We start from the raw sequence: 144,179 nt of genomic DNA, 5'->3' as shown, positions 1-144,179 counted from the left end.
CATGCACTGCAAAACCACTGTTATCAAAACATAAATTCCCAGGAGCTGATTCCTTAGTCTAGGAGAAGGAGGCTTAGGACAGTGGTAAAGTTGACTTTGAGAGAAGAACACACACACACACACACACACACACACACACACACACACACACACACACACACACACACACACACACGCCTCCCAAACACACACACGCACAGATATAACCCACACATACCATCCCCCATACACACACACGCACACACACACACACACACACACACACACACACACACACACACACACACACACACACACACACACACACACACTCTCTCCATGCATACCTCCCACACACAAACACACTCACAAATATAACCCATACATACCATCCCCCCTTACACACACACACACACACACACACACACACACACACACACACACACACTCCATGCATACCTCCCACACCCTAACACAAACACACTCACAAATATAACACACACACACATTTGTATATATGCATATCATACTTTTTGTAGGAAGTCTCTATTTGGCAGTACCTTATAATTTATTTTGAAACAGGGTTGAGCAGAAGCTTGGCAAGCAAGCTTGCAATTCTTAAAAAAAGGTGGAGTTTCTGCTTAGATAATTTGCTGTTTGGCCTGACACTTCATAAATATGTTACAATAAACCTAGCCAAAAGTATGTCTTATATGTTTAGATGTATGCATGGGTGCTTTTTCCCCTCGCAGACAAACGTATAGTAACTCCTATTGGTAATTTTTGTAATTAATGACTAACATTATGAGAAAGGCTACCTGTTACTTCCTGCTTCCATAAACATGGTGTACAGATGTATAAACTAATCACATGCTACATTTAGTATACCACCATGAATTACAGTGATTTGCAGAGTTGCAGCATGGTAGTCCACAAAGACATACAAAAGGCATGCATACTATAAAATATTTCACAATAGCACATAGTACACAGCTCAGGATTGAAAGGGAAGTGTTATGTAGTGCTGAACTGCTGTGTAGCACAACTACACTACACAGCACAACAAGGACAGACAGCTTAGTAAGGTATACTGTACCGTACTAAGTAGCTATGTATAGACTAAGCCTACCTCAGTAGTATTTTAGCGTTGTGCTGAGAGCCAAAGTCATGGAGTGATTCCTAGAAATGTTTCACTCCTTTGGCAAGACCAGTGATTTAGGGTCAGGGCGGCCACGGTGGTGCAGCGTTCAGCATTGCCCCCTCACAGCAAGAGGTTCTCCGGTTCGATCCTTGGCTGGGGTGCCTTCTGTGCAGAATCTGCATGTCCTCCCTGTGGTTGCGTGGGTTTCCTTCGGGTGCTCCGGTTTCCTCCCACATCCCAAAGACATGCTGTAGGTGGATTGGACACACTAAACTGGCCCCAGGCATGAATGCATGCATGTGTGTGCCTTCTGTGGAAGGTTGGGCGCCGGACTGGCAAGTCGACACCATAAAACTCCACTGCCAATAATGAGCGGACGGTGATCTGTGGCGACCCCTAACCGGGAAAAGCCGAAAGAAGAAGCCATATTTTTAACAGTTGGAATGTTGCTCAGCTATCTCTATTGAACAACATTTATTTACTTATTTTGGCTGTTCTAAATGAGCAATATAAGACTCCTTTTTACTGGAGGCCCAGGGAAAAAAGCTCCCCAAAATTACACATTCTAACAATAAAAGAAAAAATGTAGACAATACAGAAACATATAATACAATATAATATGACAAAACTAATGACTAAGGGCACTGATTGTTTTCAGGAGAAGGAATGACTAAGGGCACTGATTGTAACTATTCTTTATTCCTTCTCCTGAAAACAAAGCAGTGCAAATCAGGAGGGAAAGGGGAAGGGTGAAAGGGGAATGCTCTGCTGCCAAACACAGCACTTTCTGTATGCATGTGGTTGGGTTCCAATTATTTATTAAGGCGTTCGTTAACCAGGTAAGCAAACTGGTCTAAGGATCCTTTTCAGTCATGACTCAAGTTATGGCAATCACAAAAAAATGTTAGTATGACATTTTGTGGCTTATTGCCCTGCTCATTTGTGCATGACATTTATGAAGAGCACCCACAGTCTTTAAGACTTGTCATTTAAAAACTTTAAAATCCGTCTGGCTTACTGTAGGTTCCCCCTGGTCGACTGCGTGGTGTGCTGCCTCATCAAAGCCTAGTGCTCCTCATCGGGTTGTCCCCTCCCTGCTGGCTCATCTCTTGGTTTCCCAGAAGCTACAAGGCAGGCCATTTGTGTTGGCACCCAGGAAGCACCCCTATCTCCTGTTGAGTGATGTTTTTTTGATTTCTAAACACACCTGAATTGGCTCATCAAAGCTTAGTGCTCCTCATCGGGTTGTCCCCTCCCTGCTGGCTCATCTCTTGGTTTCCCAGAAGCTACAAGGCAGGCCATTTGTGTTGGCACCCAGGAAGCACCCCTATCTTCTCTTGAGTGATGTTTTTTTGATTTCTAAACACACCTGAATTGGCTCATCAAAGCCTAGTGCTCCTCATCGGGTTGTCCCCTCCCTGCTGGCTCATCTCTTGGTTTCCCAGAAGCTACAAGGCAGGCCATTTGTGTTGGCACCCAGGAAGCACCCCTATCTTCTCTTGAGTGATGTTTTTTTGATTTCTAAACACACCTGAATTGGCTCATCAAAGCCTACTGCTCCTCATCGGGTTGTCCCCTCCCTGCTGGCTCATCTCTTGGTTTCCCAGAAGCTACAAGGCAGGCCATTTGTGTTGGCACCCAGGAAGCACCCCTATCTTCTCTTGAGTGATGTTTTTTTGATTTCTAAACACACCTGAATTGGCTCATCAAAGCCTAGTGCTCCTCATCGGGTTGTCCCCTCCCTGCTGGCTCATCTCTTGGTTTCCCAGAAGCTACAAGGCAGGCCATTTGTGTTGGCACCCAGGAAGCACCCCTATCTCCTCTTGAGTGATGGTTTTTTGATTTCTAAACACACCTGAATTGGCTGTACGCCCATTTTGTTTAATTACTTGGTGTTTCTGTCCTCTTGTGGGCAGCACACACGTGGCACCAGCTAAGGTTGCTTCTGTCCCTTGATTGCCTGCAATCTAATACTTACCTATTCCCCTTTCTTTTATTTTTGATACTCCCTCCCGCCCCTGGTTGACCTGAAGTCCCCCTTGTCTGCTAGCCTTACTATAGCTGTGACGTCCTACTTGCCTTGCCTTTTCTGTCTCTTCACTGTCTCTCCATTACTTTCTGGCTGTTGCACTCCTTTCTCTGTCCTTCCTACCTTATGCTACACTAAATGACTGCATCTTGATTATTTGTACTTGCTTATTTCAAATGCACCTCTCAGTGTCCGTCTGTAAACTGTATGTTTTCTTACTTATACCTGCTATGTTCTTGTATACTTCCTGTACCTTTTCATGTTTCTTTACCTGCACATCCAGTTAACATCTCTATACTCTCTTACACTTACTTTCTAAACTACGTAGTGTATGAAACTCGTAGTGTTTCAGCTTCCCTGCTGAGCTGATTGACTACGCTCTCTTCTCTAACTGCTTCCCAGTGTTCTTGCCTCCCGCCCCTATCCTAAACCCTCCATGCTTATTGGTTTTCTCTCCTGACTCCCCCTACCCCCTTAGACTCTACATGTAGTGGCTTCCTCTCCGAGGCGCCATCTTTAAAATCCGTCTGGCTTACTGTAGGTTTCCCCTGGTCGACCGCGTGGTGTGCTGCCTGTAAGTGCTTATTTTAACTCAGCAATTGATTTATTTTCTCTTTTTTTTTTGGCAAGACCTGTAAATAGTTTGTTACCATTCAGTCGCTGAGGTCCTGACAACTGAGTACTGTAAGCGCTGTTCTATGGTAGTTTGCCTTTGATTTAGCTACTGCATTTAGTCGCTAGAGATTTCTAAAGCAGGAATTCTGTAAGTGCTGTTCTGTTGTAATTTGCCTTTGATTTTAGCTACTGTATTCAGTCGCTAAGAGGTCTTACACCATGAGTACTGTAAGCAATGGTTCTATGGTAGCTTGCCTTTGATTTAGCTACTGCATTTAGTCGCTAGAGATTTCTAAAGCAAGAATTCTGTAAGTGCTGTTTTGTTGTAACTTGCCTTTGATTTTAGCTACTGCATTCAGTCGCTAAGAGGTCTTACACCTTGAGTACTGTAAGCAATGTTCAGTTGTACTTTGCCTTTGATTTAACTACTGCATTCAGTCGCTAAGAGGTTTTTAAGCACGAGTTAAGGAAGCGTTATTCTATTGTAGTTTGCTTTTGATTTAGCTACTGTACACAGTCGCTAAGAAGTTTTTTTTCTTAAAAGCACGAATACTATTAACGCTGCTCTGTTGCAGTTTGTGTCCTGTACAGTGTGGACAGCGTTAACTCCCAAGATATTTCTCTACTGTTTAACAATGCACTGCATTGATTCTAGACCTTGTATCTAACATATATCTACTATAATGCTTGTAAAGTGAATGAACATTCCACTAGCATCTGTTTTGAATCTACTATTTTTGAATGTACCTCCTTTAATACCACTAGTTGTTTGTACTAATACATTACAACTGTTGCTGCTAGTAATGAATATTGCCTTGGAATACCTGTTACTGTGAATTGCAAATGTTTTTTTTCTCTTTTACCTGTATTCTTTATACTTCGGTACCTCTCTACCCACTCATTTTGCTAACCACCTCTGTTCTTTCTGTTACCTTTTGTTTTCCTAACCCTCCTTTTCCTTTTTTTGTATTCTAGCATCAAAGCCTAGTGCTCCTCATCGGGTTGTCCCCTCCCTGCTGGCTCATCTCTTGGTTTCCCAGAAGCTACAAGGCAGGCCATTTGTGTTGGCACCCAGGAAGCACCCCTATCTCCTCTTGAGTGATGTTTTTTTGATTTCTAAACACACCTGAATCAGCTGTACGTCCATTTTGTTTAATTACTTGATGTTTCTGTCCTCTTGTGGGCAGCACACACGTGGCACCAGCTAAGGTCACTTCTGTCCCTTGATTACCTGCATTGTAATAGTTACCTATTCCCCTTTCATTTATTTTTGATACTCCCTCCAGCCCCTGGTTGACCTGAAGTCCCCCTCGTCTGCTAGCCTTACTATAGCTGCGACGTCCTGCTTGCCTTGCCTTTTCTGTCTCTTCACTGTCTCTCCATTACTCTCTGGCTGTTGCACTCCTTTCTCTGTCCTTCCTACCTTATGATACACTACACGACTGTATCTTGATTATTTGTACTTGCTTATTTCAAATGCACCTCTCAGTGTCCGTCTGTAAACTGTATATTTTCTTACTTATACCTTGTACCTGTTATGTTCTTGTATACTTCCTGTACCTTTTCATGTTTCTTTACCTGCACATCCAGTTAACATCTCTATACTCTCTTACACTTACTTTCTAAACTACGTAGTGTATGAAACTCGTAGTGTTTCAGCTTCCCTGCTGAGCTGATTGATTACGCTCTCTTCTCTAACTGTTTCTGCCCTGCTTCGCTCCCCTCCCTACCCCCTTATCCCACCCACCCCACGTGCCCTTAGCCTTATACCTCACATACCACACCCCCTTTATAATTGCACCTATCCCAGGCACCTACCTTGATTGCAACTTCTCTCCCACCTATACCTTACTCAATTACCTCTCCAATCTCCCCTCCCCCCTTAAAGCTTTATACATACTTTGACTCCTCCATCTAGCTTCTCTTACTTATACTATAGTCTTAGCCTAAGTCCTTTTGTCTATTCCTTCTTTCTCACCTCAACATGTCCACTAAAACTAACAAAACTCCATCCATGACCTCTGCAACAAAAACTATTCTGAAAAAACTAACACTCCTGCTTATTCCTTCTCTTGCTCTCACACTACCCTATTTCTTGACCTCTTATGAATCAAATTCTAATTACCACTTTAACTACTCTCCCAAACATACAGCTTCAGATTTCAAAAGCCTAAAGTTCACTCATTTAAACATTACATCCACCTCTAGTTACCTCTTAGCCAGATATCATAGGCTGTCTCACATTAAAATTCAAAATCTCTTGCTTAGGAAACTAAAATACTTACTGAACTTCCCTAACAAATCTTACTTGGAATACAACCGCTCTACCTTGGCAGATGGGGACATTCACCCCAACCCAGGGCCCTTAAATACTTCATCTGAAGCCATACCTGCTACGCCAAACTCATCCCTTCTATTACCAACCTCCAATGCAAATACTTTACTCATAGGGCACCTTAATATCCGAAGTGTCAATAACAAAATCACCCATCTCTACTCTCTTCTTGAACACTCTCCTTTGATATTCTCTGTTTAACTGAAACATGGTTAAAACCCTTTACTAAAGATAATGAAATCATTCCTCCACGTTACAATATCTTGAGACTCGACCGCAAAACTAAAAAAGGCGGAGGAGTGGCACTACTATTCAAGACTGAACTAAATACAACATTAGTACCCTATGATACCCTGGACATTACCAAGACTGAACTCCTTATCTCAAAGCTGCAACTAAACCCTAAAAAGTCAATCTGTATTATCTGTATATATATCTACCTCCTGGAAATAACTCTGCTACCATAGAAAATATCCTCAGTTGGGCCACTTCCACCTACCCACAAGAAACCATAATACTTGGAGACCTCAACCTTGACTGGTCCTCAATAAACACTAACAACCCAGCTTCTCATATTAATCTCCATGGCTTTACTCAGACAATAAACACCTCTACTAGGATCAACAAACCTAACAACAAAGAAAGTATTCTAGATTGGATTCTCGTTAACAAACCTCTACTAAAATATCCATCCGGAACGCTACCTGATGACATTAGTGACCACAATCTAACCTATATTACAAGACAAAAGAATGCCTCTACCAATTCTCCTATCTATAGGACCCTACGTGATCTCAAATGTTTCAACCCTATCCAATTTAAAACTGAACTAAATGCCTGTAACTGGAACCCACTAAAAACACTTCCTCTTGAAGAAGCTGTTAATTACTTTAACACCACATTCCTAACAATCCTAGATAATCATGCACCAAAACGTTCCATCCGAGTTAAATCTAAACCAGCCCCCTGGTTATCTAAAGATACAAGACAAAAAATGTTACTCAGAAACAAATCTTGGATAAAATGGCGAACCAGCAAATCTCCCATAGACCAACAGACCTTCAGGCACCTAAGAAACAGTACCAAAAAAGCTATCCTCTCTGACAAAAGAAGCTATTATAGTAATCTCCAGCAAGTGAATCACAATAACCCTCAAAAATTCTGGTCAACCCTAAACAGACTTCTTCACCCTGGACAGACTACCACTCCTTCCCCTTCCGGGTCTGAAAAGAATTCCTCCCTTGATACTGCCAATACTTTCAACTCATTCTTTATTGATACTATTAATTCCTTGGCCTCCCATCTCTCCAGTGACAACACTAGCATCCCTGACCTTGCATCCTCCAAACTACCAACCTTTAGGTTACAACCCATCTCCACTACCTTTATACAGAAATGTATCCACAAACTTAAACCATGCACCCCCTCAGCTGACCAGCTTCCATCTGAATTCCTTCAAAAAGCAGCCTCTGAAATAGCCTATCCCGTATCCATTCTTATTAATAGAATTATAAATGAAGAAACCATACCTGATATCTGGAAAATCTCTCACATCATACCCTTACATAAAGGAGGTAACGCCTATGAATATTCTAATTACAGGCCCATAGCTCTCCTGTCCCAACTCGCAAAAATCATGGAAAAATGTGTTCACCATCAGTTAATGAACCACTTAATAAAAAACAACATTCTTACTAACTGTCAACATGGCTTTAGGCCTTTTCATATACACCACTGCTCTCCTCTCCTTTACAGACTTTATTAACAAGAATCGCAATAACAACATCCTGTCTTCAGCTCTCTTTATTGACCTGTCCAAAGCTTTTGACATGGTTAACCACCCTCTCCTCTTAAAAATTCTCGAATCTCTCTCCTTAGAATCTAAGGCTATCCACTGGTTTAGTTCCTATCTCACTAACAGGAAACAGGCTGTCCTCTGGGATAGCAAACTCTCAACTCTTCTCCCAATTTCACTTGGGGTCCCCCAAGGCTCTATTCTTGGACCTCTTCTTTTCTCCCTCTTTATAAATGACTTACAAGTAGCTATTCCCCAGGCTACATGCATACAATATGCTGATGACTCCACACTAATTTGTTCTGCTAAATCCATGTCTGAACTTCATACTAATACTCAAGCTGTATTTTCCAAAGTTGAAACTTGGTTCCTAAAACGTTGCCTACTCCTTAACGCAAGAAAAACTAAACTCCTACTCTTTAAATCTACTACCAGATCCCCCACATTAGACTTCACTATCTTATCTAATAATGAAACCCTTATATCACCTGACTCTACTACTAAACTGCTAGGTGTCACAATTGACAACAATCTTTCCTTTGACTGTCATATCAACAATACCATTAAATCTGTAAACAGGAAACTTGGCTCTCTCTATAGAATTAAAACCTTCTTAACCTCCCCAGCCAAAGTTACTCTTGCTCACTCTCATCTTATTTCCACTCTTCTCTATGCCTCACCAATCTATACTAACCTTAAGAAAAACAATCTCTAAACTGTCTACCACTTACAATAATATAGCTAGATTTGTTACTGGTAAGCAATTCAGAACTCACCACTGTCTAAACCTGCAGGAACTTAACTGGCTTGAACTGACAAACATGTTGCTTCTTTCCCAACTTACGTTTGTCCAAAGAGCTTTCTACCATCCTCATAACACACCTGTACTTTCTAACCTCTTAACCCCTTACTCTAATCTGAACTCACTTCGCTCTTCAAGCAAACTGCTAGTTACCTTAATCAAATCTTATAACCTAGCTGGTGACTCCCTTTTCTCGAATACCATTGGTAAACACTGGAATCAACTTCCTACCGAACTTACTTCCATTGCATCTACTGTTCTGTTTAAACAAAAACTCAGAATCTACCTTAAAAGCCACTGGATGTGTCCCTGCTCTAATCCTGATTTATTTATTTATTTATTTATTTATTTTACATTTGTTAACCGGGCTAGTCTGGCTGGATACATGTCCATTTTCAGCAGAGGCCCGAGGAGAAAAGCTCCACTATCAAAAAACTAAAATACACTACAGTTTATAAGGTCACTAGTAATACTAACTATACAAAATAAAACTAAACTAATAAAGTATTATACGGCTACATACAAGTACAAATACGTTTTTGATGTAAAAACCTGAGTAGATTACAATTTAAAAATCAGTTGGACACTGAGGAGAAACATTTTCAGTATCAACATAAATATTTAAAGTAGAAAAATGTCCATAGTAGTTAGTCATGAACAACAAGTAGGTATTAGTTGTAAGTAAAAAGTGGTTAAAAATACCGTGTGAATGTACAGGTTAGAGGTGAAAAGGATTATAAGAGGCTGAAGAAGGTAAAGGCAAGAACGACGTAAAGAGAAAGGAAAAAATAATGAAGGCTACTAATTGGGTACAGGAGATCTGGACTTAGTGAGGTCAGGAACTAGCAGAAGGAAAGGGAGAGGGGGAAATAAAAGTTAGAGAGGAGTTGTAAGAGGTAAGACAGGATTATAGGAAGTCAGCTAAAAAGAAGCAGGAGACAGACAATAAAAGAGGTGAGGGGAGTCAAGCAGAACTAAGAACAGGAGAACAGAAATAAATAGAGGGACCGTGGAAGTCAGTTTAAGTTAGAACAGAAGAGCAAAAGTGCACATGAGCAGACTGAGGAGAAATAGCAAGTTTGCTGGGGTCAGTCAGGATTGGAGCAAGGGCGTAGCCAGTGGGTTTTTAGGTGCGTTTTCATCTGTTTTTTGAAAAGCTGATATGAGTCTAGGGAGGTCAGTTCTGGTGGGAGTTTATTCCAGTAAGAGCCAACAATGTTTGTAAATAAGGAATCTCCTGATTTATTGTGAGATTTCACAGTAGTAACTAGTACCTTGTTGGCTGATCTAAGAGAAGTGAGATTTTTGTAAGGAGTGATAAGTTTATTTAGTATGGGTGTGTTGGAAGGGTGATGTAGAATTTTAAAAGTGATGATTAGCTGTTGTAGTAGTATTAGGTTGGGAAGTTCAAGCCAGTTTAGTTTTTTTAAGTTAAGACAGTGATGAGTTTGGAATAGAGAGCCAGTGGCAAATCTGGCTATACTGTGGTAGGCGGTATTCAGTTTTTGAAGATTAGCTTTAGAAATATTGATAAAGGAAGGAGAGGCATACAATAATGTAGAAATGAGGTGAGTTTGGGCTAGAGTTTCTCTGGTAGTAGTAGTAAGGAAGGGCTTAAGTCTGTAAAGAGCACCCATCTTTTATTGACTGACTTGATAGTTAAGTCAATGTGATAGTCAAAATTTAGCTGATTGTCTATGGTTATGCCTAGCAGCTTAGTGGACTAATCAGGTTGATGACAGTGCCATTGCATGATACAATGGAGAAAGTGATAGGGGTGGATTTAGAGGTGGGGGTGAAAAGTAGTAGTTTGGTTTTTTTGGGGTTTAGGAGGAGACAGATATGTTGGAACCATTTTTCTGCTGCAGTGAAACCACCTGGGTAGCGGAGTGGAGTTGTGCAGGTGATGAAGCAGAGCAGATGAGAGTGGAATCATCTGCATACTGAATACAAGTGGATGAAGGGAGGAAGTGGACAGGTTATTTATGAAAATAGAGAAAAGTAGGGGACCTAGGATGGATCCTTGTGGAACGCCAATAGTAATTGGGAGTTGAGAAGATAGATGGCTGTCCCAGAGGACTGCTTGTTTTCTATTAGTCAGGTAAGAGTTGAACCACTGTAGGGCTTGTGAGTCTAGTGAGAGGGATTGTAGGGTATCGAGGAGAAGTTTATGGTTGACCATATCAATGCTTTAGAGAGGTCTAAGAATATTGCAGAGGTGAACAGGTTGTTGTTGCGGTTTCTATTGATAGAATCAGTGAAGGAGAGAAGGGCAGTTGAAGTACTGTGGTAGGGTCTAAAACCATGTTGTGAGTCTACAAGCAAATTGTTATTTAAGAGGTGGTGTAGAAGTTGATGGTGAATGCAGCGTTCCATTATTTTGGAAAGTGGAGATAGGAGGGCAATAGGCGAAAATTGGAGAGTTCGTTGGAGTTACCTCCTTTATGGAGGGGATAATATGGGAGATTTTCCAACAGGATGGTATTTTGGATTCAGTTATGGTTCGTTTATTAAGATGGAGACTGGGTAGGCAATCTCGGCTGCAGCTAGTTGCAGATATTCAGCTGGAAGCTTATCTGCAGAAGGGTGCAAGGTTTGAGTTTGGATAGTAGCTTGTGGATGTAGGTTGTTGAGACAGTATTGAGCTTTAGTATGTGTGTGCTGTTTAGAGTGGGGTAGATTGGAGGGTTGAGGGAGGAGTCATGGTACTTGCAAGTGAGGTGACTGTCAGAGAGAAGAAATTGTTGAAATTGTCGGCTATTATGTTTGGTTGGATTGTGCTAGGCTATCTGGGGTAGGTGTTTTGGTGTTGCCTGGGTGGAGTAGTTTGTTTATTCCTGACCAAAATTGTTTAGGGTTTTGGTGTTGGTTCTGTTGGTATTGAAGGTGGTAGTTTTTCTTGTCCTGAATGGTAAGCCTCTTGGTTTTATTTCTCAGTTGTTTGAAGTTTAGATGGTCAGTTGGATTTTTTGTGGACCTCCATTTAGACCATAGTTTATTTCTAGCTCTCATAGTTTGTCTAGTTGTTTTAGAGAGCCAAGGGGCTGCTTTGGATTTGACTCTGACAAGCGGGATGGAGCATGTTGGTTAAGAATTTTTAGGAAGGTGTTGTTGAAATGGGTTACAGCCTCATCTATTGGGAGGTGTTTTAGAGAAGACCAGTTGTATTCCCTGAGTTCATTCTGAAAGGATGCTAGGTTGAAGTTTGTTTTGCTGTGTTTGGTACGATAAGTAGTTGGTTTGGGATTGTTGAATTTTTGTTTCGTGATGAAGGTAAGGAGGTGGTCACTAATATTGTCAGGGAGTATTCCTGTTTTGTAGGAGAGGGGTTGTTGTTGGTCAGTATCCAGTCTAGAATGGTTTGTTTGTGGGTGGATTTATTTATTCGGGTAGGTGAGTTAATGGTTTGATGAAAGTTAAAGAGATTGAGGTGGTTGGAGGGTGTGGGGGATATGCAGGAGTTCCAGTCAATGTTAAAATCACCTAGGAGTATGGTTTCTTGGGGAAAGCTACAGGAGGCCCAGCTAAGGATATTTTCTAGGGTAGTGATGTTTTTACCTGGGGGGATGTAGGAACATATAATGTTAATAGATTTGGATTTATTTACTTGGAGTTTGGTGCAAAGTATTTCAGCATTTGCTGGGGAGGGGGGCAAGGAGTTGATTAAGGCTACCTGAAGTTGAGATTTATATAGGATGGAGACTCCTCCACCCTTTTTATTAGGACGATCTATCCTTAAGGTGCTATCACCTGGGGGAGTAAATTCATTATCTTTGGTGCTGGGTTTAAGCCAGGTTTCTGTGAGACAGAGGATATCAAAGGAATAGAAATCAATTAAGGCGTGGAGTTGTGTTATTTTATTATTAATGCTACGAATATTTAAGTGAGCAATGGAGAGGGAGTCAGTGGAGAAGGGCGTGCTAGCAGCGTTAGCTATATGGCTTGTAGGAGTGGGATTGGGGATGGTATTGGGACCTGGGTTGGGGTGGATGTCCCCATGTATCAATAAAAGTGTTTGTGTGGTTTGAAAGATATTTGTGTACTTGATGGCTATAAGATAAAATCGTTTGGAGGTTGTGAGTCTGTAATGGTGTAATTTATGGAAACGAGGGGGAAGGTAGGGACTGGTTGAAAGTATATTAATGTGGGTTTCCAGGACCAGGAAGTGTAGTTGTACTATGTTTGGATCCTGCAGGAGTTTGGCTAAGCCTGAGATGTTCATAGGAGGTTAGAGTGTAGTAGTAAAGCAGGATGTTAAGTAGGAGAAGAGGAATTATTGAGTTAAGGGTTAAAGGCATAATTATTATAGAGTGAAAGTTTGTAAGTATAGGACTTCACAGTGTAAAGTAATAGGATGTGTTAGTATGGATGTGCTAGATGAGAGGGGGTGTGGTGATGTGAGTAAGGGGTTAAGTGGTGGGTGTGCAGGAAGTAGAGATAGGTTTAATGAATAATTAGGGGTGTGTCAAAGTATGTATAAATGTAGGACCCTGGGGTGGGTGGGAATTGGGGGTAGGGTGGGGGCGGAGTGAGCGTGTTTAACGGAGCGGGATGAACAGAACAAAAGTTGCAGAAAACAATCAGGCAAGAAGAGAGAAACAGGTGTAATGGTAAGGGTGAGTTCAGCAGTTAGGAGTTTGAGGAGATTGAAAGGTAAGTGGAGGTAAAGAAAAGTGCTGGGTAAAGCTGGTAAAGGTAGAATAAAGGAACAAGAAAGCACAGTTGGTGAAGGTAGACTAAGGAACAAGAAAGGACAGTAGGTTTTGCAGTGGGATAGTCAGAAAATGTAGTAGGATAAGTTATGGTATGAAGGGCCACCTAGTGGCCAGGTTAGGAAAAACTCAGATAGAGCAAGCAAGGCCAAGTTAGGAAAAAATATAAGGGCCAAGATAGAAAAAATATCAGATAGAGCAAGCAGGGGATTATCCAAGATAAGAGAACTAGAAACGGGTAGAGAGAGAGGATTGTACGGACTAAAGGCAATAAGGAGAGAAGGAGAGGACCAACAAAAGGCCAATCTAGAAGGGGGGGGAGGCTGCTGGTTAACCTGGCAGGGAAGTAGAAAATGTCCTAGTGAGTAAAGCTAAGCAGTACAATGATAGGACATACTTTCCACAAGATAAATCTGGGAGGACAGTCTGTTTGGAGGATATTTAATCCTATTCAGGATATCAGGAGTTTAGAAGATGTCCACTGGGCCTCTTAGGATAGGGAAGGGCAGGAATCCAGGTGTAAAATCTGTTAATGGTTAAGGGTAGAGAGAGAAAGAAAAAACAAGTAAGGAAAAATACTATATTAATCAGTAATAAGAGTACAATAATACAATCACTGATGCTTTAAATCCTGGCCTGATTAAAAATTTAACTTCCTTAGTTATCTCTCTTATCTCTCTCCCTCTCCTTTTGTGCCTCCTGCTTTCTCCCATAGCTTACTTTCTCCACCTAACATGGACTTCTCCCATATATCCTTCCTCCATATGGCTATGTCTTTTACCAGACAGTATATATCTTTAATAAATCTGCTCTCTCTTTCTATTATTGTTTCTCTTTTCCTTGGTTTTATGCTTTCTCTTCTTGGTTTTTAAAATATTAAATAATGTTTAATATGTTGTTCATTACCTCGTCTAGGAAGTTAAAGTCCTATTTTTTTTTAACAATGTTCATTGTCTACGTCCTACCAGATTTTAATCTGTTATTTTTGCTTATGTTGTATCTCTTTTGTCTATATGTGGAGCTTTTCTCCCCGGGCCTCTGCTGAAAATGGATATATATCCAGTTAGACTAGCCCGGTTAACAAATGTAAAATAAAATAAAATAAAAATAAATTTAGTTACCCAAGGTGTCATATGCTCTGCAGTCATAATCCGGGCATATTGGGGGAACTGGGTTGTATGCTACTTGAGCTAGAAAAGTTTTAATAAAGGATGATGACTGCAGACAGTTCAGAGTTTTGCTATACCAACTACAGGAAATAAAACATAATACATAAATGCTGCTTTTGCTAGGCAAGTCTCTTTCCCATGTGAGAAAGTACAAGAACATAAACTCACACACAGACAGGTACATGCTAGCACATACGCTCCCTGAGTAGATCTTTGAAACTCTAACTTTTCAGGTCATGGGTAATTGTGGTATGGCCAACTTTAGGTCCATTTTGTCTTTAAGCAAATCCCATTTTTACTCCTTTAAGTGCAGATGATTCAGCTCTTTTGCTAGATACTCTAAATTTATCAATTATGTATTTATAGAGAAATCCAGTGCTAATTGTACAAGTCAGAACATATCTACACATATGGATAAATCATCACATTCATTTTCATTGTCAAACAGAAATAAAAGTACAAAAAGTGTTGGACCAATTGCAAATATCATGTAAACCTGTGTCTCCTAACATGTGAAGTCCTCATTGTGTTAATTCCTAAATTTGCATATGCCTTACAAGTAACTGCAGTAAATTCAGATTGCAGTATCCCACTTATGCAATTCACACCAAGTAAATACTCTGATTTATTTTATTTTTGTTTTACTTCCATTACGAGTATTCGAAAGTGAATGCATCAAGGACTGGAATCCCCAACCTTACTGTATTCATAGAACAAAAAAAAAAAAAAACTGCTGGAAAACGCCCCCTAACTCCTCCGAACTCGTATACACCAACTCCACAATTGCACCAGTTTGAAAAGAGGAAAATCCACCTAAATGGGAATCATTTCCAACACAGCTCACTGACAGCGATTTCCTATGGAGGAACTATGATTTTTAGTGACAGATCAATCAGTTGAAGCTCTAGCATTCAGTCTTTGTCCACCAGTAGTGTAATGTTTATTTTTCTAGCACCAGATAACAGACATCATTGAACATTAATTGCAAAAGTTAATTGGATGCCAATAACTGCAAAATCAGTTTAAGGTGGTAAGAAGTAGAACTAAGGAAGAGTTAGTAAGGGGTGACAAGGCAGAAACTACCAGATGTGCCAGGTTATGCATGACTGATAGTGGAAAGGGAGAAGATTTAAACCAGGTGACAAAGTGAGATGGTTAACTAAAGATCACAGGAAAGGGCTGATTATTAGCATTAGTGAAAAATGTAAAACAGAGACAGAAGGAAGGATGTATAGAATGGTGAGTGGTATTTTAATTCATGTTTTTATTTTTTTGTTTACTGGAGCAGTGGACTGATAAAAAGGTTACCATTTATATCACAGTGTGGAGCAGAGATAACATACAAACATTTAGGCTACAGTGAAAAATAGATTGTGTTACACTGAACACAGTAAGGTATAGACATGCAACCATAAATGCAGAGCAATGTAAATATAAAATATACCAGTTTAAACATGTAGATTAACTGCAACGTAGAAATCAAGGCAAGGATAAATTATGAAAGACAGTATTATTAAACATATGTGCAGACACAACATTTGAAATAAATGACTTACTATAACTTCTCAAATTATCCAAATCCAAAAAATATTTGTCATTACTGAACTAAAATAGTTGAACTTTTTTGCCAAGAATAAGGTAACTAATTTCTACTCATGTTCAATTCTAGTTTGTCAAGTGCATAAATAGTTTTAACTGTTGAGTTATTGTAATTGGTTGGGTACTTTAATTGAATGCATGTAGTTGTCTTTATTTAGCTAATTAATTTCCTTTTTTATTATGCTATCATATGGTTTTATGCATTCTAATATTAACATAATTTTATGCAAGAAGAGGCATGTATAACAGTGCAATGTAGTAACAATTTATAAAAGACATACCTTCCAATTACAGGTACTACATACTGGAATAAATCTTGCAGTGGTGCGGAGGTTAGCATTCTCACCTCACAGCAAGAGATTCTCCAGTGTGATTCTCGGCTGGGGGTGCCTTCTGTGTGGAGTCTGCATGATGTTATGTGATGCTATCTCGCCTACATTCTGTACTGATGGGTTGGATATCCTCGGCTCCGACTGCACCTTATACTATAGACAAGTCTCTTATTGGCTGAGCTATTCTATATCCCAGGATGCACCACCACTAATTCCCCAGATCTCGTTTGCCGCTTTACAAGCAAAGACGTGGTCTCCGACTTGGCTGAGCTAAGTGTTTTTCTTCTAAAATTTTTCTGTCAGGAAATTTCTTAAATTTGATCCAAAAGCTGTTTTAACAGCTAGCGTTGTGGTTTGATTGAGTTTTATCGATTGTTTTTGTGGTAAATTGTCTTAAGGGAAAGGTTTCTGTTTAAGTTAGAGGGGCCTTCCCCTCGTGCGTGAGTGAGTCTTGTGTGAGTTTTGTGGGCCTTTTTGGTCCTTTTAGTTGGTCAAGTATCCATTTTTAGTTAGAGGGTTCTTGAACCTGCTGCTTGAGTTCTTTTTTTGGTAGTGTAGTAATAGAGTTGGGCATTGCCTTATTCCTTCCTTCTACATAGTGTGTAGTGACTTGTACAATTATGTCTAAAGAACACAGACCATCGAGGTTTAAGAAATGTTCCCGTTGCAGTTACAAGATGTCCATTATCTATTGTTTAGGCCCCAAACACCTTTTGGAGTCTTGTAGCGTTTGTCACGCTTTTTCTTCTCTGGTCCTCCAAGAGAGGAAGAATAAATTGATCTTAAAAGGGTTTATCAAACCTACTTTTGAGGAGGCTTTATCTTCTTCCTCTTCTCCCTCTAAGAAAATGTCTGCTCCGACCAGCCCGTCGGAACCGACCTCTAAGAAATCCTAGCAGGCTTCTCCACTGGCTTCACGGACTCGGCCGAGGGTCTGCCTCGATGCCTCCAGCCTCGACTCCTCTGCGGCTGGGGCTTCGAGAGGTGGGTCACCTTCATTGGCTCCACTGATTTCAGAGCCGATGAAAGTTGCCCACTCAGACTCTTCCCCTTCAGCGCCGAAGCCCTCTTCAGTACCGAGGGAAATTACAATGGAGTCTCCTTCGGCACCGATATTGATCGAGACAATTCGGAGCCGGTCCCCCAGTCCTTCGGAGCCAGTGGAGAAGTCTACTCGGACCCGTTCGATCTCCTCCCGGTCTTCCAAGATGTCGGATTCAGACATTGACAGGGTGCTCCAAAGGCTGTTTCAGTCTCCAGTCTAAAGTTAGTTAATGAACATGTTTAGTATTTCTAATAGTAAGTCTGCATATCAATATAATTAAAAAATATTGCCATAGTTAGCCAGTGATTGGGTATCTATATTAATATAACATACATTGAGGCTATTACTTAATACTAGATTTACTGTAAAATATCGGTTTCAGTTGAGGAAGCATTGATCATCCCAATAGATCCCTTGCTATAAAACTACTCTAAAATGTTTGGGAATAATGAGTATTAGAAATTAAATTGATTAATTGGAATCTTCCATAATACAATAAGCAGTGACATTTAGTAAGGGAAACACAAAAATGAATGTACCATGTTCCATGTACTTACGTGATCTATATGAATATATTGATTACAGAATGCTGTGCTGAATTTTATAGAATTTCAGAATTTAAATTCAGTGAAATTAGAGAAAGTACTATTCAAAGCATCAGTTAAAATTCCAACAGCTTTCACTGCCCCTTTTATTTGGGTCAGTTCTCCAAGTAAAACCATTGACAATTAGATAGCACTCCAGTCCATATATCCATTATGATGGCTATGTCAATAAATTATTTGTTAAAATAACATCTTAGTAATTTTTTTGCATAAAGGCAAAGTGTAGATCTTTAGAAGGCAGATGATGATTAATTGTACAATGCAATATAATACAATATCATTGTAAAGGATGGGCAATATGGTCGTTGTAATCTGTCAAGTTCTGAATGTTCTTATCTCAAAATAAGTATATGTTGTAGAAAAGTTCTTATTTGTTTTAATTTGGGATGGCAAGGAATTCCAGATCTTTACCACCTTTTCAGTGAACTAGTGAATCATGTTGCACTTTCTCAATATTCATAATAGTTTAACATGATTTTCTATGCTTTGCTTCCTTAAGCTCGGACATTCCCATAATAATCCATCCCCAGTTGCCTTGTAAACTGGAATAAGATCACTTGTAACATATATATAACATACAGAGAGAAGGTAAATATGCTTCCATTCATTTTCATAAGAGTTATTTTCCAAGTTTTAAAATATTTTAAGGAACTTACTTTGAACAATTTGTAATCTGATAATCTGAGATGACTGGAAGGGAACCAGCGCTATTACCAATATTTTATTTTGGCTCTAAGAAAGCTCAGATAAATGTTTTCCAATACTTCCAGTCTCCTTTATTTAATATATATTTGTCAGAACAAATTGACCTATTTCAGTATTTTATAGTTTGAGCTATACAGTGTTCAAAAGTCAGATTTATGTCTACCTGTACTTCCAAGTCCTTAAAGATTTTCTTTTCCTCAATCACCTGATTCCTGATTAAATATACATACTTCAATTTACTATGTCCAAAACTCATACATTTATTTTTCCAACATTAATCTTCATATTATTATTAATATTATTATTATTATTGTTTTTGTTGTTGGAACATATGACTATGTTTACTGAACATGACAGGAGTACATCCTGGTCTGTGTTGCTCAATACATGTTTACTTATTGAAAATCATCAACAACCCTCGTTGGTCAGGTCTGACCATAAGCTAATCACCCTTGATGTCCACATCCCACCCCCACCCCCTGTAGGGAAACCTACATAAAAAAAACTTCTCCAAAGCTAACTTCGTGCTACTCAAGTCAGAAGTGGCAAACTTCATGACACCCATGCAAACGGGAACTGAAAGTTCGACTGCTGAATCCTACACTAAGGCACTGTTCATAGGTTCATACTAGGCTATCTGCCCTAGGGCATTTATAAGCCTAGCCAGAGTGTGTTTGGCTTTTGCCACCCATTTTAAATGAATTTTGCTATGCCCTTTTTCGAGGTTAGTATACTGTGCCTCTGTCTAACAGTGACACAGAAGTGATACCAGGGGTAAACCTACGATCTCCCATCCATTCATCAAGATTCCTCTTGAAGAGAGTCAATGAGGGACTCTGCCTAACCTGGACTGGGATTTTATTCCAGAGTGAAGGGAGCCTCTGGGTTATGAATCTGTCCCTCCAGCATGATCTATTTATTTCAGTGCTGAGGCTCAAGTCTCTGGAGTGCGTAGCTCAATGGGATTTGGATTTTCTGAGGTGCAGCATGTCCATTAATTCTGGGTTGGACATGGCTTTATACGTCAGGCACAGATCACCTCTGAGCAGGCTGTATGCCACTGAGTAGAGCTGGAGTTTCTTTAACCGGGCAGCATATGGCATCTGTTTGAGCCCTTTGATCCTCTTGGTGAGGTACTTTTGGGGTCTTTCCAGTTGCTGCAGGTGTCTGGTAAGGTACATCCCAAAAGGGGCATTGTACTCAATTATGGGCCTGATAAGGGATGAGTAAAGAGGCACGATGACCACCCCTGATCTAGATGTGAATCCCTTCATGATTAGGTGGGCTATATAAAATGTTTTTCTAACCACTTTGGCCATGTGGTTGTCAAATGAGAGATTGCTATCAACTTGGGTCCCCACATCCCTAATTACTACTTCTGTACTTAATGGATTACCACCTATGTGGTAATTTGTGGGCACTTTGTTTTTGCCAAAGGGGATGACTATACACTTTTTGGCGTTTAGCATGAGGCCATGGCTCTGGCACCAGTTGTCTGTTTCTATGAGGCCCTTTTGGAGGATGCTTATGATGGCAGGAGAGTCGATTATGGCACCTAGTTTGCAGTCATCTGCGAACTTGGTCAGCCACAGTCCTTCCGTGTTGGCCTGTACCTCCAAGAAATATATACCGAACAAGAGAGGTCCCAGGACTGAGCCTTGTGGGATGCCACTTGTAACTGGTTTGGAGTCTGACATGGCTCCAGCAATTCTAACCATGTGGGTTCTGTCCTTGAGCCAGTTTGCAACCCATCTAGTGACATAAGGGTTTATATTTAAGCTGGTGAGCTTATCTATAATGCCCGAGTGGGGTATTGTATCGATGGCTTTTGCAAGGTCCAGGTAGGCTGTGTGGACCACCTTCCCCTCATCAATGGCCTTGGTGACTGTTTCAAAGACATCGACCAGGTTTAAGAGGCAGGATCTGCCCTTAACAAAGCCGAACTGGGTAGGATCCAGTGTCTGTAGGTCCCCAATATCTTTATTTATGAGGTCCATGATGATCCTTTCCATAGCTTTGCAGATCAAGTTAGTCAGGCTTATGGGGCGATAGTTTCCAGGATCTGTTGAGGCACCACTTTTGTGGAGAGGGACCACTGCTGCTGTACGCCACTCTTTGGGTACATATCCTGTAGTAAGGCTGAGATTGAACAGTAGTTTTATGTTTGGGTTTAGCTCTTTTAGGAGTTCATGTAGGACGCAGCCCGGGACACCGTCTGGTCCCATTGATGCTGTGTTTTTTGCTTTGGAGAGGGCGGCTCTTACCTGAGCATCTGAGATGTCAGGGGGGCAGCACTCTGCTGGGATAGATATTTGCCCTTTTGGTGGGGGGGGGGGGGAGAAGTTTGCGCTGAACCTGTCAGCTAGGATGTTGGCAATGTCTGTGGGTTCGTGTATTTTTTGTCATTTTGGACTAATTCTGAGCATATCTGGGAATTCCCACCCAGGTTCCTAACATAACTAAAGAAAGCCTTGTGATTATCCTTGGTGTCCTGTGCAATTTCTCTCTCGAAGCTGGCCTTAGACGATTTTATGAGTGCCCGTAGTTTTTTGCTAATACTGATCAGAGATGCCTTCCCTTTTTGGGATTTTGCTCTCTCATGTAGTAGCTTCCTCCTTCTATTGTATAGTTTGTTTATGGCTGGGGTCCACCAGACAGGACGTCTGCCTTTGGAGGATTGGGTCTTGGTTTTATTTGGGATTGCATGATCCATGCATTCCTGAAGGTGTTCATAGAATGCGTTTATAAAGGATTCTGCGGTCTGGGCCGTATTTTCCACAGGCCCGGGGGCTTTGAAGGATTCCACCTCGGTTTTGAAATTTGCTTTAGAGAAGTTTTTCACTGTGGTTTTCTGGGCAGGGGGTGGGGTCGGGATGTGACTATCCAGTGAGATTAGTTTATGGTCTGATCTTACCAGTGAGGGATACACTTCTGGTCTGGAGCATAGAGTCCCCATGTTGGTGATGATTAGGTCCAGTATGTTTTCCCCTCTTGTGGGAGTGGTACCAAGTTGTTCCATAGCATTTGAGTTTATAAATTCTAGGAACCTTTGGGCTAGGGTGTTGGAGCTAGAGTAATGCTCCCAGTCTATGTTTGGGTAGTTGAAGTCGCCCAGTATAATGGTGTTTGGAGAGACCTTCATATTTTCCAGTGTTCTCAGGAAGGCCGAGTGGGGATCCTGGGTTTGGGAGGGTGGTCTGTAGCAGGCTATAAACTGGAAGGCAGTTTTACCCACTGTTAGTTGCACATAGATAGTCTCTGATGCTTCGTGCTGTGCCACCAACCTGGAGGTGTGGGTATCTTTGACGAATATTGATACTCCCCCTCCTTTTGTGGTTCGGTCCACGTTTTGGGGCCGAAAAGCATGGTATGAGGTATAACCTGGTAGTGCTGAGGTGCTCTTGGGAGCCTTGAATCAGGTTTCTGTTACTGCACAGATATCAATGTTCTCCATGCTAAGGAGAGTTTTGAGTGCATGCATCTTGAGGTACGAGCACATCCACTCATGCATGAAGTGTGCCATTCCAAATAGAACCAAGATGCTCTCCTCCAAAAAAAAAAAGAAGCCAATCTGGTGGTCCCCTGCCATAAACAAACTATACAACAGAAGGAAGAAACTGTTGCAGAAAAGAGGAAAATCCCAGGATGCAAACTACTCCCTTACCAGCCTCAGTAAGAAGCTGAGATCCCTCATAAAATCCTGCAAAGCTAGTTACGAAAATAAAATTGACAAAGATTCCAAGGACAACCACAAGGCATTCTATAGTTATGTCAAGAATCTAAATGGCAATGCTCAGATCTGTTCTGAGCTACAACAGTCTGGCATTAAATATATTCGTCCCAAGGATATTGCCAATATCCCGGCAGATTGATTCAGTGCCAACTTCTCCCCCCTCTCGCCCCCTAAAGGGCCCAGCTCAATACCAAAAGATTGCCAAATTCTGGTAATCATGACCACACAGGTAAAAAAACGCACTCTCCACAGCTAGGAATACAGCATCCATATGACCAGATGACATCCCAGGCTGTGTACTACATGAACTACAAAATGAACTGGCACCTCACTTAAGTGTCATGTTTAATCATAGCCTCACCTCAGGCTTTGCGCCCAATGAGTGGCGCACAGCTACAGTTATCCCACTCCACAAGGGGGGATCCACCTTGGATCCCAGGAACTATCGTCACATCAGTCTGACGAGCCTGATCTGCAAAGTCATGGAACGCATTATCATGGAACATAAACAAAGACATTGGCAACCTTCAAACACTGGACCCCACCCAGTTTGGTTTTGTAAAGGGCCGATCTTGTCTCCTCAACCTGATTGACTTCTTTGAATCAGTATCCAGAGCTGTGGATGAGGGCATGGCGGTCTACACATCCTATCTGGACCTCACCAAGGCCTTTGACACCATCCCTCACTCTGGAATCATAGATAAACTTACTAAGCTGGGCATTAATCCCCACTACACTCTATGCGTTGCCAACTGGCTTACTGACAGAACCCACACTGTAAAAGTAGCCGACTCAAAATCCAGCTCCAGACAAGTGACAAGTGGAGTACCTCAGGGTTCAGTCCTGGGACCGCTCTTGTTTGGCATCTACTCCTCTGAAGTACAGGCCAGCACTAAGGGACTCTGGCTAACAAAGTTCACAGATGACTGCAAACTGGGAGCCATTATTGAATCCCCAAATGATGTGGATATTCTACAAAAGGGCCTTAGAGAAACAGATGCTTGGTGCCAGAGCCATGGGCTCAAGGTCAGTGCCAAGAAATGTATAGTTATCCTCTTTGGGAAAAAACACGTACCCATGAATTACCACATAAGTGGCAGTACACTAAACACCGAAAGTGTGATAAGGGACTTAGGGACACAAGTGGACAGTGGTCTCACCTTCGATAACCACATTGCCACAACAGTCAGGAAATCCATCTATGTGGTACACCTCATCATTAAGGGCTTTTCATCCAGAAAAGTGGAGGTCATTGTCCCACTGTACTCATCCCTCATTAGACCCATTATAGAATACAACGCCCCATTTGGTATGTACCTCTCAAGACATCTGCAACAACTGGAAAGGCCCAGAAATACCTCACTAAAAGAATCACAAGCCTAAAGCAGATGCCCTATGTTGACCATCTAAAAAACCTCCAGCTATACTTTGTCGCATATTGCCTGCTCAGTGGCAATCTCTGTTTAACATACAAGGCCATGTCAAACCCAGAGCTGTTGGATATGCTTCACTTAAAGAAATCCCAATCTCTCAGAGCCACATGCTCTAGGTATCTAAACCTAGTCATCACAATGAACAAAACATGCCGGAGGGATAGGTTCCTGACTCAGACTCCCCATACTCTGGAATAGACTGCCCATACATGTCAAGCTGAGCGCCTCTTTGGCCCTCTTCAAAAAAAACCTTGACGATTGGATGGGAAATATGAAATTCACCCCAGGGATCATGCCAATCGCCCTGTTAGACAGGGGACCAGGAAAGTAATAGCCAGGGAATTGTTATGGCTAGGCTTGTATAGGCCCTAGGGCCAATAGCCTAGTACCAACCTATGAACCTATATACACAAAAAAGACAGACATACATCTGGAACGTTTCTCCCCAGGCCTCAACTAAAAATTGGCTCATTCCAAGTCGGATTTTCCCGGTAAACAAAGTTAAATGAATAAATAATAAATAAAAAGGCACCCATTTCAATGAGGATATTAGAGATATAAATATTAAGGTGGCAGAGTCCTAATACTTAAGTTATTGTTACTGTCTGATTCATAATTGATATGCCAAACTTTCTTTCTCTCAACCTTGCAGTAATCCAACTAACTAGTCTGTTGAAAAGGCCTGTTCTTAATAACGTGCTTGTCAATATCCTATGGTCTACTTTTTCAAATGCAGACAAAAATTATAAGAAGCATCAAACGTGTATGTTATTTCCTGTAACAGTGATGATGTTATAAAAGTACTAATTTCAGGTGACAGCTGACCTGTCCTTGGTATAAGCATATTGCTACATATCATACTCTCCAGAACGCTTAGTTTATTTTGTAAATAATTAAGTACCAGTGATTCCATCACCTTGCACATAGTTGACAGTAGACTAACTGATCTGTAACTTAAGTTTTTCACATGGCCCTCTACCTTTATAAATTAATAATGGCTGATTTCCTGTCGAATGATAACTGGAACTGATTAATCTAGGCATCAGAAATCAATTTTAGTGGTACTGCAACTTCATCCATCAGTGTTCCTAGCCCTCTGTTGGTTGTATCATTAGTGCTAGTTGCGTTTGTAAAATCCAGTTTCTGTAAGAGCCAAGACTTGTATGCCAAGCAAAGTTAATATCCTTACCTTTTAGGGCATTGCTGTCTACTTTATGTTTAGATTTGACCATGGCCATAGATATCCATGGAGAAATTAGTAAAACAGATGAGATTAAATTTCTTTCCTTCTATGTCATATTTAAGAGAAGTTAGTTGTGAAATAGGCCTCTCCTTCCTAAGATATCTGAAAAAAGGAGTTTTTGTTACTGTTTGCATTTGTAATATTTTTTCCTTCAGAATGCATCTAGTCATTTTTGGCAGTAGCTTTCTTTATCTAATTAACTGTATCCTCCGTGATCCCATTTCATCCAATCCTTATTTATTTATAATTTAATTAATCTTCAGCCATATGATCCTCTAGAACTGATAGACTTGATGTATTTTCTACCAATCACAGTGACCGTCTTTTCTTTTTGAATTTGTAAAATGAATCAAAGTCCACATTTGAGTTACATTCTCACTGTAGCATACTTAGATATGTTCTGGCATTAATGTAGTCAGTTTCTGATTTAGTCAGCATTACTTGTTTTTATTTCTCAGCTTTTGTATACCCTGTATATGTATTTTAACAGTGACAGTAGAATGATTACTGCCTGTCAGTAGTGGGAAACTCTGATATTCTTCTGGTGAGGAATGTTCTGGAATACAGATGATATCAACATGTTTCTGCTAGTTGCCTTATTGCTTACCTGTCTAAAATTACCATAAAATAATCTTATAAATGTGTTACATCTATTGACAGCAGATCTGATATTAAAAATGTGCTATAACCTTTCTAATCTTTGTTGGATATATTTTTTCTTCTACTAGACATAACTGTACATTGCCTTTCCAATAATATTATTTATTGGTGCACCATATCTGTTTGACACATTTGAGCTCACGTCATCATAAGAGAGATATACACTATCTCCATATCAGCTCAACTATACATTCCTGTAATGCATTTACTAAAGCTCATCATATTTTGAGGGCACGAAACACATAAAATATTTTATCTCCATGTGGGGGACTTCACCCCATGTACCCCAATATTTATTATTCTCAATCTAAGATCATGGAACCTTGACGACTAAAGAGCAGTGTGACACTCAACTTGCTCTTTACCTAGGATGCAACATTTTTGAACCACACAAAATACCTGCCATGTGAGCAACTACATCTTACTTTAATGTGAAATGCGCAACAATACATGAACAACTGCCACCTCAAGCTATTATGTTTGACCAACTGTGACTAAAGTTTGGTTGATCCAAGCAAGTGGCTGAATTCATTCATAGTATGGTGTTTCATTAGTTAATTGTTGCTGATTTTGTAATGCATTATTGTCCAAGGACCTTATTTGACTTTTCCCACTAAGTAAAGGCAAGTAAAATGCCTTAAATGTTTCAGTCAACTGGAAGTATATATTTCAGAGACGTCCAGTTTTGGTAGGTGATCTGGTAGCATATACCATAAACTGTGTGCAGTTCTTCTGATGTACTGCAAAAGGTGAAACCTCCACCACCAAACAGGATTACATGGTGCCCACTGAACTTCAGCTCTTACACATTGCACGTGAGTCAGCCACAGTATGTTGTCCAAGTGACATTCAGAGTTGTGGTGCCATGAGAATCTTAATGTTGGTTTAGTACACTGTCTCTCCTGCATGATAGCCTGTGACACTCGAAGCCCCCATCTGTGCTATGGAATAAAATCAGGACGTCTGAGGCAGCCCCTACCACTTCTGTCAGTAACGAACCCCACTACCTCCATCACCCCAGTAGTATTTATCACTTGCTGCCAGTTTCCACACCCCATAAGTGATCAGAGCCCAGTCTATGTATTTCTTTATATCTGTCTTATAAACAGTTGTGTCTCTTGCATCTCCCTTTCAATATCAATTGGTGGTTTCCCACCAGTCTCCTCCCCACCTGTTTGTCATTACAGTCTTGTTTTCATCTTGATTGTCCATCCTCCTAAATACGTCAGAAACTTCAGTCCTGCGCTAGTCCTCCCTTCTTCCCAGCCTTTCAGCCATCAGTTCTTGTGGTATTCCAGTTTAATACACCATAAGCAAATTTACAGCCCTTGACCTTCTGGCCAGTTACACTCTCAGTGGCATGAATAGCCCTCTCACAGGTATTCCTTATGGAAATTGTTCGATAAGACACCTAGCTTCTACTTCTACTAATTGTAATGAGAGTACATTGGCCATCTCCAAACATCTCAGCCCTGCATGCATGTAAAAATTTCAGACTATCCCTATTACTGACCCACTTTTTTTATTTTTAATCCCATTAAGGATGTATTGTACTGACCACATGACTTGCAAGTGAATCGTTGTACTGATGAGATGTATGAGAACTGTTTAAGAATCCCTCCTCCTCCTCCTCACTGGCATAGGGTAGGATTATTTTGTTTTCTGTTTTGTAACAAGACACCCTCCACTTTGCCACAACAAACCTCACTACATCTTCCTAGTACAGGCGCCACCCTGACCATTCACTAGGCTTGCAGCATGGTAGAGGCAGGTTTGTCCATGCTGTAACTGCCCCCTCACAAAACCCAGCCAAACCCAACACATAAACACGCAAAGACATACTCGGAGGCTCTAAATAAAAATCTGCCTAAACAGCAAAGACGACCTAAGCAGATATCCAAGCAACAGCCACCCCTCAACAATACCTATGAATCACATATCTCACAAAATCAGTGTGCCTCACAGTCACAGCCCTTAAGGCCAAACAACACACCAAATACACTTGTTACAGGGGACTCTATTGTCCCGCACACTGACGTCCCACTCACCAGACTGAACAAGGAGAAGGTCACTGTAAGCTACCTGTCGGGTGCCAGGATCTGCCACATAACACAAGCACTCAGGTCATTCCAAAGCAAGTACAAGTATGACTCCGTCATTGCCCATGCTGGTGTGAATGACCTGAGACGTACCTCCCTGGACTACATGAAAAGAGACATAGAGGAGCTCTCTGACCATGTAGCCCAGGCTGGTATGACCCTGACCTTGAGTAGCATCTTGCCCTCACCAAGAATGATGCCACAGTATAAAGACAAAATTATTAGCTTCAACAATTGGATAAAGTATTGGTGTCATTCAAAGGGGATCCAGTGTCTGTCAGCCTGGGATGACATGCTTGACAAGCCACGTTGCTTCACTAGGGACGGCTTGCACCTGTCACCCTTAGGCTTCCGTATACTGGCCAAGGCTCTTGCCACCCCCATAGTGCCTTTTTTAGGCAAGGCTCAAAGGACAAACCCACCTCCATAGACAACCCAAGGATAAAAAACTAAAGGTAATGCTACTCAATGGCAGAAGTCTAAACCTCAAGATGCACGCACTCGAGGCTCTCCTCAGTATGGAGAAAATCGATGTCTGTGCAGTAACAGAAACCTGGTTCAAGGCTCCTGAGAGCAACCCACACTACCAGGTTATAGCTCATACCATGCGTTTTGGCCCCAAAACTCGGACCAAAACACAAAAGGAGGGGGAGTATCTATATTCATCAAAGATACCTACACCTCCAGGTTAGTGGCACTGCACGAAGCATCGGAAACCATCCATGTGCAACTAACAGCGGGCAAAACTGCCTTTCAGTTTGTAGCCTGCTACAGAACACCCTTCCTATTACAGGAACCCCACTTGGCATTCCTGAGAACAATGGAGAATATGAAGGTCTCTCCAAACACTATGTTATTGGGTGACTTCAACTACCCAAACATTGACTGGGAAAACTACTCAAGCCCAAACACCCTCACCTAACGGTTCCTTGAATTTATAAACTCTAATGCAATGGAACAACTGGTCACCACTCCCACAAGAGGGAACAACATATTGGACCTGGTCATCACCAACATGGGGACTCTATGTTCCACACCTGAGGTAAACCCCTCATTGGTAAGATCAGACCATAAACAAATTTCCCTGGACATCCATATCCCGTCCTCACCCCACCCCCAGCCAAGGAAATCACTGTAAAGAATTTCTCAAAAGCCAACTTTGCACTTCTCAAGACTGAGGTGGAATACTTCAAAGCCCCTGGGCCAGAGGATAATACACCCCAATCTGCAGAATCCTTTAGAAATGCATTCTATGAGCACCTGCAGGAATGCATGGACCGTGCTATCCCAAATAAAACCAAGACTCACTCCTCCAAAAACAGGAGACCGGTCTGGTGGACCCCGGCCATAAATAAGCTATACAACAGAAGGAGGAAGCTACTACATGACAGAGCAAAATATAAAAAGGGAAGGCATCTCTGATCAGTATTAGCAAGAAACTTTGATCCCTCATAAAATCATCAAAGGCCAGTTTTGAAAGAAAAATTGCCCTAGACACTAAAGATAATCACAAGGCCTTCTTTAGTTATGTCAGTAACATGGGCGGAAACTCCCAGATATGCTCTGAATTGTTGCATAATGGTACAAAATATACCAAACCTACAGACATAGCCAACATCCTGGCAGACAGATTCAGCGCAAACTTCTCCCCCCCTTCCCCGCCAAAGCAGCAAATGCCTATCCCAACTGAATGTAACCTCCCTGACATCACAGATGCACAGGTGAAAGCTGCCCTCTCCAAAGCAAAAAACACAGCATCTATGGGACCGGACGGTGTCCCAGGCTGTGTCTTACACGAGCTCCAAGAAGAAGTGAACCCTCACATTAAGTCACTGTTCAAACTTAGCCTTACTACAGGATATGTACCCAAAGAATGGTGTACAGCTACAGTGGTCCCACTCCACAAAGGTGGTGCCACAACGGACCCCGGAAACTATTGCCCTATAAGCCTGACTAGTCTGGTCTGTAAAGCTATGGAGCGTATTATCATGGAACTCATAAACAAAGACATTGGGAGCCTCCAGACACTGGACCCTACCCAATTCGGCTTTAAGGGCAGATCTTGCCTCTTAAACCTAGTTAATTTCTTTGAAACAGTTACCAAAGCCATAGATGAGGGCAAGGTAGTCCACACAGCCTACCTGGACCTCGCAAAAGCCTTCGACACAATACCCCACTCGGGCATCATAAATAAGCTTACCAGCTTAAATATCAACCCCTATATCACAAGATGGGTTGCAAACTGGCTCAGAGATAGAACCCACATTGTCAGAATTGCAGGTGCCGTGTCTGAATCCAAACCAGTTACAAGTGGCATCCCACAGGGCTCAGTTCGGGGACCTCTCTTGTTCGGTATATACTTCTCTGAGGTTCAAGCTAACACGGGGGGATTATGGCTGACAAAGTTCGCAGATGACTGCAAACTGGGGGCCATAATCGAATCTCCAGCTGACACAAGCATCCTCTAAAAGGGTCTCACAGAGACGGATGCTTGGTGCCAGAGCCATGGCCTCAAGCTAAATGCTAAAAAGTGCATAGTCATCCCCCTTTGGGAAAAACAAGGTACCCACAAATTACTACATAGGTGGTAATCCATTAAGTATGGAAGACGTAATTAGAAATTTGGGGACCAACGTAGATAGTAATCTCTCCTTTGATAATCACGTTGCCAAAGTGATTAGAAAGACCTTCTATATAGCCCACCTTATCACGAAAGGGTTCGCATCTAGATCAAGAGAGGTCATTGTGCCCCTCTACTCATCACTCATCAGGCCCATAATTGAATACAATGCCCCTTTTGGGATGTAACTTACCCGACACCTGCAGCAACTGGAGAGACCCCAAAAGTACCTCACCAAGAGGATCATGGGCAACAAACTGATGTCCTATGCAGCTCGTCTAAAGAAACTTCAGCTCTACTCAGTTGCTTACCGCCTACTCAGAGGCGATCTATGCCTGACGTACAAAGCCATGTCAAACCCAGAATTAATGGACATGCTCCACCTCAAAAAATCCAAGTCCCTTAGAGCTACACGCTCCAGGGACCTAAACCTCAGCAAAAAAATAAATGGGACATGCTGACCCTCTTCAAGCGAAATCTGGACGCGTGGATGGGAAATCGCAAATTCACCCCGGGATCTCTTCTATGTCCCTGCTAGACAGAGGCACAGTAAACTAATCTTAAAAGGGTACCTTCTGTTACCTACTTTACAGAGGCACAGTAGGCTAATCTAATAGGGAGGCGGAAGCCAAATACACTCTGGCTAGGCTTATAAATGCCCTAGGGCAGATAGCCTAGTATCTCCCTATGAACCTAAGTATCTCACTCTGTGGTGTAGAGGGATAAAAAACTTACTGTACTGCAGGTGACCAGAGTTCAAGTAGCAGATTAAGTTCCTGTAGGAGCTGGTCTGGGAATATGAGAGTGAGTAGCTGAGTGCCACCATCACAGGGAGAAGGAATCAGCTCTGGCTGGCCACAATGGTGGCACCTAGTGGCAGCACTAAGTGTCCTCCTGTGGAGTATGAGCCTGTCACGTCCAGCCTTTCATGGTGCTTAACACCAGTAAAGCAGAGGGGAATAAAGTGTGCAGAGACTTGCTTTCCCCAAGGGGACAAAAATAGCAGGCTAAGAGGAGTTACCGAGGGGATGTTCATAAATGGATGAAGATAGGCCACCTCCCAGGACAAGCAAGCTGGCCTGCTCCCTATCACCTGACTCTTGCAGGGGGATTGAAGTGCTGATTGAGATTTCTGGATGGGGCTGTTGTCCATCTGTGTCCCTGGAACAAATAGACTGACTGGGTGTTGGTAGTGGAGCCATGTTCAAGGTTTTGGGAGGGCGCAAAAAAAAATCCAAACTAAAAAATATAAAATTATCTGCTGCTGGATTGCCCATGAAAATGGACACTTGTTTCAGGCTGGTTTACCTGGTTAATAAATAAATGAGGAGCTTTTGTAAATGAATGTTTGAAAATTGTGGGTTAGATGTTTTTTAAAAACTACCAAGAAACTAAGTTTTACAAGAAAATTATCTTAGAAAATTTTGCAAGTGTGTTTTGAAAAGCTAAAATAACAAGGGAATAGGAAATTATTATCAAATCCTGATAAAAGATGGAATTAGTATGGGATGTTGCATGATAGTTGTTAAAAAAGGTCACTTTAATAATTACTGCAATTAAAAGAATGTTTGTTTTTTTAAAGAAAATAGAAATTGGAATTCTCAGACAGTCCCTAATTACATACATTCATTAATAAACCAATAATATCTCAGTACCTGTAGGATAAAACTTTTAAAATATCCGTGAGAGGGTAAGTCTCTTTGGATTTCATATGCATTGTAAAATATAAAAGTGAAAAACAGTATGAATGACAAACAAATGGGTAAATGACACAGAATAATAATGCATGTTTCTTTTAATATACTTTTATTAACATTTTTGCCATTCTTAGATAATAGGAGAGAGATTGTACTTAAAATATTAATTATGCTGCCACACATTTTGGTAAATGAGAAAAAACTGAAATAGGAGCAATCACTTACATGCTGTTTACCACAGGAGGTAAGTGGATGATTTAGAACACCAGACTTTTGCTTTATTTTAAAAAATATACTGTAATGGAAGATATTATATAAAGAGTTGTTGAAACATTGCAAAAATAAAAAAAAAAAAACATATCGGTATAATGTTAATTATAGGCAAAAAGGCATTTTATAATAACATTTCTTCTCTCCCATATGTGAAGGCATTTTAAAGGGAGGCTTTTGTTTATACTACATCAGTAGACAGTATGGTCCTGCACTCTGACAAAGTAAACCGACCTTAAACCATAGAAATGCTCTTGAGCCTCCATTACATATCAGAAAAGTACTTTAGGTCTCCTAGTACACCAACCATATACTGTGCAAAAGCAGGTTGGTTTACAGAGCTGGAATCAGGGCTTGGCAGAAGCTTGTGGTCTAGAACTTCTAAAAGGCAGCCTGGTTACCAGAAGAATTGTGCAGGACTGTAAATAGCTGCTGGAAAACAAACATTCTGAAGAAGTCTGCGTGCATGGATTGAGACAAAGCACTAAATATTTTAATAAATCTTTGGATGTTATACCTCAGGTCAATGAGCTTTTGTTTTGTTACAAGTTGATTTTGTCTCGTTGAAAGTGCCGAACTTGTTTGGGCATTCGTTAGTTACTGTGCAAAAGCAGACTGAAGACCCCCAACAAACACACACATGCGCGCACACACATGAAAGAACATAAATATGGTGCAGCTCATTATTCTTTAACTACTCATTTCCAGTCACATGCCCATATTTATCCTTTTACATTTAGCCTGATCATCATTTTCTTTCAGCTGTTCCCGTTAGGGGTCGCCACAGCAGATCACCTGTTTCCATTTCTTCCTGTCCTCTGCATCTTGCTGTGTCACACCAACCACCTGCATATCCTCTCTTACCACATCCGTAAATTTTATCTTAGGTCTACCTCTTTCCCGTTACCTGGTAGCTTCATCCTTAGCATCTTTTTCCCAATATACTCAGCATCCCTCCTCAGCACATGTCCAAACCAACGTAATCTTGCCTCTCTGGCTTTGTCTCCAAACCTTCCAACCTGGGCTGACCCTCTAATATACTTATTCCTAATCCTGTCCACCCTCGTCACACCTAGTGCAAATCTTAACATCTTTAACTCTGCCACATCCAGCTCAAACTCCTGCCTTTTTGTCAATGCCACTGTCTCCAACCCATATAACATAGCTGGTCTCACTACCCTCTTGTAGACCTTCCCTTTCACTCTTACAGGTACTTGTCTGTCACAAATCACTCCTGACGCTCTTCTCCACCCACTCCATCCTGCCTGTACTCTCTTCTTCACCTCTCTTCCACACTCACCGTTACTCTGAACTATTGACCCCAAGTATTTAAACTCATCCACCTTCACCACCTCTACTCCTTGCATCCTCACCATTCCTCTATCCTCCCTCTCATTCACACACATATATTCTGTCTTAGTCCTGCTGACCTTCATTCCTCTTCTCTCTAGAGCATATCTCCATCTCTCCAGGGTCTCCTCCACCTGTTCCCTACTCTCACTACAGATCACAATGTCATCTGCAAACACCATAGTCCACGGGGACTCCTGTCTGATCTTGTCTGTCAACCTGTCCATCACCATTGCAAATAAGAAAGGGCTCAGAGCTGATCCTTGATGTAACCCCACCTCCGCCATAAACGCATCCGTCACTCCCACTGCAGACCTCACCGCTGTCACACTACCCTTGTACATATCCTGTACCACTCTTACAGACTTCTCTGACACTCCTGACTTCCTCATACAATACCACAACTCCTCTCTAGGCACCCTGTCATATGCTTTCTCTAAGTCTACAAAAACACAATGCAACTCCTCCTGACATTCTCTGTGCTTCTCCATCAACACTCTCAGAGCAAACATCGCATCTGTAGTGCTCTTTCCTGGCATGAAACCATACTGCTGATCACTAATCATCACGTCCCTTCTTAACCTAGTTTCCACTACTCTTTCCCATAACTTCATGCTGTGACTGATCAGTTTAATCCCTCTGTAGTTACTACAGCTCTGCACATCACACTTATTCTTAAAAATCGGTACCAAAACACTTTTTCACCATTCCTCATGCATCCTCTCACTTTCCAAGATTTCATTAAACAATCTGGTTAAAAACTCCACTGCCATTTCACCTAAACACCTCCATGCTTCCACAGGTATGTCATGTGGGCCAACAGCCTTTCCATTCTTCATTCTCTTCATAGCTATCCTTACTTCCTCCTTGCTAATCCATTGTACTTCATGATTCACTATCCCTACATCATCTAACCTTCTCTTCCTTTCATTCTCTTCATTCATCAACCCCTCAAAGTACTCTTTCCATCTTCTCAACACATTCTCCTCACTTGTGAGTATGTTTCCTTCATTATCCTTTATCACCTTTACCTGCTGCACATCTTTCCAGCTCGGTCCTTCTGTCTAGCCAATCGGTACAGGTCCTTTTCTCCCTCCTTAGTGTACAACCTTTCATACAACTCTTCATATGCCTTATCCTTAGCCTTTGCCATCTCTCTCTTTGCCATGCACCTCATCTCCTTATACCCCTGTCTACTTTCTTCATCTCTCTGACAATCCCACTTCTTCTTTGCCAACCTCTTTGTCTGTATACTCTCCTGTACTTCCTCATTCCACCACCATGTCTCCTTGTCATCCTTCCTCTGTCTAGATGTTATACCAAGCACCTTTCTAGCCGTCTCCCTTACTAGCAATGCTGTAGTCACCCAGCTATTTGGTAACTCTTCGCTGCCACCCAGTGCCTGTCTTAACTCACTTAAAAATAAAAAGGAATGAACTGGATCTGGTGACATATGGAAATAAATATCTGACTTGGAGAAACCTACCTGTGATGCTTACTGTAAAGTCTAGGGGTTGTCATGCTGGCTTACCTGTCTTGGAGAAGTGAGGGACAACCCAACACTGAAGTCCATTCCACATAAGGAGTACAAAACTCAACATGCATGGGGTGGTAGGGACTTAAGCAAACAACTTCAGATGACTTCCGTGGTGATGGTTCCTAGGATCAACCTTCATTCATGGGAGTTGGTGGCAGGGAATCTAAGGGTCAACAGGCAGTGGACCGAAAGAAAAAAGAGGGCCTATTTTAAGATTTAGATACACAACAATTTTAGACCTGCTTGTATACCCCAGTGATAGACTTGGGCCTTGCCGGCATGTCTGGTGCTGAACTCTCCATGTAAGAAGGACTGCAGTACACAAATTTCTCCCAGGAGTTCCTGGGCTGAAGATTTTACAGACCCTGTGATCAGAAAAAGGAAAAATCATATATTTTTCATCTTATCTAGATGTTCCAGACAGTATTAATATCACTACAACAGTATAAATAGTTATCACAGATTTTTAATTTGTTCTAACCTAAAAATGACTTGATATGTTAGGCACACCAAATTGATTTTTTTGGCCAAGCTTTTTCTTTTCTGCATGCGCATTATGTGCCCCTAGAAGATGAAATTTTAATGCCCTAGTAACTTTAGGATTATATTTTGATTCACATAAAATAGCAATGTTTAGAATTACTGCTTACGTTCAGCTCATTTGACCATAGGGTTACAAAATTATTTTCAGTAACTCTGACAAATTGTATTGCAGCCTTTCTTTAGAGACACAGTTGCATAAATTATTAAATTACCCTCTTAAGAACTGTTTATACTCTTCCTATGGTAATTCCAGCTGTTAGGTAAGTTCCATTCTGGACTGCAGCTCAACTATATTCAGTACAGAAACTTATGGCTGAGATAAGTATTACTCTGCAGCCAGATGTTAATAGAGAATTATCTACCAAGAGAGGCCTACAGTCGTTTGCTTAGATCACTCAGCTTAGTTCCCACTTGCTCAGACATAGTACTTTGACTTGATATTTGTTTCTACTTTCCTTAATGACCTATTTGAAGAACACACTTGTAAATATTTGTATGTTATTGAGTTGTACATGATCAAAGGTCAGTGCACCTCTGGGAAACAGTGAGACAGATTTCACATTAGCTGTCACCAAATGCTTTTTCTCTAAGATGCTATGACCTTGATGCTAGAATAATAAAGTAAGGTGGATTGGGTGGTTAACCTTCCCACATAGGTGGTGCAGCCATGTTTGCCCCCCTGTATACTTATTTATAAAGTGCAGAGCTCAGGTAATTAAAATCTGAGGATAAAGTAATGAGAAGGTTTTCTGAAACAGTTCATACTCATATCTCTTATACCTACTTTATTGAGTAGATAAAAGTTTAATTCATATATTAAATGAATACATTAAAGGGAAAATTGTTAGATGGAGAAGTACTAGAATATAAGTTTCAGAACAGCTGTTAAAATGGATTTCTGTATTACAGAATTATTCCTGGGTAAGCTTGATCAGAAAAGATGTTCGTATTTTGTAATACATGGGAACAACAGCTGTATGTTGCAAGTTTAGATGGAACTCATAATGCTGCCATTTTATGAACACAGAAATATTGTGGAACATTGCTTGCCTAGGAGAAGCAGTTAGAAACATGGACAATATGGCACTGTATTTTTTTGTTGTTCTTATGGATGACATCTTGAGAAACAGCTCAAAGTATGAGAACTTTATGAAATTTAAGTCTTAGCAGTTTCTGAATCATGATTGTATTATTCTTCTGTCAGCTTAAGAATATGAATTATAATTGGAAATAATTTTCAGGAAGGTACAACATGAACTGGCCAGTGCCTTATTTCATGTACTTAAGTTAGTGTCTGTTGTCTACCATGTTATAAATGATTTAGAGTTAGATTTGCATTTTGTGTAATCTCAGTCGCTGTCAAATTCTGCTCTGGAAAATAAATGTTGTGGCACAAAATGCTTTTATGTCTCAGTGGATTTACTAATGAAAGTTTTAGCATGGGCAGTGCAGATATGTTTGCATTCCTGCATACTTTTATGTCTCAGTGGACTGTTGATGATGGGCAATAATAAAGAGCTCTTAACACTGGAGAGGTCATCCTGGTTTTATAAAATAACCTAACAAGCTATCTCATCTGTTTGTAAAATTTATGATGCGGTGGCAAGCTGGAAAAGCAGTGTCCAAAATATCTGACTAGCTAAAGAATAGATCCTGAAGCATCTTTAAGGAGTTTAATGGAGATGAAGAAGATAGAAGCCACAGACATTGGTTGATTAAAGTATGTGTCATGTATAACAAAAATGCAGTCCGATACCATCTTCCGTATTTTGTTTTCAGGTGCATGGACAGTGAGTTCATTTTAAGTTCTTACAGGGAGTTTCCCTGGAGATTAGAAGCTAATACATGGATGATTTTCAGACTTAGAAAGTTTTAATGGCATTTGTATAGCCTTGTACAGTAAACAGTGAAATTAGATGTACTACTGTGTATAGCAGGAACAACAAAGAGAGACCTGCATAAGGCAATTTTAACTACCATACAGGCAGGAGTTAATAAGGCAAATTGACTGGGCTTAACTTTTTTGCTATGAACCTGTTAAAAGATTTAAAGTAGTAGCATGTGTGAGTTTGCCACATGGTCTTTATTATTCTGAACTGCCCAAGAAAGACAGATGAAAAAGACTGAACTTTGTGCAAGATTCTGCTATTTGCCATGGAACATGTGTTGGGCAGTTTCAAAAAAAATCCACATTCCATTTCTTTGGCAAGAAAGCTGTTTTGATAAGCTCGGAATATACTCTACTTATTCCTAGTTTAGACATTTGAACTACCTGCTCAACACAGAAGAGTCCACACTCTGTTTTCAGCTTGGGTGCTTTGTGAACCAAACCCCTGATCTTCAGGCTGTGCCTTCAGCAAGGTAGAAGAAGAAGTTTTGCAGAAGGACAGACTTTTTGGTTTTCATAATCTTTTCTGTTCTAATTCCAAATATATTATTAAATTGTAACCTGATAGTTTAATAGTTTCAACAAAGCCTGTTCTGTTTTAATGTAATGACTTACAGATGTCGTCAGTATGCCAGACATATGGCATAATTTGCAGTTTTATATTCCAGGGTGCCAGGTTTAATTTCTCTCACCTTTCTGTGATTATACTGTGGGATTTTAAACTTTCAAAGTTGTCATGTCATTTCCCTTTGATGTAAAAAAGGAAAACGAGGGAGAAATGGTTAGTACTGATGTGTAATCCAGTGCTGCTGTCATAGTGTTTTGATGACAGGATATTTTAGCATAATGTTTTGTATTCTCAAACACAGAAAAAATGCATATCACATTTTCTATATGCTTTCACAGGGTGGAGATGCAAGACAAGACTGGCATGTTTCCAGAGCCATAAAAAAGGTAATTATGTGATAACCATAGAAAATAATTTACTGATCTCTGTGTCACATTAAAAACAGTCATGGTTTTGATATATTATGTGGACAAAAGATTAGGAAAGTCATCACTGTTTATATTCTAGATACAGTTAAAGAAATCAGTAATAACTGAAAAAAATGGGATTTAATATGAAGAAATTATATTGTTTCTGTTATTTATTAGCTAAAATTTAAATATAGGCAGGTAAACAAGGATAAGCTGTTATATGGCTGCAATAATTAAAGTTATGGTGTTTTTTGTGCTTACAGTGAAAACCAAGTGAAAGATTCAAGTTATATAAATCAGAAAATTCAGGGTTCTATTCCTGGCTAACCAGCAACTGCTAGTCTGACACAAAACCAGTTTGGTGTTCTAGAATGTATAAGTTGAAGTAAAGGTGCTTATGTTTGTCAGGAAACTATAACTAATATACTTTTATGCCACAGTTTGTGAAAAGAAACTAACACAAGCTTTGCAAAAGGATTTCAACATTGGTAAAAGTATGGGTTGCCATATGGAAACCTTCCTTCATATAGTGAGTGGTAATCAGCAAGATCTGACAATTTCTTCAAAACATTGGCAACTGCTATATTGTAACTTTATCCATATCACCTTAAATCTATGCATATGTGTGAATTTTCACCCCTAAACTTGTTTTTTTCCCTGAAATTACAAGGAACTAAATAGGATAAGATTCTAAAGGCAGATTTTATATTCAGATTTTTCCTGAATAAGTTTAGTGATGAGTTTTTAGTAAGTCCCAAATTCTTTTAAGGAAAATATAAGTAAAATAGGACAAATTAATTAGCTGATTGGTTAATTAGGGACAAGGGGGCAGGTAACTTAGTTGCAAAAGATAAGGAAATATAATAGAAAATGCTTTGAAAATTACGAGAAAAAAGGTAGCAGGACTCAGAGCATCCAAGTGCTCCAGATTATTCGGAACACTCCACATTTAACGACGAGCAAAGCCTCTGTTCCGCATTGAACAGCTGTGGCTCCACTAGATGCCTTCTGATTGGTCTGTGTATCGCGATTACTGCCAATCAGTATTGCAGTATACAAACCAATGCATAGCTCTCTGCTGCCCTTCCACATTAGACATGGTTGGCTGTGCTGTACAGTTTTTGATTGGCTGGTACACTGCATTTAAAGCTAATCACGAACGCGGTATACGAGCCAATCAAGTAACGAGTCTCAAGAGGATGGGAGCCAATGATGCCAGCCACAGATCTTCTTGAGAAAAGTAACTCTAGGTGTCTTCATGTGTTATAGTGTCAGCTATTAACACCAGGAGTTGGCAGAATCATAGGTCACAACCTCTTTCTACTTTGTTTCGTATGCTAAAAAAGATAACTGAACACCTGTTAAAAGCGTTTTTGTAGTGACAGACATGCCGGTTTGTCCTGACCAAGGAAGACATGTCTACAGGCAGAGATTAGGTAGTGGAAGTCTGATCTTGGGAGCAGTATATCTTGGTTGCAGATTTAATATTTTCCTTCCATGAGTGACATAGCCAGCCCAACCCTAAGGAATCATTATAATGGTAGGCGATAATTACATTTTGCACTTGGGTCATATGTGCAAGTGTCCCAACTTTTCCCTTTTGTTAGCGATGATTTCCTTTGTTACCCAAGTGCTTTAGTTATTTGGAGAGCTCTGTAAGTGTCTGTAAACTTGCACCTTTCTATTTTTAAGTGCTGTCTTAATTTGGCAGACTCTTTCTAGCTGCAAAGTATAATTGCTTCAGTTGTGTTCTGCCTTTTGTGAGTGCAGGTAATCATAACGTAATTTTTTTTTTTACCACTTCTCTCTCTGCTGTAATGGAGCTCCCAGTGTTAAAACAACCCATCCACCGAAACTTTAAGAATTTATTCTTTTACATCATACACAACTATATAATTCATAAAACAGTTTAAGAAGTAACAATGGTGTGCCAGCTGTATAATCCTCTACAAGTATATACAGTATATACAGAATCATGTTTGGGAAAACTGGAAAAAGTAATGCACAAATGTAATTATTTGAATAATGTTACATTACTCTCTCTTGTCAAACAAACTTTTACCATCATAATCTTATTCTCGACAAACCACCAGTACGTAACGGCTGCAGTCTGTTACTGACATTTGTCTGAGGGTACCTGTTCAGCTTGTAAAATATGTTGCTGTAATCTGCTTGCCATGTGGAGATTTTCACTTTCTTACTAACATGAGCTTCTCCTTTTTTGCTTTTTCAGCTGTGTAACATCACTCGCAGACTTAAAACTTTAAAACAAACTTGAATGTAAAGGGTTAACAAATAACATTTATTACTTTTGGCTGCTGTAAATACAAACTATCACTGTAACTCTGCTCTTCAAATATGGAAAGAGGTCTAGAATTAAGAATTTCATTAAAAATGTGTTTTTTTGCATTGCTTTGTAAATGTAGAACCTAGTGCAAGTTGTCTTGCTGGTGCAGCTAGATTTCCATGGCCAGTCAAGTTAAAAAAAAAAATTCCTATTTCAACAGATGCTCATCCTTTTGATCACTGCTACAGTAGCCTTAGCTGTATGAGTTATAGCCTGCCAAGGATGTAACACAGCTTCTAAAGCTTCAGGGCACCTTCCACATGCAGGCAGAGCAATTGAGGAGCTGTGGGCAGCAGCACAGACTCAATATGATGTCCTATAAGGGGAAGAATTGTATAGATAATCTGCTTTGGCATCTACTGTGGTGTGCAGTAGGACAACCCGGATCACAGACAGAGTGCAGTGCTAACCACTTGATGGTGTAAAATATGGCTCTAAGTGATTTGATCATATTGACTCACCAAACGGGCATGGGTATGTGCCAGTGATAAGTGGAGTGAGGACCCGGCCTACTCTGACTTACACCAGGGACTCATTCTGACAGTGGGTGGGCTGTATGTGACCCTATTGGCTAGTGTATGCTGTCCATAAGCCCCAATGGTGTGTTTCAGTTGCCCAGCAAGATAGGAACTGGGAATTTGAGCTAGGCTTTTCAGTGGTATATTGGCAGGTTAGAATAGCAGATTATAAAATAAAGGTTTTGGATCTGAGAAGTGTCTTGTTGAATTTTACAGATGTTCTACCATGCTTCATGGCAATGCCACATTTCCCGCAGTGAGAAAATAGGGTGTTTCACATTTTGACCATTTGTCACCCATTGTTAGGCTCTGTGTTCCACATTTGGCCTCTTAAGAGGTTGAGACCTATAGCAGGACTACTTGCAGAATAAATGTGATGCATCAGACAGCATAAATGACATTTTTGTGTCTGTGTACTGGGGAATGATTACTCAGGAAGTGTAAGACACTTTAGTGGTTATAGTATTATTTTATAGAAATTATTAATAAATGGACTAATTCATTAATTAAAACAGATTTAATTTCTTTCTTTCCTTGAAGATAAGGATATCAGGAATTAATCTGGCAGTTGATAAAGAGGGTTTAGGTTATTAGATACAGATCTCTGGTGCAAGGTATGATTCCCTCATTTCTCATTTGCATACTGTGTGACTTTGAACAAGTCACTTAACCAAACATTGCTCTCAGGTTGTCTCTGAAAAGTTCTGTTTGTCCAGTGAAATTACTTGGACAATAGATGGGTGTTATTAGAGTACTACATAATTTTATTAGAATTAAATTAACAGGGAATACATTTATTTTATGTCTACATGTACCAGACCGTTTTTACAATATGCCTAGTATATGTATATGGTTTTTACAGTATGCACACAATGTGTACATCTTTTTCGCATTATGCACATGTGTATATGATTTTCATGATGTGCACAGCAGGTGCATATGGCCAAACAGGTTTTTCAGTATAGCACCACAGCCGACAGTATTCAGGCATCAGTTTAATGGGAAAAGTATACCACGGTGACATGTGGGTCAAAATATGTTATTACTATTTGATGAAACAAGCAGTAAAGGTAGTTTAATAAAATTCAGGATATTATAGACCGAACTTCAGTGTGCAAAATATTTCTGAATAGATGAAATAAAATTATTCTAACAAGATGCAAAAACATGATTTTGATACATATCAGGACAAAAAGATGAAAATGTAAGTTGTAGACTGGCTTGTGGAAGTGTAATGAGGCAGGTAAATGCTAAATAACTGTCATATGCAGCAGAATTCAAGGAGTTAAAATCTTGAACTCTGGGAAATTAAGTCAAATAGAATTTCTGAAATTAGAATAGGAAATTGAAACATGTACTTATCAGTGAGAAAAGTGAGAATTTGTGAGATAGAAATACTGCACCATCATTCCAGGTAGTACAATTACATTTTTGGCTGCATCTTAATATGTGGTTGAGTTTTCATTTGTCATATACCAAAGGAGCTGATTGATAGCTTAGCATGACATGACTTATCAAACTATTTCCAAATTGGGGCAAAGGATTTTTTTATAATTCTGATTTACAAATACTTTATGTATAGGACATTAATGATAGTAGTACAAAATAGGTACTAAAGAACTAATGATAATTACAGCTTATGTATGCATATAAATGCATGGCGTGAGTGTTACCATTCAAACACTCAAGCTAGTAGGTTTATTTCTAACTTAATATTTGTTTTTCCTGCTCCTCGTGTCTACTGAGTTATTTCTCAGTGCATATCTGAGGATAACATAATCAGAAGGTTATCTGATCTCTTATAACCACTTTCTTGAGCAGATTGAAGCTTAATTAATGTATTAAATGAATGAATTAAACGGAAAACTGTTAGAAGAAGTACTAAAATATAAGTGAGAGAATGACTGTCAAAATGGATTTCTGTATTTCAAAATTATTCCTAGGTAGGCTAGATCAGAAAACATGTTTGTATTCTATGAGAGATGGGTTCAGCAGCTGTGCAGTACAAGTTTTAATGCAAAACTGACTGTTGAAAACTGCAAAAACACAAGAACACCAAACTTCAAAGACCACAACCTTGTGGGAAAAGCTAAAGGATAAATTCAGGCCAAAAACAGACCATAGTTAAATCACCAAATCTTTATTCAAAAATGCTTCCAAGACAATTCAAAACAGTTAAGCACTTTTGTTTCTGATGAGGAGAAACTTCATCAGAACTAGTTAAAAAATGCCCTGCTAGTGCTTAACTAATCAAAATTCAAAACCCGTGTGATAGCTTGTCTAATAACTCAATTAAAACCAATTCCAAGTTAAAGAAACACCATAAAAATGTCAATATCTTTAAAATAGCAGCATAGAGTGTTTTAAAACAACACATAACACCTCCAACACATCGTAAAAATAGCTTAGAAATGACTGCATATAAATAAGTATGAGAATATTTTGGAAAACCATGCAACTTCTTATTCTTTCTTGTTATAAACAAATAAATATTGTATAACATAGCTTGCCTAGGAGAAGCAGTTAGAAACATGGATAATATGGCATTGTACTTTGTCCTTGCTCTTATGGAAGACATAATGAGAAACAGTTCAAGGCATTAGAATGTCAAGAAATGTAAAAAGCCTTAGCAGTTTCTCAATGATGATTGTGCTATTCTTCTGTCAGTTTAAGAATATGAATTCTGATTTGAAAGAAGATTCCAGAAGTGCTTGCACCTTGTCTGTCTGCCATGTTAGAAACTATTTAGACTTAAATTTGCATTATGTGTAATCTCAGTAGCTTTCAGATTTTATTCTGAAAAATAAATCTATTGGTACAACATGCTTTTATGTCTTAGCATTTTTACTGATGACAGACATTAATAAGAAACTCTTAGCATGAGTGGTGCAGACATGTTTGCACCCTCTGTGTACCTGGTCATAAAGTAGAGGTCAGGTACATGCATTACAAGAATTAGTGCATTAAACAGGAATTTCTAACCTTTTCTGTTTGATGCAGTGTCATATAAAATTTGGTGCTTTAAGCAGAGTTATTGTATCCCCTGAGAACTCATTTATGAATCTTTTCAGAAATGTTTACAAAGCTGCACTGCACCATAACATGGTCCTTATTCAGTATAGTTGAGATTTCAATGTAGTTGAGATTTACACAGCATCAAGGCAGCCACTCTATAATTAGAGACAGATGTCTTCCTATCTGTCAATGACTTTTTTTTTTTAGCTGTTAGAGTCATGCATTTTTGCACTGTCATTTAAGTCCAGCAGTATAGCTGATGAAGATAACTTTGCTGACTTTTAAAAGTTACTGAAGACTTTGGATAAATTTTGAGAAGTCATTGTCTATCTTAAATCTAAAATACTATGTCGCTATGTTATTTATATCTGTCTGTCCAAATTAGTGGTTTGTATTGTAAGTATAACATTTAAGATTGAAAGCGTAAACATTAGAATAACATTTAAGAATGAAAGTGTAAACATTAAAAATACTTTTAACACTTATTGAAATGCTGTTAAAGATAAGAATGTCCATATTCTTGAAGTGCAAGGAATATGTGTAGGATGTTTGGAAAGTGGTGGTTAAATTATCAAAGTAGTCTATATGTGCTCAGGTACGTAGGTGTAAACTGAAAATACTGTAGTATAAAGATATCAAGCATACCACCAGTAAAGCTAACTGGGTGGAGTATATAAGGCCACTGGTTAAAAATAATGAGGTTCTCTGTATTTAGTGAACATGCAATGGCAATTATTTTGTAATGCAACATTTCATGCTCAGTCGTACGTGTGTAGGCATTTCAGGTTTAGAGCAGTACCAGAGCTGTTATTTTCAGAAGTCGTAATCTAGGATCTGTTTAATGGATTTGAAAATTCAGATATTCTAGATTTGGAATGTACCATCGTTGATGTCCATCCTAAGCAGCAATCTGCATTAAAACTAATTTGGTCATACTATAGAGTAGTTCTGGAGTGAATCTTAATTAAAATTCATCTGACATTTTTTCTTAAATAGGCAAGTTTCATTTTGAACAAATAATTGTTTCAATTGTGATGTAGAAGTCAAAGTTAAGAATTGCCCATTTTCTTTCAAGTAGTAGTAAATAATGTAGAAATAAGGTGTCTGGGTTTTGCAGTTATACTGAATTTATTATAATATAATACACTGACTTCATGGCTTTCATATAATTTAGAGAGGCTTTGCATATAGTGGGCAATACGCAGATTTGTTTATCATTTTATTACTCAAATTGCAAGCTGTCTTTCTTATGAGCAGTAATTATACAGAATTCCTGATTAATATCTCACTTTCTGTATAATCTAGTCCTTAATATCAGATAAAGAATCTTGTAAAACTAGTCAAACACAAAATATCACACTGAAGTTGATACATCTAATTTACAGCTGTGTGCAAATACAGAAATCATATTTGCTGAATATTTAGTGAGCATAATTAGATCACACATGCATTTATGTATATGCTGAAAATCAAATAACACCCAAAGGAAAATCATAGGTTCAGTTAGCCCGAAATCTGGCCATTATGCAGTGCATTTATTAAAAAACCTAGAAATGTGAGTGCATCTACATGCACACAAACACATGCAAATGTGCATAATTGTGCAGACACACAAACGTGCACACTTCAAGTAATAGAAATACCAGATGGTGATGTGACTAGAGAGATGGATACCACATAGTTTGTTGTAAAATATGCTGATTTTATATTTTAAAGCAATTAACAGAAGCAGAACAAATACAATGAAAATAATCCAGCACATATGCATGAAGAAATGTAACTATTTGATATTCAAAACAATTAGAACTACAATGAATATTACAAAGATGCAAGAATTCAGTTTAAAAAGAAAAAAAACTATGAGAGAAAGAACCTGATCAGTTGATGTTTAACATGTGATTATTTAGTGATGTGTTGGCTTATTGCTTAGTTAACACAGGCACTTTTTTTTACATTAAAAGCTTCATGCATTTCAATAAAAATGTTTACTTGCAATGTATACGTTGTGGCAGGACTGTTTGCTTCCATTAAAGTTTCCAACCCCATAGAGGTCCATGGATATTGATATTTTCTAGCTGTAGCTTTCAACGTACACATATAAAACACACACACTACATTCGCGCACAATAACATACACACACAAACACATATAGATACTTGTCAAGTTAACACATGTTTCAAGTGCCAATCTAATAAAAAAAATGAATGGTACAACTTTCGATGAACCTCAGAGGTAACTTTTTTGTAGTGGGCAAGCCCCCCTTGCACCCCTATACCCCAAACTTAAATATACCTAATCCAAGGTTGCACAGCAGTGAAGACAAAAGAAAACTCCGTCAGAGAAAGTCATTTCATCCATTTCTTTTCTGATCGCTTGTCATGTGACAAAAGTGCAACTGATTGCATGACAGGCACCACAGATACACATGCCACATATACACACACACACCGTCACCGGGAAATTACGCATTACAAGTTTATTGTGTTGCAATATATGCTAAAACAACTTCATAATATGACATCAATAAATTTGATCCTTATTAAAATTAAACTAGCACAAAATAAGGTCATCCTACTACTTTATGTTAATATACTCCATAGTATCTCTAGTAAAGAAATGTGCTCACCTACTGTATCATCCAATGTCTCCTGTTCTACTAGGTCTGTAATATACATAATAGGAGAAAGTGGTCTAATATTACGTCAGCTCACTATGTTCTGTAGTATGAAGACCTGTAGTGCTGTCCCACTGCAATCTACAGCTCCTGTGGTAACATGCTCTGTACTGTCTGTATTAGGAGAGTACTGCCTTATGTCAGCCCACTACCTCCGGTGGTAATATGCTATGTACTACCTGTAGTAGGGGAGTGCTGTCTTATTATGTCAGCCCACTACCTCATGTGTTAACACGCTCTGTACTACCTGTAGTAGGGGACAGTCCTGTCTTATTATGTCAGCCCACTAAGTCCTGTGTTAACATGTTTTGTACTGTCTATGGGAGGAAAAGATGCTGCCATATTATGTCAGCCCACTACCTTCTGTGTTAACATGCTATGTACTACCTGTAGTAGGGCAGTGCTGCCTTATTTTGCCAGCTCACTACCTCCTGCGTTACATGCTCCATACTACCTGTTGTAGGGGATAGTGCTGTCTTATTATGTCTGTCCACTAACTCCTGTGGTAACATGCTTTGTACTGTCTATAGTAGGGGACAATACTACCATATTATGTCAGCCACCTGCATTAACATGCTCTGTACTACCTATAGTAGGTGACATTGCTCTCTTATGTCAGCCCACTACCTTCTGTGTTAACATGCTGTGTACTACCTGTAGTAGGAGATAGCGCTGTCTTATTATGTCAGCCCATAACCTCTTGTTCTACCATCCTAAGTGCATGTTAGGCATTGCAAAAAAAAAACTGCTATTTAAACTGTCATAGGCCATGGGATAGTGAAACCACAGGCCTAGAAAATTAAGGAATTTCAAAACTGTCCCATGCCAACCACCAATAAACATGTCAGTGCTAGCTACTATTGTAAGTGTATTCCTAATTTTACTACCATAGTTTGCCACTGAGTAACTCCCTTGAAGGTTATGTAGACAGCTGAAGCATACTAACGTTTAGGTAATTGAATGAAATGCTGTATTCAGAAGTAATATTACTAGTTCCAGACCTTTCCAAGTGATTCATAGTGCATACTGATGTTTCTAGGTAGAAGTACATGCAGTCTTGTTTCAAACTGTAGACTATGTTCTGCATTGTAGATCAGAGTGTGTGGTATACCTTTAAGAAGCATTCCAATCACTGGGCATGTGCATATAAGTACTGAGCAAGTGCAAGCAAGAGTGGCATTCTGAGTGAGCAACCAGAGTGAGAGTATGCATGTATGTAGTCATTCAGTTAGTTAGATAGTTCCTTTAAGTTCAATGTTCCTGCCATCCATCCTGATGTGTTTGTATACAGTAAACTACTTAAATGAACACTCAAGCCTCATTGTCTTCTTAATGCACATAAGACAAGCAATATGGTGTCAGAAGTGGGATCCAGAGTCACAGCCATGAGGCAACCGGTTAAAGTTGGAGGAATATATAGGAGTGGATCATCCCTACTGCTCAAACAACTCGCAAAACAGGTCAGAAACAAATTCCAGGTACTAAAACTGGCTTAAATGATTTATTTCACTACAGATATAAAATGAAGCACTCAGAATGCTCAAAACAAGTTTCTTATTAAAAGAAATGTTTGAAACTGTGACATATTGATGAAAATATTCAAAATAATTATGAAAATTTTGAAACCGTATCCGAATTGCATAAAATGTACAAAAATGGGAAAATGACCATATTATTTCACTATGTACTACTTTTTCACATTAACTGAAGCTATTTGCAGTATCCAAAGTGTGGACAGTGTTTGCAGGTATGTGCAGTATTACAGTGCAGTTATTTTGCAAAGTAGAGTTATTTTAAAGCATATTTCTCAGAGTACAGTCCTTTGAAGAGCTTATTTTGCCATTGAATATTATTACAAGTACCTGGTGTGTGTGCATATTCATAGATAATTACAAGTGCCAAGACTGCATTATGTTAATCTGTGGGCATGGCAGAAGTATTTCACAGACCCGCACCACTTGTGTTTGATAACAGTATTGCAGAAAATTGGAGGGATATTTTGATGCAGGCTGTTTTTTTTGACAAAGATGCACATACAAAAGCATTTATTGTGCTTAATTTAGCTGTTTCAGAGGCCATTGAAAGAGGGCATTAATTTGCATATGCACCTGCTGTGTTTGCAGGGGAGGGGGAAGACTGCCATTTTATGGTACTGGCTGAAACGTGGGAAGACCCTGAGTCCTTTAAAGGCAAATTTAGAAAATGTGTAACTCCCAAATGAATATTGCAATGGAAAGGCCCTTGTTTTACACAAGAGATCAAAAGCGTGGTTAAACTTTTGCAGCATATATAACTGACTTGAGAAATAAGGGTAAAATGTGCAGATTTGGTAATGTGAGAAATGAGTTGATAAAGGACAGGTTTGTTGTGGTATTAATAATGACACAGTGAGAAAGATTTTGCTTCGAGACAGTGATTTGACGTTAAATAAGACCATTGAGATTTGCCAGATATATGAGCTTACAGAAAGGCCCACAAGTATGCTTACAAATGAGAAAGCAAACCTTCCAGCACTTTCCACAGTTCATGTTGACTGCAGCATGATGTTAACAGATACAAGTTTAAGGGCATGGCCCCACCCTAAGCCTTTCTAACAAGTTGCAGGGCCACTCCAGTAAAACCCAGAGCTACTTCAGTAAGGTCCAAGATGCATGCAGCAAAGCACAGGGGTGACTCAGCAAAACCCATAGCAAACCTCATAGTCAGCTGTTGTAATCATGGTGGTAATCATGAACCTAGATGAGAAAAGTGCTTATCATTCAGTCAGCAGTATCATTCTTGCAATAAGTGGAATCATTTCAAAAGGTTTTGTAAATCAAATAAGGCACATTTTTTATTAAAAGAGGGCATTCCAAGGGACAAGTTGATCAATAAGAAAGCCGTGACCCTACTTTTTATGTTGATGCTGTATCTGTGTTTGGTGAAGTAGTCAGTACTGTAGATTTGTGGTCAAAGAACAAAATCTTCTGTACTGTTTGGATTAATGGGAGTCCCATAGAGCTCAAAGTAGATACTGACCCAAGGTGCAGAGTTATGTCAGCAACAACTGAAGTGTGATAGCCTTTTCTGATCGTTTGTAGTCGTTTAAAGCTATTTTAAGTATATTTTTTTACTGTTTTTGCCTTATCTTTTAAAAAAAAAACAAACAAAAAAAATATTCCTTGCTTTCCACCTTTCTAAGCTAGTATAGTCCAGTTTTCAGGCTAGTGCTGAATTCAGGGCTGTGATACTAGTTTCTGAGTTGCCCATACCTTACTTGGATAGAAGGAAGTTTCTCTGTTCACCTGTGAGGGAGGAGAGCTTTGAGCAACCTATCTGTCCCTGGAGGAGTGGTTCCAGCCCAGAAGTTAGTAGTTTATTGGCCATTTTGGGCTAATTTCTATCTGTTTCATTTCCCTACTATAAAAACTGAGTTTGCACGGTTTTGCACACCGGGCAGTACTGGTTAGCTACGGTTAAATTATTCCCGGCTCCACTAAGTCTCCTCTTCAGTTTTTCCCTTGAAACTAGTCTAACTCTCAACATAAGCACTCAAAAAGCATCTTACAGCCCAGCACTTACTCAGACCTAATAGCAAGCACTAATATACCCTGACACTGATTGCCTAGCAGGGCAAGGCTCTTTATTCACCCCTCACCAACCAAGCGACTAAGCAGCTCACCCTATTATTCAGGCATGACCAAAGGGCAACTTCAGGTGCACTCTCCAGTCCAGCTAGTGAATCTGGGTATCCTGAGGCAATGTTACAACTGCCTCATGTACACAGACAACCCTCTCCTCCTACCATAAAACACTAACATGTGCGACAGATGCAATTATACAGCCAAACTGGAAGCTAAGCTGTCTCCACCCAAGACTGGAACAGACAGTCGAGATGAGAAGGTTAACATGTACACCACAACTCCAGCTGCACACAGACCTACTAAAACAGCACTGGCAAAAAATACACATAAATACACAAAATCATACTCGGAAGCTCTAAATAAAAACCTGCAAAAGCATCAAAGACCTCCAAAGCAGACACCCAAACAACCTGCACTTCCCGTCACAAACCAGACAACACATAAAACACAAAATCAGTGTGCCGCACAATCGCAGCCCTTAAGGCGAAATAACATACCTAGCACACTAGTAATAGGTGACTCTATAATCAGGCACACTGATATCTCACTCACTAGGCTGGACAAGCAGAAGGTTACTATTAGCTGCCTGTCGGGAGCCAGAATCCACCACATAACACAAGCACTCAGGTCACTCCAGAACAAGTACAAATATGATTCTGTCATTATTCATGTTGGTGTGAATGACCTGCGATGTACCTCCCTGGACTATATGAAAAGAGACATGGAAGAGCTCTCTGATCATGTAGTCCAGGCTGGTATGACCCTGACCCTGAGTAGCATCCTGCCCTCACCAAGAACGATACCTCAGTATAAAGAAACAAATGATCAATTTCAACAATTGGCTATGCTTCTGGTGTCATTCAAAGGGGATCCAGTGTCTGTCAGCCTTGGACGACATGCTCGACAAACCTCGTTGCTTCACAAGAGACGGCTTGCACCTGTCACCCCTAGGCTTTCGAATACTGGCCAAGGCTCTTGCTGCCCCCATAGTGCCTTTTTTAGGCAAGGCTCAAAAGTCAAACCCACCTCCGTAAGCAGCACAATTAACAAAAAACTGAGGGTTATGCTACTCAACGCCAGGAGTTTAAATCTCAAAGCACTCCTCAGTATGGAGAACGTCGACCTCTGTGCAGTAACTGACACCTGGTTCAAGGCTCCAGAGAGCACCCCAGCACTACCAGGCTACAACTCATACCATACGTTTCGGCCACAGAACGTGGACTGAAACAGAAAAGGAGGGGGTGTATCCATATTCATCAAGGATACCTACACCTCCAGGTTAGTGGCACAGCATAATACCTCTGAGATCATCCATATGCAACTAACATTGGGCAAATCTGCAATGCAAATTGTGGCCTGCTACAGATCACCTGCCATGACCCAGGACCACCACTCCACCTTTCTGGAGACACTGGAAAACATGAAGGTCCTACCAAACACCCTGATATTGGGTGATTTCAATTACCCTACCATTCACTGGGAAAACTACTCAAGTACAAATTCCCAGGCCCAGCGCTTCCTGGAATTAATCAACTCAAACTCCCTCTGGATCAGCTGGTAAACTCCCCTACCAGAGGTGAAAACATATTGGACCTGGTGATCACCAACATGGGCGACAGGTGTTCCACACCGGAGGTCAACCCGTCACTGGTTAGATCAAACCATAAACTAATCACTCAGGATGTCCACACCCCACTACCACCCCCAGCTTAGGAAACCACAGTAAAAAACTTTTCTAAAGCAAACTTCACCTTAGTTAAGACAGCGGTGGTAAGTTTCACAGCCCCCACGCTAAAGGATAACGCTGTCCAAGATGCAGAAACCTTTACAAATGCACTCTGAGCACCTACAAGGATGCATGGATCATGCCATCCCTAACAAACCAAGACTCACTCCTCTAAGAGGAGGAAACCAGTTTGGTGGACCCCTGCAATAAACAGGCTATACAATAGAAGGAGGAAACTAGTTCAGAAAAAAAGCAAATTCCAAGAAGGAAAGACATCCCTGATCAGTATCAGTAAGAAACTGAGGTCCCTCATGAAATCATCCAAGGCTAACTTTGAAAGAAAAATAGCCAAGGATTCAAAAGATAACCACAAAGCCTTCTTTAGCTATGTTAAGAATCTAAGTGGCAACTCGCAGATATGCACTGAACTAGTGCAAAATAGCACAAAATATACTGAACCTAGTGATATTGCCAACATCCTGGCAGATAGATTCAGTGCAAACTTCATCCCCTTCTCACCTCCAAAAGGGCCCACAACAATACCAGAGAAGTGTAATGTCCCAAAAATCACAGACGCACAGGTGAAAACAGCCCTTTCAAAAGCCAAAAACACAACATCAATGGGACCAGATGGTGTCCCAGGCTGCGTCTTGCATAAACTACAGAACGAACTAACCCCCCCACCTAAGCACGCTGTTCAGCCTCAACCTATCCACAGGCTACGTGCCCATAGAATGGCGCACAGCAACGGTTATTCCTCTCCACAAAGGAGGGGCCACAACTGACCCTGGTAACTATCGCCCCATAAGCCTGACTAGCCTGGTCACGCGCATCATGAAACTCATTAACAAAGACATTGGGAACCTCCAAACACTTGACCCGACCCAGTTTGGCTTTATTAAGGGCAGATCATGCCTACTAAACCTGGTTGACTTCTTCGAGACAGTCACCAAGGCCATAGACGAGGGAAAGGTGGTTCACAGAGCCTACCTTGACCTCGCCAAGGCTTTCAACACCATTCCCCACTCGGGTATTACAGAAAAACTCACCAGCCTGAACATCAACCCCTACGTCATGAGATTGGTTGCCAACTGGTTTTCAGACAGAACTCACACAGTAAGAATAGTGGGCTCCAGGTCTGACTCTAAACCAGTTACAAGTGGTGTCCCACAAGGCTCAGTCCTGGGACCCCTACTGTTCGGCATATACTTCTCAGAAGTGCAGGCAAACACAGGAGGACTATGGCTAACCAAGTTTGCCGATGACTGCAAACTTGGAGCCATAATTGACTCTCCAGCTGACACAGACATCCTCTGAAAGGGCCTTACTGAGATGGACTCCTGGTGTCAAAGTCATGGCCTCAAGTTAAATGCCAAAAAATGCGGCCCATCTAATTACTAAAGGGTTCACATCTAGAAATAAAAAGGTTATAGTGCCCCTCTACTCGTCACTCATTAGACCCTTCATAGAGTATAATGCCCCATTTGGGATGTACCTCAAAAGACACTTCCAACAGCTGGAAAGACCACAAAAATACCTCAATAAGAGGATTACTGGTCTCAAACGTATGTCCTTTGCAGCCCGACTGAAAAAACTCTGGCTGTACTCTGGCATATCGCTTACTCAGAGGTGATCTCTGCCTGACTTACAAAGCCATGTCCAACTCAGAATTGATGGACATGCTCCACCTAAAGAAATCCAAGTCACTGCGCTCTAGTGAGCTAAACCTCACCACAACAATAAATAGAACATGCTGGAGGGATAGATTCCTGTCACAGAGACTCCCAATATTTTGGAACAAAATTCCAAATTACATCAGGCAGAGCCCCTCACTAACACTCTTCACGGGAAACCTTGACGAGTGGATGGGTAACAGAAAATACACCCCTGGGATCACTTCATTGGCTCTGCTTGACAAAGGATCAGTTAATTAATCAATGTGGTGGAAAAAGCCGACACACACTGGTTAGGCTTATAAATGCCCTTGGGCAGATAGCCTAGTACCTACCTATGAACCTATAAATGTTTGCTAGCGTAAAAGCTACAGAACAACTTGATTTGACAGGCTGCGAAGCTTGCTGTTTATGTTGGTGAAGATATTCAGACTGAAGGCTCAGTAATGCTTTCATGTTACTCTGCTGGGAATAGTTATGACTTCCAGTTTTACGTAGTCAAGAGGCACGTGCCGTCATTATTAGATCTCAGAGAAAGTTTGAAACTGGGACAGCTTTCATTTAATAAAGAAATTCACCATCTGAGCCTGAATGACAACAGCTCAAATTTTGCCCAAACTATTTTTTCTGAGTATACTAATATTTTAGCAGACATACTAGGCAAACTACCAGTTGTGTACTCTATGAAGTTAGGCCCAGCAGTCAGCTCAGTTATCAGACCAGCACGGAAAGTTCCAGTAGCTATGCAGAAGAGTCAAAGCTGAGCTAGACAAAATGGTGCAGCTAGGAGTAATTTGTCCAGTAGAAGAACCTACTGAATGGATATCCTCCATGGTAGTAGCTCATAAGAAAAGCTCAGATGATATCAAAATATTTATTGATCCAAGAAATCTGAACAAAGCATTAAAAAGGCCTCATCATCCAGTGCACACAGTCAGATTGCTGCCCTCATGCCAAATGCCACAGCTTTTTTCTATCTTAGATGAAAGAGTTCATTTTGGCAAATTTTACTTGACAGAAAATCCTCATTGTTAACCACATTTGGTACACCATTTGGAAGATACGGATTTATGAGAATGCCATTTCAAATAAATTCTGCCAATGAAGTCTTTCAGCGTGTGATGGAGCAAATTTCTTTTGGCTATCCATGTGCTATTATCGAAGGTGATATTCTAGTAGGAGGCAATGGTGAAGATGAACATGGCAGAAACCTCAAGAAAGTTCTGGAAAGAGCACATGAAGTGAATCTTAAGCTGAATCCTCAGAAGTGCAAATTCAGGCTACGAGAAGTTAGTTATGTTGGTCACTTGTTTACCAATTCAGGCTTATGTCCAGATCCTGCCAAGCAAACAGCAATTTTCAAGATGCCAGCTACAGATAATGTTCAAGCCTTTCAATATTTTCTTGACATGGTCAGTTATCCATTCATTCCAGATTTAAGCCAACTTTCAGCACTGCTGAGACAGCTGACACACAAAGATGTAATTTGGTTACGGTCAGAACAGCACCAAAGAGTTTGATGTCCTGAAGCAGAAAATTGCTAACCCACCAACTCTCAGCTACTATGATGTCCACAAACCAGTTACTCTTTCCTGTAATGCTTCTAAGTTTGGTCTAGATGCAGTCATTCTTCAAGAGGGTAGAATTGTAGCCTATGTTTCGAGAACTCTTGCCCAGACTGAGAAAGAGCTTTTGGCAGTTGTGTTTGCATGTTCAAAGTTTCATGATTATATTTATGGTCGACCTATCCAGACAGAAACTGATCACCAACCTTTAGTTACTATGTTGAGAAAGCCTATGCATACAGCCCCAGCCAGACCGCAACACATGATGCTCAAATTGCAGAAGTACAATTTCAATCTTGTTTACACAAAAGGCAGACTTTATCTTGCTGATACCTTATCCAGATCGCCCAGAAAAAACACAACATAACAATGAGCAACTTGATTTTGAGATCATGGAAGTGAGAAATTTTTCTTCCACATGTCTTGATGAGCTCAGAACTCGCACAGCTTTGGAGCCAATTCTCCAGAAGCTTAACCACTTTATCAGTCGAGGATGGCCTTCCGAGAATCTTGTTTACCAGTAGAAGTGCAACAGCATTTTCCATACAGAGATGAGATTTTGTCAGACAATGGTGTCATCATGAAAGATCATAAAGTGATTATTTCAAAGTCCTTGCAACAATAATACATTCATATTTTGCATCATGGCCACTCAGGAACTGACTCTACCAGAAGGGCGACAGGTCTAGTATTTTGGCCTTCTATGTCAAGAGATATTGAGAAAGTACTTTCATCTTGTTTAGCATGTAATAGTACAAACCACATCAACAACAAGAACCACTTCAGTTAAGCCTGATTCCTGAACTACCTTGGCCAATACAGATATCTTCAAGTGGAATGGTCAAAATTACTTTGTGTTAGTAAACTCTTATTCAAATTGGTTCGAGATTGACCTACTTCCGAACCTAACTTCCAGTATCTATTACTAAGATGAATAGACATTTTTCTGTCCATGGTAGTCCACACATAGTTATTTCTTAAAATGGTGTACAGTTTACTAGTCAGCAGTTCAACAGATTTGCAGAAGCGTGAGACTTTATTCATATTACCAGGTGTTAGAGAAATCCAGACATGACAATACTGATGTTTTTCTAAACTTGTTTAATCTCAGAAAAAAACATCTTGGTTCACCTGCCCAGAGATATTACCCATCAGCAGTAATTTATTGGTTCCATGTGCTAAGAACGACAAAGCAGTAAAAGTCCAACTGTTGAAGTGTTTTTCCCAGACGTCTTACTATGATAAAATTGGCAAACTGCTCATCAGTTCATTGAAAAAAGGGGAGATGGTGAGGATGCAGATGTCAAAAGGTTTTAATCGCATCAGATTTGTGAAACTTGTGTCAAGAGCTGAGATCATACATTGTAGAATGACAATGAATGGATTTGAGACTAAATTGGAAGCATTTGTTACCAGTGTCCGAACTAGTGTTACAGCATCTTGCCTGTGACAGAGACTCTAGTTCTTAGAGTGACTTGTCCAATGTTCCTGTTCCAGAGGACATTCTTTCAGCAATCCCTGTTCCTGAGAAAATCCCTGAGAGTCCTCAAGCAGAACATTCCCTGGTGACTGTCCCTGTTGCTAAACCCAGTTTTAACTATTATGTTACGAGATCAGGTCACATCTCGAAACCTATTTCCAGATACATGGCAACCTGGACATGACTGTTTTCTTTATTAGTGCCTGTATAATTGCATGCCTATTGAAATGCCATTCTTTATATGAGACAGCTCAGTAAAGAGGGAGGATGTAGATCAGGGTGTGTGATATACCTTTAAGAAGCATTCCAATCAGTGAGCACATGCATATAAGTACTGAGCACGTGCAAACAAGAGTGCCATTTTGAGTGAGCAGCCAGAGTGAGAACATGCAAGTATGTAGTCAGTTAGTTCATTTAAGTGCAGTGTTCCTGCCATCCATCCTGATGTGTTTGTATACAATAGACTGCTTAAAATGAACACCCAAGCCTCATCATCTTCTTAATGCACATAAAATGAGCGTCATTCATCTCATCTGTTATATAAGTAGAAAGCTTAGCAATACTGAGAGGCATCATTCAGCTACTGAGAGAAAATACCTTGCCAAAAAAGTGGCCGATCACTGCCCTTAAGTGCTAAATACCGAGGAAAGATTTCTAACCTCTCCCTCTGCAGTGATTCTACTGTCAGGAGTACAACCCAAAATTATCCATATGGGCTTGACCCCTGCCCCATGCCTTTAAAATATTGAATTCTAACATCATTCAGGTCACAGTTATTTGAATGTAGGTAGTCTGTCTCAGGCCAACTTCCCATCCAACTGAACCAGAGATTCTACACTGAGGGGATATGGTGCGGAGTCATGCATGTTGTGCCTAGTGTTTGTGCATTGGTTGGGGTTTGCATTTACCATTCTATGTGTTGTGGAATGGAAATGTGAAATTACTGTATCTGAGACAGACAGCAAACTAGACAAAGGATCTTCATGTACCTCTTGAAAGAATTACATTTTTGACCTCTGGGTCTAGACATGGTTCTAAAACTGAGTCTGTAGGGAGCTATTTATATAGATAGATACTCACTATTATGCAAGAAGCCCAGAATTTTCAGACAGAAGATGTAGAAAAAGATTAAGAGAGAAATTAGAGGAAATAAAAACACTTGAACAAGAGAAACTGTCAAAAGCTTCAAATGCAGATTTGTGTTCATTAATACAACAGATTTATGAAAAAAATTATATAGACCAAGAAACCATGGGCTGTTTGGAAAAAGAAGTGACCGAGGAAGTACAGAAATATAAAGAACAAAATCTAGATATTTTTGAAAGGTATAAAAAAGAAATATGGGCATGGGGAAGAAAGAGAGATGATCTGATGTAGTGCAATATTTATGCAAAGGAGAAAGCCAAATTAATCAATACAAAAAAGCAGCTCCAGAGGTATTCAAAGGTATCCAGATATAGGAAACTTCACAATACAAAAAATATGATAAACAGGGAATGTAGAACAGAAGATCAGTAAAGTAGAAGTTAAAAAAATAGAAGCTGAACTTATGGAATACCCGCAAAGTGAAAGATTTAGTGTGGAAAGTCTAACACAGGTTATATCACAGCATGATGGAACAACAAGTTCCCCGAGTAAGGAGAAACGGGAGCAGCAGGAGACATCTGAGGAAATATGGACATGGGAAAGCAGCTCCAGAGGTATTCAAAGAGAAATGCATTCAAAGGTATCCAGATATAGGAAACTTCACAATACAAAAAATATGATAAACAGGGAATGTAGAACAGAAGATCAGTAAAGTAGAAGTTAAAAAAATAGAAGCTGAACTTATGGAATACCCGCAAAGTGAAAGATTTAGTGTGGAAAGTCTAACACAGGTTATATCACAGCATGATGGAACAACAAGTTCCCCGAGTAAGGAGAAACGGGAGCAGCAGGAGACATCTGAAGAAATATGGACATGGGAAAGAAAAAGTGATTTAATATGGTGCAATATTTATGCAAAGGAGAAAGCAAAACTAATCAATACAAAAAGCAGCACCAAAGATATCTGAAGAGAAATATAGGTAAAGGCATCCGGATGTGGAGAATTTTACAATACAGAAAACAAAGAGGAGAAGTAAAAGAGGATTAGTAATGGAGAAATTAAAGAACTAGAAACTGAGGTTATGGATCACCTGCGAAGTGAAGGATTTAGTGTAGAAAATCTAACTCTGATATCACAGCAGGATAGAGTAATGGATCCCCAAACTAATGAGAAACCAGTGGAGTGGAAAACATCTGATCAGTTGCCATATGAAGATACTTTGCAACCATTCATAGGAAGCCAGTACAAAAGTTCAGTTGGAGTTGCACAGCAAGAGAAAGGACAGGAAATTGTGGCAACTCTGATGCAGTCAGTGTTGTGGAGTGATAGGCCAGTGAGTTTCCATGTGAAAGAGCAACAGATGACACAGGATGAAACTGAAGAGAATGTGGCACAGGAAGACACTCTGGAACTTTCTGTAGAATGCCCACAGGAAATGGAGAACAAAGAATATGCCCTCAGTTTAGAAAAAATTGATCTAAGAGAAAAGTTTGTTGATTTAATACAAATGGACAGACATATTAAGATCAATGAAAGTAAAATAGACTACAGAAAGTCAATAAAACCCAAAAGGTTAGAAGCTTAGTAAAACAAATGAACACAGTAATTAGGACTGTTCACAGAAATTCATGCAATATAACAGAAGTAAATTACTATGCAGCTAAATTAATAACAGATAGTCTTACCACAAAAACACAGGGCAGTAATTTAAAGGTGGGGGAGAAATCAAATGCCATCATGGAAATATCAAATAGGGAAAACTATAAAGCAATTAAGACAAGGTGTCCCTTAAGAGTGTAAAAGAGGAAACAGATAAATAAAAATACTCAGAACGATAGACATGATAAAATCAATGTGCAGTATCAGAACAGATCAGTATCTATCATGCACTTTCTCCAATAATAAACTAAAAATATCAGCACAGAGATATGCAGATAAATATAAAGGAAAAGTACAAAATAAGCAATTTATTGATGACCCAAAAAAGTTTTATAGAGAATTGGGGAAACAAGGCAAAATGAATAGAAACACCGCCAAAAAAGAAGAAATAGACACGTTTAGGAGAAATATCTATGCAGATCTTGTGCGTCATGACAAAGATGCTGAATGGCTAGAAGGAAAAAGACTAAGAAGTTGAAATGTATAGGTTATGAAATGGGATGAAGTAACGGCCAGAGAAATTGAAACTAAGTTAAGAAAAGCTCCTAATCGGAAAACCCCAGGCCCAGATACAGTACCTAACTTCTGGATAAAAAGTATTAATACCTTTACATGAATATTTAGCCATGAGTAAGAACTATTTATATGTACACCCTGAACATTTGCCAACATGGTTAACAATGGGAAAAAACAATGCTTGAAACCTTTACTCCTACCTACGAGAGAACCTGCAATCTATTCTAAAAACTCTAGACCAATAACTTGCCTTCCAACAACATATAAACTATACACTGGAACTGATGCCAAGAGAGTTTATAGTCATTTAGAAGAAAACTCACTCATGGCAAGAGAACAAAAGGGTAATAAAAGAAAGTCACATGGAATAAAGGATTATTTGTTGTTAAATAAAATCATAATGGAGAACTGTAAAAAGGGGAAGAATCTAAGTATGGAATCGAAGTATGGCATGGATAGACTACAAAAAAGCATTTGACAGTATCCCACATTCATGGATAAAAGAATGCTTAAAATGTTTAAGATCGATTGCCGTACAGTGACCATGAAACAGTGGCAAACCATTTTGCAGTTAAGCCATGATAAAGGACAAATTATTATTCCAGGGATAAAAATTCAAAGGGGATATTCCAGGGTGACTGTCACCGCTGCTCTTTTGTCTTGCCCTTAACCCATTAAGCTGTCTACTTAACAGATTAGGTCATGGCTACAGTTTGGGCTTTCAGAAAACAGCAAAGTGTAATGATGATTTAAAACTGTATAGTTCATCAAATGAGGACCTGAAAGCATAACTGCAAGTGGTCATAATTTTTTCAGATGATATAAGAATGTAATTTGGTCTTGATAAATGTGCAAAAGCAACCTTTAAAGCAGGAAAGCTACAGCACCAAGAAAACATAAGCCTGGGACAGGAATGTGATATAAAATAACTTGAACAAGATGGAGTGTATAATATTTTAGAAGACTAAAATTAATACTGAAAACAGCACTAACATCTGGGGACAAAATCCAAGCTATAAACCAATATGATCTTTCTTACAGTTTTGGAGTGATTAACTGGCCCCGAAATATGTTGGATCAGCTGGACAGGAAAACAAGAAGGATGCTTCATGCTTATCAAATTACTTTTAAAAATCAGTGTATTCTAAGACTATATATTCTCTGTTCTGAAGGAGGTATGGCCTCCTTGAAATTTTTTTTCATTTATAGATCTTCAATCATAGGACTGCATACATATCTGCTGACCTCACAAGATGCAAATGTAGTGAGTTTTAAAACATGAGGAGAATAAGTCTAAGATGACTTCCCTGCTTAGTTTAGCAGAAGCATATTGGTGTCAAGCAGGAATAGAAATCAAACCAGAAGTAGATACAAATCAGATAGCAACTGAATGTGCTGAAGAACAAAAGAAAGACTATCAGGTGAAGGATCAGATGACAAGGCAAGAAATTTGGAAAATACATAAATATAGTTGCAAGTATAGGAAACTCTTGGAACAACCTCATGTTGATCAGGATCGAACACAGGAATGGTTAGAAGGAGGTGAATTTAAACCAAAAGAAGAAAAGTTAATATTGGCAGCCCAAGACAGTGGATTACATGCATGTTATTTTACAAAGTCCATTGAACATGGGGGAGAAACAGAAAAGTGTAGGTTTTGCAAAACAGAATTGGAAACAGTTGCAGATCTTGTTGCTGGTTGTGATATACTAATGGCAGAAGGACTAATAATGTGGCAAGACTGTTGCATTGGGGATTACGCAAACATTATAATATTGAAGTAGCTGAAAAACATTGGAAACATGAGCCACAAAGCATTATAGAAAATCATGAAGTTTATATCATACGGGATCACCTATTACCAACAGTTTAAAAATAGATGCAAGAAAACCAGATATAATAGTCCATGAAAAAAAGACAGTAGTAGCATTGACCACTGAAATTACTACACCCAGTCACTACAGTGTCTTATGTACAGAGACACAAAGTCATAAAATACCAGGATTTGCAGGCAGAAACGAGGGCATTGTGGAAGAAGGATACCCAGACAGTTCCAATAGTAGTAGGAGAAATGGGTATTATAAAACAAATTTACAAACATACTAAGATATGCTATGGATACATGTAACTCCATATGAATTGCAGGAGTCAGAACTGAGCACATTGTGGGTGCTGCGAAGAGCACTTCTGGATAATATCAAAGAATGAAACAATACAAATTTCATGAACTTTAATCATACTTTGACATAGGAATGAGGTCCATTCCTGTCATGGTATTAAAAACCCAAAAGACGTGGAGCAATTAAAGAAAATAAATACATGGTCAGGTGGGTCTCTCTGTCTCTTTCTATCTGCACATATATGTTTGTATAGGTTGATAGATGTATAGATATTTAGATAGTTATATAGGCTTACAGATATAGAGATATGGATATGTTATTAATTTTAGTAATCAAAAGAAAAAGTACTGTTAACAAATGTTTAACATTTGAAACTTTATTACTAGATCTGCATTTTTCTTTCAAAATGTAGTTTCATCAAAACATTTATTAAAATATAATGGCATTATTTTTCCATAGCTGTGGAAAAGGAATAAAAGCACGTACTTTGAAAACCTGTCTCAGTGCAATAAACATACAGTATGATTGCAAATCATGTAAAGCAGAACAGCAGTGGGAATTTGGGAAAAAAATACTAATAAAATTAATTGCACAGCACTACAGTTCTGCTGTAAGTTAAATCCAAGGCCCATTTCACACAGATGTCTTAGAAAAAAATTATGGAAACTATCATTTTATTTAACACAGAGAAGAAAAAATAGTTTATAGCACCATGACAAGTTCTGTATTTCTCTGTGTAATACGTATCTCTTTCTCTCAAGTACATGTATATTATGTATGTATGTATGTGTACATGTACAAACAATGCAATGAATCATCACCCTGTTCATGTCATTGAGCATTTATCACCAGTCTGCCTTTTTTGTCAGTTAAGGAAACTGTACTCCAAAAAAAAAAAAAAAAGAAAAGAAAATTAAATTTCACAGTCTCAATTAAAACAAAAGGTGACCACCATAGGTGAACAAAAAACTAGAAATAAAAATAATTTAAATTAGGATGTGAAAAGCGAAATAAAAAAGTGAAAAATAAAATGAAACAGGAACTGCAACTATTCATTTGGAAAACAATATTATCAGCATACACATCAGAGTCTGTAAACCTATATTAGCTAAGCTTAAACTGACTATAGCTACACTAAAGAAGAATTATTTCTTTGTATAACACTCACCACACTAATAATACAGCATCTGATATTGTAATACAGTTAAAAGTTACCTCAGGACTAGAGAAGAAAATGAGCAATGTGACAACAGTGCATTCGTAGAATTATATGAATCCACATTTATCAGTTATTTAACAACTTCTTCAATTGTCATATCCTAGTTAAATGAAAGAGAAGCTGCTAGTCACACTAAAATTGGATACATGGAGTACACAATGGTTTGGTTTGTGTAATAACATAAAATATCTTGCACTCTAGTATTTAAAAAAATAATTTTTATGACTTTTAACTTTGGAGATCAAGAAACTAATATATTTATTTTACATTTGTTGACCCGGCTAGTCTAACTGCATATATGTCCATTTTCAGGAGAGGCCCGGGGAGAAAAGCTCCAAGCATAGGCAGTGACATATCATATATTACATGCAAATAACAAACAGAATATAAAGTTAAAAAAATACTTTTTTTTCTGCCTTGTTTACAGATGTACAGACATTATAATTTATATCTCGTACAGTGGAGGACAGCATATTTAGAGTAAGAATACTCTTATAAAGTACTAACAAGGAAATCTTGTTAAATACTAGTTAGAGGTTAGGATACTGGTTAACCCAAGTAAATGTAATAGAACAACAGAGCAGAGAAGTCTAGGGAGAGTAAGATGGGGGTTTAGATATTAGTCGGGGTTACAGCAGGGACATAGCCAGTGTGTATTAAGGTATTCTTTAAGGTATTTTTTGAAAAGCAGTGTGGAAGAAAGAGATGTGAGTTCCCTTGGAAGCAGGTTCCAGGTTTTTCCCACTGTGTTAGTGAATAGTGAGTCCCCTGCCTGGTTGTTTGATTTAATAGTGGAAACTAGCTGATTAGCTGAGCATAGTGTTAGCAGAATTTTATATGGGGTAATCAGATTAGTGAGGATTGGGGTATTCTTGGGGTGGTAAAGGATCTTTTGGGTGATGGTGTATTGTTGATAAAGTAGGTGGTTCTGCAGTTCTAACCATCCTAGTTGTTTGAGGTTGTGACAGTGGTGAGTTCTGAAAGGGGTACCAGTGGCAAATCTGGCAATGTTGTTATAGCTGGTTGCAAGTTTGCTAAGGTTCCTTTTAGATAGATTGGTATAAATGGCAGAAGCATAGAACAGGGTAGAGATAAGGTAGGTCTGGGAAATAGTAATTCTAGCTTCTGGTGTAAGGAAGGGTTTGATTCTATAAAGGGAGCCTAGTTTTCTGTTGACAGATTTTATAGTAGTATTAATATGATCATCATAGCTAAGGTTGTGGTCTATTGTAATTCCTAGGAGTCGGGTTGTAGTGTCTGGAGCTATGCTAGTTCCATTGTTGGAGGTTACTTTGAAGTGAAATTGTGGTGCCTTTTGGGTAGGAGCAAATAGCAATAATTTTGTTTTTTTGGGGTTAAGAAGGAGGCAATGTTGCATGAACCAGTTTTCAGCAATATTAAATACTGTTTGGGTGAGGGAGTGGAGAGAGGTTAGGGACTTAACTGAACATATTAAAGTAGAATCATCTGCACATTGTATACAGGTGGCTTGTGGAATTTTGGCATTTAAATCATTAATAAAAACTGAGAAGAGAAGAGGGCCTAAAATAGAGCCTTGAGGTACTCCAGTGTTAACAGGGAGGTGCATAGATAGATTATTATCCTAGAGTACTGCTTGCTGTCTGTTTTCTAGATGGATTTAAACCAAAGTAATGTCTGTGGGTCAAGGGATAGGGCTTTTAATATATCCATAAGTAGGTGATGGTTAACCATGTCGAAAGCTTTTGAAAGGTCAATAAATAGAGCAAAAGAGAGTTTTTGTTACGATGTTTGTTTATACAGTCAGAAAAAGATAGCAGGGCAGTGGTGGTACTACAAAATGGCCTGAAATCATGCTGACAGTTGGCAAGTAAGTTATTATGGAGAAGGTGGTCAAGTAGTTATTGGTGGATGCATTGTTCCATTATTTTAGCTATTGGAGAGAGTAAGGCAATTGGGCGAAAGTTAGAAATCTCAGTACAAGTACCACCCTTATGTAAAGGGATGATATGGGAGACTTTCCAGATGGAAGGGATTGTGCTTTCTGTAATTGTTCTATTTATAAGTACCACCCTTATGTAGAGGGATGATATGGGAGACTTTCCAGATGGAAGGGATTGTGCTTTCTGTAATTGTTCTATTTATAAGTACCACCCTTATGTAGAGGGATGATATGGGAGACTTTCCAGATGGAAGGGATTGTGCTTTCTGTAATTGTTCTATTTATAAGTACCACCCTTATGTAGAGGGATGATATGGGAGACTTTCCAGATGGAAGGGATTGTGCTTTCTGTAATTGTTCTATTTATAAGTACCACCCTTATGTAGAGGGATGATATGGGAGACTTTCCAGATGGAAGGATTGTGCTTTCTGTAATTGTTCTATTTATAAGTACCACCCTTATGTAGAGGGATGATATGGGAGACTTTCCAGATGGAAGGGATTGTGCTTTCTGTAATTGTTCTATTTATAAGTACCACCCTTATGTAGAGGGATGATATGGGAGACTTTCCAGATGGAAGGGATTGTGCTTTCTGTAATTGTTCTATTTATAAGTACCACCCTTATGTAGAGGGATGATATGGGAGACTTTCCAGATGGAAGGGATTGTGCTTTCTGTAATTGTTCTATTTATAAGTACCACCCTTATGTAGAGGGATGATATGGGAGACTTTCCAGATGGAAGGGATTGTGCTTTCTGTAATTGTTCTATTTATAAGTACCACCCTTATGTAGAGGGATGATATGGGAGACTTTCCAGATGGAAGGATTGTGCTTTCTGTAATTGTTCTATTTATAAGTACCACCCTTATGTAGAGGGATGATATGGGAGACTTTCCAGATGGAAGGATTGTGCTTTCTGTAATTGTTCTATTTATAAGTACCACCCTTATGTAGAGGGATGATATGGGAGACTTTCCAGATGGAAGGGATTGTGCTTTCTGTAATTGTTCTATTTATAAGTACCACCCTTATGTAGAGGGATGATATGGGAGACTTTCCAGATGGAAGGGATTGTGCTTTCTGTAATTGTTCTATTTATAAGTACCACCCTTATGTAGAGGGATGATATGGGAGAATTCCAGAAGGAAGGGATTGTGCTTTCTGTAATCGTTCTATTTATAAGTACCACCCTTATGTAGAGGATGATATGGGAGACTTTCCAGATGGAAGGATTGTGCTTTCTGTAATTGTTCTATTTATAAGTACCACCCTTATGTAGAGGGATGATATGGGAGACTTTCCAGATGGAAGGGATTGTGCTTTCTGTAATTGTTCTATTTATAAGTACCACCCTTATGTAGAGGGATGATATGGGAGACTTTCCAGATGGAAGGGATTGTGCTTTCTGTAATTGTTCTATTTATAAGTACCACCCTTATGTAGAGGGTTTCAAACATTTATTAAAATATAATGGCATTATTTTCCATAACTGTGGAAAAGAATAAAAGCACTCTTGAAACCTGTCTCATATAACATCAGTATGATTAAATCATGTAAACAAACAGCAGGGAATTTGGGAAAATACTAATAAAATTAATTACTAGTCTTTTAAATCAAGGCCCATTTCACACAGATGTCTTAGAAAAATTAAGGAAACTATCATTTTATTTAACACAGAGAAGAAATAATTTATAGCACCATGACAAGTTCTGTATTTCTGTAATGATCTTTTCTCTCAAGCATGTATATTTGTATGTATGTGACATGTACAAACAATGCTGAATCATCATGTTCATGTCATTGAGCATTTATCACCAGTCTGCCTTTTTGTCAGTTGAAACTGTACTAAAGAAGAATTAAATTTCACAGTCTCAATTAAAGGTGACCACCATAGGTGAACAAAACTAGAAATAAAATAATTTAAATTAGGATGAAAAGAAATAAAAGTGAAATAAAATGAAACAGGAACTGCAACTATTCATTTGAAAACATATTATCACATACACATCAGAGTCTAAACCTATATTAGCTAAGCAAACTGACTATAGCTACAAAGAAGAATTATTTCTTTGTATAACACTCACCACACTAGTAATACAGCATCTGATATTGTAATACAGTTAAAAGTTACCTCAGGGAGACTTACAGATGGAAGGGATTGCATTCGTAATTGTTTATTATAATCCACATTTATCAGTTATTTAACAACTTGTAATTGTCATACAGAATGAAAGAGAAGCTGCTAGTCATTAAAATTGGATACATGAGTACACAATGGTTTGGTTTGTGTAATAACGCAAAAATATCTTGCACTCTGGTATTTAAAAAAAAATCATTTTATGACTTTTTGCTTTGGAGATCAAGAAACTAATATATATTTATTTTACATTTGTTGACCGGCTAGTCTAACTGCATATATGTCCATTTTCAGGAGGCCGGGGAAAGAAAGCTCCAAGCATAGGCAGTGACATATCATATATTACATGCAGAATATAAAGTTAAAAAAAATACTTTTTTTTTTCTGCCTTGTTTACAGATGTACAGACATTATAATTTATATCTAGTATAGGATAGCATATTTAGAGTAAGAATACTCTTATAAAGTACTAACAAGAAATCTTGTTAAATATGAGTTAGAGGTTAGGATACTGGATTGGCAAGTAAATGTAATAGAACAACAGAGCAGAGAAGTCTAGGGAGAGTGAGATGGGGATTGAGATAGTCAAGGTTGAAACGAGGGTTTATAGCCAGTGTGTATTAAGGTATTCTTTAAAATTATTTTTGAAAAGCAGTGTGGAAGAAGGATGTGAGTTCCCTTGGAGAAACGGGTTCAGGTTTTCCACTGTGGTAGTGAATAGTGGGTCCCCTGCCTGGTTGTTTGGTTTAATAGTGAAACTAGCTGATTAGCTGGCGTGGTGTTTGGCAGATTTTTATATGGGGTAATCAGATTAGTGAGGATTGGGGGCATTCTTAGGGTGGGTAAAGGATCTTTTGGGTGATGGTGGCATTGTTGATAAAAGTAGGTGGTTCTGGCAGTTCTAAACCCATCCTAGTTGTTTCTGGAGGATTGTGACAGTGGTGGAGTTCTGAAGAAAGGGGTACCAGTGGCAAATCTGGCAATGTTATAGCTGGTTCTACCAAGTTTGTAAGGTTCCTTTTAGATAGAATTGGTATAAAATGTGCGAAGCATAGTGAACAGGAGTAGAGATAAGGTAGGTCTGGGAAAGTCAGTAATTCTAGCTTCTGGCGGTGTAAGGAAGGGCCTTTGATTCTATAAAGTGGAGCCTAGTTTTCTGTGCCGCATGACAGATTTTATAGTAGTATTAATATGATCACTCATAGTTAAGGTTGCTTGGTCTATTGTAATTACTAGGAGTCTAATTATGAAGTGTCTGGAGCTATGCTAGGTTCCATTACCGTTGGAGGTTACTTTGAAGTGAAATTGTAAAGATTTTACCTTTTGGGTAGGAGCAAATAGCAATAATTTTGTTTTTGGGAGGTTAAGAAGGAGGCAATGTTGCATGAACCAGTTTTCAGCAATATTAAATACTGTTTGGGTGAGGGAGTGGAGAGAGGTTAGGGACTTAGCTGAACATATTAAAGTAGAATAATCTGCATGGCTGTATACATGGGCGGTGGCTTGTGGAATTTTTGGCATTTTAAATCATTAATAAAAATTGAGAAGAGAAGAGGGCTCTAAAATAGAGCCCTGAGGTGTTACTTTCCAATGTTAACAGGAGGTGCAGAGATAGGTTATTATCCCAGAGTACACTGCTTGCTGTCTGTTTCTAGATAGTTTAAACCAAAGTAATGTCTGTGGGCCTGCAAGGGATAGGACTTTTAATATATCCATAAGTAGGTGATGGTTAACCATGTCGAAAGCTTTTGAAAGGTCAATAAATAGAGAGCAGCTTGGAAAGAGAGTTTTGTTACGATGTTTGTTTATACAATCAGAAAAGATAGCAGGGCAGTGGTGGTACTATGAAATGGCCTGAAACCATGCTGACAGTTGGCAAGTAAGTTATTATGGAGAAGGTGGTCAAGTAGTTGTTGATGGATGCATTTTTCCATTATTTTAGCTATTGGAGAGAGTAAGGCAATTGGGCGAAAGTTAGAAATCTCAGAATTTTACAAGTACCACCCTTATGTAGAGGAGGGATGATATGGGAGACTTTCCAGATGGAAGGGATTGTGCTTTCTGTAATTGTTCTATTTATAAGTACCACCCTTATGTAGAGGGATGATATGGGAGACTTTCCAGATGGTAGGGATTGTGCTTTCTGTAATCGTCCTGTTTATAAGTACCACCCTTATGTAGAGGGATGATATGGGAGACTTTCCAGATGGAAGGGATTGTGCTTTCTGTAATTGTTCTATTTATAAGTACCACCCTTATGTAAAGGGATGATATGGGAGTCTTTCCAGATGGAAGGGATTGTGCTTTCTGTAATTGTTCTATTTATAAGTACCACCCTTATGTAGAGGATGATATGGGGAGACTTTCCAGATGGAAGGATTGTGCTTTTCTGTAATTGTTCTATTTATAAGTACCCAACCCTTATGTAGAGGGATGATAGCCGGGAGACTTTCCAGATGGTAGGGATTGTGCTTTCTGTAATCGTCCTGTTTATAAGTACCACCCTTATGTATGAGGGATGATATGGGGAGACTTTCCAGATGGAAGCGGCATTGTGCTTTCGTAATTGTTCTATTATAAGTACCACCCTTATGTAAAGGGATGATATGGGAGTCTTTCCAGATGGAAGGGATTGTGCTTTCTGTAATTGTTCTATTTATAAGTACCACCCTTATGTAGAGGGATGATATGGGAGACTTTCCAGATGGAAGGATTGTGGGTTCTGTAATTGTTCTATCTATAAGTACCACCCTTATGTAGGGGGATGATATGGGAGACTTTCCAGATGGAAGGATTGTGCTTTCTGTAATTGTTCTATTTATAAGGATAAATGGGACAGGCAATGGCTTTCACTGCTATTTGCAGGTATTCGGCTGGTAGACAGTCAGCTGAAGGGGTGCATGGTTTGAGTTTTTGAAGGAGGAGGTGCAGACAAGGGATGTAGAAGTGCGGGTTGTATATGAAAGGAGGAACTGGGCTGTTTTGGTGATTAAACGGGTTAGTGCTAACAGGTGGTATTGTTTTAGCTTTCAGAGTTTGAATGGTTTCAGTGGAAGTAGTTGTTAAAGGCATCAGCAATTTGCTTAGGTTATTATGGGAGATACCTAATGGGGCAGGAAAGTTTGAGTGCCCTGGCTGAAGAGGAAATAGTTTGTTAATGCCTGACCCAGAACTTTGTGGTTTATGTTGAATTACTTGGGTTTGTTGGAGGTGAGAGATAATAGTTTTTTTTATCAAGCAGAATTTCTTTTTTGGTGGCATTTCTTAGCTTTTTAAAGTAAAGGTGGTCTGATAGGTTTTTGGAGGATCTCCATTTGGCCCAGATTTTATTACGTTGAAGGATATTTTGCCTGTTTTTTTAGTGAGCCAAGGTGCAATTTTGGTTCTTATACAATTAGAGCGAGTATGGTATTCTAGGATTTGTAGGAATTTTGTATTAAAGTAGATCACCGCTTCATCAAGTTGAAGATGGTGTAGTGGGGACCAGTCACATGCCTTAAGTTCATTCTGGAAGTTCTCCGGATAAAAGTATTTTTTAGACCGTGAGGTTTTGAAGTTATTTGAGTTGGGGCTATGGGTTTTTTGTTTAATTATGTGGGTTAGAGCGTGGTCACTAATGTCATCTGGAAGGGTACCTGGTTTATATTTGTCAGGATGGCTGTTGATAAGGATCCATTCTAGGATGGTTTCCTTACTGCCTGGTTTGTGAATTCTAGTAGGGGTGGTTATTATTTGGGAAAAGCCATATAGATTTATGTGGGCGATAGAATTAGGGGAGTTACAGGTGGCCCAGTCTATATTAAAGTCACCTAGCACTATGATTTCCTGAGGTAGGTGAGTAGAGCATATAATATAATAAAAGCGAATATAAATCTCAAGTACAAAATATTGTGTTTATCACAGATACCATTTCAACATATACCATTTTTTATTTATCCTAAAAATAGAGCAAGAAGCAAGGATGTAATGAAATGCATATTTGAGCTAGGTTACAAGATATTTTGCTTGTCAGTACTTTGAACAACAGCATCACATAACTTATAACCTCTTTAACAGTGTTGTCACTAATTTATCAGAACTCTGTTAGCATCATTAAACTATTACAGCTGATTTAAATATTTTGAATTTTTACTACAGCATCAAAATATATTTAGGAGTTGGGGTTGGTATAATGATTAAGGTCTTTACTTCAGATAAAAGGTACAGGATTTGATTCTAACCCCTGGTTATTGGCTAAGCTTGTAATCATCTGTAGACTGATAGCCTAGTGTTTACCTGTTTAGGTGGAGGATTGGGCATAATGATAAAGGTCTTTACTTCACGGATATAAGGTACAGGGTTTGATTCTAACATATGGTTTTTGGTTAGGCTTGTATTAGCTAGCAGGCCGATGGCCTACTATTTAACTGTAACATTATTTTTATTTACAGCAGCAAAAGTTACCACATTTAAAATCAGAAAACAAAAGACTAACGCAAATACATTTGTGCTATAAGCACAATATTTTTCAATATAGAAGTGCAAAATATATTTCTTGATATGATCAATGCTTTATCTCCAGACAATTTGATAAAACAGAAAAAAAAATAACATTTTTATGTGTGGCAAAGATGAATAATTTGATAACAGAGTGCTCTGAGTACGGAAGTTGCTCAACATACAAATGTCTATAAATTGAAATATTTCCTATATATTCAGCTTAATGCTGATCTGAAAAATGCTTTCACAATCAGTGGCTGAAAGCAAATGCATGGAGGACTGGAATGCCTGAACTGTATTCTCTGAAAAAAAAATAAAATAAACTGCCAAAAAACATTTTTTGATGTGTTTTTTTACAGTGGTGGGGCAAGCCATTCTGCACCCCCCAGTATGAGAGCTTGCCCTGCAAACATAAATATGTCAACTCCACTATTGCACCAATTCAAAGAAGGGGTAAATTCCCCCTAAAAAGGGCATCGCTGCCAACACTACTCGCTGACAGTGATTTCCTGTGGAGGAACTCTGATCACTGACAGGATGAACATTGGGTAGCTGAAGCTCAAGCATTCATTCTTCATCCACCAGTAGTTTACTGGAGAAAACTATTACATGTAAGTCATTATTCCATATTTCTTAGTAAACTTGTGTGAATAATTTACAATAATCCAATATTATAACAATCTGCTGGAGACACACACAAGTTTTCAGCATGCAAATATCCACCAAAATAATGATTTTTTTTTTTTTAGCAAAATACCCTGTATTTTTCTGAGAAACAGAAATAAAAAAAGCAAAAGAACATGTCAAATTTCCGAATTGTTCCTCAAAATGCATAGTTTTCATATGGTTTCCATAGTATAGTACTAGGCTACTATCTGCCCTGGGGCATTTGTAAAAACCTAGCCATAGTGATGTGGCTTTTGCCACCCCATGAAATGGTTTTAAAAATGTACAGAATAAATCTAGAATACTGTGCCTCTGTCTCTAGTAGTGACACAGATGTGACCCTATAAGGGGTAAACTTTGACACGGATCTCCCATCCACTCATCAAGATTTCTCTTGAAGAGAGTCAGTGAGGGAGCTCTGCCCTATCACGAACTGGGATCCTGTTCCAAAGCATGGAAAGAAGCCTCTGGGTTATGAATCTATCCACTCCAGCATGTCCTATTCATACTTGTGCCAAGGTTTAAGTCTTTAGCTCTCGTGGTCCTGATGGATTTGGAGTTTTGAGGTGGAGCATGTCCATCAGATCCTGATTGGACATGGCCCCTTCACGATCAGGCAGAGATCTCACCTCTGAGCAGGCGATATGCTACTGAATAGAGCTGAAGTTTCTTTAGTCTGGCAGAGGCAGGGCATATGTTGGAACCACGCCAGTCCTTTTTGGTGAGGTACTTTTGTGGTCTCTCCAGCTGTTGCAAGTGCCGGGTGAGAATTGTACATACCAAATGGGGCATTGTGTACTCAATCATGGGCCTGATGAGGGAGAATATATGGGGTACAATGACATCTTTGGATCTGGATGTAAACCAGCTTCTTGATGAGGTGTGCCCAAGGTAGTGGGAGAATGTTTTCTAACCACTTTTGGCAGCGTGGGTGTCAAATGAGAGATTAAGCTGTCTACTTGGGTCCCTAGGTCTCTGATTACTTTCGTGCTCAGTGGGTTTGCTGTCTATGTGAGTAATTTGTGGGTACTTTGTTTTCCAAAGGGATGACTATACATTTTTTTGGCATTTAGATTTAAAGGCCATTGACCTCACGTGACCAGTTGTCCGTTTCAGTAGAGGAACCTTTTTGTAGGATAATGTGTATCTCTCTGCTGGTGTATCGAGCTATGGCGCCCTAGTTTGCAGTCATCTGCAAACTTTTGTCAACTCCTAGCCCTCCCCATGTTGCTTTAACATCTGAGAAATAAATGCGAACAGAGGGGTCCCAGGACAGATCCCTGTGGGACACCACTTGTGACTGGCTTCAGGTCTGACATTGCTCCAGCGATTTTAACTTTATGGGTTCTGTCCTTTAGTAGTTTGCAACCCATCCTAGTGAGCATAAGGAGTTTTACTTTTTAAGCTGTTTAGCTTATCCTATGCAGTGCCTAGGTGAGGGTATTGTGTGAAGGCTTTAGCCAAGTCAGGTATGCTGTTATGGACTGCTTTGCCCTCATCAATGGCTCTAGTGACTGTTTGAAAAAAGTCAACCAGGTTTAAAAGGCAGGGGATCTGCCCTTTACAAAGCCCGAACTCCCAGGAGTGGGGTCCAAGCGTCTGTAGGTCCCTTATGTCTCCACGTTTATGAGTTCCATAATGATTCTTTCCATAGCTTTGCAGACCAGGCCTAGTCAAGCTTATGGGCGGTAGATTTCCAGGGTCTGTAGAGGCACCCCCCTTGTGGAGTGGGACCACTGTTGCTGTATGCGCCAGTGTTCAGGTACACATATTATCGAAGTAAGGCTAAGGTTAAATAGCCATTTTTTGTGTGTGGGTTTTAGCTCACTCTTGGGTTCCATTAACACGCACCCGGGATACCGTCAGGTCCCATTGATGCTGTGTTTTTGCTTTGTTTGAGGGCGATTCTCACTTGTGGACATCTGAGATGACAGGGAGATTACATTCAGCTGGGATAAAGTATTTCTTCTTTTTGTAGGGGTGAAAGGAGTAGAGAAATTTGCACTGAACCTGTCAGCCAGAATGTTAGCAATATCTGTGGGTTCAGTGCATTTTTTTGTTGTTGTGAACCAACTCTCAGCATATCTGAGGGTTTCCGCCCAGGTTTTCTAACATAGCTGAAAGAAAGGCTTTGTGTGGTTATCTTTGGTTGTCCTTAGCGATTTTTCTCTCTCAAAAGTTTGCCTTGGATGTTTTTATGAGAGAGCGTAGTTTTCTGCTAATGTTGATCAGAGATGTCTTCCCTTCATGGGATTTAAGCTCTGGCGATGCAGTAGCTTCCTTCTTTTGTTATACAATTTGTTTATGGCTGAGGTCCACCAGACAGGGGCAGCTTACATTTGGTGGAGAGGGACTTGGATTTGTTTGGGATTGCATGATCCAAAGCCATTCTTGGAGATGTCCATAGAAAGCATTTGTAAAGGATTCGGCATTGTGGGATGTGGTTTATCCACTGGCAACCGAGTGGAAGCTTAAAGGATACCATCTCAGTCTTAAGGAAGTTGAAGTCTAGCTTTTTGAGAAGTTTTTTCACTGTGGTCTTTTTGTGCTGCAGGGGGTGGATGTGGGATATAACATATCCAGGGTGTTGATTAGATTTGTGGTCAGGTCTCACTAGTGAGGGGGTATACTTCGATTAGTAGGAGCATTTTGTCCCCCATGTTTGTGATGATCAGGTCATAGTATATTATCTCCCCTAGTGGGAGGGTGACCTAGTTGTTCCAGTGCATTTGAATTTATGAATTCCAGGAACCTTTGGGCTAGGGTATTAGGGCTAGAATAATGTACTCAATCTATGTTTGGGTGGTTGAAGTCTCCCAGTATGATGGTGATACACTGTGATACATTCATATCCTCCAGTGTCTTCCAGGAGAGGCTGAGTGGGAGTTTGCTTGAGATTGGGAGGGTGGTCTGTAACATGCTACCAGTTGTATAGCAGTTTTGCCTATGGTTAGTTGCACCCTGTATGAGGTCTCCTGATGTAGCTTCATAATGACTGCTCACTAACACCTGGAGGTGTGGAGTGTCCTTTATGAATATAAGACCTCCCCTCCCAATTGTGGTTCGGCTTACAGGTTTTGGGGCCGAAAAAACGCCAATGACAGTACCATATACTGGTGGCGCTAGGAGGTGCTCTCTGGAGCAACGAACCAGAATTTCAATTACTGCACAGAAAGTCCGATGTTCTCCATGCGCATTTGAGGAGGTGCATCAGGTACGCTACATCTTGACATTAGACTTCTGGCGTTGAGCAGCGTATTACCCTTAATTTTTTCCATTTTTGTTTTCTAAGGAGGTGGGTTTGTCTTTTGAGCCTTACTTAAAAAGGCACTATAGAGGTAGCAGAGCGCCTTAGCCAGTATCTGGAAGCCCAGTGAGTGACAGGTGTAAGCCATCCCGCACTTGCGAAGCACCCAGCATTAGCTTGTCCAACATCATCCCAGCGGGCAGACATTGGATCCCCCCTTAGAATGACACCAGTGCCCGGAAGCCAATTGTTAAAGCTGATCATGCTTGTGTTTTGTGTGGTATCATTCTTGGTGAGGAATTAAAGATGCTGCTTGGGGTCAGGGTCATACCAGCCTGGGCTACATAATCGGAGGAAAGCACTCTATGCTCTTTTCATGCTTGTAGTCTGGGAAGTGCGTCTCCAGTCATTCACACCAGCATGTAGACAATGTGAGTCATATTTGTACTTGCTTTGGAGCAAGTGCGTGTGTTATGTGGCGGATCCTAGCTCCCGATGGAGCAACTCACAGTCACCTTCTCCTTGTTCCAGCCTGGTCAGTGGGACATCAGTGTGTCTGACTGTAGGTCACCTATTACTAGTGCTTATCAGGCAGCGATGATGTTTAGCCTTAAGAACTCATTGAGTAAAACACACTGATTTATTGAAGTATGTGTTGCTGTGTTTTGTTTTGAGGTGGTGGATTTTTGGATGTCTGCTTTGGGGCCTCTGTTGTTTTGGTAGGATTTTTATTAGAGCCTCAGTATGTCTTTGTGTTTTGTGTTTGGTTTGCAGTTGTGGTAGGTCTATGTGGGACTGGGATTGTTGTGTGTGTGGTTGCCATCTCCTCCTGTCTGAGGTCGCTTTGAAGCTGAGTTTGAAGGATTCCAGCCTCAGTTTGGCTATATAGTTGCATCTCACACATGTAGAGGGATGATATGGGAGACTTTCCAGATGGGAAGGGATTGTACTTTCTGTAATTGTTCTATTTATAAGTAAATTCACCCTTATGTAGAGGGATGATACTGGGAGACTTTCCAGATGGAAGGGATTGTACTTTCTGTAATTGTTCCTATTTATAAGTACTACCACATATCGTAGAGTGGGATGATATGGGAGACTTTCCAGATGGAAGGGATTGTGCTTTCTGTAATTGTTCTATTTATAAGTACCCACCCTTATGTAGAGGGCTGATATGGGAGACTTTCCAGATGGAAGGATTGTGCTCTGTAATTATGTTCATTTATAAGTACCCTGCAGGGATGATATGGGAGGACTCTCCATGGAAGGGATTACAACTTTCTGTAATTGTTCTATTTATAAGTACCACCCTTATGTAGAGTGGACAGATATGAGACTTCCGATGGAAGGGATTAGCTTGTGGTAATTGTTCATTTATAGCACTCACCCGGCGTAGAGGATGATATGTAGGAGACTTTCCAGATGGAAGGATTGTGCTTTCTGTAATTGTTCTATTTGAGCAAGTACCAATCTTCTTATGTAGAGGGATGATATGGGAGACTTTCCAGATGGAAGGGATTGTGCTTTCTATGGTGTTCTATTTATAAGGGTACCACTTATAGAGGGATGATATAGGGAGACTTTCAGATGGAAGGGATTGTGCTTTCTGTAATTGTTCTATTTATAAGTACCACCCACTTATGTAGAGGGATGATATGGGAGACTTTCACCAGATGGAAGGGATTGTACTTTTCTGTAATTGTTCTATTTATAAGTACCACCTTGTAGAGGGATGATATGGGGAGACTTTCCAGATCAGGAAGGGATTGTACTTTCTATGGTGTTCTATTTATAAGTACCACCCCATATGCTGAGGGATGATATAGGGAGACTTTCGGATGGAAGGGATTATTATACTAATTGTTCTATTTATAAGGATGGAAATGGGGATGCGGCAATGGCTTTAGCTTAAGCTATTTGCAGGTATTACGGCTCTAGTAGACCCGTCAGCCAAGGGTGCACATGGTTTGGAGTTTTTGAAGGAGGGTGCAGACAAGGGATGTAGGTACGGGTTGTATGTGAAAGGAGGGAACTGGGCTGCTTGTGGTGATTAATGGGTTAGTGCTAACAGGTGTATTGCTTTAGCTAGAGTTTGAATGGTTTCAGTGAAGTAGTTGTTAAAGGCATTAGCAATTTGCTTAGGGTTGTTATGGGAGATACCTGATGGGGCAGGAGTTTGAGTGCCCTGGCTGAAGTAGTTTGTTAATGCCTGACCAGAACTTTTGTGGTTTATGTTGGTGGGTTTGTTGGAGGTGAAGATAATAGTTTTTTTTATCGAGCAGAATTTCTTTTTTGGTGGCATTTCTTAGCTTTTCCCAAAGTAAAGGTGGTCTGATAGGTTTTTGGAGGATCTCCCATTTGGCCCCAGATTTTATTACGTTGCTGGATATTTTGGCCTGTTATTTTTAGTGAGCCAAGGTTTGGCAGTAATTTTGGTTCTTATGGCATCAGTGCAGTGAGTGTGGTATTCTAGGATTTGTAGAGATTTTGTATTAAAGTAGATCAATCACCCTTCATCAAGTTGAAGATGTGGTGTAGTGGGGACCAGTCACATACCTTAAGTTCATTCCTCTGGAAGTTCTCCGGATAAAGTATTTTTTTAGACCCGTTGAGGTTTTGAAGTTATTTGAGTTGGGGCTATGGGTTTTTTGTTTAATTATGTGGGTTAGAGCGTGGTCACTAATGTCATCTGGAAGGGTACCTGGTTTATATTTGTCAGGATGGCTGTTGATAAGATCCATTCTAGGATGGTTTTACTGCCTGGTTTGTAATTCTAGTAGGGTGGTTATTATTTGGAAAAAGCCCGTGATAGATTTATGTGGGTGATAGAATTAGGGAGTTTACAGGTGGCCCAGTTCCAGCCTATAGTTAAAGTCACCCTAGCACTTATATGATTTCCTGAGGTAGGTGAGTAGAGCATATAATATAATAAAAGAGAATATAAATCTCAAGTACAAAATATTGTGTTTATCACAGATACCATTTCAATATATACCATTTTTTATTTATCCTAAAAATAGAGCAAGAAGCAAGGATGTAATGAAATGCATATTTGAGCTAGGTTACAAGATATTTTGCTTGTCAGTACTTTGAACAACAGCATCACATAACTTATAACGGTACTTACGTATTATCGCAACCACATTTTCATGGCAATACCGGGTTGCGTACTGATCGTCGGATATGTTCAGTAACGTTTTTAAAATGTTATATAGTATGTTTTCTTTAAAAGCCCAGGTTGTTTTCGGGTGTACAGAAATAGAAATGGAAATCAGCCCACTGACTCCACTCTTCTGCTTCTTCTGTCTTTAATCTGACTACTACAGTTGTTAGCGCCAACACTGAAGACAGAATGCTAGTGGTTGTACAGGATTTGATTCTAACCCCTGGTTATTGGCTAAGCTTGTAATCATCTGTAGACTGATAGCCTAGTGTTTACCTGTTTAGGTGGAGGATTGGGCATAATGATAAAGGTCTTTACTTCACAGATATAAGGTACAGGGTTTGATTCTAACATATGGTTGTTGGTTAGGCTTGTATTAGCTAGTAGGCTGATGGCCTAGTATTTAACTGTAACATTATTTTTATTTACAGCAGCAAAAGTTACCACATTTAAAATCAGAAAACAAAAGACTAACGCAAATACATTTGTGCTATAAGCACAATATTTTTCAATATAGAAGTGCAAAATATATTTCTTGATATGATCAATGCTTTATCTCCAGACAATTTGATAAAACAGAAAAAAAATAACATTTTTATGTGTAGCAAAGATGAATAACTTGATAACAGAGTGCTCTGAGTACGGAAGTTGCTCAACATACAAATGTCTATAAATTGAAATATTTCCTATATATTCAGCTTAATGCTGATCTGAAAAATGCTTTCAGAATCAGTGGCTGAAAGCAAATGCATGGAGGACTGGAATACCTGAACTGTATTCTCTGAAAAAAATAAAATAAACTGCCAAAAAACACTTTTTGATGTGTTTTTTTACAGGGGTGGGGCAAGCCATTCTGCACCCCCCAGTATGAGAGCTTGCCCTGCAAACATAAATATGTCAACTCCACTATTGCACCAATTCAAAGAAGGGGGAAATTCCCCCTAAAAAGGGCATCGCTGCCAGCACTACTCGCTGACAGTGATTTCCTGTGGAGGAACTGTGATCACTGACAGGATGAACATTGGGTAGCTGAAGCTCAAGCATTCATTCTTCATCCACCAGTAGTTTACTGGAGAAAACTATTACACAAGTCATTATTCCATATTTCTTAGTAAACTTGTGTGAATAATTTTAATCCAATATTATAACAATCTGCTGGAGACACACACAAGTTTTTCAGCATGCAAATATCCACCAAAATAATGATTTTTTTTTTTTAGCAAAATACCCTGTATTTTTCTGAGAAACAGAAATAAAAAAAGCAAAAGAAAATGTCAAATTTCCAATTGTTCTCAAAGCCTGCATAGATGACTCTGAAGGATATCACCTTGACTGCAATCCAGTCGAGTGCGGTCAACTAACAACAATATTCAAATACAAAAACTGGCTCAAGAAAAATAAGTAAAACAAATCATTTTAATATAAAATAATGAAAAAATGCTTCCATTATGAGTGGACAAAAGAAAATGCACAAAGGATTGGAATCTCCAAACTGCATTCACTAAAAAAAGTGCCATCAAACACTTTTTAAAGTATTTTTCTGTAGGGGCAAGCCCACTGTACCCTCTGATGTGGGGGGAGCATGCTCCCTGTGCCCCATGATGTGGAGGCAAGCCTCCCACCCCCCTGAACTTATATATAAGAAATCCAGAGGCACACCAACTTGAAGGAGGAGGAAAATCCCCCCAAAAGGCTATCACTGCTGGCACAACTTGCTGACAGTTACTTCCTATGGAATTGCTCCACTGGCCAATGGGGTGAACCTTGGGCAACTGAAGGTTTGAAGGCTGAACGTTCAGTCTTTGTCCACCAGTAGGTACAAGCATTCACACTTAGTGCTTCCATCAAGTAATACAAGCAGAGGCATTTAAACTAATGCATTGTATAATCTTGTTGAGGGAAAAGGGGATTGTCATCATTTTAAGTTGTTTTACAGATAGTAAATGAAAATAGAATAGTTAGTGACCTGCTTAGCAGACCGGAGTTCCACTGTGGCGACCCCTAACTGGGAAAAGCCGAAAGACACAAACAAGTGACCTGCTAAGACAGAAAGTATAGAGTAAAAATTGATTAAGGTATTTAGAGCAGATCAATCGCTAAGCTTAAATGGCTGTTTTAGCATTAAACCTATACTAAGCTTAAATGGCTGTTTTAGCATTAAACCTATACTAAAAATGTGTCCTTTAAGATAATTATGTGCTTTTTGGGTACTTACATATTATCGCAACCAGATTTTCGCAGTTGCGAAAATCAATGCTATAGAACTACTGCAGAAAACACCCTAAACTTTTTTTTTTTTTACATGTTTACTAATGAATTGAAGAAGAAGAAGAACTAATGAATAATAACTTTTGATTCAAGTCTGGAAGGCAAACAATTGCACCAGTCTTCCCTCTGTTTTGCCATGTATTACACACGCATGCTTCAATTGTCAGGGCTGCTAACAGATGAAACAACTACCACTAACACATAATGTATTGATGCCTGAAGTATGGCAAAAAAGTTCAAGGGGAATTGAAAGGGTTAGGCTGACATTTGATAGTAACTGAGTGGTGTAAACCTGCTGTAATTACTTGAGAATGTTTCTATATTTCTTGAGGTTCATGAATACATCTTTACGTTTACAGTTAATGCAGAAATTAATTAGCAGCATACATGCTGACAGTAAAATGCATGTCAGGTTAAAAAAACCCTGTCAATGACAGAAAGTGCATTCATGTCTGAATTCCAGACAAAGAGTTGAAGGGGAATTGAAAGGGTATAGCTGACTTTGTACTAAAGGATCACATATATGTTAATGCAGGGAAGAGATAGCACCACCCGTGCTGACAGTAAAGTGCATACTTCAACGGCAACACTGACAATTTTTAGTTGGTTTGTTAACCCTTGCTAAAACATCCTTCATTGTAAAAGCAAACCGATTTCCTGACATTTGTACGATTAACGGACAAATGTCAGTGGGAAACAGTAACACTTGACTACTGGCCATGAACATTTATACGACATACTCCTGATTAAGTTGCCTTTGTTGCGCTTGTGATCAGGAAGGCAGGATCTGTCATGTGCTGTTGCAGTGTGGAGTTCACCGGCCAAGTGAGACACGCCAGGCAGGAGTTGAAAAATTGGCAGTTGTTCCTCTCCCTGCCTCATACCATGTGTGCCACAGTATTCCTTACTTGCTTCCACTCCTGTTTCCAGCTTAACCTGTCTTTTCATAAACAGGATAAATTTTCCAACCACGAAAATCTGGTTGCGATAATACGCAAGTACCACTTTTTGTAATTACCCAATGAGATAATTTTATTATTTTCATGCATAGCTATCAGCTTCTTAATGCAAGCAATCTAGACACAGTCTCAAATAATGGAGACAAAGTCCTAAAAATAGAGAGATTTTAAATATTGCTCTTATAAACTTAGAAAGTTGCTTGAATAATAGAATTTGTGTTAGCATACATTTTCTGAAGCATATAAATTCTGAAACGCAAATGTATATCATTATTTATTCAATTCAATCCATGGTGATTTGCCAGAAAACCAGAAATTGTATGTGGAGTAGAACAAAAATATGAATCAAAATCTGGACATTCTGTGATAATCTGGAAGCTGAGCAGTATGCTGTCAGGTGTTTTTCTTTTGTTATTTAAACAGTCTGTTAAAATGTCTGTATTCTATCTGATGAAACATTACAAGTGAAAGCTTGTTTCACTGTTTTTTTATTATTTTATATTAAAGAGTTTTGTTTTTCATGTTCTCTTTGAGATGATTACCTGCTTGAACTACCAGAAGGATTTGCTTTGTTTATTTATCAAGTCTAGAACTGGAGGAGTGAGACTGTGAGGAGACTGAGTGAAGAGGCATGGCCTGCTCACCTCTCCATGGGGGTGGCACACACTTGGGGCACACTGGATGCTGTGAATTCTTTAGTTTATACTGAGGAATTAAGTGCTTTGGGAGAGTCGGAAAGCTGCATGGAAGAAGCACCTCTTGAAAAAATGGGGGAATGGTTTCTGCTATCCTCTCATGCAAGTACCCTGCTCAGTGCTTTGTTTGGTACATTCAGGAGCAGGGCTTCAAGCAGTGAAAATCTAAAAGTACTCTAGATGAATATCTGCATGATGACCTTTCCTAGTCTATCATTGTACCAGTGATGAGGAATAAATAGGCTGCCTAACTGGGAGGGTCAGACAGAAGGGACAAAGAGAGTAAAAAATAAAACTCTCCTTTGTTTGAAATCAGACATTTGGTTACTTGCAATATGGAATGGATGTTCTCTAAGGTAATCTGTTGATGCAGTGTATTTTACATAGTCCAGACAAGTAGTCCTTCGGCACAATGAATCTCACTTCATATATTTGTAGGAATTGATAAAGTATTAACTGATGGCTTACCTATAAGTGAATGGCATTCTGTATTAAACAGAAAGGAACATGTCTGAATTTTTACTTTGTAAGACGTATACACCAACCATCAGGCTTAAGGCTTAATGAAAATATTTTAGACCAATAAATAACAGATTTATAGGCATTTAGTTAACAGAAAGTTATTGTCTTTTTTGAATAAGTGAATGTATTTTTGCATCTACTTTCAGTTCTTAATTTTTGTATTTTGATTATGCTATTAATGTTTGATTTTGATATGCCACTCTATAATTTATTAGCTCGGTAGTGTCAGCATTCTATGAAATTTTAAGTTCAGGTCAAATGAATTGCAAAAAAATGTTCTTTCTCATGAGTCTTTCCAATCAGTGAACTGTTACCATAGCTATATATTTATAGCTCTCTCTCTCCGTCTCTATCTATACATATCTGTCCATCTCTATCTATACATATCTGTCTATCTATAGATAGATACAGATAGATATATAGATACAGATATTATATAATTAATTTTGTTTTTGGTGATGATGGGAATGTTTGTTGGCATCATCTTTAAGGATTTTATATGCTTGTAAAGATAAGATAAGCTTTTGTATTTAAGAGTTATCATATGACTGGGATTTATTTAAGTAGCTGGATTTGATTGCTATATTTAGATTACACTGATGACCCTTGAGAAACAATACTGGTCTGTTTTCTTCATTATTTGGAGTGCTGGAAAAGTGTTTTCTTCATATATATGGCAGACTGTATACAGTCGAGTTGAATTTCACTGCTTGGTGATTTTAAGTGTATGACTGAGCACAGACTTATTCATTATAAAGTAGCAGTCATCAAGCAGGGATCTGGTATTTGTGTGTTAAGGGTTTTTAACTCTGTCACTCATGAGCATCCATTAAGTTAGTATATGTAAGTTAGAGAAAATGGGGACATGAGGTCTTTCCTCCTTGCAAAACATTGTATTTTTGGTGCAGCTGAATAGCTGTAGGTGAATTACGGTGGTTTGCTAGTGTTTTGTAATTCCTTGTATTATGGGAATGGTGTTTTTATACAGCTTTGTGGGCCTGTCTTTGCCAGCAGCTCAACGATAATAACACACCTGTGTGTGCATGTGTGTTTGATGTATTTTTTCTATATTGTAGGGATTTTATTTTTAAAAAAAATCTTTTTTGCTCAGCATTCATGTCGAGTCATCATGACTTGGAGTGACTTGTTGCTATGGCTCGTCTATCAATGGACAGCTGTGTGGTCAGGTTGTCTATCAATAGACAGCTGTGTGGTCAGGGTGTTTTTTGTGATTAATGCTTTTCTTGTGTGCTATGTGATTTGTGGGATGCATGTGTGGGTCAGTGGTTTGGTTTATGTTTTGTGAATGCGTTTGATGAAAGGTTCAGTGTGGGAGGTTATGTGAGCTGATATGCTGTGTTTGACTGGGTTGTCACTTGAATCCGCACTTCAGCTACTTACAGATGTCACACACACACACACACACACACACACACACACACACACACACACACTCGTCCTTGTGTGCAAGTGTGTTTGTAGATATAAACATTATGGGAATACAAGTCGAAATGCATAGAATATATACCAGATTCTGCAAAGCTGTGGACAGTCTCCCTTTAGTGTTTTAATTTCTTTCTTTCTCTCTCTCTCTCTTTTTTTTTTTTAGGCCAGCATTTGCATGATGCACCACTTGGCATAAATTATTTATTTATTTATTTATTTATTTACATTTGTTGACTGGGAGTGTCCGACTGGATGTAGGTCCATTTTCAGCAGAGGCTTGGGGAGAAAAGCTCCACAGTTAAAATAGACAGTAGTTACATTGGATTACATAGTGATTAACAATTTAACATAGCAATTGATTACAAACATATTTACAGATGAAGAACATAGTACATCAGTAGACAACTAGAATCTTTATCTGCAAAGTACATAACAGACGTTAACAAATGTTACAATAAGAAGTTCCTGCTGTGTAATAAGTACTAGGCTTATGAGCATCTAAGCTTGCTATAATCAAGGTAGTTAGTGGGGTGGAAAGAAAGGTAGTGGTTGGATGGGGTGGGTGATTAGAGTGGGAGTTGCAAAGGCATAGCCAACATGTTTTTAGGTGCGCTTTTAGTAAAGTTTTGAAGTGGGTGCATGATGGTACGGAGGTAATTGTGGGTGGGAGGGAGTTCCATAATTTGGCTATGGCGCAAGAGAATAGTGCTTCACCAGCAGAGTTATTGGCTTTAGTGATCTGGAAGTGATTTTTGTTGCTAGATCTTAGTGGTCTGGTGGTGCGATAGGGTTGGAGTAGATTCTGGAGGGATGGGACATTTAGTGGATGGTTTACTAGTTTGTGGGTGAGTGATAGTTGATACCATTGAAGGAGGTGAGGGAGTTCAAGCCAGCCCATTTCAGCAAGTGAGAGACAGTGGTGACTACGGTAGGATGCCCCTGTGGCGAATTTGGCGATTTTGTTGTAGCAGGTCTCTATCTTGTTTAGATCGCATTGCCTTAGGTTGGTATATATTGGAGAGGCATAAAGTAGGGTGGAGATAAGGTGGGAATTTGCTATTGGAATCTTTGCTGCTTTGGTGAGAAGTTGCTTATTTCTGTATAACACTCCTATTTTTTTTTTGGACTTTTTTTATGGTCATGGATATGTAAATGTCAAATTTTAGTTTGTCTATTTCCACTCCTAGCAATTTGGTGTGTTCAGTTGGGTATGTAGTGGTGGTGTCTTTTGCTGTGATGTTGTAAAGTGAGAGTTGTTTTTAGTATGTTTGGTGGGTTGGAAAATGAGTAGTTTAGTTGTGTTTGGGTTGAGTATTAATTGGGCATCGAATAACCAAGTTTCAACAGAGGAAAAGGCTTCCTGTGTGACTTTTTGCAGTTTGGGTAGGGACTGGGCTGAGCAGATGATGGTAGAGTCATCATCATAAACATGTTTGGCTGTGCTCACCTGCAGCAATGCACAAACTGGAGGAATGGATCGCCCAGGTTATAGACAGGACCCAGACAGCCACAGACATAAACTGGATGCATTCAATTAGTAATATTGACTATTGCACAAACACAGTAAGTGGTGTTGTGCTACAATTAAAAGTGAGAACTGTACAGTTACTACTAAGATGGGGCATATGATGTCAGTAATCCCATGGCAGCAGGTGTTAAGTGTAGGTGTGGAGTGCACATGGTCCGGGGTTCTAGTACAGGCTATACAAATTTTGTTTTACTGTTGTGAGATTGCAGATTATAGCAATGAAGTGTAACATACAGAACTGTTTTCTCAACCTCCTTAGGAGAACTGTAGATATGGTTCATTTGACTAGAACATTTACAAAAGTGCCTGTATACATAAGAATATAGAAATTGCATTGTTTGCCACTGTTGGCATCACTTACCATCACACAAACAGTGTCTCACAGTCCACACCCTTGCCTACAGTGTTTGTGTGATGGTAAGCAATGCACAACTTTTTAAAATGTTACAAAACCAAAATGTGCACAATCTTAAGTCCAAGATGGGCAGTACGCGGGAAAACATCAGCATATAAAATACAGTTGGCAGGAAATGCTCATTATACATTGAACTTGACCTATGACAGGCATGCCAGGAGTTGCTGGAGAGGGTTTGTGCTTTCGGGTGCAGAGGTGGGATGTCTAGTAGTCCAAAATATTTGTTGGACTCCTACTTAAGGAGCATGGACCCTGGTTGCTGCAATGGGACTATTCTGGCTCAGAATATAAGTATGAAGCCTGGAATAGTATTGCCAGGGCTTTAACCAGCACTACAGGTATCCTCTGCACTGGTGGGCAATGCAGACCCAATGCTTCGATGACCTGCAGAGGAGGAATTTCGGATTGGGGAATTTCATACAGGGGACACCCCACAGTTGTGTAAGTATAAATTTCAGCGAGTAATTGTAAGAGTTAAAAACTGAATATAGTCAAGACTGGTATTCATAATGATGTTCTGTTCTGTTTTTTTCCACAGCTGCTGCAGAGTAAGCCTCGAATGTTCGGTCCCATGCTGTGCGTTTAGTAAGGATGTGAGAAACAATGTGGTATGTATGCATCAGAACAGTACTGTTCTAAATAATATTTTAATAATTTGTATAGTAATTTAATAGCATTAAAAGTTCAGGAAAGCTTAGTTGGTATTTAATACAGTTGTATGAAATCTCGCACATATGTGTTACCATACACACAGACCTTTACTAAGATGTGTTGCAGCTTCTGAAGTCATAAAACAATTTCAAACTTCCACCTTTCCAGAGTAGCAATTAGTTCACCCTCAAGGACAATATAGAAGGCTTCCTAGTACAGACTTTTCATCTCTAGCTGCATTGAGACCTGTGAGATACAATATTTATGGGCTAAGTGAAGTAATTTAATTTCAGGATATTTTTTTAAAAGTTAGCTGGGCTGAGCCTAACCTCTTCTCTTCCAGTATCCTCTCTTACAGTATTAATGTCAACAGTTATAATACAGGTTTATTTATTTTTTCTGTCCAGCAGGACCCACTATTCATACATTTTTAACACAAGCAGCTTTACAAATACATTTTTCAGCACACGCATCTGTACAAATCAGTTTTATATACAAATTAAATATAATTCTGTACACAACTCCAGCTAGCTATACTGGCATATGTTATACATCCACTGCCCTACTTCTGGCATAGCTGGCAATACCTCACATCATCACAGCTGCAATCGGTACTATAGTGTGCCTCTGTTATGAACTGGGTAGTCTTGAAAGTAAGGAACAAACTTGTTAGGAGCTTGTAGTGTTAAAAGCAAAGGTAACAGAACAGAGTCAAATAATTGTATCAATGCTTTGTATGTCACATATGAAGTATCTAATGTTCTCCCTTTTTTTCTGTCACCCCAACCCTTCTCTCTCTCTCTCTTTCTTTTTTTATTTTTTGCTTTCCCTACAACACAGCAGGGTACTCCTGTCCCATGGGATCCACCTGCCTCCACTCCACTGGCTACAGCACCACTGCCCAGCACATCTGGTGCACAACCTGGTAGCACCCCTTTGCTGCTCCTGCACTACCCAGCCCTTGGGTAGATCTGCTCTGGATGAGAGGCCTGATACTCCCTCAGGGAGCAGTGGGTTTATCACCTGACAGGAACTGCAAGGAATGGTGCATATGATTGTGCGTCACACTGTTGGTGCACGCCTACACTGGATGGAATGCCTGCTCTCCATCCTTGTGCTGAGCACTCCTAGGACATGCAGATATTAGGCACTACAGACAGAGGTACAATGAGATAACAGTGATGACAGTCCACTGGGTGAGGGCTAGAGGGCACTGTAAACTGCCATGATGTACATGAGACCTGGATTTCCCACCCTATTCCCAACCATGGTGTTCACCCACCTCGTGTCCTTCACCATCCTGTTAACTCATCCAGACAACCCTACAGCCCTTCCCAACATTCCTCTCTCTCGTTCAAAAAACCCCATAACTATCCATTTCTTCAAGAATAAAACATGAACCTATATGTACAAATTGTGCTGAATTTGGACTGTCACCTCTAGAGAGAAGGGTGACCACAACACAGTTTGGGAATTGGGCTGAATCATGTGTGTCATGAAGGCACATGTGAGAACTGGACAGCTATTAATGGGATGATTTTTTTTTTTTTTTTGTGGGACAGGTGCCCATTTTGTTTTTCTTTTGAGAGAGAGAGGGATGTTAGGGAAGGGATGTAGGAATGTTTGAGTACGGTAATTTAGGCAGGTGAGGAAGCAATTGCAGACAGACAAGACAAACAAGACAAGAGACAGAGATGGTGAAGGACACATGAGGTGGGTGAACAGCATGGTTGGGGTGAGGGTGGACACATCGCGAATCCATGGACATTAAGTTGGGTGACAGTAAGAATCAAATCATCATCCATTTGGACTGTCATCACTGTCACGTCACTGTGCCAATGGCTACAGTGTCTGACATCTGTGTCTCCTTGTGTTGTTTAATACAATGATGGAGAGCAGTGTCTCCATCCAGAGTATGCAAGCAGCACCTGTGTGGTGCACAGTCCTGTACACCAACCCTGGCAGTTCATCGTGAGTGATAATCTCAACACCTTTGCCGCTGCTCCCAGAGGGAACCACTGGCCTATCCTGTGGGCAGAACTACTTGAGGAGCCAGGTAGTGCAGAGGCAGCAGATGGGGTGCTACTAGGTCATGCAACAGATGTGCTGGGCAGTGGTGCTGTAACACGTGGAGTGGGCGCAGCAGGATCCCATGGGACAGGCCTAACCTGCTGTGATGTGGGGGGGGGGAGAAAAAGAATAAAAAGAAAAAAAGAAAGAGAGAGAAAAGGGTTGGGGTGAGAGAAAAAAGGGAGAACATTGATAACTTCATATGTGACATACAAAGCATTGATACAAGTATTTGACTTTATTCTATTACCTTTACTTTTAATAGTACCAAATACTTTTGTTTACTGTTAAGACTACCCAGCTCCTAACAGATGCACAATATACTACATATTGCAGTAAGCAATCCTTGATGTGTGCATACATTCCACATATGCGTGTCCAATTACACTGATTACAGTTTACAGCAAGCCAATGGTGACACTGCTTTAGAGCTCTGACGTTACATTGCAATACTGATGAAAACTTAACAGTATTATATATTTGGGTAGTGTGGATTTTGAAGGCTCAATCTATGACTACTCTGTAATAATGAATTGTTGTTTTTCCCTCCAGAGTCATGCATGCATATTTTCCTATTACAGTTGAGAAATTAATGCTCAGTTTGATGCAACTGTATAATTAACCAATAAATGCATTGTACTTTTTAATGCTAAAATAACTCTACTGTTGGGATGCATACATACCACATGCATTTCACATCCATGCCAATCTCGCAGCATGGGTTTGCACATTCAGTTCTTGTTCTGTGATAGCTGCAGAAAAAAACAGAACAGAATACCATTAGGCATACCAATCCTAACTATATCCAGCTTTTAACTCTGACAGGTAGTCTCTGTAAGTGATACTTGCACATCTGTGGGGTGTCCCCAGTCCTACATCCCTCAATCCAATGGTTGAGGGTATCCCTCTTGCTCAATCTGTGGTCTCTGTAGTGATTCCTATATTGTCCACCAGTGCAGGGGATACCTGTAGCACTGGTCAGAGCCCGGGCCAGGCTATTCCATGCCTCTGCCTTGTATCTGAGCCATGATAGTCCCTCCGCAAAAGCCTGGGCCCATGTTCATTCACTAAGGAGTTCAACAAACACTTTGGACTCCTGGACACCCCATCTTTGAGCTTGGAATCTCAAAAACTCTCCAAGAACACCTGCCATGACTATCACAGATCAAGACCAATGTAGAATGATGTTTTCCCACCAATTGCAGGTATTGCACTTACTGGGAATACGCACATTCCAGATTTGCAACATTTGAAAGTGTTGCACAGCACTTACCATCATGTAAACATGTTACACGAGATTGTGTGCTGCTGGGAAATGTGTTTGTACAATGGCCAGTAATATTAATTGAATGTATCCAGTGTATGTTTGTGGCTGTTTGAGTCCTGTCTTCTACCTTGGTGGCCCATTCCTCTGGTTTGTGCGCTGCATTTCTATGCACAACAAGATGGGCATGGCCAAAGCCATTTGTGCTAAGTGATGCATTGCTCAGTGTCCCCCACCAAAAAAATATAAAAAATGGAGAACTAGTTGAAATGTGGGAAATAAACCTATGACATACAAAGTAAAGAATGTTAGTACACATGAGGTATGACTACATAGGTCTGGATCCCAACTTTCACTGCAATGCACTGTCAGAAAACAGGAGGACGACTTGCACATCTTTGCCCCACAAACAACTTTGCAGCGAATGCATGACATAATTCCTCTCACAACCAAGTGCAACTGAATGTACACTAATATCAAGGCATAACCTGTTATTTGTAAATGTATTCTATTTAATATATTTGGATGTAGTGCACTTAGTGATCACACAACTGGTTATGCTTATTCCTTGTAAATATACAGCTGTGTCCTACCTTTCTGTGTTTCTTGGTCATTCATCAGTTATCTGACCAGTACTCAGAGACTGGCAGTGTGTAAGCCAGTCTATATCATTTACCTGAACATGTGTGAGAATATTAACTGGGAACACTAGGATATGCAGTTGCCATCAACCTAATGGAAGGATGGAAAGTGCAAACAACCTTAAACTGCTGTTTTGGGGGTGGGGAGCAAAGGTGGGTTCCTGTCATGGCACATGTAAGGGTATAATGTTCTTTCAAGAGGTGTGTACCCAGGCTGAGCTACTGTTATGGCACAAACAAGGATATGTTGCTCTTGTTACTCTCCTTGTTTTTCATCCTGTTGGTTTGATCTTGGGAGAAGGGGAGAGTGAAGCCAGGAATTGCTGTGTCTCATTACTTTCAAACTTCTCTGTGTTATGGTTTCCCATTACAAACGTATGGTGCTAAACTGAGGGCATGCAGTGATCATCATTAGTTTGGGGATGTATCAATGTTTGAATCTTTGAAGCCTCGGACCTACTACTTGCTAATGGTCACATACAAGTCAATTCTCTGCTGTCACATGTGACATTAATTTCTGTACAAATCTCCCACCTTGTAGTTGCGTACTGTGCCAAGTGATGAAATACAAGGACATGTCGTAATATTATTATACAATACAGTACATGTTCAGGACTTACCTTGTAAATGCAGCAAATGCCACAGTGTTAGTTCAGGGCTGAGTGTGATGCAAACAGTACACAGCCAATACATGGGGAGTTAAAGGCAGAGGTTGCAGAGGTCCTATATTGTGTCCCTGTCCACCCTGTAACACTCTACAATGTCCATGTTGTGTATGTTGTGATAAGTTAAATGTGGCTCTTCTCTGTTTTGGCCTAGGCCTATTGGCAGCAGCAGATGCATTGCCTGCAGCCTGTAGCACATACAAATGGAGTTAAGCAGCAGAAGCTACTAACATTTTGTCTGTGTAGACTTTCTGTGCCTGTACTCCACTACTTTTGAAATCCACAGGGAAAAACAGCACAGAGTGTGCATGGTTGCTTTATAACTTGTTGAATAGCTCCACCAGATTGTATGATTAGCATGCAATTCAGCTTCTAATGTGTAATTAGCATCTCTGAAACACAGCCTAGACAAATGCAGTCCATTAATAATTTACTTCATTATAAAAAGGCAAATATGTAGGTAGCCAAACTGATGGTGTGGATACTTGCTACATGTTCAGAAAAGAAAATATTTCCAAAGCTATCTTTACAGAGGAGTACTGAACTCCAGCAGGTATGTTGTCATTTTTTACCTACATAATGCGTATGCTGGAATATATTAATGATTAATGTGAAGCAATGCCTTTTACACTGTTATCTGTATGCATTAATTAGAAGTGTACTCATGTCATGGCCACTTTTGTCAAGCCATTTCAGAGATACAAATGATTTGCAACACATGTAATAAAGATGTACAAATGTTTTAGGGACAGGTCATTTGAATGTATGTTTAGCATTTTAAATGTGTTTTATTAACAAAATGGTTCACATGCCTGTTCATTAGTGGGTGGGGGGAGCAAAGAGAAGTTACTGCTATGTCACAAACTAGAATGGACTGTTCTTTTGGGGAGAGCACAGTTGAGTTACTGCTATGGCACATACAAGGATATGTTGCTGTTGCTACTCTGTTTTGCATCCTGCCTGTTGGTATTTCACATTTGTAGTATGTTTTATACTTTTCCACTGGGTACTACTGCTACTCTATTTGTTTTGCATCCTGCCTGTTAGTTTTTCACATCTGTAGTATGTTTTATGCTTTTCCAGTGGGTACTACTGACTGCCTACCTTAACTGTTTTATCTGGGAACAGTTACTTTGTAGTTATGTGATACTTATGTGTATTATCATTCTGTTTTCTTTTAGGACCAAAAATGTCATTGAGGTGTAGACCCATGGAACAGCTAGTAGATACCCCCACAAGGGGTGATAATATCTTGGACTTGGTATTAGCCAACATGAGTAACCACTGCAGCATCCCTGTAGTATCATTCTCCCTGGGAAGATCCGAACAAAAAGTGGTTACTTTCAAAATCACCATCTCCCCCAACCCCCCCCCCCCTTAGCTAGGATCAGACTTAAAAACTTCTCCAAAGCTGATTATAGCCTCTTGAGGGATGGTATAAACAGCTTCACAACCCCTCCCCCTCTCTAGGAACTGGCACCAGTATCCAAAACTACACCAAAGCACTATATGAGCATTTATATAGATGCATAGAATCGGGAATACCCGACAGGACTAAATCATCCTCCGCAAGGAAGAGTAAACCTGTCTGGTGGACATCTGCAATAAATAAATTCTATAGCAAAAGGAAAATAATTGCTGTCCAAGACCAAGAAGGAGCAGGTGCCCAATTGGAAGCAATGTCTCCTTACCCTGAACATCAAGTAAGAGCAATAGTGAAATCCTCCAAATCAAACTTCGAGTCCAAATTGGCCACATCTACTAGAGACAATCATAAGGCCTTCTTCACATATGTCCGCAACCTCAAGGGATTTTCTCAGAACTGTTCAGAACTGGTGGTCAAGGACACCGACACCACATATACAAATGCTGTAGGTATAGCAAACTTGCTGGCTGACATATTCAGTGAAAACTTTGCCCCTCTGTCCCCCCCATCAGTAAATCAGGACATCCCCAGTACCTGCTCCCTTCCCCTTATGTTTAGGGAACAGGTCATCACTTCTCTCTCAAAGGCAAAAAATGCAGCCTTCATGGGACCTGATAACATCCCAGGCTGCATCCTACGTGAACTCAGGCAGGAACATGCAGCACAATTAGGCACCCTATTCAACCAAAGCCTGAGTATTGGCTTCATCCCAGCAGCCACTGTCATCCCTTTACACAAAGGTGGAGTGTCCAATGATCCAGGAAATTACAGACACATCAGCCTAACTAGCCTGATCTGCAAGGCCATGGAACAGATTATCATGGACCTCATTAACAAGGACATTGGCAACCTCCAAGCACTTGATCCCACACAGTTTGGCTTCATCAAGAGGCGGTCATGTTTGCTAAATTTGGTCGACTTCTTTGAGACTGTCACCAAAGCCATGGATGAGGGGAAAACGGTGCACATCACCTACCTTGACCTGGCCAAAGCCTTTGACACTATTCCCCACTCAGGCATAATAGATAAACTCTCAACTAGGCATCAATCCATATGTTACCAGATGGGTAGCAAACTGGTTCACTGATAGAACCATCTTAGCCAAAACAGGGGAAGCCACCTCAAGCAGTAGACCCATAACAAGCTGCATACCCCAGGGTTCGGTCTTGGGGCCTCTGTTATTTGGGATATACTTTTATGAGGTGCAGGCCAAAACCAGTGGGCTATGGCTGACCAGGTTTGCAGATGACTGCAAGCTGGGTGCTGTCATCAATTCCCCTAGTGATGTGAACATCCTCGAAGAGGGTCTCACTGAGACAAATGACTGGTGCCAGAAACATGGCCTCAAGTTGAATACCAAAAAATGCATAGTCATCCACTTTGGGGAGAGTGACATCCCCACAAATTATCACATTAATAACAATGTCCTAACCACTCAGTCATTTGTGAGGGATTTGGGCACCCAGGTCGATAGCAACCTGAATTTTGACCACCATGTTGCTTCAATTGTATGGAAAGCCTTCTACATGGCCCACCTCATAAGTAAGGGCATCTCATCTAGGGACAAGGAGGTCATAGCATCCCTGTATTCATCCCTTATAAGGCTCATTGAGTACAATGCTCCTTTTGGCATGTACCTCGCAAAGCACATGCAGCAGCTGGAGAGACCACAGAGGTTCCTCACTAGGTGAATCCAGGGCCTCAAACATCTACCATACATAGATAGGCTAAAAGCCCTATCCCTCTACTCAGTTTCATACAGACTCCTCAGAGGTGACCTCTGCCTGGCATACAAGGTGATCATGAACCCCACCTTGATGGGACTGCTGCATATCCACCAGTCAAGCTCCACAGAATAGTCCATATGTGCAGCCTCAACCTGGTCTGTGACATCAACAAGACTTGTTTTAAGTGTTAAGATTTAAGCACTTGGCCTCCAAACCCGTTATTTTACATTAGGAAGGTTTGCAGTGTAGACTCTTATGGCAGAGGAGGATAGTCTACTCCGTTCTAAGCTGGAAATTGCTGGTTGAAGGCTTATTGTGTCTGTTATTCTGAACGTATCTTAGTTCTGGTTTAAGTACTTGGGTTCCACAACACTTATTTCACACTAGGAATGTTTGTTGTCTACACTTTTGTTGGAGTATTCTACTAAATTGCTGCTTTATTTAAACTGTTTGTTCTGTTGTGATTGTGATTTTCTGCACTTCAGATTTCTAGTACTTTTACATTTTATAGTATAGACTCAATTCAGACTTGCTGAATCTAGACTGGTGGTATTGGAGCACGATAACCAGCCTTCTTACATTAAGAAGGCCCCCCTACACCCTTGTGACAGAACTGTGCAGCCAAGAGCCCGTCTGAGTTAGTGATTGCTAGAATAAGGCTCACTCTTGGCCTTTTCTTTTGTTTACTTTTTAAAATAGTTTAACTTCACTTGTATTCCATCATTGTGTTTTGCCAGGTTTGCACTCCGTTTACCGTAACTGCTCCATGCTTGCACTGCTGCCCTGCAAGCATCTCAGTTATGCATTGTGAAACATTGACACATTTTTGTACCCTTAGCCCTCCATAGAATAGACACATTTTGTAAGTCTTACACCAAAACCTGGTCCATCTAGCCCACTCCCCACTAGTTACTACATTATATACCTTTCATAATGGACTGACAGTTTCCCACCATTTCTCCAGTCATTCTGAGGAAACATAGCAATTGCCTCATGTATGCTGATAACCAGTTACTAATACAACAAATACAGCATGTGAGAGCTGTATCTAAACTATGAATTTAGAGTTAATTCCGTCACATAACAACAAATCAGATATCAAATATGTTGTCAGCACACACAATTCACCTCTTGCACATAACAAGCTCACAACACATAAACTTACATATGCAGAGATACTTGCTGGAAACCTAACTAAATGACCTCCCAAGTGCAAACCTACTGCACACAGTGCAAGCCCAACAGAATCCACTATACATAATAACACACACAACAGTGTCACAGCCAATAAACCCCTAAAGCGAACACCCAAATGTCTTGCTCATAAGTGACTCAATAGTGAGACACACAAATGTCCCCCCTCACCAGGCTGGACAAGGAGGTCACAGTCAGCTGCCTGTCAGGTGCCAGGGTCCTTCAGATCACACATGCACTCAATTTTCTCAACAACAAGCACTGTTATGACTCTGTCATAGTCCAGGTTGCTATGAATGACTGGAGACATACCTCACTGTACTATATGAAGGTGCTTGCCTCCCCCAATATGCAATGTAACAGCAGTAAAACAAAAGTTGCATACTCTGTACTAGAACCCAGTACCATCTATACCCCAGGCCAAATTTTCACAATGGCCAAGGGCATTAATTGAATGTATCTGGTTACTATTTGTGGCTGTCTGCTTCATAGGTGGTCTGCATAGCTATTACCAGCTTATGCTATTTGTGCTATGTGGCACATCATGCAAAAGGGCAGTGCAAAAGGAGCGGAATAAGAAAGAAAACCTAAGTAATGGACACATAGACGTAAAATAAGTGTATGCAGTCACATGTTAAGGTACTTCCTGTACAAATCCACAACTATTTACTCATTACTGCACCAAGTTAAGACATAAAAGGATATAGCATACTATTATTACAGAATACATTCTAGGTTCAGGACTTTCCTTGCAAATTCAGCAGTTGAGACAATTTTATTTCAGGCCTAGAATTTCCTTGTGTCTCTTCCCATGGGATGGAAGTATGCAGGAAAAACAAAATGTAAGCTAGAGGATGCTTTATAGCTTGTTGAATAGCTACACCATACTAAAAATCACCTGCTTATGCTGTAATTACACCTATGAAAAATATCTGCTACTTTGATGAATTTATGAACTCTGTTAGTGCCATTGGTGCACGATGTGCACATATGTGCCACTATGCACACCGATGCTGAAATCAGGTGAACACAAAGAAACGTATTACTTTTGTATGTGCCTGTGATATCGCACAAATATGCAGTTCAAACAATATTGGGAAGGTTGCAGATCTGTAGTAGAACCCAAGACCTTCTATACTCTAGACTTACACATACACATGTTGCCACAGGAATATTTATATGACAAGCACTGTGAAACCTGCTATTCATTCCTCCATTTCCTGTGGTTGCACTAAGCGCCGCATCATGCAAACAAGGATGAAAATTAAAAAATACATTTTAATGTAATGTTGATTAGATACATTTTAACAAACAATAAAGAGGGTGACACAGAACTTATGAACTGTGCACTGCTTACATGCACTTTTACACTTCACAGACTTGCATGTACACCTCAGTAAGTGTAACCTGACACCCCACCCGATGTCATCATTCATTTTTGCCATGCATTCAACATGAACACTGTGGAAGTGCCTACACAAAGTGACCATCCTACCTGGTTACAAGTTTTTGGGATTCAGAAATTTTAATGAGTTTTGACCTCATTTGCATCTTCAGTCAAGGGAGGGTATTACTCAGGTGTATATATCTGCACAGAGGAATTCAGGTTTGGGATTCTATGTTTCATGAGGCTTACACTTTTAGCTGTCTGCATTAGTTACAATTTCATGTTGTGGGGGTGCAAAGTGGCATTTATGTCATAGCACTTAATAAGGAATTGTTGCTATTTTTAATATAATCTTCTAGCATCCAACATGTGTGGAAATGTCATAATATTTGATATATGTGGGGTTACATGTTAGGGTCTGTTCTGTACAAATATATGGACAATTACTCTATTTTCTGTGTAGACTCCTTTACGTGGCTGTATTTGGAAACTTTCACATACATGGCCTACACGAGCACGGAGTCTACACGGTTACTTTAGAGCTTGTTGAATTGCTGCACCGTGTTGATTTCCTTCCTTAACACACAGTTCAGCTACTTATTCTATAATCTGCATGCCACGAAAGTTTCCATGTTTGCACATGAGTGCATGCCGCTACACATTTTACTGAATCTAAAACTTTTCAGGACCGTGTGCGCATCACAGCGTCAAAATTATCATGTAGGCTTTTTTGAATCCCCACATTTATCTAAATGTATATATAGAGAAGGGAGAGTAATGTATTGATTCTAGTACATGGGTAATCTGACATTAAAATTTGTGCTGAAATGAAACTATTATCACAAAAAATTAGTCTGCCAGATGATCTGTATTAGTTTGATAGCAAGGCACTAATTAGCAGTTATCCAGATATAAAAGGACAAAGCTTGGATAGCTGAACTTAGGAAGTTCAATCAGTAAAAACAAAATGAAAACTCCAACAAAGCTAGAACTTCCACTGAGTGACCTCCCAAACCTCTTATATCGGAGCCACATGGGATATATGCAAATGATCCTTATGAACATCAGGTGTTTCAGCTAATTGGCGATTCTGAATGCCCATGACTTGTTTCATCATTTTAACGGACACTTTCAGGCCAATAAAGCCAAACCCCACTAACTGTGGATATGCATATTTCGGCCTTGTTATGACCTCATCAGCACAGCACAAGCAGAGTATTTGACTAAGCATTAGAAACACAGGGCTGTTATACCCAACTGATGTCCATTATTAGGGTCACTGCAAAAATATTCCAAACAACAAACTAGAAAAATTCATTTTGTTTTTACTGATAGGCTTTTCAGTGACCTTCTCACTCATTGTTCTAGTTTGAAAGTAGGAAGTTCATTCCTTAACTGAAAGTTTAGATTGGCTGAGAAGATGCTTGACTTGAAGACCTTGGACGTGTGGAGTCTGATAGCCTAGTTAGGGGTAACTTGTGGCATTGTACTTGAATGAAATATTTGGAGTTTAGACCTGCAATTTGGGACTAGTTGAGGCATACATCGTTTTTTGAAGACATCCTGTAATTGGAAAGGCTGTCAGAGACTAATAGTTTTTGCAAGAAAAATGACCAAATATGCTGTTACCTTTTTATTTTTCAATCCAAGATGGCTATTAATTTCAATTTTTCCTGTGGCTTTACAAAAATACATTTCTGTTTTATGAAAGTTATGCTGCCAGTATTTCTATAGAATTTACATTTGTTGTGTGTGCACTTAACTAATGCCTTGACACTTTCATGTCCTTGCAAGTACTTCTGTTGCTAAGTGCAAAACATATTTAGGTTACTAATTGCCTACAGCACTGTATCTGTTATGTTTCTGTTGTGTTTCTTTGGTGACGCCAAACATGGGGAAAATTACTTCAAAGGGTAGTCACAGCTGGGGGCTGACCAAAATCAGATTCAGCTACAGCAACAGCTAATTATGCTGGCCAAAGAAGCATGCAAACCCTAAGACTACCTCCAGTAAGAAGAAACTAACCAGGGAGGATGACCTTTGGGCATTAAAGCCACCACAGAGAACTGAGAATGAGCAGAATGGGTAAAAATATTGTTATCCCAGCTGACAGCAAAGACACTTAAAATATATTTGAACATTTAGGGAATGGATTACATGGACTGTAACAAACATAGGAAAAATGTCGGATCTTCCCGGTTAACAAATGTAAAATAAAATAAAATAAAATAAATAAATAAATAAATGTTTGACTAGGATTGGTGTAACCTCTGAATTGCAAGAAGTGACATTTTATAGCTGGTTTTTCAATGCAGATAGACTTATAAGGCCATGATTTAAAACATATTTTAAAGCTTTGGCTAGACCCTGGTAGCAGCACCAAAGTCAAAACTGTTAGAAATTTCATCAGTGGACATGTTTCAAAGCAAATTCACTAGTCATAAAAGAAAATGGATACTGCAAAGTAACCTCAAGAACTCTGATATGCTAGGACTTTTGGTTGAATGTTTTTTAGTTAATTACACAATATTTAATTATGGATTGATTGTTTCTAACTCTAAAATTGCAGTAAGAATGTTATTGACTCCAGTGAGACAAAAAGCAACAAGTAATATGTAAATTTCTTTCAAATGTGGAGGGAAGGGGTCACAGTGGTAAGTTCTGCTCTGCATATACTGAAGAAAATAACTACTTGTAGAAATGTGAAAACTGAAATGCATACTTTATATTCAGCCACTCCTATGATGTGTGTTAAGACTGCAATAATTCTGTCTGCTTAATGCCACTGTGTTACAATCAAGAAATGAGATGTAGTGTAGTTTTAGAATGAAGGAAGGTTCAGACTCTGACAGTTTCTGGGAACATCTTTACCCTTTTTAAAGAACCCCTGGTGTGTAAGTGTAAGATTAGTAATAACTATAAAATGGAGGTAATATGCATTAATGGTGTGAGAAAAGAGTGTTCTCTTGCATGTAGCAATTTAGAACGTTATAGGATAACTGTTACATTCTGTGGCTATAATACCTGATCTTACTCAAAATGTAATGTAGGAAAAGGATTCACCCTATTTTAAAGCACTATAGAAATGTTGGAGGATGGAGAGTTATAGACATAATGTGGCTGGCTGATGTGCTTAAAAGAAATGGAAAGAGTAGCGTATATATGCATTCATTAAAAGAATAGGGGGAAAGCATGGCAGCAGAAAACACCCCTGCACTACCAGGCTATAACTCATTCCACACTTTTCGGCCCCAGAACTTGGACTTAAGCTCCAAAGGTGGTGGTGTTTCCATATTCATAAAGGATGAGCACACCTCCAGACTGGTAGCCCAACATAACGCACCTGAGATACTTTAGGTGCAGCTGACATTGGGTAAGACAGTGATTCAGGTCATAGCCTGCTATAGGCCCCCAGCCATGTCCAAGACTCACACTCCACGTTCCTAAGCACCCTGGAGAATATTAAGGTCCAACCTAATCCTATCACACTGGGTGACTTCAACTATCCCTCCATTAACTGGGAAAACTACTCATGTACCAATACACTTCCCCAATGTTTCCTGGAATTCATTAATTCCAATGCCCAGGACCAGCTTGTTCTTACACCTACTAGAGGTAGCAACATCCTTGACCTGGTCATTACTAACATGGGCGACCGTTGCTCTACACCAATAGTCAACTCCTTCCTGGTTAGAACCGACCACAAACTAATCACCTTGGAGATCCTCATCCCTCCCACCCCACCCCCACAAAGGTAACCACCATGAAAAACTTCTCCAAAGCTAACTTTGGGCTCCTAAAAACAGAGGTGGCTAACTTCATGGCACCTATGCAAATGGAGACCAGTTGCATGACTGCCGAATCATACACAGTGCACTGTACGAGCATGTACACAAATGCATGGATCTCGTCATACCCAGTAGAACCAAGACACTCTCCTCCAAAAAAAGGAAGCCAATCTGGTGGTCCCCTGCCATGAACAAACTCTACAACAGAAGGAGGAAACTGATGCGGAATAAGGTGAAGTCCCAAGACTGGAAAAACTCCCTTATCAGCCTCAACAAAAAGTTGAGATCCCTCATCAAATCCTCTAAAGCTAGATATGAAAACAGAATTGCAGCAGATAGTGAAGACAACCACAAGACCATCTATAGTTACGTAAAGACTCTCCACTGCAATAACTATATTTGCTCTGAGCTACTGCATAATGGTACCTCCTATACAGAGCCAACAGATATTGCCAATATACTGGCCAACAGATTCAGTGCCAACTTTACCCCTCTCCCACCCAAGGGACGAGTCACAATACCAGTATATTGCCAGGCACTCAGTATTACTGCTGCACAGGTTAAAATAGCATTGTCCATGGTCAAGAATACAACTTTTGTGGGACCTGGCAATATCCCTGGCTGTGTTCTACATGAGCTACAGAGTGAACTGGCACCTCACATGTGTGCTTTGTTCAATCATAGCCTCACCTTAGGCTTTGTCCCTACTGAATGGTGCACTGCTACAGTCATCCCTCTCCACAAAGGAAGAGCGACTACAGACCATGGGAACTATTGCCCCATTAGCCTGACAAGTCGGATATGCAAAGCTATGGAAAAATCATGTATCATCAAAGACGCACATACTCTCTCACACAAACACACACAGTCTCATAGTTGCCATGTCTGGGATTAGAACTCCTACATAACTAGTATGCTACACTATAGAATTACACAGTTATCACAAGCACCACGGAGCTCATGGGGCTGGCACTTGTGCAAAGAGTTATTTCAAGGTGATGGACATCAGCAGGCTTGCTAAAGTAGGGCAATGGGAGGTGTAGTGACTGTGAATGGCCTCAGTCATTCATCTCCACACACACACACACACACACACACACACACACACACACACACACACACACACACACACACACACACACACTTTCACAGTTGTCATGTCTGGGATTAGAACTCCTACCTAATTCATATGCTACACTATAGCATTACACAGTTATTGCAAGCACCACGGAGCTTATGGGGCTGGTACTTGTCCAAAGGGTTATTTCAAGGTGACTGACATCAGCAGGCTTGCTCAAGTAGGTCAATGGAAGATGTAGTGACTGTGAATGGCTTCAAAATCATTCATCTCCCCACACACACACACACACACACACACACACACACACACACACACACACACACACACACACACACACACATACACATACAGAGTTTCACAGTTGCTATATCTGGGATTAGAACTCCTAACTAATATGCTATATTACAGTATTACACAGTTATTGCAAGCACCACAGAGCTTATGGGGCTGGCACTTGTCCAAAGGGTTATTTCAAGGTGACTGACATCAGCAGGCTTGCTAAAGTAGGGCAATGGGAGGTGTACTGACTGTGAATGGCTTCAAAACCATTCATCTCCAAACACACACACACACACACACACACACACACACACACACACACACACAATTTTACAGTTGCCATGTTTGGGATTAAAACTCCTGCCTAACTAGTTTTCTACACTATAGTATTACACACCTATCACAAGTACCACAGCTTACAGGGCTTAGACTTGGCCAGAGGGTTATTTCAAGGTGACTGACATCAGCAAGAGTGCTAACATGGGCAATGGGAAGTGCAGTGTGTGTGTGAATGGGCCATAAACCATTTCTCTGGAAACAGAGACACACACACACACACACACACACACACACACACACACACACACACACACCTACCTTTACATTTGACAGGACTGGGTATATAAATTCTAGATGAATACTGATTTGTACTATTGTGTTACACAGCCGCGGTGGTGCAGCGGTAGCATTGTCACCTTACAGCAAGAGGTTCTTACATTCGATTCTCGGCTGGCGTGCCTTCTGTGTGGAGTCTGCATGTCCTCCCTGTGGTCGAGTGGCATTTGAAAGAGGTGTAGAATGGGCTTGCCTTTGTTGAAGGTTGGGCGTCGAGCTGGCATCTTGGCACTGTAAAAATCTACTACCAATCATTAGCGGACTGAAGTTCCACTGTGGCGATCCCTTACCAGGAAAAGCCGAAAGAAGAACAGCTATTGTGTTACACAGTTATCACAAGCACCACAGACACAATAGGGCTGTGGGCTACCAAAAGCAATGTGTAAAACGATTGACATCAGCACATCATGTGATCCTGGCCAATTGGTTGTGTGGTGGGTGGGACAGGCCTCATGATGGAAATCTCTCTGTCACTGTCTGTCTGTCTCTCTCTTCCCCACATCTTTGTGTGTGTATGTTTGACATATTATAGTGTGTTGGCCTTGGATGTGTGTGAGTATTCCTCTCCAATGCGTGTGGAAAGTATGAATGGTGCACAATGTGGTGTGTGTGCACAGACATCTGCGACTGACAGATATGTATAGTCCACTGTATTGTCAGACATGAGCTTAAGCATGCCTAGTATGACCTTCTGTATTGAGTGTGTGAATCCATTCCATGTAGGTTGTACTCCAGTCCAGGATTTGGTGTTCTACACCTACAGCTAGCAACCTGTTTCTGCAGGATATCTGTATATAGGTTGACAATATGGAGTCACAATTGGTGACAGAAAGTGGGATACTGTAACTATTGTGTCTGTGCTGTTTGTGTTACATGGTTGGTGTTAGCAGAGATATTAAGACATATGTACTGTTTTCCACTGTGATGAATTATGTCATCAACTACTGACAGATATACTTATTTGCTCACAGTTATTTCCTGGGAAATACAAGATGAATGAAGCTGTGTCCAGTATTGTGGTCTGCAGCCTACATATTTTTGCATGCTCATGCCATTCTGGAGGGGTAACTGCAGACACTTGCTGATGGGTCTGTGTAAATGGGCCAGCACCTTGATACTGTGGTGGCTGAGGATCCCATGCTTGTACATATACCAACGTAGCAGAATGGCCATATCTTGCTGTGGCCATACTTCTCAGCTGTACATATTCACTCAGGTTACCTAGAGGGAGGGTTCATATATCTGGTCAGTTCCCCTTCACATTGTGGTTTACAAGCAGGTTTTCAGCCACCCATTACTGGGTTTGCAGGCAGGGGTAGTATGAGCACACATCAGAGTTTCATACTTCACACACTCCATGACGTCCATGCTTCTACACCTCCCACTCTGTTATTCTGTCCTCTTCCTAACATTATGCGAGCGTATCTGCGAAGTATCCCTATAGTTGTCCCTTCATCCCAGACGTATTTAGGGGTTGGTCCACAGTTCATGCAGTAGGACATGGGCATGCTACTGGGATTAGTCAATATGGCCTTGTATTTGTGTTCTGTTGACTGTGTTATGTTGTTAGTTGGGACCCCATGAGATATCATACGTTGGCAGTACGGGTGAGGCACAGGCCTTTGACAGAGGACTGTAGGGCATTTGGTAGTGATGCAGGCCATCTGTAGCAGGCTAGTGCATTCTGTCACTCCTACATTCCCAAGCTGCGAGCCACTGGATTCCCCTGGCGTGACAGGGTAAGTGTGTGAGGTGTTAATGGCAATAGTTCCTGTCCATATTAATCCATTGGTCTGGATGCTGGCAAGGTGTTGCTTACAGCTAGGGACACACCTGCATGGGACACCTCTTCAGAATGCTGCATTCTGTGGGTATTCACATACAGAAGTGCGGGTCATACTGTTCTCATTACCAACTGCAGGGATATGACCTGTGATAAACCTGTGGCTGATGGTGGGTTGAGTGGAGTGCATGTGTGATATGAAAGCTTCTTGCAGCTGACTCACAGATATACCTGGGACATTCCCCTTATGTTGCCTTGTGCGGGGACATAGACAGTCTCTCATTACTTCATACCTGTGAGTTTTGTGGTCTGCCACTGATTGGCCAGACTACATCAGTATTACATACTACACAGACAACTAATGTGCTGCTAACCTGTATGTACAATTCAAAAAGTGTGTGCAGTTGACAGTTGCATTTTATGTACTCCGTCTCGGGTACTTCCACCTGTGTACTGTGTATATGTCTGGGCCCACATTCATGGCATGTCTGTCTTTTAGACGGTGACAGATATTGACCTCTGGACAGTGAGTATGGATGACTGCTGACATGGGTATTGCTGAGATGCATTGTGGTTGGCACTGCAGTTGTCAGAACATGGCCCTGTCATTAACAGTACTGGCCATATGCCACAAGAGACACAACCCTCCATGCCTACATGCTGACCACACAACAACCTAACACATGGACCCCTGCATATTGTACACATGCAACAATCTATCCTGTAAATTGGGCCAGCTCAGGTAATCTGTGCTCCACTGTTATTAAACCCACACGTACATGTTACTGCATTTCTACATAGGATTGTTGGGGGGGGCACACCTGACAACTGTAAATATTTGCTATGACTGTACTGGTATTTCAGGTACTCTGTTGGCTTCCATTTTGTTTTGTATTCTGACCTATCATGCAGACTTGAAGCATATCAGTAGAGCACATATCTTAGGTTTTATTGACCTACATTTCAGTTTCAGACATCTTACCTTTCAGAACTAACATACAACTGCCTGACCTGTTGTAGTCTGTCTGTGTAGGCCTGGAGGGGGGATGTTCACTATTGCCATCAATTGGAGGCCTTAGCATAGCCTTTCTTTATGGTTATCTACACCTGTCCTGTTGGCTGAGGCTGGTTTTAGGTATGTGAGCCTCACTGACATGCATGTGTTCTATGGACACACATTTGGGCCACCAAATGTACTACAGTGGGATTTGTCATCTTGTCTAGTACTGCCTACTTTGTTGACACCAGTATTTGTTATGGATTTCATGCTGCCCATATAGGTGTCCACTACCTGCTGCCATCCCATTCAGCCACCCAATTCCGTTGCATGCTCACATCCATACCATAGATACAACTAGCAGAACATACTACTCCATTCAGCAATTGATAGGAAGAGTGATTTACCTTGTGGCTGTGCTAGTATTGAGGACAGTGCTGGAGGGCTGACTGTGTCGGATGCACATAGCATACTCCCTATACATGTTAAAGCACAGGTAGTGTCATGTTTGGCATCCCTTTTACTGTATGTGTGAGTTAGAAAGAGGTGTCATTCCCTGGGTCCCTACTATGTCAGTGTATGTGCTATGCGTTGCCTCTTTGCCAAAGCCTGGGCATACTGGGCATGCCTGCATCTGCCTACATGGGCAAGCTCAGGTTGTTCCTCCTCTGAGTCCCTCTGTGCCTGTGATGGCCTTGGCAATGGTGGGGGGCTGTTTGGCCTTGCCCTGTGCTGTTCCTGCTGCAGCTATTTCCGCATGATCATATTGTGTAGCATGGCACATGCAATGAACATTTGTGTACATACAGCTGGAGAGTATTGCAAGGCTCCACTGGCTATGTCCAGGCAGCAGAACTGTGACATGAGCATCCCAAACACAAGCTCTAATATGATTCTGGTTTGTGCGTGTGCGTCATTATGGAGTTCTTGTTTGGGTGTGTGTGCATTTCTGATGGGTGTCATCAGCCACAACTCCAGTGTGTAACCAGCATCCCCCACTAGGTGGCCATATGAGACATCCCCACTGGCAAATTTCTGGTACAGCTGTGTCATATGCCAGATGTAGGAGTCATGATAGCATCCAGGACTGCCAGCATGCACATTCAAGATAATGCCCTTGGCATTGCACACAAAATGGCAGTTGATGGAGGGGAAGCCCTTGCGGTTTATGTAGACCCTACCCCGCTCAGCGGGTGGTGCTTTGATGTGTATGTGTGTGCAGTCTATAGCCCCCACTACCTCAGGGTATTCTGCTATTTGGTGGAAGAGATGCATATTGCTGGTCAATGCCTCACAGGTGTTGAGGAAATATATGTGCTCACCAGCATGTGCTGACATGGCATCCAGGAACTGGAGGAGTACCCTGGATGATGATGCCTGTGAGATCCCCATGATATCTCCAGTTGGCCTTTGGAAGGTACCTGTGGCTAGTATTCTTAACCCTACACATACCTTGGTATCCACTGGGATGGGTTCCCCTCTGTTGGTTCTGTGTGTGAGGCGTGGCCGGCACAGCTCAACAGTTTGCTGTACAATGTCCCTGTTCATAGGTAGGTACTAGGCTATCAGCCCAAGGGCCTACGTAAGCCTAGCCAACAAGGTTCCCTGGCTTACGCCACCCAAGAAAGTTATTTTCCTGTGCCACTGTCAAGCAGAGACACAGAAGTGATCCCGGGGTGTATTTCCTATTTCCCATCCACTCATCAAGATTTTTCTTGATTGCTGATGAAGGACTTTGCTTGACATAGATGGGTAGCCTGTTCCAGAGTATGGGAAGTCTCTGGAACAGGAATCTATCCCTCCAGCATGTCCTGTTTATTGTGGTGACAAGGTTTAGGTCCCTAGACCGTGTAGCTCGGAGGGATTGGGATTTCTTTAGGTGTAGCATGTCCAACAGCTCTGGGTTTGACATAGTTTTATATGTTAGGCAGAGATCACCTCGGAGTAGGCAATATGCTATGGAGTAAAGCTGGAGTTTTTTGAGGTGGCCAGTGTAGGGCATTTGTTTGAGGCCAGTAATCCTCTTTGTGAGGTACTTCTGTGGCCTTTCCAGCTGCTGCAGATGTCTTGTGAGGTACATTCCAAAAGGGGCATTGTACTCTATAATGGGTCTAATGAATGTCGTGTAGAAGGGAACAATGACCTCTTTTTTTCCTGGATGAGAACCCTTTTATGATGAGGTGTGCCACGTAGAAGGACTTCATGACTATTGTGGTGATATGACTATCAAAGGAGAGACTACTGTCCACCTGGGTCCTAAGGTCTCTTATCATGCATTCGGTGTCAAGTAGTTTGCTGCCTATGTGATAGTTCATGGGTACAGAGTTTTTACCAAAGGGGATGACACTGCATTTTTTGGCATTGAGCTTTAGGCCATGGCTCTGACACCAGGCATCTGTCTCAGCGAGGCCCTTTTGTAGGATGTCCACATCATTTGGGGACTTGACTATGGCTCCTAGTTTGCAGTCATCTGTGAACTTCGTTAGCCAGAGGCCTTCTGTGTTAGCCTGTACTTCAGTGAAGTAGATACCAAACAAGAGAGGTCCCAGGACAGAACCTTGTGGTACTCCACTTGTCACTTCTTTGAGGTCAGATTTGGAGTCTGCAACTTTTACAGTGTGGGTTCTGTCAGTGAGCCAGTTGGCAACCCATCTTGTGATGTAGGGATTTATACCTAGTTTAGTTATGATTCCAGAATGGGGATGGTGTAGAAAGCCTTGGCGAGGTCAAGATAGGTTGTGTGAACCACCTTACCCTCATCTATGGCTTTGGTGACTGCCTCAAAGAAGTTGATCAGGTTCAGAAGGCATGATCTGCCTTTCACAAACCCGAACTGAGTGGGAGCCAGAGTTTGGAGGTTACTAATGTCTTTGTTTATGAGTTCCATGATGATAAGTTCCATGGCCTTGCAGACCAGGCTTGTCAGGCTAATAGGTCGATAGTTCCCGGAATCAGTGGTGGCTCCCTCTTTGTGGCGTGGGATAACTGTTGCTGTGCACCATTCAGTGGGCACAAAGCCTGATGCAAGGCTATTGTTGAACATAGTGCTTAAGTGGGGAGCCAGTTCGTTCTGAAGTTCATGTAAAACGCAGCCTGGGATGTTGTCTGGTCCCATGGATGCTGTGTTTTTGGCTTTTGAGAGTGCAACTTTTATCTGCGTAGTTGTGTTTACAGGGACACTGAATTCTTCCTGTATACATATGGGCCCTTTAGGGGGTGAGAGGGGGATAAACTTAGCACTGAACCTATCTGCCAGGATGTTGGCAATATCTGTTGGTAGTATCTGTTGGTTCTGTAATTTTCTTGCCTTTGTGCTGTAACTCAGAGCAGATCTGGGTGTTGCCATCGAGATCCTTGACATAGCTATAGAATGCTTTGTGGTTGTCCTTGGAATTAGTGGCGATTTTGTTTTCATAGCTAGCTTTGGAGGATCTTATAAGGGATCTCAGCTTCTTACTGAGGCTGACCAGGGAGCTCCTCCACTCATGGGATTTTACTCTCTTTTGCAACAGTTTCTTCCTTCTATTGTACAGTTTGTTTATGCATGCTATAGCGCTCCACTATCTCCAGCTTATGTAGCCCCTGACAGGTTTCTTTAGGTCTGTACACGCTTCTCCTCCTCCTCACTGTGGGTTGGTCGTCAGCATTCACATCCTCACTACCCTCAGTCTCTTCCACATATTGATGTATGAGAGCAACAGCAGCTCCTAACATTTTGTTAGTTTTGTCAGGTAAAATTTCCCCTTTTGTGTACACCGGTTCTGTAGAGTTTGTGGGAAAAAACAGAATGAAAGGTGTTTGCATAGTTTATAGTAGTGTGCTGGCCTGTGCTGCTGCCTGTGTAATTGGCTGATTCTGATACATTTCACCTGGCAGCTATGCTAGTTCTCCTTGATTGCCTTCCTACTGCTGTTTTCCCTTCCCATTGCCTTCCTGTTTAAGCCCCGAGGTGTGCCGCGCATACCCAGTGCTCAGATGGGAACAGAGCTGCTATTTCCTGTGTTTTCTTTTCTTTTTTTTTTTTTGTTTAAGACTTGGTGCGCACACCCGTTTAGGCAATGTAAACTGCTAGGCAGCCTCAGTCACACCCCCTTCCTTAACTGTGCTTAGTTAAGGGCAAACACGGGCCATAGCACTCCAGTAAGCTTACAGCATGCATAACACGCCCCCTTATGAGGTCATTTACCTCATATACTATGGTGTTGCTGCACCTACATGGTTGGGTGCAAGCTAACACTGAGAGAAATTCTGTGATTCAGTATCAATCCCTTCATTTGCATAAAACAGAATGCTAATTCCTAGTTACCACACTCACACCGAGCCTCCCCCCTTAGCAACTACTATTCCCTGGTATTGTTATCTTATGCATGCCATTGACTATAATGGCAAAATGCTGACTTGGGTTTAAAAGCTTAATTCCAACTTTTTTCATATTTTCGGGCTGATCCTGTTTGCGCACTGCGGCCCTACGCTTAAACAGCCAAAATCGGCCAAAAAAAAATAAAAGTTATTTTTTTATAATTTTGCAACTATTTCCCAGGCCATATATTTGGCCATTGGCATGCCTACTACATTGAATACATGCTTTCTTTGGAGCTGTCATAGCTCCATTTTGTAATTTGCAGAAATGTATTCGGTTAGTAACTGAATATATTTCTGCAGGTTGCACTATTCCTGCACAGACACCTGCCTGCTTCCTGGATTGCTAATTCATCTCATTTGCATGGTTTTCACCAGCAAATAGGGTAATTAGCATATAGCAGTGGTGCCAGTGTGGGAATAGTGTAGGAGCGCTCATGCATGTCCCGGGAGCTCGTTGCTGGATCGCTCGTCGGCCATATTGCCTGCATCAGCTCTTGCACTATTCCTGCACTCCGTGCAGAGATTGCTGAATCCCGGGGAATAAGTAAAATAAAAAACAGAGTGGAACAGTTAATTTTCGGAAATGACTCATAGTATTCTGACTGACAATTTTGGGAAATTAGATGTTAAAATTACTAGGACCCTGATGTATATGGCAAAATTAAATGGCTATTTCTTTTATTTTCTCACTCCGTTTTATTGATTTCATACATAGCTGAGCCTAACGTGCCCTGCAATAAATCTAAATTCCAGGAACATTAATAAACCACAGGTATTAACAGCAAGACTTCATCCCTGTGTTTAAAATAAAGTACACAGAGTTGTAATGTTTATTAACTCCATATTTTGAACCAGAAAACCTGATGCATTATTATTATTATTATATAACACCCCAAGGCAGCTGAGGGGCAGAAGCAACATGTTTATTCATTCTCACTTTGAGCATTTGCAGAAGAACACCGCCTTGATTAACAGGATAAAAGAACACAAAATTTAAAAAAGTTTTGGCATTCCCCTATCCTTTATCAATAAATTCCATTTTAAAAAGAGTGCCAAGGAAAACGGACTAAATACCGGTGAGAACACTAATAATATGCAGAGTAAAATGCATGTGTAACAGTGAAAGATTATAGAACAATCATTCATTCCCTCCCTCATTCACTGATTCTTTTGCCTCCTTAATCCTTTCATGATTGTATGGGGGCTGGAACCTATTCAATCAAACAGTGAGCAAAGGGCAGAGAAATAATCATCACGTACATATGTATATTCACGCACCACATACACATTTCTGGCAGTTTATCAAAAAAATTAAGCCATAAAATTAATTGTATTAATAAATAATCCTGGCTTTAATTTTTAAAGCAAAGACTCATCACTAGTATTATGAGCACAGCAGAAAAGATATAGTGCTGTTTAAGCACATTTGACAGTGATTCAGATATATTGCTATATTAACTGGCAACTACATCAGAGAAGGCAGGGCTACTACAACATATAGAATTTTTCTTCTTCTTTTAGCTTTTCCTGGTTAGGGGTCGCCACAGCGGATCACCTGTCCGCTCATGGTTGGCAGTAGAGTTTTTACAGTGTCAAGTTGCCAGCCCATCGCCCAACCTTCCACAGAAGGCGCACACATGCACACACTCATGTCTAGGGACAATTTAGTGTGTCCAGTCTACCTACAGCATGTCTTTGGGATGTGTGAAGAAACCGGAGCACCTGGAGGAAACCCTCGTGACCACAGGGAGGACATGCAGACTCCGCACAGAATGCACCCAAGGAGAGGATCGAACCAAAGAACCTCTTGCTGTGAGGCAGCAACGCTAACTGCTGCACCACCGTGGCCACCCACTACAACACATAGAATAATGACAATTAATTCTAAACAGTTCCCACGTACTTAGTGAATTTATCCTTTGTTGTAGTCAAGGTAACAAGATTATGGTTTTATAGCACTGCAATGCAAGTCATAACAGTATGAATAATGTTGAGCATTTTTTAACTGTTTTCTTTTTCTTGTATCCATTTTTACTTGTGACAAGTATACAATTAAAAAACTATATGTGTGCATCTGTAAGCAGAGACATACAATATTGTCAGCAGATAATGACCCATTGATCGTCTCCTCTGCCTGGTTGAGTCTTTAGTCACTACATTGTTAATACTGTGCTACAACAGTTTTGTGCAGGTGATGTCTATGTAGCATGCTTTAGTATCAGTTGGAAGGCACGCACAATTAAATGCTTAGTGCACTAACATCTGACAAAGTCAGAGAGGAGTTACCTGCTGGACATTTGCTGATAATAAAACTGAGGTATGAACATTTTATTACAAAGGCAAAACTACATGTAACAAAACCTGGTTTATTCTTTCATGCGGATATACTGTAGCTAGCAAATTCAAAAAGTAACATAAAACAACAATGCAAATAAACTACATGAACAAAGAAGCTGGGATTGGGTTAATAAGACCTACCCAGTTTGGCATTCTTGACATATTCCTTGCCCGTACAGTTTCCACATGCTCTAATGTTTGTGGTTGCACCTTCAGCATTATATAAACTCAGTTTCTGTTGTGTTGTTTATTATGCTATGATTCATAGATTCTGTTAGTACTTCTACTGACGGTGACTAGACAATTTTAAAAAGATAATATTATTGTTTCATTATATTGCTTACTAAACAATGTTCACACTATTGATAAACAAGGTGGTTTTAACTCACTATTAACTAAACAGTACTGTTACTACTGGCACTATGTAAGATAATGCTGCAGTGTTGTCTGTTACTTATGCTAGGTCTATAAAAACAAATGTTCTTTTATCTCAGTAACTGGCTGCACTTTTTGATCAGTGGTATTGTTGCAGTTCTGTTGGTTCTAATTACTATAGTGTCACCTTATTTAAGGCTACTGTTCTACAGTAACACAGTAGAGAGAGTACAAGGTTACCTTGGTGGTATACCTTTATCATTTGACCGACTGCTATACTGTTACTGCACTTAAAAATACTCCTTTATATTATCAGTAGCTATTACAGTTACTGCATCCATATCTGTTGAGTTAGACTGTACATTGTTTATTGCTTTTACTTGCTAGGTAAAAATCACATTTAGCTGATTGGGTGAAGCTGTTTAGTTGAATTTGCCACTGTTATTGATTTGCTTACTAACCCTGCGTAGTCTGTCACTTTTACATTTTTGTTTTGCAAATTGCAACTACAGCAGTATTCAGGGTCTGTTTGTGCATCGAATATGGAACACAGTGAATGCTTATGACTGAACATAAGAAAGAAAGTGCCTTAGATTGGATTCTCATAAATAGTCATCTCCAGACATATGAATCTGGTACCCTCCCTGATGATGTAAGTGACCACTCACTAACCTACATCATCAGGCATAAAACCAATCTACCTAACCCAACCATATCTAGAACAATTAGAACCAAGAAAAACTTCAACCCTGATCTCTTCCAAAGGGAACTAAGAGCATGTAACTGGTCTCCCTTAAAATGCCTCCCACTGGAGGAAGCTGTCAGTTACTTCTCTAACTTCTTATCCATTCTAGACCACCATGCACCAACCCGCTCTGTAATAACGAGAACTAAATCTGCCCCATGGCTTTCAAATGAAACCAGGCAAAAAATCAAACTCAGAAATAAATACTGGAACAAATCACGATCAACTAAAATCCCAGTAGATCAACAAAACTTCAGGCAACTAAGAAACGAAACTAAAAAAGCAGTACTGTCTGACAAAAGAAACTACTACCTACAATTCCAACAGACCCAACATAATCAACCACAGAAGTTCTGGGCAAGTATTAATCAATTATTACACCCAGGTCAATCCATCACACCACACCCACAAGACACAGACCAAGAGAATCCTAAACAGATTGCTAATACCTTTAATACCTATTTCACTGAGGCCATTCAAAACCTTGCCAGTCAGCTATCCACTCAGGACTTACCTATATCACTAACCCACCCCCTCCATTTCTCTTCCAACCAGTCCCAACTGCATATATTCTTGCCTTCTTCCAAAACCTTAAACCATGCACTCCTTCAGCTGACCAAATACCCGCCGAATACCCACAAAAGGCAGCCAAATCTATTGCCTTCCCCCTTTTCCATTCTTATCAATAGAACAATCACGGAAGGTTTCCCATATTATCCCCCGTCATAAGGGTGGTAACTCCACTGAACTCTCCAATTACCGTCCCATTGCCCTACTGTCTCCCCTAGCAAAGATCATGGAAAATGCATCCATAAACAATTGCTAGACCACCTAATCCATAATAACTTACTTTCCAACTCTCAACATGGTTTCAGACCTTCACACAGCACTACTACCGCCCTTCTTTCTTTCACTCACTGTATCAACAAAAAATGAAATCAACATAGGGGTCCCCCAAGGGTCCATATTAGGTCCTCTCCTATTTTCTATATTTATCAGCGACCTTCACCTAGAAATCCCCCAAGCTACATGCATACAATATGCAGATGATTCGACACTCATATGCTCAGCCACATCTATATCTGAACTTCACTCCCTTACCCAAAAGGTATTTAACACAGTTGAACTATGGTTTACTCAACGCTGTCTCCTTCTAAACCCCCAAAAAAGTAAACTCCTCCTTTTCACTACTACTTGTAAGTCCCCCCAATAGACTTCATAGTAACATCCAATAACAGTACTCCTATATCCCCAGACCCAACTACCAAACTACTTGGTATCACCATAGATAACAACCTTAACTTTGACACCCATATTAATAATACCTTAAAATCTGTTAATAGAAAACTCGGCTCTCTCTATAGGATCAAACCCTTTCTCTCTCCTGCAGCAAGAATAACTATTGCTCACACTCACCTAATTTCTACTCTCCTTTATGCCTCACCCATATACACTAATCTTTCTAAAAACAACCTTAATAAAATGGAAAATGCCTACAATAGCAGGATTTGCTACAGGTAAACCTTTTAGAACCCACCACTGTACTAACCTAAAGCAACTAGGATGGGGCTTGAATTACAAAATCAGCTTAAATTCCACCAGCTTACCATTGCCCACAAAACTCTTTACCATCCTACCAATACCCCTATACTATCTATCCTCATTATCCCCTACAACAATCTAAAGACATTACGTTCATCACATAGACTTCTTGTAAATATTTGTAAGTCAAACAACAGGGCTGGAGACTCTCTTTTCTCTAATGTTGTTGGAAAATCCTGGAACCTTCTTCCTAGCGAACTTTCCTCAATTCCCTCTATATCACTCTTTAAAAAACAAACAAACTTTTTCTCAGAACACACTGGTTGTGCCCCTGTACCAAACCTGACTGATCTACCAACTCTCTTCTTCTCAATATTCTTCTTCCTTTTCTTAACAACTGACCTTGACCTTTCTAGATTTTTTTTTACTTACATCCTCTTAATTTCTTTAAGCAGACCTGTTATTAACTCTTAAACTGATTATTACAGCTCCTACTTTTTGTTTTCCTTCTCTGTCAACCTGTTTACTAACATATTATCTAACTCAGCTGCTATCTTTTTATCTGTTGTATTGCAACTACATTTGCATTGTATTAAGTGTATTTGTATATTTAGCACTATTCTATGAACAAATGACCACTGTGATTATTCCGTTTTTTTCTTACAATGTTTAACATACAAATTAATCTTTGTATAATGTGATTATATTTTTACTTCCTCTGAGCTTATCTCCCCGGGCCTCTACTGAAAATGGACATATATCCACTTAGACTAGCCTAGTCAACAAATATAAAATAAAAAATAAAAAAATAAATAAGAGTGAAATGTTAGTGTACCAAAAACACTTAATTCATCGAATGACCATAGCTGGCCAATGACCAGGAAGTACCGTGATGCATAAGGTAAGTGAAGGAAGCCTTTTTTTTTTAATTTTTAAATTTGCCCTTTTTCCACACTGTAGTGCAATCTCAGAGTTGGCATGTATAGTTAGGATGGGTGTGGGGGGTGATACCCCTCACCTTGGTTGATTACGTTTGCAATGCTGGCTGCTGTAATCTTCCTCTGAGGGATCCTAGTGCTAAAATTACTACCTATGCCTCTGACTTCTACTCCTGCTTAAATAGTTGTATTGATAAGGCAGTCCCTATCCACAACAGATACACTCAGAAGTTTAAAAACAAACCCCTGTTCTGGAATTCATGTATAAATAATTTATATAACAAGAGAAAGAAACTGCTTATTGCTTGTAAGGGGTCTTCTACTTACCTTAAGAGCACACTTAAAGAAACTGCTTATTGCTTGTAAGGGGTCTTCTACTTACCTTAAGAGCACGCTTAAAGAAACTGCTTATTGCTTGTAAGGGGTCTTCTACTTACCGTAAGAGCATGCTTAAAGAAACTAACAAAGAGCTTTGGGGAACCATTAGGAAGCTCAAAGCTGAGCATGAACTTAAAATAGTGACTAAAACCAAAAATAACTGCAAATCTTTCTTTAGCTATGTCAGGAAGTTAGGAAATAACCAATAGTGTTCTGAGATAGTCCACAATAATACAACACTCTCTAACCCAAAGGAAATAGCTAGTATCCTAGCAATCAAAAGTAGTGAAATGTTTAGTCCGCCCACAATTATAGTTATAACACGTTTCACAATTCCAGCCACCCCATTTAATTACTATGGAACAAGTTCTTTCAAAACTAGGAATACTTCATCCATGCACCCTGACAATGTATCAGGTTTTCTGATTATCAGTATAATATGTGGCCTTTCTGAACCCCTTCTTACCTCTTTTAATCTAAACCTCTCCACTGATTACATTACTGAAGCTTGGAAAACCACCATTGTAATGCCATTATACAAGGGTGTTCCAACCACAGACTCTGGTAACTCCAGACCCATTAGTCTCACTAGCCACATATATAAAGCTATGGAGACTTTATTAATCTGCATATTTGATATCTCTTAACCCTGGACTCATACCAATTTGGCTTTATCAAAGGAAGGTCCTTCCTTTTAAACCTCATTAATTGCTGTGTAAAAGTAACTGAAGCAGTGGATAGTGGTTATATGGTGCATACAGCATATCTAAACTTGGCCAAGGCCTTTGACACTATTTTCCATGCAGGTATTATTGATAGACTCATAAATCTGAATATAAAACATTATATTGTGCAATGGCTAGCTAACTGGTTTTATAATAGAACCCATGCGGGTAAAGTAGCAGGTGCTACTTTTGAAAACAAAGGAGTTACCAGTGGTGCATGACAGGGCTCATTTTTTGGGCCCTCGCATTTGGTATATATTTCTCAGAGTTTCAGGACAGGACTTCTGGCATCTGGTTAACTAAATTTGCAAATGACTGTAAACTGGGTGTTGTTATTTGATCTTCAGCTGACTCACAAGTGCTCCAACATGGTTTAGACCATGTTAACAATTGGTGAAAGGACAATGATCTCAAATTAAATGGAAAAAATGCAGCAAAGTTTATTTTGTTTAACAAAATGGTTTTAGTTACAGTATAGGAGATGCACCCCTCCAATCAGACACTGTTGTAAGGGATCAGTATACTCTTGTTGATAATTCCTTATCATTTGACCATCATGTCTCCACAAGCAGTTCAGAAAGCCTATTATCTGGGGTCTATATTATAACAACAAATGATCAAATGATCAAACGCTGTTATATTGACCCCTAAACATCGAATCGTCAAAACAACGAATGGCCGGAACAGTGATTTTTTTCCCATCGAAAAAAATTGCCGGTCCCCCCCAAAAAAGAACACTAAACACTAAATAAATTGGGGGGATTCACCCCCCTACTTAAATATACCAACTCTGAGATCACACTGCAGTGGAGGTAATGGCACAACTCGGACAATGGCCCAGCGATTTTTTTCCCTGGGGAAAAAAAATCTTTATTCCGGCCATTCACTGTTTTGCCGGTTCAACATTTAGGGGTCGATGTAACAGCATTCGATCATCTGATCGTTCGCTGGTCTAAAGTAGACCCTTTTATCTGGCCCATCTAATTTTTAAAGGCATCTCCACTAGATCCAAAGAAGTTGCAATTCCCCTTTACTCATATCTTATTAAACCCATTGTTGAACATAATGCACCTTTTGGCATGTATTTATCTAAACACATCACACAACTTAAGAGACCTCCAAGATTAATAACTAAAAAGAACAGTGGCCCCAAAAATCTTAGTTATCAGTAAAGACTGGTAGCCCTTTCTCTGTATTCAGTCTCTTACAGACTCCTCCATGGAAATTTATGTCTGGCCTTTCATGCTATGAAAGATCCAACCTTATTTGATGTCATATTCCTTTGTAGAACTAATGGTACAGCAGATGCTCCTTTAAAAGAACTAAAACGTCAACAGGAGATAAATATGACATGCTGGCATGATAGATTCACATCCCAATGTATCCCTCACCTATAGAACAAACTTCTACTACATGTCAAGCAGAGTACACCTTTGTCAAATTCAAGGTAAACCTAGATATTTGGATGGGCAGCCTCAAATTTTCTACCAGTATATCTTGTCTTGCCCTCCTCAAGGCTAGAGGGAAATTTGAATATTTTTTGTTTTTTCTTTGGCTAGGTTTGAAATGTTATGGAAACTGATTGCCTAGTACTTACCTATAAATCTATGAACCTGTTAAGGGACTGCTATTTTAATTGTTTTCTTGTACATTTTAACAACTGAGCCTCCAAATTAAAGCCTGCCTACTGCTATTATATATTCGTATGAAATAGTAAATTCCTTCATGTTTAATCTTCTTTCTACCTCTCCATCATCATACATGCTTGCTGACCCTATGCACAAGCTCATTTCAATTTTCAGGTCATCTAAGTCACCTTTCTTTGGCCAAAGGTTACAGTACTCTGCATTAATTTTCCTTACCAGTATATTTTTGCCATGCTCCATACTTCTTTCTCAAATGTTAGTTTAATGTAGTTCTTGAATCCTAATTCTTTCTGCTCTCTCTTCATCTTTTCCTTGCATTTCACATTTGTTTTTCTTCTCCTCATCCCAGCTTAATAACCCTTCAGGATAAGGCAGTAGGTAACTGCCTCATTGCACATGATTGCTCAATTCCTTCTTCAATAACATCCCAGGGTGATCTTTCACAGAAATAGAGTGAGCCCAATTCTAAAAGACTTACTGTCAACAACTCCAGTTTAAGCCTGATATATATATATATATATATATATATATATATATATATATATATATATATATATATATATATATATAGGGCTTCTAAAAGAGTAAACTTATACCAAGAGCAAGTCTTTTGAAATGCAGCCCAGTGATGCGGTGGGGAAGTGTTACCCTCATTGAAGTACACAACATTCTGTGCAAGAGGTAAAATGAGATATTGCACGCCAGCAAGTTCAGTAGCTAGAGCAAAACAGAGATTACTGTGGCTACTAATTGCTTAAAACTTAGTACTGATGTGTTTTTTCTGGCTGTTAAGAGGAAAAATTAATATAACTCTTTTTTTTCAAAATATAATTTTCCCCGAAATAATGATTAAGATGCTTCTTAACATTACATTTAAAACATTGCATATTGCTTTTTTTCTTGATGGGTTGTTTATAGAAGTTGCAAGTACATTAGACTGATGTCCACTTAGAACAGTGGCACTGATGGTCAATAAAGCCTGGAAGATACAGATTTAGCGTAAAAAATGTTTTAAAATTTCCACTTTCATCTCACCAAGACTTAGCAAATGAAACCGTAAAACTTAAGCAGCACATCTTAAATGCATTCCTATTACAAATAATTAATCAATTAACCAATGAAATTCACATTAGCTCAAAACCATTCATAAATTTAAAAAGACATACATCTTGTAACCATTTCAAACTCCTAAGAACAAGTATATAAAAAACTTTACTATCAGACACTATATAATAAAAAATAATAATAAAGAAAAAAGTAATTTTATGTTTTCCTAATAGTCAACTTTGTATATTTCAAAAATAATTTGATATTTATTGCATCATTTAATCCTGGCTTTTTGTCTGCCCTCAACTTTATTTGCCAAGAAGTCTCTCTCTGCTGCATCACATTTTTAAAGACTCCTCCCCTGGGATCTGCTTTAACCACCTCCAAAACTGAAAATAAAAACTTCTTATATTTGTTACAGACAACTGAATGCTTATACAGGGCATTATTCTCATCCTTAATTTTGATACAATACATGTGTTCGCTCATTCTTTCCATCAAGCTACGTGTGGTCATTCCTACATAAAATGCTTCGCATCCACTGCACAAAGCAATATATACTAAACCTTTAACTTTATAAGTTAAATGAAATGGTATGTTTGATGTGGGATAAGCTTACAAATGGCCCTTCCAAGATATACCTACAGAAGTTGCAATGCCCACACTTAAACATCCCCATCTGCTAGGCTTTAGCTGGACCACTGCTTCTAGAGGAACACCTTTCCAAGACATTCTTTAAACAGTTGTTGTACCTGCAAACAAAATTAGGCTTAGTAGCTAAAATTTGTGCTAACTCACTGTTACCTTCCACAATTTTCCAATTTCTTTGAATGATCTCCCAAATTCCCCTACTATCTGTAGTCATGTCAAGACTACATACTGTACCAAAATGGGATGTTCTGCCCTCTTTGCTGCTGTTAATAACGTGTCCTCCTCAAAATGAGTGGACACATCTGATTTCTTTTTTCCATAATTTCTCTCTGTAAAGACTCTAAGTATTCCAACTCGTAACCCCTGTCAAAAAACATAGAAGTGATCCTATGAAATTCACTATCTAAATTTATACAAGAGGTAGTCATACGACAAGCTCGTATGTACTGCCCCTTGGGGATATTCTTTTTAATAAAATGGGGATGATTACTTTAAAATGTAAATATTTGTAAAGGTGTCCTTTCTAATTCCCTGTCCAATTCATTCCAAGGTCACATCAAGAAAATCCACCCTGTTTCCAAAGTCACTTTTCACGAACTGTAAATACCCTGATTGGGAATTCAAATCTTTGAAAAACTGTTCACTAGTGTTACAGTCCCCCTCCATAATAAAAATGAGATTGTCTACAAATCTAGCATAAAAATATATCTTGTATGTCAGTTTCAACCCTAAAAGAATATTAGCTTCCCACCAAACCATCACTGTGTTGGCATAATTATTTGACTTTTGACAGATGTTTTTTCAAACAGTGTAAGGGGGTCGCGATGGGTTCACCAGCGGCACCATCTTATGCCAACATACACACACACACACACTAAAATGTAATAAAAATCATGTAAAAATACAAATCCAGTGTATAATACATCCAAATAGAGAAATGCACACAGGAAAGGAGAAATGAATAAAACAAACAAAGCATGGTCAAATTATATCACAACTTATAGAACCAATAGAAAATGACAGAGAACAGAAAACTAGAACAGGATACAGCCAAACATTCACACACCCAAAACAAGAAGCGCAATAACAGAGAAAAGTATAAGGAAAAAAATTAACAAAATAACATACCACAAAAAAGACACATACAGAAACATCAGAAAACCTCCGAAAACCAAGAAGGAACAACAGAAATTATACTAGAAATTCAACAATAGCAATAAAAGATAATCCTGCAGAAAAAAAAAAAACTACAGCCAAAATGCATAATAACTAAAAATGTTAACAATACCAACACAAGAAGTTTAGCAAAGCTATGAAAAAACCCCAATGAGACTCCACAAGAATAAAAATTCCTACCACAAAAGGAAATACCATGCAAACTAACATTAAAGGATGCAAATAAAAATAAACAAAACATTGGCAAAAATTGTCAGCTAGAAAAACAAGAAACCCAGAAGAAAGAAATGTAACCCCCCCTCTAAAAAAAAAATTGCAAAGGACTAAAAAAATACCAAGTGAGTGACACATTGTAAAGAAACAGAAAATCAATACCAGACAAGGAAAAACACAGGAAAAATAAACCACATACAGCAACAAGAAAGAAGATGAAACATATAAAATACCATTTACCTGCCTCTGTGACACAGACTGATGTGCCATGACTGTGATCTCGGTGACCAGTGTTTGATTAACGGCCTCAACATTGGAGAAGCCATGCAGAGATAGAAGGAGTGAAGGGGTGTGGCTGATGCACTTCTCCCAGGGAGGGGGGTGTTGTTTATACTCAGACACATTGGCCAGTGTAATTTCCTGGTGGAGACTGGAGAAACCACTGCTTGTGCTGCATGTGGGGGGGAGCAGGGCTGCTTGGTGGAACACACCATGCATGCATGAGGGGATGTCTTCTGTGGACAACTATTGCACCTAGGATCATAGGAGATTACTAGCCTATTGGCCTTGAGGCTCTTATATGCCTAGCCAAGAATTTAGCTCATGTTTAAACAAATCAGCACCCGATGCCCCTGTCCAGCAGGGACACGGGTGGAATCACAGGGGTATATTTTCTGTTTCCCATCCAGTTTTTCAGGTTGCACTTAAAAAGGTGTAAAGAGGTACTCTGCTTGATGTGGTGAGGGAGTCTGTTCCATAGATGGGGGAGTCCCTGGGACACAAATCTGTTCTGCCAACAAGTCTTGTTGATGGCACACACCAGGTTGAGGATGAGCATGCAGGTTACTCAAGTGGAGCTCGACTTGCAGATATGCAGCAGTCCCATCAAGGTGGGGTTTGTGATCACCTTGTATGCCAGACAGAGGTCACCTCTAAGGATTCTGTATGATACTGAGTAGAGGGATAGGGCTTTTACCCTATCTGTGCATGGTAGATGTTTGAGGCCCTGGATTCTCCTGGTGAGGAATCTCTGTAGTCTCTCCAGCTGCTGCATGTGCTTTGCGAGGAACATGCTGAAAGGGGTGTTGTACTCAATAATGGGCCTTATAAGGGAAGAATACAGGGATGTTATGACCTCCTTGTCCCTGGATGAGATACCCTTACTTATGAGGTGGTCCATGTAGAAGGCTTTCTGTACAATGGAAGCAACATGGTGGTCAAAAATCAGGTTGCTATCAACCTGGGTGCCCATACCCCTCATGAATGATTGCGTGCTTAGGATGTTATTAATGTGATAATTTGATGCATTTTTTGGTATTCGGCTTGAGGCCATGTTTCTGGCACCAGTCATTTGTCTGAGTGAGACCCTCTTGGAGGATGTCCACATCACTAGGGAAAAATGATGACAGCAGCCAGCTTGCAGTCATCTGCAAACTTGGTCAGCCATAACCCAATGGTTTTGGCCTGCACCTCAGAAAACTATAACCCAAATAAGTGAGGCCCCAAGACTGAACCCTGGGGTACGCCGCTTGTTACAGGTCTACTGCTTGAGGTGGCTTCCCCTATTTCGACTTCTATCAGTGAGCCAGTTTGGTACTCATCTGGTAACATATGGATTGATGTCTAGCTGAGAGAGTTTATCTGCTATGCCCAAGTGGGGAATAGTGTCAAAGGCTTTGGCCAGGTCAAGGTAGTCAGTGTGCACTGTCTTCCCCTCATTCATGGCTTTGGTGACTGTGTCTCAAAGAAGTTGACCAAATTTAGCTGATGACCTCCCCTTGACAAAGCCAAACTGTGTGGGATCAAGTGTTTGGAGATTGCCAATGTCCTTGTTAATGAGGTCCATGATAATCCATTCCATGGCCTTGCAGATTAGGCTAGTTAGGCTGATGGGTCTATAATTTCCTGGATCAGTGAATGCTCCACTTTTGTGTAAAGTGATGACAGTGGCTGTCCTCCACTCATCTGGGATGAAGCCAGTACTCAGGCTTTGGTTAAATAGGGTGCCTAATGCTGCTGCAAGTTCCTGCCTGAGTTCACGTAGGATGCAGCCTGGGATGTTATCAGGTCCCATGGAAGCTACATTTTTTGCCTTTGAGAGGGCAGTGATGACTTATTCCCTAGATATAAGGGGAAGGTGACAGGTACTGGGGATGTCCTGATTTACTGATGGGGAGACAGAGGGTTAATTTTTTTTGCTGAATCTGTCAGCCAGCAAGTTTTCTATATGTACGGCACTTGTATATGTGGTGTCCTTGACCACCAGTTCTGAACAGATCTGGGTGTTTCCTTTGAGGTTGCGGACATATGTGATGTTGCCAATTTGGACTTGAGGTTTGCTTTGGAAGATTTCACTAGTGCTCGTATTTGCTTGTTCCGGCTAAGGAGACATTGCTTCCAATTGGACACCTACTCCTTCTTGGTCTTGGACAGCAATTTTTTCCTTTTGTTATAGAGTTTATTGCAGATATGCACCAGACAGGTTTACTCTTCCTTGCGGAGAATAATTTAGTCCTTTCAGGTGTTCCTGATTCCATGCATCTATACATATTGGTGTAGTTTTGGATATTGGTGCCAGTTCCTGCAGAGGGGGAGGGGGCTGTGAAGTGGTTTATACCATCCCTCAGGAGGTAATCAGCTTTGGATAAGTTTTTATGTCTGATCCTAGCTGGAGGGGGGTGGGGGTAGATGGTGACTTCGAAAGTGACCACTTTGTGGTCAGATCTTACCAGGAAGGATGATACTATAGGGATGCTGCAGTGGTTACTCATGTTGGGTAATACCAAGTTCAAGATATTATCACCTCTTGTGGAGGTATCCACTAGTTGTTCCAAGGCATTTGCATTGACAAAATCAAGGAATCTCTGGGCATTTGTGTTCTGGCATGAGTAGTTTTTCCAGTCTATGTTTGGGAAGTTAAAGTCACGCAGGATCAGGGTAAAGGGTTGAATCTTGATAGATTCGAACAGGTCCAAATAGGTGGATTGAGCAGCTTGAGTCAGATTTGGGGGCCGGTAGCTAGCTATGATTTGAATAGGGGTCTTGTCAGTGGTTAGCTGCACCTGGGCTGTCTCCTGTGCATCATACTGTTTGACCAGCCTGTAGATGTGTATGTCTTTAATGTATATTGAAACTCCACCTCCTTTGGCTTTACTGCCCACAATTTGGGGTCTGAATATATGATAGGATGAGTATCCAGGCAAGGCTGGTGTGCTCTCCGCAGCTTTGAACCATGTTTTTTCCAGGGTTAGGAATGCTTGCAATGAGTGCAGTTTCATGTTTAGACCTCTTTCTCTGACATGCTGTGCATGCAGGTAGGGGAGAAAAAAAACCTCAAACCTGCTGCTGCTTCTTTTTTTTTTTGGGGGGGGCTAACTGATACACTAGTGATCCACCACTGCTTGACTACCTTCCTGTAAGTTAAGGGCTTGGGCAGTCATCCTAGGTTCTGACCTGCATTATTACCTTACTGCCATTATCCAGCACTCTGACCACATATCTTAAGCCATTGTGTATGTAAATGACTACTCCACCTTTATCCCATCTGAATGTTGAACCCTGGGATTTAGAAACATTTTGAAGCATGATGAGCATCCACAAATAGGGTTTGTGTGATGCAGAGACATACTAAGTGTGAGAAGGGAAGGCTGAGCAACTTAGTGTCCTGACTTTTATGCTAATGGTGGTATAACAACACTGTATTGAACAACTCTATTAAAATGAAGGACTCAGCAGATGAGGATAAACAATATGGTGGAGTGATTCAGAAATTTATATATTCATAACTACCTGTGCTAGCTCAAGAGTAAATGACCACAGTAAAATTTTGGAGTTACAGGAAGTGAATCACAGAATGGTGTATGTAGTAGCCACAGCACTGACAAACCTGTATATGCAACAGGCTGCACTCGTTGGTGTTAGTCACAGTGTTATGCACTGCCACTCACCAGAGATGCCATGTCATCCATCTAGGCCTAACACATTGTGTCTTTCATGACACTGACATTGTGGATCACTACTGTGTAGACAAAGCCAGCATGTAGGAGCTGGTCAAAATATGCTGTTTTTATTTGCAGCCCATGGGACTTGTGGAGTGCCTGTCCCTGTGGATAATAAGTAATTTGTGACTCTGCAAATGTTACCTGCAGGGACCTTTCCATGACTAGTTGGGGATACAGTAGGGGTATCCCAGGAATCTTCCACAGGTATACTAGACTAGTTCTTTTACACCATGCTACAGGATGTTGGGAAACGTATGTCATTCCTCATACTTCCCTGAGGAACTAGGGGTCATAATATACCACCACAATGAAATAAAGGTCCCACATCAAGAGCAGGGAAGAAGAACATGTTATACATATTGTTATGGATTGCTTCTAGGGAAGAAGGAATGTCAGCTGTAAAGGTGACCACTCCATCAACTGTCAAGTGGTCTGTTATGCACAGGGTATAATCTACAATATGTCTGCAGATCATCTAGGCAGTACCCACTGCCACCATATATGGCACATGTTTCTGCCAGTTTCTGCAGTATGAATTTCCCCAGGGGCATCTTAGTTGCAAAGCCAGAACTACCCTGAAGCCATGGTTGATGGCATCCATCAGCAATACACAGACAGTGGCAGACAATGGCTATAAAAAAACCCTGCCACAAACCTGGGTCATTCTCACGTGTGTGTGTGTTTGGCCTGATGAAGGCCTGTTTCATTGTCCGAATGTATGTAGTTTTTGTCATAAAGATATTTTCTGACTGTGCTATGTTATATAACAATATTGAGGAAATAGCTGCAGCAGAGAGTTTGCATGCAGAAGCAACAAGTTCCACTGTAACAGGCAGTGTAGAACATGCCTGACAAGGAGGCTGTGGAGAAGCTGGTAGGCGATGAAGACCATGCCAGATGAAGGTGGGCAAAATATGCCATGGCACTGGCTAAGGGGCAGGGGCTGGCTCAAAATGATGGTCCAGATTAAAGCATTATATAGAACTCTAAAAGTGATGCATGCATTCTGCAATCAGGCTGAGCTCATCCATGCACAGACTGGCCACACTCTGCTTCAGACTTAGGGTTCCCAAGTAACAAAGTAGAGAGGGCAGGTCAAAGTTATCATTTGCATAGGTTGTGATGGAGGGAGATGACAGTGTCCACTGTCATCCACAGGAAATTTTGTGCATGAAGATATGATGGACATCAGAATGGTGCTGTGTCAGATATTGTGGGGGAGTGAGTTACTTAGAGTATACTGGACAGGAAGGGGTGCTGTTATTTATATTTGTGTGTGTATGAGTAGTGCGTGTATCTGTTGAGACCTGGCCTCTATGGATGTTACAGTACTGTATATGTGTGCTCATGCACACCTACAAGAGATTTAAGTGCATTCCTTGCATGCTGCTGTCCACAAGAGTGCCCTCTCCTGGCTGGGTTACAGGCACTATTCAGCCATTATCTAGAAGAAGTCATGCTGTATGAATCAGACAGATGGACTGTACTGGACATGTCTGTGGCATAAGCTGCATGGACTTGTGGATACCTACATATAACCCTATTCATCTCAGCACTAGATGATGTAGTGGAAGTGGTGTACTTTGTGTTCCTGACCTAGTCTTCCCCATTCTATGATAATTCTCAACACCGGAGGCAGAGGTGGAGTGGCCATGTGACATGTGTCTAGCATGCATCCTGTCTGCAAAGGGTGATCTATGTTGTATAAACTGCCTGCAGAACATGCCCATCAGGCCACATATATGGAACATGCAGCCCTTCAGAATCTTCCATTACCTGTAAAACATCTGCCATCTCAGCAAAGACTGAGGTATTTGTCAACCTATTCTTCTATGACCGTATTACACATTTGCTGGATCATAGACATAGGGACAGTGACTTCAGGGGGTTCTGATCCCCATGGCATCTATGACAACAATTTCACCAATTACCCTGTGTTATCCTTGCTCACTGGAGGTAGTTTTAACCAAGGGGAGAAATCATTTCCTGGCTGGACTTATTTGCAACTCTCTGTTCTTCTGTGTCTTCCTGGGTCTTTGGGCTCAGTTCCATGGGAGCTAGTCCCATAACTGGGGTGGGAATCTGGATTCCACATTTCCTGTATCCAACACAAATACCACTCCCCTGCCCATGCTAAATTTTGACTTCCATCATTGTTAGAGTCTGGGTCATTTCTAACACCAGGCTGTGGTGTATTTCACACAGGAAGAGCCAGATAAAACATCAGCTGTGAAGTCACCAAATGGAAATACTCAAAATAAGTGTAACAACAAGATGTCATTCTCCGCAGGGGAGAACTTTCATTTTCATGCCTTGAATTTGGCAGGCATAATGTTATGTAAGGAAAGAATAACTTATGTGAGGACATGCTTTTCAGTATACTTCACGCATACACCCGAATCCACTCTTCTGGTAAACGTACTGCTGGAAGCTACCCATAATCTATATCTATATAGAGAGAGAGATGTACTATTTATAACGGAAAACATATGAAGTCAATTGTAAAACCCGAATACACTCTTCTGGTAAACGTACTGCTGGAAGCTACCCATAATCTATATCTATATAGAGAGAGATGTACTATAGATAACGGAAAACTTATAAAGTCAACTGTAAAACCCGAATACACTCTTCTGGTAAACGTACTGCTGGAAGCTACCCATAATCTATATCTATATATATAGAGAGATGTACTATAGATAACGGAAAACATATAAAGTCAACTGTAAAAACATCGACCTCATAAGGACGGAAACACCAGCATCGACAAGCTAGTATGCATGTGTTGAGAAACAACCTCGGAGCATGCAAAATCTAAAAAAAAAAAAACATAGTATTTTTGCAGTGGGGCAAGTCCCACTATAATGCCCATGGGGGCATCAGCCCCGACAGCCCTTGCTAATTGCATATACTAAGTCCAAGATTGCACAAAATTGAGGTAAAGCTATATTCTCCAACCCCGGAAGCTGTCTGATCTCACACACTTGTCGACCATCTGCTTAGCGAACCAAATGCAGTCAAATAAACAGCTCTCAACCATACTCACAACTGCTCAACTTCAGTACTCCCATATTTATATTTATTTAGATATATCTCTGTATAACTATATGTAATACATGGGTCTACTTTGGAAGCTCAAAGTTTCAAAACTTCGAGCTTCATATGGTCGAGACTATAAGACTGAAATTTTGAAACTTCAAACAGTTTAAATGGAGATCACTGTACAGAGCAGAACAGGAAATTTATCATTTTGTTCACAGTAGTGCAATCTCGGAGTTAGTATATTTAATTAGCAGGGGGTGTGGGGGCTTGCTTCCCTCCATAAATGTAAAAAAATATATATATTTTTTTTTTGTTGAAGTTTCATACTTTCAAAACTTTGATGTTATGGTCTTGACCATATGAAGTTCGAAGTTTTGAAAGTGAGCTTCCAAATTAGATCCATAATATATACATATATCTATATATATATATATATATATATATATATATACATATATCTATATATATATATATATATAGAGAGAGAGAGAGCATACCCATAGCTACTGTCTATATAGCTCTGGTACATTATGCTCTTCACTCCCCAGTGAATGGAGAAAAGGTGGTCAGACTACATAGCATCCGGCAGTGGCCTCCAAAAAAACCATCAACTGTCAAGTATCATCTGTGTGATGACTGACTGCAGCTAACCTTGCACATGGCATGCCTTGACTGCTTAGAGTTGCATGCAGAGGCAGCTATCCTGAGAATGTATAAGAAGAGAGACAATGGGAAATGAAGTGAATGTAACCCACATTAGGTACAGTATACATACCTCACCCTGTGGTAGCAAGTTGCATGCTGTGTAAGCAGGTATACAAATATATTCTGCATTTTGTGTCCTTCCCAAAGCAGTGTCATTATCTAGCTTGTGTGAATTATATAACGATCTGTAATGCAGCTAGTTTGAAGCAGACAAAGTACATCAATCTAAGGCTTAACATACCTCCTTCACAGTTTGTGTAACATGTGCTACCTTGTGCTGTTGCTGTATACAGCACTTTTAATTATTATGAAGTGTAACTTACAAATGTTTCCACATACTTTAACATAACACATTGCCTAAACAGTTTTACAAACCAACACCTGCTGGAGTCAGGACAGTGAAGTGCAAAGTCAGAAAGTTCAGATTTATCTCTCAAAGAAAAAATGTAGCTCCAGGTGAGGACAGTTTGTGCACCTGGAACTGCAAACTGGTAGCTTGCCCATTGATAATCTTCATAATGTGATGAGGTTCTTGGCCGCAGATGGGCTTTTTATCTCCTAAATCTGAGCCTCCGAGAGCAGCACTTATGCTAATGAGACACTAACTCATGAATTTTACTGAATTGCTTTATCTGCTCTTTGTAGTTGTGGGCCTAGTCATACTGGGAGGTTCTTTTGGTTTCCTGCACTTGTATAAGTACTTGTTGAGCACACCGAGCATGCACAGGCAGGTCAGTGACCCTAACAGGGATGTCTTGGAACATACATAGATTCATGGTTTGTTACTAGATTAATGACCAGGGTACCTTTCTAAGCCTAGACAATTTTCCCAAAAGAATAGTGATGTCCTGTATACGATGAGGACATTGAAGGCCAGGCATTTATAAACTAACTCTGTCTGTAAGGAACATGGATGCCAGACCTGGTGAGAATTTCTGTTCACTATCTACTGGTCTAGGTTGTGTTTAAACTGGGTAATAGACTAACTCAGATTCACATGGATGGGAAGCTGGTTCTATAACGGGGCAGTTTCTGGAACACATATCTATCTCCCCAGCATGTTCTGTTTGTCACAGAAAAAATTCAGTTCCCTAGACCTTCTCTTTCTGGTACTCTTTGGCTTATGAATATGCAGGAAATTCATAAGTGTGGGAGTTTGCAGATGCCTTGCAAGACAGGCGTAGATCATCCATCAGCAATCTATAGTGAGTACAGGGAAAAGGCTTTAAGGCACTCTGCATAAGGAAGGTTTGTTATGACTTGTATTCTTTTTGTAAGGAACCTCTGAGGTCATTGTAGTTACTGCATATGCCTGGTCAGATACCTAGCAAAGGGAGCATTATAATCTATGATTGGTCTGACAAGGTCAGAGTACAGTGGGATAATGACCTCTTCAGACTTAGATGCCATGCCCTTACTTTTAAGTTGCACAACATAAAAGGATTTCCTCACCACTGTGGCCATGTGGTGGTCGAAGGTAAGGCTACTGCCTACGTGCGTACCCAGATCCCTGAGGTCAACTCTTAGGTCATATTATTTACATGGTAATTAGCTGGGATGGTTGACTTCACAAGGGTGCAATTCAATGGCAGATTTAGGCTTTGGTACAGGGGCACGTGTCTCCCCCTTTTGCTACCTTAACGTATAAGCAGTAAAAGCATGCACAAAAGTTAAAAAAAGAAAAAAAGCTCAGCAAATCTCTAAAGTTGAAAACAATGTACTGCCAAATGCGGTACATTGACGGAATGCTTTCAGACTGCGGGGGGGGGGCGACACCCCAGCCACTTCCTTGCAGTCCCGCTGACTCGTCATGTGAGCGCAGTGCAACTGCATAGAAAGTGAGTTTCCAGATTGCCAAAACTAAATGGAAGACTGTGCAGTTGGAGTAAATGTGCTAATTAACCTGGATCTTCAGGATTCCTGTGAACTAAGTCCTTAGTGAGTACTGACCATCAGGTTATAAGGGAGTAATAATTGGGCTGTTAGGAGTTTACTAAGACCACTGGTAAATGACAATGTTGGATCCAAATATAAAGGGGGGTAAAATTATCCACTATATTACACATAAAATGCACATTGTTTAGTGATCTTCACCAAATGAAGCCAAAATATAACAGGAAATTGGTGATACTAAATACCTAATACTTTCAGTTGTTGAAGATCGCTAAACAACTGTCATTATGTGTAATACAGATTTTATCCCTTGGTATTTGGTTCTGCCCCTTTTTCTTACCAGCGGCTTTGGTGTGTTTGGTTATTAGCTATGAGATTGAAAAAGTATTTTAGGAACTTTCACTTTAAACATTCAGCCGCATGGTGGTGTGAAAATTGGAGGCTGCTAATGAAATTATACTTTTTGCTGTCTGCTTTGTTATACACACATTGTACTTTTGATTGTACAAGTTTTTTTTCTTTTTATGTATGGAACAGGATTATAGTGTTCACTATAATTCCTACCATCATATCTTGTGTTTGCCTGTATTTATTGCATTGTAAGACGTGTGTATGTGTGCGTCCCTCATTGCAGTACAAGTGTTCTCCATACCTCTCAACCTCTTAGTGCAAAAAAGCTGGACAAAGCTCAAAACTAGAGACATATTTTAAATATTGCTGTTGTTACTTTGGCAGCTTTCTAAGTTTACAAAGTTTGTTTTAACTTACATTTTCTAGAGGATTTGAAGTCTGAAACTGAAACGTATGCCATTATTTAGTGACGTCAATCCTTAGATCATCCCAGTGATTTATTAGAAAACCACAGATTTTATGAGGAACAGACCGAAAATATGAGTTGTAAATCTGGACATTTGAGAGGTATGGTCTCCATTTAATGGTGTTATCTTAGTGAATGAGTTGTTTCAAAACAAGATGGTTTCTTTTAATGCACACCATACCTCTCAACCTCTTCTAGCAAGAAATCTGGACAAAGCCTCAAGTAATTGGGGTGTGGGGGGGGGGTTACAAAGGCCCAGAAATAAGGATACTTTTTAAGTATTGCTCTTACAGCCTTAGAAAGATGATAAAATTACAGGTTTTGCATTAGCATGGATTTTCAGAAGGATATGAAGTTAGAAACTCAAATGTCTGCCATTAATTTGTCACTTTAGTCCTCAATAATTAGCCAGTGATTTGCCAGAAAACCACAGATTTTAGGAGAAACATACCAAAAATATGAGGCAAAAATCTGGACACTTGAGAGGTATGATGTACACATTCCTTTTCCTATGTACACACTCCATTAGTAATATATTTTAAATGCTTTTCTTGTTTTTTCTCGTAAATACTCAGTGTACCACATTATCATCTATGTGGCAGATTTCCAGATAAATAAATGTATGGAAAACTGGTAAGTCCAAGAGAAATTATTCAAAGTTTGAAATGGAAGCTTTGCAGCTTTTTAATAATTCAGGAGTGTGTTCTTCTAGGAGCAATCCAGAACAATATGTGCAACTATAACCTGTGAAGATGAGCAATAGGCCTGTGCACTGTATGTGTCCAGTTTGCTTGGCTATGTAATTGCAGCCAGAGGTATTCTATTATTTGGACTGTTAGCACATTTAATCAGTTTACAGTTATTATATAATGCACCCTTGACTTGGATGACTCTCTGCTAGTGCCATTTGCCTTTCCTACCTCCACCCATCAGTTTCTAGCTAATTTATTTATTCATTCATACACTTCTGGTAGGAAGGAAGTGCTGCTCCCATCAGTTATAATAGAATAAAATGCAACGTGGTGCTGTCTGAACATCTACATATATTTGAATGAAACAATAAAATACATGGGTTGAATTGTGTTAACCCATTTTTAATCTCCACAGCATGCTGCAACAAGAAAGTAAATGCCAGGCTTCTTAATAGCTGGGGGAGGGGACCTACCAGCTATGTTTGATTTGGAAGAGAGAGATAAATTATTCTAGGAGAGGCTACCAGCTACATTCAACTTGAAGAGCAGTGATAACAAGTCATTCATTCATAAGTCTCAGCTGTCCTAAATTTTGCAGAATGTTCTTAATTTTACCTTATATTTTTGCCCTGCCCTGATAACATTTTTAAATTTCAGGTAAATTACAGAGGATTACAGGAGTCAGTAATGCCAGACATTAGAGAATCATACATTCAATAGTTCAGAAAATGCAACTCAGTGCAGAATTGGTGTTCTTTTAACCTTTTAAGTAAATTACAGTGATATTAAAAAAAAAAAAAACATGCCCTTTATTTTTGACCCCTTTCTCTTCCCCTATTATTTTTGCCATGTGAGCACAGTGCAACTGCGCAGAAAGTGATCAGAATTCTTGAGCTAAGAAGTTGAGAGTTATTATTCACAGATTCAGCTGTATCCATATCTGTGCTGTATTCTTCAGTAAGTGTAGAAATGCTAAAGTTGTAACAAGGATTTTGTCACCTGCAGCAAAATGACTGCATTTAAGGGATGGTGATTACACTACTGCATTTTTTTTTCTTAAGAGCATTTCAGTTTGCTTGGGTGATCCACTTCAACCAAACACCCATATATTTAGCAATCCCTGGCAGAGATATTGTAGGGGAGAAGTGTAATTTTTGGAACAGCTTTCAGTGTCTGATGAACTTTACTGTCACCATGGCTTTCGACAAACATGTTGTTATTATGTTTCTTTAATATTTATTTTAAAATGGTTACTGCTTTAAATATTTGTGGAGGAAATATGTTTTCCTTTAGACATTATTTTTTTACTGTAGTGTTATTCCATTGTGAATTTTCAGATTTTTTTAACAGCTGCCAGAGTTTTATTTTCCCAGAAGTTCAAAGTTGGTATCATCAACTAATTGCAAAATAAATAAGGCACACATTTTCATAAAATCACTGGCTTAAGGAATGGGAAATAAGATGTGTATGCTTACAGAAATGTTTCTGAGTGATCCTCAGTTCTGAATTATTTTCAGAATTTTCCACTGCTATTTCCAACCATTTACTTTGCTAATGTGATGTGTAGCATTTCAGGAACTTCAACAGCTTTTTTTAAATACCATCTTGTGATATAGGCAAATTTTACATTTAATCAAACTGCATTAACAAGTTCACATTTACAAACATTATACTTCACATATATGGCTATATATATCATATACCCTAAACAACATTACGTAAATTATTCATTTATTTCCTTTTCTTTTTTTAGACAAGAAACATCTTTATTAAACCACCACTTAATGATGTAGTCACTCATACATTTATATAAATGAAAAACCACACCAGCACACTCCCAGTTGCAAATATTATACATCACTTATAATCTACTCAATCATTTTCAGTCAAACATTACATATCTCATTTAAGTCCTGCTTTTTTAAAACCTCATTCCTCCCTGTATGCATTGTTCCCACAATTCCCATCTTTTCCTATGTAATTTGCTCCTACCCTTTTCTAAAAGATCTCAATTCGTTTTATCTCTGTTACTATATACACTACTTCTAATATAGTTGGTTTAGATTTTGATTTCTATTTTCTAGTAATTGCGTTTTTGGCAGCCACCATAATTGGAGTCAGCAAGGCCTTACCAAGTTTAGGCAGTTTCGATTCTGTATCATATCTCAGAAAAATCATCTTCCCTCATCATACCAATCTGCTCACCCAGCATCTCAGAAAGTACAGCCTGCAGGGAGTAATTAAAGTCTGCCAACTCATTGCAATCCCAGAAAATATGTTCCCAATTACCTCTTTCTTCCCCTTCACACCTCCAGCATTTGCTGTCATCCCGAGGAAAAATCCTCTGGATTCTACTTGGGGTATAAAAATATTGATGTAAACATTTCCAAGCAAAAATCCTAAATCTTTTAGATTTTGTTGCATGTTTGGGAGACATAGATATGTCCTCCCATTGTTTATTTGCAAATTGCTTATCTAATCTCTCTTCCCAGTCCTTTCTAACCTCTTCTGATTGATTCTTATAGTCATGCACTATTTTATATGTTCTACTAATTATTCCTTTTTAATGGCAGCTCCTGTCTTTTGTTTAGGACCCCCTATTTCTTTCTCTTTTCCTATACTCTAATATTGATCCTTGATATGGAAGGCAATCTCTAACCTGCAGTGCAGATTCTTGGCATCTTCCCATTCTATTACCTTTTCCTAGTGATTTGCTCCCAATACCTTGGTTCCTTTGCCAGTTTTCTCCAATAAATTCCAGCCACCCTCTTGCCTATTCTCTCTATCCCTAGTTACAATCATCTCTATCAGCAAAATCTCCTTTTTCCATTCCAATTTTGGCTTAGTTCTTATAATACTTTCTTCTTTTTTATGAATATAACATTCTGTATGATTATTGTTGTTCTTAAAGGTCTGAATCCAAAATACCAGTCTCTTTCTTTTTTGAGCTTTCCCCCCTGTTTCATCATCATTTTATTTATTTATTTTTATTTATTTTACATTTGATGACTGGGAAAATCTGACTGGACACCAGTCCATTTCCAGCAGAGGCCCAGGGAGAAAAGCTCCATTTAAAACAATGCTACAAATACATTTTATAAAATACATAAACATACTCTTAAGGCATACAAATAGTTATATAAGAACATATTTTACATTTCTTCATAGACATATAAATCAATACCATCAGAATAAAACATTGTTAGGTAAGAATAAATATTCAGAGGTTAGAGACTTATAGGTGATCTTTGGCAGAATCCCTGCAACACTGCAATGTAGTGGATTAGCCTGGGGAGTCACATGGGCACAGCCAATTGTAAGAATAGTGGGTTTTGAGAAGTTTCTTAAATTGCGAAGCAGAGCTTGTAGAAGTTATGTGATTTGGGAGTGAGTTCCAGATTTTTGCTATTGTGCAGGCAAAGAGAGTTTTACCAGCTTCATTTTTACATTTGATGACATTTGAGATTTTGGTCTGTTGATCTTAAGGCTCGTGTGGTAGTGTAGGGCTGTATTAGATCTTGTAGTGCTGGAGTTTTGTCAGGGAGGCAGTACAGTTTGTGGGCTGAGGAGAGTTGATTAGTAAGAAGTAGTTGGGGCAACTCAAGCCAGTTGAGCTGTTTGAGGGAAAGACTGTGATGGGATTTATTAGATGCACCTGTAGCAAACTTGGCAATCTTGTTATAGCAAGATTCCATTTTGTTTTGTTCGCTGTGATGATTAGTCAGGATTGGGGAGGCATACAGTAGGGTGGATAATAGGTGTTATTGCAATAGTGGCTTTGGTATAATTGGTCATGAATTGCTTGTTCCTGCACAAGAGACCAAGCTTTTTGTTTACTTTTTGATTGTTTGGACTATGTGTACATCAAATTTGAAATTGTTATCGATTACTACTCCTAGGAGTTTAGTGTATGTTGTTGGGGTGAATGAGGTATTATCCTTGAAGTTTATGGTAAAATCATTGTAAGTAGAGGAGATCTACCAGGACTGAAGAGAATTAGTTTTGTTTTTTTGGGATTGAGTATAAGTTTAATGCTAGAAAACCATGCTTTAGCCAGAGTAAAGTTCTGTTGTGTTATTGTTTGAAGTTTGCTTAAGGTTGGGGTGGCGCATATGATAGTAGTGTTGTCTGCATATTGCGCTATAGAGGCAGAGGGTGAGGATGCAGCTATCTGATTTGTAAATAGGGAGAATAGTAAAGGACCAAGTATGGAACCTTGAGGGACTCCTATGGATACAGGTAGAAGGGAGGACAGTTGGTCCTGTCAAAGAACTGCTTGCTGGCGGCCTGATAAATAGCTGTTGAACCATGATATAGTGACTGAGTTTATGTTAAGGGTAGACAGAGTTTTGAGAAGCATGCTGTGGTTGACCATATCAAAGGCTTTAGCTAAGTCTAAGAATACAGAGGATACGAAAAGTCCATTGTTTCTATGGGTGTTGACTATGTTGGTATATGACAGTAGTGTTGTTGTGGTACTATGGGAGGGTCGAAAGCCATGTTGAGATGTTGATATAAGGTAAATTTTCAGGAGGTATTGCATTAGTTGTGAACGTACTACACTCTCTAGTATTTTTTATAAAGGTGATAAAATTGCGATTAAGCGGTAGTTGGTCAGCTCAAGGGGGTTGCCGCCTTTGTGGAGTGGAATAATATGAGATATTTTCAACAGGTTAGGTACTTTGCATTCAGATATGGATCTATTTATGAGGATAGACACGGAGTAGGATATGGTTTCAGCTAATAGTTGAAGAAAATTAGCAGGAAGTTTGTGTGGTAGGTTTTAGTTTTTTGAGGAGTTTAGTAATAAGTTGTGTAGGTGCTGGAGACAAGGAAAAGCTAGAGGGAATCTGTTGTGTAGTAGGGTTAGTAGGGTTGGGAGAAGGTGTAGGGCCAGTGGTGCTACTTAGGGTGTTAGATAAAGCTAAGACTGTTTAGGTAAAGAATTTGTTGAATTGTGTGGGGGTGTCCTCTTTGTCGGTTGGTACTATGGGTGTGGGAGTGCCGGCTTTACCTGGGTGCAGTAATTTATTTATTGAGGCCCAGAATTTTTGAGGGTTGTGAGCCTGTTTTTCTTGTAAGGTTTTGTAGTAATTGGTTTTATCGAACTTTATTAATTTTTTGATCTTGTTCCAGAGTGTTAAGTAGTTTTGTTTTGAGGTAGTGGTTTTAAGTTTATGATATTGAGCCCAGGCTCTGTCTATATCCTTCATTATGGTTTTAGTGCCTTTTGTTAACCAAAGGGCATAGTTTGTCTTAACTCTGATAATTCAGGCTGGTGCATGACGGTTTAGGATTTTGAGAAAGGGTGAGTTAAAGTAATCTGCTGCATCTAGGGGTAGGCATTTTAGGGGAGACCAGTTACAGTATTTTAGTTCGTTGTTTAGGTCCTTGGCTTTGAAGTTCTTTTTGTTGTGAACTATTCTAAGGATGGGTTGGTTACTATAGTGGGATTTGTTCCTAATAAGGTAGGTTGGTTGGTGTTCACTCAGATTGGCTGGCAGACAGCCTGATTGGTGTGCTAAGGTGGGGTCAAACAGAAGTGTCCAATCTAAGATGGATTGACGTTTGGATTTCTTGTCAGCTCTTGTTGGGGTGGTTATAATTTGGGTAAACCCATGAAGATTAATATGGGTAGAGGGATTGTATTTGGTACAGTTGGACCAGTCAATATTAAAATCTCCTAAGAGTATGGTCTCTTGTGGAAGGGAGGTAGACATCCAGTGTAGCAGGTTCTCCATAGTGGCAATGTTGTTACCTGGTGGGATATAGGCACTCTGCTATAACTATATGCTTGCTAGTATTTAGTTTTAATTTAGCAAGAATGAGTTCAATATCATTGACTTCCTGGGAGTTGTAGCTAATCTGTTCCAATGTGAGATGATTTTGAAACAGTATGGCTATGCCTACTCCTTTTTTCCTCTGTCCTATCTTTTTGAATAATATTGTAGCCAAGGGGATGTAATCTCATTATCATGATGTTCTGGTTTAAGCCAGGTTTCAGTTAGTATAGCTAAATCTGGTTTATATAAAGCCAGTAGGGCATGGAGGTCTGAACTTTAAGTATACTTCTTACATTAATGTTTGAGAAGGAGAGGGAAGGCTGGCCTTCTATAAAGAGGGTTTGGTTGGTTTAGATTTGTATGGTTTGTTGGTTTATTATTTATGTATGAAGTTTGTATGGTTTGTTGGTTTATTATTTATGTAGGAAAAGTGGTGGGTTGGGGCAAGGTCACATGAAGATATAGGGAACTGCTTTAGTTTTAGTGTATTGGATATGGTTTCTGTTTGCCATTGAGCTAGATTGGTGATATAAAGTTGTGTGTGGTAGGACGTAAGGATGGAAAACAGGAGAAGAACAAAAATAGTTAGTGTAAAATGCTACCTTTAGGTGGGTAAGGTGTAGGAAAGGCATTTTATTTACTTTTTTTCTTTTCCTTTTATGTTACCTTTTATAGTAGAAGAGGAGGGGTGAGTGAGAGTAGGAGCTATAGAACTTGATGGGAAAGGAGTAATTAAAGGAGTCAGTGACAAGGGTGTGTTGTAGTATGTATGAGTGGGGGATTGATGGTGTGATTTGATTGGTTGATTGGGTGTGTGAGCTGAGGTGGGAGTGGTTAGCAGCTATAAGTTTAATTGCAACAGGGGTGGGTGGGAATGAGCTAGGGTAGAGGAGTGGAGTGAGCGCAGCAAACGGAGCGGGGCAGCACTGTCCTAGAAGAGCAGCAGTTATGGAAAACGATCCGTGATGATTGAGGGAGTACAGTATAGTGATATGCTTTAGAGTTTGCTGGTTAGCAGTTTACTTTCTTGAGAAAGTTGCCTTTTACCTAAGTTTATGCTATTTACTTTCTTTAGAAAGATATCTTATGCCTAAACCTATGTGGATGGAATGAGCACATACTATCTGGGAGCTAGAGTGTGGAGGTAGATGGGGGAACTTCTGGCAGGGCAAGGGGGCACTAGGTCTAAGGTAGTGAAGTTAGAGACTATTTGAGTGAGGAGGTCAGTGAGAGGACAGGCATGAGAAGGAAGTAGAGGTATGAAGGGGTGATACAGTGAAAGAGAGGAGGGTAAAAGAAGACAGCTAGGAGAGAGAAAGATCAGTGTGGGGGTAGGAAGGCAGGTGACTAGGCTAAAGGCCGACGAGAGTCCACGTGGTGGGGTGGGGGATGCACTGCAATGTTATGTAGCTGACCAGGAGCAGTACTCAATGGGGCACAAGAGTAGGGCAATACAGTCAGGAGTACGTATTATTATCACTGAACAAATGATCAAATACTGTTGCTGTAGAGGGATTCCACCAATAGAGCAGTACTCTGAATTGGGCTGATCTTCAGGAGTTGGCTGGGGTTATGCAAGCCTGTTTACTTTAGGTGTCAGGGACCTGTAAAAAAGATAGAGAAGAGACCCAAGTTAGAGCAAGATGGTAGAGAGTTGTAGAGGGTGATATTAGACAGGAGGCAAAACCATTGATAAGAGGCAGTAGATGCAGCTGGAAGGTGGGTAGAAGGGACAGAAAATGGAAGTATTTCAAAGTAAGAATGATATTAGAAGGAGTAGATGAGGAGAGTAGGAGGGAGTTATTTGGCTGTGTAATAAGTCTAGAGACAAGTAGGAGGTGAGTGAATGAGACTAAGATAGGATAGGGAGAGCAACAGTTGAAATGGTGTTGAGAATTCAGCTGACAAAAACAGATTGCTGCAAGATGCAACATGTTAACAACAACCCATGTTTTCAGTTTACAAGAGAATAAAATGGGTTGTCTGTTTCCAAGTCAAAGTATGCCAGCAGCAATTATATTCCCAGGTACACTGATGGTGTGTTTCTTAGCTTACTCAGTGTTTAAAATTTCTTGCAACACACATTAGATTTGGTTAAATGTCTAGTAACACACAATACATTTGGTTAAATGCAGCATAAAATATCTAGTAACACACAGTTTTGGATAAATGCAGTATAAAACAATTAAAAGCAGTCAGCAGCATATGTTGCAAAGCAGGAAAGAACCAACCATTTAAATACTTGTTTGAGATTACTGTAGTTCAGTCCGTTTAAGACCCTGTTGCAATTGGAATAGCAGTTAAGGAAAGCTCATGGCTCCTAGGCTAGCGACCATTGCATAGCTATGTATTAACAATAAAAACTGCACAAGTTTCCCATATAACAAATTGAAACAGCCAGCAGACAATATTAGAAGGCCAGTATTACCAGATGTCTAGAATGTTATGTGGTAGTTAGGTTGATGATGCTATCCACTTTGAATTATAGGATTCAGCTTGTGCCATGTATAGCAGTCTTAACTGTGTAGCTATGAAATACCCCTTCAAATCGAGTAATCCCAATCTGTGTTGTTCTGTTTGAAGAATCAACTTATCCCACTTAACTCTTGCCATCTTCCCCTTCCAGACAAAATCCTTCATCTCTCTGTTAATTGCTATCCACAACTTCTCCTCTGGTTGATAAAAATATGCCTGACCTGCATATAAGACTAAAGGGACTAAAAACATTTTAACTGCTTGCATCTTACTATCCATATCTATATAATAAAGTTTTGATTTTCTCAGTTTTTGTATTATTTTTTAGTCTCTTCCCACATATCCTTAGCTGCCACACTGGAATCTTTTTTTTATCCATACTCCTATATGCTTCATTTTATCATGTACCCTTAATTATGGATATTGCTGAACCATTTCGAGTATGGGCACATAATTTACTGCTATTGCCCTTGTTTTAGCTTCATTCATTTTGTATCCTGAAAAGATTTGAAACCCTCTCAAAATGCTGCACAACACTGTAATGTCCTTTTCTGGTTTTGTCAGGTATAAAATAATATCATCTGCAAAGAGAGCCAGCTTTTCTTGACAAACCATGCCAATTATATCCTTGAATTTCTGAGTCCCTTATTTTCTTTGTCAGTGGTTCTAAATATAATGCAAATAACAAAGGGGAAAGAGGACACCCCTGCCATGTTCCTCTGCCCAAGCAGAAATTATCAGAGAGGACCCCACCCACTTTAATTTTCATCTCCAATCCCTCATATATCCTCCTAATCAAACTTATAATTTTATCAGGAAATGCAAATGCTTCCATTTCCCTGCTCATAAAGTCCCAGCTTACTCTGGGAAATGCTTTCTCTTCATAAATCACTCTGCATAAGCACCCTGACACCCTTCTTAAATATAAACAACTCCTCAACCTAGCCAATAAACATAGTATACAGGATAAAAAAATCATACTATACCAAACTCCAGTCAACTCATTCCACAAACCCCAAACAATTCTGGAAAGCCATCAACTCTCTTCTCAACCCAGGCACCAAAAACAACCCTTGCCCTGACACTAGTAAATTTGACCCAGAAATAGCTACGCTGTTCAACTCCTTCTTTACTAACTCCATAGCAGAACTCACCAAAACCTTCCCTAACAACAACTCCTCTCCCCAGCTCAAATCCTCTCCCCAACCTTCCATCCTAGACTCTTCTCCTATATTTCATCTCAAACCCATCCCCACCTCATATATAAAAAAACTTCTCTCTAAACTTAAGCCATGCTCCAATGCCCCTGACAGCATCCCCTCACTCCTTCTAAAACTAGCAGCAGACAGCATCGCCATCCCCATTAGTATACTCCATCAATAGATCCATACAGGAATCATATGTCCCTAAACTGTGGCATGCAGCCTTTATCCTACCCCTCCATAAAGGAGGCAAAAATAATAACATCTCCAACTTCCGACC

This window comes from Protopterus annectens, chromosome 9.part0 (genome assembly GCF_019279795.1).
Source record: "Protopterus annectens isolate FY-2018-M chromosome 9.part0, PAN1.0, whole genome shotgun sequence".
Taxonomy (NCBI): domain Eukaryota; kingdom Metazoa; phylum Chordata; order Ceratodontiformes; family Protopteridae; genus Protopterus; species Protopterus annectens.
Note: the sequence above shows the minus strand (reverse complement) of the source record.